At 40.2% G+C, this 117,250-nt stretch overlaps 1 protein-coding gene across 1 annotated transcript; it reads right to left on the bottom strand.

Moving 5' to 3' along the window:
- Nucleotides 1-2,567: 2,567 nt before the first annotated feature.
- Nucleotides 2,568-113,220, bottom strand: ca16b (carbonic anhydrase XVI b). The gene is made up of 29 exons (XM_085457110.1): nt 112,471-113,220; nt 86,867-86,962; nt 58,475-58,654; nt 44,281-44,429; nt 35,163-35,258; nt 32,478-32,544; nt 30,007-30,164; nt 28,662-28,854; nt 24,015-24,199; nt 21,315-21,423; nt 21,160-21,209; nt 20,313-21,048; nt 19,243-19,381; nt 16,734-16,825; nt 14,990-15,081; nt 13,385-13,481; nt 13,188-13,270; nt 12,634-12,768; nt 12,404-12,538; nt 11,142-11,314; nt 10,878-11,013; nt 9,066-9,212; nt 8,532-8,625; nt 8,046-8,122; nt 6,761-6,889; nt 6,452-6,598; nt 6,144-6,286; nt 4,420-4,555; nt 2,568-3,548 (listed from the first exon to the last, which is right to left on the bottom strand). Exons 1-29 carry the CDS (start codon nt 112,553-112,555, stop codon nt 3,402-3,404), a joined length of 4,206 nt encoding a protein of 1,401 aa, XP_085313236.1. The 5' UTR covers nt 112,556-113,220; the 3' UTR covers nt 2,568-3,401.
- Nucleotides 113,221-117,250: the final 4,030 nt, after the last annotated feature.

Genomic DNA, 117,250 nt, shown 5'->3' with positions numbered 1-117,250 from the left:
GTTGTTCGGCGAGAGTGTGACAGCAGGGGGCGACATGGAGAGCAGGTTCCTTATTTTATTTTCCATACTTCATGTAATACAAGGATGCAGTGCACCCAAAGCCAGACTTTATTCAATGCAGAGCAATACAATTTACCTAAATGACAGTATATTATAATATGGTATATAATAGCATCATAGGAATAACTATGATACTGTCATATAAACACGTAATGTGACTGACAAAACCTTTTTTTTTTTTTTTTTGAATTTTCGTAAGTTACAGATTAGAGTTAATGACCAGCGTAGCTGAAGTGATCCGAGACCAACATATCTGATATCTGATCTAAATCGTCATGGCGGATCTCAGGAGGGCAGCTTCGTTTGTTGGAGTTTTGCTGAGGTGTTTTCACAAAAGTACAATCTGTTACAGGTCCTCTGTACAAACCAAATATTTGTATGAAAATATAAACTTCTATGATCACAAAGGTTACAGATTTTTTTTTCCTTTTTAAGTAAATGCGTGAAGCTACAGCACTTGTGTTTCAAATGTGAGCAGAGAAAGATGCTGGCATTCACACTCACACACACACCAACACGAGGTGAAAATTTAAAAATGAAAAAAAGTTTCGCTGTGGAGTTTTGATGTTTCTCCAAATGTCAGAGGGGTTTCAATGGATTTAGCAAACTCCCGGGTGGAAAGGAAATAGATGTTATCAGATGAATTTAAAAAATATACATGTTAAAAAAATCAAATTGAATTAAAAAAAAAAAAAAAAAATCGATCTCAGAAAACACAACCAAGAGAGGAATGTTAAGGGTTGAAAATGGGTTATAATTACAGTTCCAAACTAACGCAGTAAAGTCCAATAAAATACAATTTACAGTCGGAATTTGAAACCTCGTCACACAAGTCTTTGATCTTGAGCTTGTGGAAGGCGAGTTTGAGGCTAGAAGTGAAACATGCTCAAAGGATAAGTTCACACTTTCCACAGGGGAAATCTGCAAGATTTAACAATATGGATTTCAAATTCTATCTGGTTTAATAGATCTCAGGATAAAACCAATAACATGTTCCAAAGCGGGACCACATCTTTGGTTACAAATAAAGCATCACCTCCCCCCCCCCCCACAGAAAGATTTCACCTAATTTGACTTTTTTCAGTGTTTGTTTACAATTTTAAATGGAAGTAACATAATTTTTTTTGACACTGATCAACAGCGGGAGAAAAATGACCCATATCAATATGTCTTTATATGAATGTAGATTCAGATCGATTAATTTGCAAACACATTCACCCCTTTTAATAAAATCTAAATAGTCCATCCTTCCGTAAGTTAATCCACTTTGTGATGACAGTACATTGAGCAATTTCAGTCCCATGAAGTCCAAGTCCTAGTTCCATTTTCCTGCAATAACTTCATTACGAACAAAGATAACTATCTAAGATAACTATCCAAAAAAAAAAAACCCAAAAAACAAAACAAAACCCAAAAACATCTGAACAAGGCACTGAATAACATCTTCACCAGGACGCCTGGCGGGGATTCTCCTCTGTGGTAAAATTGGGTAAAACAATGAACTATAAAGCATGAATTTCCTTAATTGAGAGCAATTTCTACTCATTTCCTGCTTCATCTTTTTTATTGTGGCACTCTAATGGAGCAGCCTTGAATGATTCACAGTTTAAAACAGCCTCAGTTTATCCTCTTTTAGCTCCTGTCTCAAAGTCTCTCTGCCTACTTTCTGTGAAGGGCTTCCACAAACCTTATGCTTGTAAGGCTCACCTCCACATCTCAAGCTCAGGCATGCACCATATTTTATTTTGATCTATCCATCCATCTATATATCTATATATCTATCTAGATATCTATCTATATATATATATATATAGATAGATCTATCTAGATAGATAGATCTATCTAGATAGATAGATCTATCTAGATAGATAGATCTATCTAGATATATCTATCTCTCTATCTAGATATATCTATCTCTCTCTCTCTCTCTCTCTCTCTCTATCTATCTATCTATCTATCTATCTATCTATCTATCTATCTATCTATATATATGTAGGGAGAGAGAGAGAGAGAGAGTCCAGATTAAGTCTTGAAAAACTGGCAGTTTCCTCACATCAGCTTGGCAGGATTATAAAGGTCAACAAAACTGCAGTATCTTTATCCACAAAACTGATGTGCACATATCCTCAAATGACTCAACCCAACCAACTTCTACATGCTGCCAAAGATCCCTCTGTGAATGTGGCCTTGAAGTCCTTGAACGTTTGTGCAGAAAAATGTGGGATTTGGATTTTTAAATGTTGAAGACTAATCCGCTGCCAGTTGTTTTCACTTTGACGTGAATTTTATTTATTCATTTATTCAATTTTGGTGTTGATCAGCGTCAAAAATAAATTCTCGTTACATCCACTGCATTGCAAAAACACATGGAGGAAAAAAAAATGATGTAGAGCAATTACATTTTGTTGATACAGATGTTTAACAGCTGAGCTTGGACCGCTTGGGTTAGAAAAGCTCAAAGAAATGCTGGAAAAAAAGAAAAAAAAAAAAAAGAAAGAAAAGAAAAACACAGCTGGAGATTTGTAGGCAATACATGACAAGCTACAGATCTCCATTTATTTAAAAAAAAGAAAAAAAAAAGTAAGTTTACACCAAGGCAGGTGGACAAATAAGGAAAAAACAAAACAAAAAAAACAATCATTGGCTGGCTATTAGGGATATAATATTTATAGATATATTTATATATATTACAAAACAATTTAACAATATAACAATATAAATCCCTGTAAAAAGCAATAAATGTTCACATTAGATGTTGTAACACACTTTAACAAAATAAGCCATAGGTACATTTTACAAGACAGCAGTGAGATACTGGGGAAATAATATATAGGCAGGTGTGAGTCTCTCACGAGATAAAAAGCTTCACCCCTGTGGAGCGGAGCCTCAAAACAGTTAGTCTGACTGAAGTGATAAAGTGACATAATTCATGCTTGTAAAATGAAGTGAAGTTTTGTTCCGAGACAATCAGGAAGCGGATCGCTTCAGCGCATCCCGGCCTTCGTGCCTCGCGTTTGTCTCAGCGCGGTCCAAGATCCGAGTTTCCTCGCGATGCCAGGATTTAATGATGTCATACTTTTGCTCACTGGATTTTAGGCAGTAACACTGATAGTATAGTGCAAACTGGACAGAGCTGCTTATTCCTCGTGTCAAATTAAAACAGGTGCAAACGCTCAGCAGGATAACATTTAAGACAAGAAATAAAGGACAAAAACATAAATATCAAAAAACTTTTATCAGTATAAAAAGTAATAAGGTTATTCATTTTAATCAATAGTCTGGCAAAAAGGCCTCAGAAATGTTCTCGGATTTTTACAAATTAAGTGCCTGTAAGAATGTCCTCAGACGAGCGACTCCATGCTCTCTGCGGGGTCCGACTCGTCTGCGATCACCACCGCCCCATTAGTGTCCATGTGCATGGGGCTCAGGCCACACTCTCGGTTACTGACCAGGCTGAGCATGGCTTTGTAAAGGTACTGGTACTGCTCCTGTGCACACAAACACAAAAATAGGCACCAAGTTCACTCTAAAGATCACTTAATTTTTTTAATATAATCACAAGCATGTCTAGGTACCACCATCAAAGGACGTTTCTGTTACAAACAGATGAATGAAAGTAACTTTTGCAGTGAGTCACCTAAAAAGTAGAAACATCCAGTTCGCCAGCCTTTTTGCCCAAATGATCCATTTATGAATTCTCACCACATACCATAGAAAGCTTTAAAAAAAATTATACTAGATGGTGAACACCATGAGGCATTTAGCAGCTAAAGCCAAAGACATTTTGTCAGGAATTGGTGAAGAAAACAGAGCTTAAGGAAAACTGGACAAAGCCAAGAATACTAATGGAGCTCCATCTCTGCTGAATGAAAAGTGTGCTTGATGTGAAGACACCTGGCAATTTGTGTATCTGCCAGCCTGTTTTTCTGCCTGCTGTTGACAAGAAAATAATCAATGCAGCAGTAAATGCAGCTTAAGGCAGTATTAATTGACTTTCTGGCCACTTGGGGGCAGCAGAACAAGCTGTAAACGCAACAATGTCAATCGCAAGCTAATGAAGTTGATATGCAAAAGGTGTTAGCAACCCAATCCAAATCTATTTATACTTCCGGCAGATACAGAGCAACATTTAGCATTAATTCAGAGGCCCATTCGGAGCAGATACTCGTTTTTAGTTGGGTTTTATGGAAAATGGTGACAGTAGACTACACAGTAAAGCACTGTGCAAGCAGACAATCCACTTCAACTTCAAAGGTGTTTGACATGCTTGTTAAAGGAAAAAAAAAAAATGATAAAAATATTTGACAATTGTAACACAAAATTTTAGGCACTCGATGTTTTACCACAGTGTGAACTTACTATGTCAGTGAAGACTCCTGGCCTCATGAGATTGATCATCTTAGCCACCTGATAGATGTCGACAACACCCTCGTTCTCCAGCTGCTGGGACAGCGTGGTGAGGGCACAGAGCATTCCTGCTGACACTGCTCCATACCTGAGAGGAGATACCCAGAATCAGCTCTGCTGGCTGTTTTCCTATTTTTGTGTTATCGCCTTAATGACTGCATATGTAGGGCTAATTTCTTGTATGTCGCTTTATAGCTTGAATACAGCTACTACAAATAAGCTGCTGACGTTATGCATAGTCACTGCTGGTTTCTGGACTACTGTTTTGGTTTTGTTTGTTTTTTTAAACCGCAAACACTACACGTTCGTTCTGCAGCAACTTATCAAGTAAAATGTTGCCAGGCCTAAAAGTAAACTTTGCTTTCTTATTTATTCAACTCTAATTGGGACAAAATGAACATCATGTTCTATTTAAGGAAGACTTGAATGTAGCGCTTGTGACCACAAACTCATACCAAAGGGTTAATTAGGCATGGCAAAATTATTAAGTGTCATAAATTGTTATTTTTGCCCTGCACATGCATACTAGTCAAAGACATCGGAAAGGTTCTTCCTCCCTCCCCCAAAGTTAACGGTTTCACTTTGCCATGTCCCTTTCACATTGAATAGTTCCTTGTGCTTATATCACTCTTAAACTGAGGTTAGATCATTGTGATCTTCATTGTGTGCTCTAAAGACTGACATGTCACAACACAGTATCACTCAAGGTTATCGGACACTGAGAGAAATGGCTGTCAGCGAGTACACTTGAATCACAATGCCTCGGCAGTCTCTGCACTAGAATCCAGTTGAACTGCATAATGTTTGATTGAATGGTTTAACATTACCAGTTAAGAGTCATGCATGCAGTTGCATATAGAAAGCACTGATGGAGGTCACAACTACATTTGCCACCACTGTAAATAACTGAATAAGTAAAAGTGAGAAAAACGTCAAATTAATTAATATAAAATAAAAGGTAGTGTGCCAATTTAAAGGCAAAGTTGTAAGCAAATTAAATTAATTGGGCAGTAAGATGTGTTTCCCACTGACCTCTAATACTACTGGGTGTCTTTCTGCAAGACTCACAACAAGTTAATTTATAAAGAAAAAGAAATCATCACTGCACTGAATCAAAGAAAGCAAAAACCTGGCTGCATACAGCTTCCCTTGTAAGTCATAAGCATCCCATCATGTTCACACCTAGTATATAAATGAGTGGGGGAACACTGGGGCTGTTTTTTTGCTCTTTGACAACTACAGGGAGCAAACAGATTTATTTTTCATTTTGAGGACATTGTGCAATGAGAACTATTCTGATAGGCGCTGCTGTTACCAACAGCAGCTAAGTATTTGTACAGACGTCTGGAGGAAAGACATCAGCTGGGAACATGGAAAACGTTTTGGTTGCCTGGTTACTAAAAACACTTCTGGCGTTTTGGTTTATCCTCCAAGTGCACACACTTAAGGATTTTTCAAAGCCCAAGCCATGGAAAGCACTCCATCTGTATCCCACTCGTGAAGACCCTACATGAAGACCCTACAATGTCACCACATCTACCAAAAATTAAGTTAACATCTGAGGAGACCTTCCCTTCTGAACTCTTCACATTTAGATTAACTTAACTTGAACCTTAACCCAAAAATTATTTAGTCTTTTCTCATCACAAAAGCCATAAAGGTAAATATAAACATACTCATCATGCACAATAGTGGGGCCATCTCGAGTCATGGCTTCCTCCTTGATGACACTAATGAGCTCGAAGGTGCTGCTGAGAGGGGCATCAGGGTTTGGCCATTTAGGGCACTGGAAATGCCTCACCTCCAGAACGTAATCGTCCTGTTGGAGAAGAAGAGCGCACACCCATGACATGTTTAATTAGGATTCTACACATTACAGCATTTCCCCACTGAAATAAAATGTAATAAAGATGATGAACTCCTGACGTGATGCGTCATGTAATAATAACCCAACACTGATGTAATGAGGCAGAGGAGCAGCTACCTGTGTGGCCTCTAGAATGAAGTCATGGATGATGATCTGCTCCTCGTTGGAGAGGCACAGTCTGTCCTTACTGATGAGTGTGACAGTGAAGGCGATGCAGTTCATGGCCTCTTCGCGACTCGGCCAGTAAACAAATTCATCCTCAGCCTGCAGGGAAACCATGAAAGAAACCTGGTATTTACTTTTTCACTAATGATTCATTTTCATTCTAAATGTTCACGTACAAACGGCGCACGTCCATCAGAAACTGCGGGACAGACAAATAAGAAACTTCAGAGAAAAATTGTATATTCTTCCTCCATTACTTACCAGGCCGTGGTTGTCGGGCAACATGACAATAATTTGAGCGTTATGGTCCCAAATCATTCTCCAGAAGTCTGTGGTGGTATGAGGCAAAGGATGCTGGGTAATGATGAACTCATTGCTCCTGTAGTAGCCCTGAAATGACAGACAGTGAGCTTTTAGTTTTTCTCAAGGCCACAGCACTCATGCATATGAAATATTTCCCACACTAAAAAAAAAACCTTAAACATAGTTAGGTCCATAATTTGTGGAAAAAGTAATTTTGCCTCTGTACACCACCACAGGTGATTTTAAATCAAACAACTGAAATGTGAATGAAATGCAGATTTGAGTTCAGTTGAAATTAAATTTCGAATTAAATGTTTAAGAATTCCAGGCATTTTAATACAAGAGATCCAAAATTTAGTAAAGAATTGACTGACGACCACATTTCATGTCCAGGTGAAGCTTTGTAATTTCACGACAAATGAAGAAGACATAACATCTGAAGCAGATTCAATGTAGTTTTGCAGTTTTTCCTTGTAATTTGAAATAAACAATCAGGAGACGCTTTCATGAATGTAAATACAGAGGGTTTACGACATGGTGCAAACCACTGGTTACGCTCAGGAACGAGAAGAGCAGATCAGACTTTGTCGGGAAACATTTAAAAGAACTCTGAAACAAAGACTTCAGACCGATGAACCGAGACTAATGTACCAGCATGATGACGAGACAGGAATACGGAGAAGGAGAGAAACAAGCATGACACGTCATCTGTCAAACAGGGTGGAGGCAATGTTAATGGCATGGGCATGTATGGCTGGAAATGGAACTCAGTCCCTAGTTCTTATTGATGATGTGACTGCTGACAGAAGCAGCAGGATGAAATGTGACATGTTCAGGGCTATACTCTGCTCAGATTCAGCCAAATGCTGCAGAACCGATCACATAGTAAAGACAATGTGGTGGTTTTGTGAGGTAGAACTATAAAATTCATGTCTCTGCTCAACAAATTATGGACCTACTTGTAACCTCCACATCACAATCACCATCATTGTCATTTAAATATAGATCGCTCTTTCAGAACTAGCCAGGGACACCGCTACAAACTAGTCTATAGCTCTAACTCTGGTTCATTTATAGCTATTTTCTCAGACACTCAGCACTGTCCCTGTCAAACAATTGCAAGACAGGAAACATCAGTCAATAAAATTCTTCAAAAAAAGACCACCCCAAAACACAAAAAACCCCACAATGACAAAGAGTAAACAAACAAACAAAAAATCTCTCAGGAGCTATCACACTGTACCATTATGTAGGATGCATTAATGTAATCTGTTCCTTTCATGCCAGGCAGAGTGGCGAGTCCAACCCTTGCTCGCTCCGCTGTTGAGAGGCAGAGATAGAAAAACACATTTTGAATCAGAACCCCGGCCTCTGTAATATTGCACTGACTGATAATGCACACATTTATTACCAGTCCCGACTGTTGCTATAGCAACAAGGACCTCCTTTTCCATCATCAGGGTTTCACCAAGGCATGGAAAGATTAACTTATAGGACTACGGCAACCGATTTTAATGTTGGAAATATGAATAAAGAGAGGCTGCAAAATCTGCCATAAGCAAATCTGAGTCCAATTCTCATTTCCTTTCATTTACAAAATTAACCAACACAAGATTGATACGATTCGTGGAAGATTATTTAAACACATTCTTGCCGAGAGCTTGTTCGACATGACCTTGGTTCGCCGAAGCCTCGGCTCCATGTCAAGTATGCGGTTGTAAATACTCACAGGGAACCACTGAGGAATTGCGGTTCTTTTCCTTGTTGCAGTCTTTGTGGGCGCTGAAGCACTCCACAAAGCGTGTGTTGCACTGAGTCAGCAGCTGGCGAGAGAGAAGGCAAAATTAGATTTTAGTCCGGAGAGTCGCTGTAAATTAAAATCAAACACATAAAAACTAAGATATAATACTGTTTAAACCCCAAAATCAACAGCAAGTCTTTCACATTAATAACAAGCATGTGAATCTCAGGAGGAAGTGACATTATGTGGGAGCAATTAGTTTGTCTCTCCTGATGTTGAAAGAGCAGGAGCTTAATGAAACATTCATCAAGCTTTGCATAAGGCGGCAGGGGTGACAGACATGACTTTATTAGCATCAACATCAGAGACGCTCTCAATTTATTTCTGTCTGCGAGTGGAAAGCCGCCTGCGTGTTGCTAACAAGCTTCTGAGTCAAAGACCACCTCAAATGCAGCTGATGGAGCCACTGCTGACGCAGACAGCTCGTCTAACGCGACTAGTTAGACTTGCGCGCTTACTAACCCTGAACTGCTTCTCCAGCCGTGTGCGGCCTGTTGAGTTGGGTGTAAGGACGCTGTTGACATAGCTGTGAAGCTGCCAGGCGGGCACCTCCGTCTCTCTGCTCAGGATAGCCTCCATTAAAGCATCGTGGATGAAAACATACTGCTCCTGGTGGGAGACAAAAGGTATAGAGCATTCAGAAATGTTTCAATGTATCTTTATATTTTGCTTCCAAGGAGCCAGATTCTTTTAAAGTAGTCTCCAGCAATATCTCTCCAGGCTTTTTGAAGGTGTTTCAAAGTTTTTATTTTGACAACGCTCTCTTTTCGCTCATTTTCAGTCCAGTCGTTATACCTAAACAGTCTCACAGGAATTTTTTGTTTTGTTTGTTAAGTCACTTGACACTGACCTACGAATCATTCAAACATAAAAAGGCACCAAACTCAAAGGATGAATCAGTGATGTGTCAACACATAAAAGACAACGCAGCAAAGAACTGATTTTAAATTGTATCTTTAGGCACTTTGCTACTGGTAACCTGCTGCAAAAGCACAAAATTTGTTCCCATTTGTTTTGTTGAATATGTGAAAAAAGCCAGAGACAACAGGCACAAAATAGTGTTTTCCCTCCAACCAGATGATTCCCAAAGAGCTTTAAAAAAAACAGAGGAAGATGGACATGTGGAGAACAAAGGAGCCATTCTTACCAGAAAAAGCTGATGTATCCCAAATTACGTAAGAACTAGACTTCATCCAGTTATAGCCACCAAGCCGATTTACTTTTATTGACAAAAAGTGAGTTTATTAATTAAAATGCTTATTTAAAATGATTGTTAGGAAAAAAACATTATTATTATTATACATTTTTAATTCCAAGTACTCTTCCATGCCAAGTTTTAGCATTGTTTACTGAAGATAAAAATCAGACATCTACAGACATTATAAAAACAATATATTTAATTAAAATATAAATGATTAGATCATAAATATTGGATTCTGCAGAGTAACTAGTAGAGTCAGTCAAAAGAAATAAAAAAAGAAAACAAAACATTTAATCTGAATTTGTCCGATTCCCCTTTAAAAGTTGCTTCCTGGAAATCTTTCACTGCAGACGTCAAACTGACAGCAGGCAGAAACCTCTCTGTCAAACTGAACCTTTCACGGTGAGGATCATCAGTGCTGATCAGAGCTGGGTCTGCCGCTATGAGCCCGATACCAAAAGGCAGTTTTCAGTTTGAAGAGTTTGCAGGTCAGGAGCGTGACCAGGAGTCTGCTTTTTGTTGGACATTCTCAGGGTTGTATGCCGTGAGGTGGGTCAGCCTGTCATTGTGGACTTCTAATGTAACATCCAAATCTTTGACAGTGAAATCAAAACTACAATACCTGCCTCTAACATTTAGTGAGGGTATTAAGATAAAATATGTAATATCTGGTTAAATTAACTGTTTTTTCCAAGGTAAACTGGTACTAAAAAGCTTACATGAAACCGTGGAAGAGACAACAACATCACATTTCCTGACAGTTGTCTGTGAACTGATCTCATAGAGAAGATAGCAGGAATATAAATGGATAGGGGCAGCAGGTAACTATGACCAATCATCCCATAGTTAAAAAAATGACTAAAGTGCTGCCAGAGGACAGCCAGTATGGACTCATTCTGGTCTCACCACATCACATTTTGCTCTGCGTGTTGCATTGAAACTGCAGGAAGCGTGACCTTTACCTGAGCTTAGAGTATCAAAGTGAACAGCTTTCATAACTCCCTATCCATCTTTAATCAGAGATGACCTTTAGAGACATTTCCCAGAGTAACTGATTATTTAGTGCTTCTTACCTCAGTCTGGACTAGGTAGTTGCGTTGTGTGCGGATATGTTTGAGAAAATCCAGGACGCTGACTGTGCTTTTGTCCTTGATTTGTTGCAGCATGCTGTCAATGACAATGTATGTTCCGGTGCGCCCCACGCCTGCACTGAAGAGCAGAGCGACAAGCAATATAAGCAAACCCGTACAGGAAGCTTTTGGCCAGGTCAGCAAAAATGAGCCTAATGCTAATAAGTAACACTCATCTAGCCCAGGAGCTAAGTAATAATGATGTACCTGCAGTGCACCAGGACAGGGCCCATGTCTGCAGCACGAGCTGCAGACGAGCGGTTGATGAAGGTGAGGACAGGAAGGGTGTACTCCGGTACTCCCATGTCAGGCCACTGAGTGTAGTGATACTGGACCACAATGCGCTCATTTAGTTTCCCTTTCGGGTTCCCCTTCTGCCCCTGAAAGACATCAGAAACAACATTTCTGAGCACGGAACAAAATAGTCGGGAGATAAACAGCATAGCATTTGAAATCTCCCACTCAGCATTTCTAAACAGAAAAAAATAAAAATATAAATAAAAATAAAGCCTTTATTTGTTCTTTACAACATTATAATGCGTGTCCTAGCGTAAGCATGTACAAAAAACTCTGGATCTCCCCGTGGTTACCCATGAACTGTGTACGGCTGGCTACTGAAAGAAAAATGGGTGATGAATGAATAGAAAAACTCGCACCGTTCACCTTTACACAAGGACATCCTGTGACTGCTCTGTGCTGTTTGGGTCCACATAATCCCTTAGAGGGTAGGGATACTACAAATCAATATTTCTCAGTGATTGCTTTTATTCTGTCCTGACGCAAATTTGGCACGGCCTCCGTTCACAGGACATGAGGGCTCACTAATGGTTTGATGAATATGACATTTTACTCTGTAACCTGCCCACAATCACTTAAAGTTCTATCCCCACAACAAAAACAAGTTCTAATATTAAGAATAGTTGTTACTAAATATTCGTTTCCAGGAAATGACTGGTGCAAGGTAGTCACTATGGTTACTGAATGTCTGGGGGTGGGGACCATACCAAAATGAATGATAATGAAAGCTGCGTTAAGATTTAACAGTCAGAGAGAGAGAACATGTTGGATAAATGTGACCTGATAAATCTGATTACCCTTATAAATCTGTCCTGATTTCATTTTTTGGGAAGGTTTTTAATTATAATCCACAAACCCCCGCGCCCCCCTCCAAAAAAAAAACATGACGCATCTCATGTTACACATGGATACAACCTTGGCTTGATCCGTTGATCTGTTCAGTGTAATCAGATGTTTCCCACTAATTCCAAATTGGAACAATATTAATAATTTTCAGAGTACACAAAAATTCTCTGCCATTAGAGCAGATTCATATTTACGAAATACATTTCTGAAGCAGGCAGATGTCGACCAGTGTTTTCTTTTGACTGGACCGTGATGTCGATGTTTCAATATTTCAGCAGGTTCAACCCACTAAGACAAAGTTTATTATAGTGCAAGTGTCTGGTTACCTTTTTAACTTTAGTGTTCCTAATGAGGAAACGGCGCAATGTGTAGCAAGCGTGCACTTTGGTGCTTTTCAGGGTCACCACGATGCTTCCATACTGCTCGCTGTTCTCTGTTGGCCAGTACTGGTCACATTTCCTCTGAAACACACAGCATGCACAGAGTTACATTTGAACCTATCTGAATTACAGTCAAATGTTTGCTTCGATTATGCGATAGATCAAAGTGAACCTACTCTTCCTTTCTCCACAAGGTTCGTGATCATGACTATGACTCCAGTGTTCTGCTCCCACACCATCCTCCAGAAGTCCTCGAATGTAGACTTGAGAGGGCCCTGAGCAGCTATATAAGCTCTGGGCTGGTTGTAGCCCTGAAAACAGGAGAGTGGAGGGAGTGTTGTTTACTGGTAAGATGCAATCACTCCTCTATCAATATTCCTGATATAGCTGATGCAACCGATTTACTGGCGAAACATTTGCCGGTCATGAAATTCACTCCTTGAGCTGACAGTAATGATACGTATTCATGCATGAATACATTTCTCAAATATAAATGTAAAAAATTTTATTACTATCTGTCAGGTTTATGACTTGGACACCTCGATTGATATTTTAAACAAAGCTGTCAGCAAGCCGTTTAGCACTGCCAATAACTCTTTCACATCGCACTATTGCTTCATTCAAGTCGCTGTTCAGCTGAAGCGGTTCAGACTCGCAACCTTTCCATTTCAAAAACAAAAAAAAAAGAAAAGTAAACCTTCAACAATGTTAAGTGGCTGGTTGAACTCACATCCACATAGTTGGCATTAATGTAATCCGAATGTTTGGCATCTTTTCCTGCCAAAGCCCGTAATTTCACCCGGCTGTGGTCGTCTAAGGGGAAGCATTGACATATTTGTGAGAATTATTAAAAAGATGAAAACCCGTTTTATGAACACTATTGGAATCCAAAGCGGCAGACGTAATCAGATTTTACAGCTGACTCACAGGCCACAATGTTGATGTATCTGTTTTTGTGCTTGTTGTCAGGATGATTGGAATGTTCTGCTGTGATTTTCAGGTCGGCTGTGGAGCGTTGGACCTCCTGCAGGGAGGGAAAAAAAATAAACAGAAATTGATTTTATTAAGGAGGCTAGATCTAACAGAATTACATTCTAAAAAGAAGTTATATTTACTCAAAATCTCAGTGTTCTTTCTGATACTATATTGTTGGGGAAGTTTTATTTTTTTCCACCCTACAGATCTCCCCTGTGCACAGCTCATAGCCCCCAATTTAAAGCCGAACCTCTAGCATGGATTCTGTGCCTTATTCAAGGACGCTTCAGAGCAGATGCTTGCTGCAACTGGGGCTTGAACTCGAGCCTCTAGTAGAACAGCCTTCTTCTTTTCTACAGCACGATGCATTCAGTCACCCCCCCAAAAAAACAATCACGTCCAAAACGGCTTCGTCGTGGTGCATTTGAACATTGCGCACACAGGCATCACATTACATGACCCCAATTAGAAGGAATACACTGGGGGTGAAGCTTTTGCCTCCTTTCTTAACCTAGTTACACAGAGAGTGTGTTCCCGTCCGGTCAACCGGCAGACAGACCTTCTCTAATTAACCTTCATCACTCTGGTCTCTCTCTCCATCTTTCTCTCAACCATCTGTTCAAAATTAGCAACCCCGCGCACGAGTGTGTGCATGATATAATGTCCAACCATTGTTCAGATTTGGCAGGCCCATTTGGAGAGAGCGTGCACAAAAGATAAATTCTGCGCTCAGTAGTTTAGCAGTATCAGCACTAGTTTATGTGCTTTTATGCAAATTTACGTAATTTTTTCTTTTTTTTTTTTACTTCAAAGAAAATCTGGAAACTTCTCATTTGGTTTGTTGGGTTTGGACTGGTGTGAAAACCCCTTAGTAGATGTATCTAAAATAATGGAAAGTGAAGATTGCAGTGACAAGATTTTCATAAAGCTTGACCTCTGACCTTTAGATTGATCGAACTTGCCTGAGATTACATTAGATACAGATACACAGCCTGTCTGACTCGGTGACAACAACATACCATTGGCCTTTTATGGCTGAGCGGTAAACTACACAGAGGAAGACTACGAGGAAAGTTCTTCCCTCGAGCAGAGTGTGGCGAGGTTTGTGGCGTGAAAGCAAAGCAGATCCACTGGATTGGCTCGATTTTATGGTTCTTTGTCTAAGTGAAAGAAATACATAAAACGCAGCAACAACACAGTAATTATTTTAAAAAGCTTTTCGTACCCTTTCCACTCGCTCATCTCCATTCATGGTGATGCTCCTTTATCAATAAACCTTCAGGACCTTTTCTTTTGTAAATACAAATGAGTAGTAAAGGACTGCAAGACCTGCTGTCAGCACAAAGTTGTCAAAACTGCCCAATCAAAGAGCTGCATGTTGGCATACATGACCTCTTGTTTAGTTTGTAGGTAACGTAAAGCAGAGTAGAACTAAAAGGCAACAATGGATGTTTTAGCTCCTTCATGCAGACCAACAAAACCCAGCTCTGATGTAAAACACGACTCTGTACGCAGCGAGGGTTAACAATGCTTCACAATGTTGTGTCAAAAGAGTACCTCAAACTCCTCAGCAAAACCCTGCATGTTGTTTTTGTAGAGCTCCATGACGTGTTTCACAAACTGCTTAACAGGGATGGCCTCCATGTCATCTGCAGGGGAAGCAGTAAAAACAGCAAGTGCCCATTATGTCATCGCTTTTTTACTCACTAACAGAAATTAAAGAAATTTGTGACTTTGTTTACTTTTACGCGGCATCACTACATCAGTGAGACTGGTAGATTATTTTTAACAAAAGGAAAAGATTTAAAAAATAAATAAATAACCAAGTGACCTCTATCACAAACACCTAGATTTTGGCATTTTGAGCTGTACAGGAAGACACATCTGTCTCATCTGAGCCAAATCAGCTCCAAATCACACATGAAAGATCTTTGATAAGGCTGGTCAGCATCACACAGGGACAGTGCAGGAGACCCAGCTGTCATCGCTGCCGATTCTGGCCAATGTCTTAACTAATACACACTAGCAGCTGGGGCCTCCGAGGCTTTTACTTGCCTCAGTGGCTACAGCATAGAGGTGAATTCTTGCCTATTAATCTGGTCATTTATCAAAGTGTCTTTTTTCCATCTATATTAGTGTCAAGAGACTTATCAGCCTGATCAGTTCATCAGAGTAGCTCTGGGTGAAATGTGGCTTTGTGGCAGCTAGAAAGTGTAATAGACTAAGGCTGATTAGGCCCATTCTTGACAGGACATAAAGCTGAACAAAAGGTGGGCTTAAAGGTCCCACGGCTCCATTTCAAACTTCTGAATCACTACAAATACACACAAATAGATAAGCAGAGAGAAAATATAGTGGGGGGAAAAAGAGAGGAACAAAAAAACAAACAACAAGAGAAACAAGGGAAGAAACGAAGAAAGAGCAATAAAAACAGAGTGCATGCAGAGTCAATACTAGCATCATGATTATAGCTCGACTGATGTCACAGCCTTGAAATGTCCCTGAGCTTAAAGCGACTGTGAAAGTAAAGTCTGATATCGACTAGCTGCCACTCCACTGCTGCCTGGGACAATAAGGGCTAAGAAAAGCCAGTCACACAACTTCTACAGTGCTGTTTCCGGAGTCAATTCACATGTAAATGAACAGAAACTGCAAAGCAGACATTAAGGTAATACAGAAAACCCTTTGAAAAGATTTAATGACGCCTTGTAAATGTGCAATACATCAGTAGACATAAATCGATAAAAGTCAGTCAAGATTCCATTAGTCCTCTGTTTATGTCTTAAAAAAAACTATTTTTAAGGTTACAGAACAGATTTAATAAACTAAATTTAAGTTTTGTCTTAAATCTTTTTATGGTTAAAAAACAGATTTATTAGATCAGACTCAAAATTTCTGCAATGGGAACATCTGCAACAGTGATTCCTTATATTTGTAGTCTGATAAATTACCTCTTCACTGGCACCATCATGTACCTGAACCATTTATGGATTACCTTTAGCAAACAAATGCTGATCTGCTACTGTTAGCCTAAAGCGGTGGAGAACTTGAGAAAACACTTCAGCCATTACTTTATTTTTTGGTTCATTTAAATCACTTTTAGCAAACTTCAACTTGCTTGTTGTCCAACTTTTTTTTTGCACATTAACTAATACAATACAGTACTTTTTTAAAGCCACAACCTCACATACAAATCATACCAAACAGGCTTCATGCAAGTCCCGTTTCAGTCTGATGTGTGACAAAGTACACGCTGGCTGATAAATTAAATTTCTGGCACAGTATAGAAAACATAGCTCACCTGGTATAGGGATGACTGGGATATTCTCATTGGCCACCACCCGTGGAGAGCTGCTCTCCTCCACATAAAAGTGAGCTGTCTGGAAAAATCTCCTGCAGGGACCCAGAGAGATAAGTATAGTGAATGTGGCACAGTAAACCCACCCACTATCAGCTCAAATGATGCAGCCAAGTGTATTGAGGGAGTCGTTAGCCGGTTGTTCTCAGATCCGGTCCGTCAACATCAGCATAGAAATGTTGAACAGAATGACAACAGCAGAAAACTCCTAATGAAAACCCCAGAGAAGTTAGGACACAGCTGATCGCACACAGAGTGAGTGGCTCCTGGAAACAGAGCCTTCGCTGACTATAGGGACCAGGTAAACAACTCACGGTGACACGCTGCAGCGCCGAGCCGAGTTTGGCTCTTTATGCAAACCGAAGACAACTAATCCAAACACATTTTCTCTTCTCAGGGCCTCTTTCAAGGGACTTTGAGGACAAGGAAATCAACTTCAAGATGCATTTTCTGGAGTAAATACTCATTGTTGGCAGCAGCTGCTGCCTCTGCTGCTGCTCAAAAAGCTGTTTCAAAAAGCCTGGATCTTTGCAAATACTGCCAGGACAATTCAATCAAAATTTTCATACAGCCTGAAGTTCAGAGTTCACAGAGTGACAAACTGCAAGCAGCCATGCTCTTTCGTAAGTATTGAGGTTATTTATCTGGTGATATTAAAACAGATTTGTAAAAAGGTCAGCTGTGCATTAAAAATAATCAGCAGCTCTAGCGTGACTGACAACAACCAGTGAGGAACCGGAACACCTGGTATACCAACTCGCATGCAATCTGTCCTATAAGACCCACGTTTCATCCCAGTGCTAACATACCCCAGTTTTAACCCTACCTGTACGCCATGCAGAGGAGGGAGCAGATGCTAGTCATTCTTAGAGAGATGAAACCGAAACAAAAAGGTGGAACTGCATTTAAAAAGAAAATGCACAAAGAGAGGAGCCAAACAGAGACTGTGACAGAGAGAATTGATAGAGAGAAAAGAGAGCGCGAGAGAGGAAAGGTGAAAACAAACGGGGGAGGAGCGCTCCCCCCGGTTTCAGTCGCAGCCTCCCGATCTAATGGCCTCCTTTGAGGGCAGATGTGGTCCTGCTAACTAATCGGCATCGTCCATGTCGTCTTCCTGACTCTCAGAAGAGCAGCTTGCATTAAGGCCAGTTTAACAGCTTTATTAATGAATTCCAATTAAGAAGAAAAAGAAAAGAAAGAAGGAAAAAAAAGAGGTGGGACTGGGTTTGTTCTCGGTTTTATATCTGTCAGTTTTCAGCCAACACCTTGAGCCTCACAGGCTTCCAGATGGGCAACACCAGCAATTAACACCAGACTCATAACCTCAGATAAACCCAAACAGGGAAGCTTTAATAGATAATTCACTGGCCACACATTTCTCCATAGACGCCTCTAAAAATCAAATGTATGGTGGAATTAAGCCGATATGATAATGAACAAAACATCTGGAACTAGAGAAACTCACGGGTTTAGCCTCTGTGTCACTAAGAGAGACCACGCAGAGGATGAAGAGTAAACGGCTTGATTTCATCTTTCACCGTAGCCTTTTCCCTAAGGGAAGCAGGCATTGTCTGTGAAGTGTCTGAGCTGTCACAACAGCAGCTGCGATGGCCATTTCAAATCTCAAAGCTGCCCCTGCTTTTCTACTCAAATACCCAAACTCTCGCTAACCGAATCTGTACAGTCATCTTGCTTTCAGCTCTGGTTTTTTACACCTCTGTGGAGCCAATAACCCCGCTTTTAATTATATCTCACTGTTTTATTATCTGTCACAGCAAGGTGATATAAACATTTGCTGTGGCGATCAAATCAAAAAAACAAAAAAAAAAAAAAACATTTAAATGCATTTAACACATTTCAAATATTTATTTCTAAAGAGTCTATAAACAAATAAAATCCTTTACAAGTAGCGGCAGTAAATATACACAGGACCAGCTGAGGAAGTAGCCTACAGTGCCATTTGTTACTCATTAACCAGCCGACATGTGCTTGTGGCCTGGCCTGTGTAATTACTCGGGCTCCAATAGCATGGCTGGAAATTAGCCCAGCAGATGAAGACACAGCTGGGACCCATGCTGGCATTGCGGGGCCTTCAGGTCTCCTGCCCCTCACCCAAGTGGGTGATGGGCAAAATGTACAAAGCAAAGGGAAGAAAGCAGCATTAGTACCCTTGCTAAGCCCAAACCATGCTGAGGACACTTAAACGCAGGTGGTTTACTTAGTAGAAAACATAAACAGAGAAAAAAAATGCATTCAAGAGGTCCAGTGTGAGTGAGGGGCAGCTGTATTTTTATACCTCTAAAGGAGGAATCAGAGACATCATCATCCCCACACCCAGTAAAGATAAGGCTTTTTATTTTCAATAAAAGGCTACAGCACTTCATCATAGCAATTTACTGTTCTAACAAACTAAGATGGAGCCCCGGGAATGAGGTTGTGAACTCTCTCTCACCTCCAGTAGACCATCACAATTAGCAGCATGATGAGGCACAGCAGAGTGAGAGCAGACACCACCACCAAGGGGACAATCCACACCATCCTGCCCATCCCCGGGTGAGGTGGCGGCATCCCATTGGACATGGTGGTTCTGTCTGAAAGACAAAACAAACACATGTTAAATGTCTAAATATGTCGTACCGACTTATACAGTTTCATCTGTGCTCTTATAAAGTGCCTCCGTGAATATATTTAAAGGCTATTCTGATGTTTTGTTCGCAGATAAAATGGAAATCTTGGAACAGAGTAGGGTTAGTCTTTGCGTCTTCTCTTCAGTTAAACGCTGGGACACTATGCTAGGCTTTTCTCCATTAATTCTATAATGTTCACGAAATAAATTGTTTCCTAAAATTAAAAGCCTAGACAGAAGTCATTATGGAAAAAAACAAAAACAAACACAAACACAAATCAAGGAGAGAACAAACACATTTTACAAGAGCTCAAGATTAACTCTAATTAGATGATTAAAACAATGTGATTGGGTTGGTTGATCAGATTCAAAAGAAAACCGCAGTGTTGTTTGTTTATATTGTTATTGATAATCACTAACGGCAACTGCCTTTTAACATTTTTCAGTGCCACTTCTAGTATTTTCATGGTTTGTTGAGGGGGAAATAAGACAAAAAAAAGAGGCAAAGACATCTTCATAAATGCTCTCCCTCGAAACAAACTCTTTTAAAACATGCTTAAAGGAATTCCTTGAGGCGCAGTCCCTCTGGCAGACAGCCTACTTCTTCCTTCAGGTCTCTGTGTTGTAGTGACACAAACGCCTGGGGCTCCGTCTTTGACCGAGATGGTAACCAGTGTAGTTAGCGTCTTATATCAAGTTATTTGTTCTGCTAAACTGGTCTCTTTAAGTGCTGGTGGTGTTTACAGAACTGTGCTTTGGAAAGAAGTCTTGCCTCGCACAACAGCCGACAACAAGGGAAAAAAGGCTTAACAAGAGTTCAAAAGATTTTTCAGTATGAGGAGGGGAAAAAAAAGAAATAAAAAACAACAACACAGGAATCGAAATGTCCTGCTCACCAGTGTGGACAGAGAAAGGCCAGCTGTTTGCATTTTCATTTTCAGTGGGGATCTTTGTAGGTAAATTCTTGGGAATTTGCGTCTTTACGCTGCTATTACGCGGCTCCTGAGTGGACACTGGGTTTACACCTGTAGGGTTGCTCTCCACGTCTTCACCAGTGCTCGGAGGTACTGTGGTGCCTTTAACTGTAGGTTTCCCTTCTCCTTTCTCTTTGGCTGTGGATGCGGGGGTGGGGATTAAAGGTTTTTTGGCCAGAGTGCTGTTTGCTTGTTTCTCCCCATTGTCAGTTCCAGTCTTTTCCTTCTTCTTCTTCTGCTGCTCTTCCTCCTCCTCCTTCTCCCCATCTTTCTCGCCTTCCTCCCCCTCCTCTTCACCCTCGTGCGGAGCATTATTCTCCTCAGACGCGTTGTCTGTCTCGGAGCCCTGAGGTGGCGTCTGCTCGTTGTTGGACTTTGCGGGCGCGGTGGATGGACGAGTGGGGTTCTGAGTGGCTTGAGGCGCCTGCGTGGGCCAAACAGAGCTGGGCATGGAGGAGATGACCCCTCCGCCGACACCCAAGCCTGCCAGCAAGGTGCTCGTCACTACCGATGCCACCGTGGCCTGGCTGCCACTAGAAGAGGGGCCCATCCCTGTTGCCATGGAGACAATGGAGAAGTGGATACCAGAGGACGTCCACGTGGAGGAACCAGAACTGATTGGAGCCATGTCTGCTGAGGACGCAGGAGAAACTGTGGGCTGAGGGAGATGGGCAGAGAGGGGGGGGGAAATGGTTACCCAACAGAATATGACATGAACGTCACTGAGATGCAAAAAGAAATGTGCACTGCCATCTTCTGGTCAACTAACCATCCCAGTCTTCACAATTCGAGATCCTTCAAAAATTCTTGTTGTATTAGCTGTGAAACAAAAGAGGGAGGGACATAAAATATTTATATATTCATCTATTAGTGCATTTGAAGACGGAACAAAGGCCTTAGAGTACACCTGCTGTGACCACATACCTCTGAACAACAGTGTTTGGCTAAAATCACTGCGCAGATCATGTTGACACACTGCCTGCACTCTGAACAGGTACAGGATGTCAGGGGAAACGTTAGTGATGACTGCTTTCTGTAAGAGAAAACACACATAAAATACTGTCAATTCTAACTGAAATTGCATCGTAATAGATGAACACATTTGAAAAGGCAGATGCTAATAATTCAAATAGCCTCCAATGAACGCTTTCCATTTTAAACTACTGCTTGTCCAATAGTCTGTGGCCCACAACTTCCAAGCTGTTTAGAAAGGTTATTTTCTGTTTAATTTAATTGTGTTTTTGCAGGTTGCAGATGGCTTAACTTGTATTCAAAGTGCCCTCAGAATAGGTGGGTGATTGCCTCTGGTGTTGCAGAGCCAGTATTTCTCCAAAATAATTCAGATAAAGGTGTCCAGAGATAGAAACTGAAAATTGAAATGGAAATGAAGTGAGCAAAATAAGGACTTTAGTGCAGAGAGGGAGAAGTGGACAGAATAATGTGAGAAAAAGAGGCTGATCGACTGTATTAATGGAGTGTAACTGCACGGACAGAGCACCACACGGACACTATAATCACTCTCTCAGTCAGCCATTTGAAATCAAAGCACAATGCAAATTTACAGGTCTCCCACTTCACCACGACAAATAAATCATGTTATTACATTAATGCATTCCACGCAAAATAGTCACTTAGCCTCACGAGCCCAACATGGTTCACCAGTCACATCATGGGTAATACATCTTCCGTAACAAAGTTTAGATGACACTTGATATCTAAGTAAGCATTTTCACAGTGCAGCAGCCTTTATGGAGAACGCGCTGCTCTTTTGTGGCCACAGAGTACAGAAAATGAAGACTGTAGAGATATAAGAAGAACATCAGGGTGCAGTAATCATTAACAGAGATCTAAAAAGAGATGCCAAAATTCACAAATAATGAGAGAAAGCTATGGGTAACATCAGGTATAAATATTGTTGCTGCAAGTGAGATGTGAACTTCTGTCCACAATGAGCGGCAATAATTCAACAAAGGGAATAATATTAACTTATGGTATGTTTTCTGATGAGAATAACAGTTTATTTTGTGGAGGAGTTCTTGACTGCCAGAAGCCTGGTTGCATATTGATTTCAGCTCACTTGTCCATCATTTTCTAAGCTTCATTAGCTACATTCGAAGCTCAAGTTCTCCTCCAGGCATGTTTTAGGAAACACAGTATTAAAGATAAGCTGCGCGGAATAATAATTTGTGTCTGAAGTGTTTTTACCCTCACAAAGTAGTTCAATTACCTGGTTTAAAATTCTTAAAATTACATCTCCTCCTCCTTTCTCCCAGAATCTATGAATATGCAAATCATTGTTCATTGTGTAACTGCTGAACACAACGCGTCTCCTTATTCACAGAGTGTGTGCGCGCACCGGAGGCATCGAACTCGTGCAAGTTCCACGCTGCAAAATTTGCTTCATAATGTCATGAAATCATCCTGTAGAACGATTGTTTAAAAAAATTTCAGTGCCAGACTCTGCAATTGGATCCTTCTGCACAGTGAAGGTTAAACATCAAAGTGAGGCAAACACGCTTGAGTGAAGGGGGTTATTACCTTAAAGGATTAGCCAGCTCTTGCTCTCAGATCTCACCCCTTCTGTGCAGTTACCCACACCAAATAGGAGTCGCTAGTGCAGCAACATTACAAGATCCCTCACGAGCTTCCAGCCCATGACAACTGTGTTTATTGGAATGCGCCAAGCTGGAGGTAGCATTGCCACCAGGGAACTGATCCCAGGTCTCTGAACTGGTGAGATGAGATTTTTCTCCTCTGCACTGTTTATATCAAAAAGCCAGTCATGCAGACTATAAAAACAGCTGGGGGTCAGTGGGCTTTAAAGAGATGCACAGCTGGGTGTTGGATTTCCACAAATGCAAAAATATGTGACCAGAGAGAAGAATATATAGAGTGAAAAAGAACAGCCCTGTAGGTGCAACCTCCTGCAGAGGGAGGATATATCTGTGGACACCACTGAATATTCTGCTGAAAAGCTACAGTAAGAACCGAAGTGTGCTAACTCACTGTTTAAGGCAGCGAGATGAATTATATGATCAGTGGAGCAAAGATCTAAAAGGGTACATTTGCTCTGCATATGTTACTAACAGAAGTTTCTGTTGAAAGAGCCGCTCGTACTGCCTGAAAACTGAAGATTTTTTTAAATGATTGCTTTTTAAATTGGGAAAATAAAAGCGAATATATTATTTTGTTTACGCCGCCTTGGTCTGTATGCGTTTTTTTTTTTTTTGTTCACCCTGTAATAGAGGTGCCTACTTCTGAGGCTGATTCAAACCTAAATGCAAATAAACAGAGGGGTAAATGCTACACCTGGATAAAGGCCACAGCTGCAATTTTGAACACATTATATATACAGTATCTCAGTGTGACACGTCAAAGTTTGTGACGGGCCTGTGCTTCTATTCTTAGACAGGTGAGTGACAGCAGAGTGTCTGGGCCCTCATATCAGCCAACAGCCACATGCAGAGTTCATCATAACCTGTCACCTCCAATACACACCGTCACTGATCTGGCCAACCTCTGATCCTGACAGATACATCTGAGGCTCTGCACACCAATCGGAGCTGTTTATGCAACATTTATTGTAAAATAAATAAATAAAAGCTTTTAAACAGCCACACTCACCATGCTCTGATCCCCGGTCTTGGTGAAGGTCTTTTCATCAGCGACATCACGTTTCACCCAGCTGTAGGAGACCATGTAACTGGTGATAGGTGGGTGGTAGACTGTCAGAGGGCGTTCCCAGCTCACCATCAATGCCGTCTGGTTTAGTGGCTGGATCTTCATGCTCACTGGGGCACTGCTGCACACTAAAAAGACCAGAGAGGGGAAAAAAAGAAGGATATGAGAACAAGGCAGCATGAAAAGAAAGAAAAGGGGAGGAGGGGGACGAAAAAAAGATTGACAAGGAAGTAAACAGTGGTGTCACTTTTTCACTGACTGAATACAGCTCGGTGAAGATGGAAGACTGTGATTGGGATGACTGCTTGACCACATGTGTTTTTGTCTGTCGACATGTGTGGGTAGAATGAAGGTTGCCTTTTAACGGGCTTATTACAAAATCCCGCTTGCTTTGACTCAAAGCCATTTCCACTTGAGAAACACCCAGAAGTGCACAAAGCTAAAGTAACTCAATAACAAAAATACTCCTGAAGGCTTCAGTTGGGTCACGCACAACCTCCGGCGTGTGCAGATTGTCAATCTGGACGCGTTGTGCCTTTTTCATGCCAAAAAAAAGAAGAAGGGGGAAAAAAAAAAGCACAGGCAAAATATAAAAGAACCAAGCGCCGCGTGGCGGGCATGTGGTACAGATTATCTAGCAGCAACATGCCCATACCCAATTTGTCAGATTAAACACTACGCACAAAGGAGACAAAAGATAATCTGTAAATCGTCCTCAAGGTGGCAGTGCAGGCTGCAGCAAGGATATTTACACAGGGCTCCATCAGTATGGGTAAGGGACAATCTGGACATGCTTCTCAGCAGATCAGGGCAACAGCAGTCAGGAAATAGTGTCAAATGATTATGTGCTCTCAGAGTTTCTGCCAAATTGAAATTGTCACCACAGTTTTCTCCATTTGCACACTGAAGCTATGACACAAATGATGCACCACGATATGTGAAAGGGAGAAAAGGGAGACAGGGTGGAAAGAAATCAGTCAAGAGAACACGGGGGAAAAAACAAAAGGAAGAAAATCTCGGGGTGTTGATTAGATGTGACAGGTGCGAAATGTATTATAAACCTGTCGGATGTGTGTTGTCAACCTCAACAATGATAATTTAATAGCAGCTGAAGATGTCACTGCGGTTTTACTGCCTGCATCACTTCTGTCATGGCAATCATCATCCTTTTAACAATCAGCACGCACGTATTAGTAACCATCTCAGCTTCTCCCGTTCTGCATATTGCAAAGAAAACTTAAAAAAAAAAAGAAAAAAAGATTCTTCTCCTAAAAATGTGTCATCTGAGCAACCTTTTCTTAAATGTAGTCAAGTTATGAGCAAACGCTGCGACCCAGGCACTGATTTCAAACTTAGATGTGCACGTGTTCGTTTTGTGAAAGTTGCACTTGGTAAAAACCGGCGCAGAGCAGGATCGAGTGGAAACAAAACCTTAAGCTGACAATAAAATGTACATACTGTTTTAAAAGTGGAGGAATTCTTTTAAACGCTGTAACCTTCAAAATTCGTGTTTCATAGAGGTTCCACCTCGGTCTACAACACCACTCAGCACAGAGCATGAATCTTTCTCCCGGCACTGTCTACCGAGCGGTGATGAATCGACGGTTGTCAACAAACAGCAGTTCCAAAGCGTCTCACTTCTAAAGCCTTTACAGTATTTTTTTAAAAGAAGCTGTTTGCAGCATTGAATGATCGAGGAGACAAGGATTTTACTCTAAACACAATGAGGGGGGGGGACAAAACTATTCATTGTGAACTCTGCAGGCGAGCTGAGTAATGCGAGTCATCTCAACCACCAAAAACCAACGCAGTAACTACAATAATCATTTAACGGTAATGCTCACTGTCTATAGCTTTAACCATAATCTTAACACCTACTGATTTTTTTTAAGACTAATGCTCCTTTAATTAAAATGAAAGGCTGACTGGGTGAAAATCGAGTAACTGCCTACTGTAGGAGTAAAATGCCAAACATTCTTCGGTTATAATTGTTCCGGAACAAGGACATGGCAGCCTTTCTCCACTTTATATCTTTATACATTCATTACTTTTCAGTTCTGTGCTGTAAGTGACAACACAAGAAAGTTTAAAGCATCATTGTGGGTTCTTGGAAACTGTCGCTGTCATTTTCTACAGTTTCGAAACATATTATCAGTTCCCTAACCTGAGAATATAATGAACACAGCAATCTGATAAGACATATAAAAAGCATTATCACCATTGTCTCAATTAATTAAATTTTAAATGGAGGGTATGGCTTTGGCAGAGCTGGGGGGTTTTTTTGTTGTTTTTTTTACACATGCAAAGACACACCAAAGATAAAATAAATAGTGCCCTATATATCTTGGCATTATTACTGGACAAACAATGACAGTGCACCACCACAAACTAATCTGCAATCTCTATTTTGCATCTGAAAGGTTAGCTCTGCATTTGTAATGGCCAAACAAATTCCGTTGCCATAAAAGCCACAGCGGTGGAGCATTCAGTGAAGGCGCGGCCCTGGCTCTCATACGCCATTTACAAGCAAAGCCATCATTTATTGTGCGCGGACAAACAGGCCCCGTTGCACAACCTTGACAGATGTCATCCTTGCAGATGAGATTGACAGTGTTTAAACCTCCATTCGCCTATACATTCTTGCACAAAAATATTCTTTGATAAAAATGCAGATTAGACTTTGCAAAACAGAAAATAAATAAATAAATAAAAAGACGAGGGAGGGGTAAACAAAAAATTAAAAGACACTGGTTCCCATTCATTCTGCCTACTGACATAATGCCACAAAAGCAATTTCACAACTTAATTTGTATGGGTCTATTTTAGCTGTACCACATATTAATGATGATTGCTGATCGGCCCCGTTAGAGTGCTCCAACTTCATCACAAGCATTCCCAATCAATTCTCCCTGCCAGACACCAACAACACCACTTTAAGGAGCAGCAGCCTTTCTCATTAGTCTCCATAGTTCCTGTACTGTTCGGTTAAAGCCAGCACGGCAAGATGCACACATAAAAGAGAAAGACAAACAAAGATACTCTGATCAAGCACTGCATGAGGTCCGTGCCTGGTATTAATATGTGCTTTGAAGAATCAGTTGTATCAGTGAGAGAATCAAATGTGCCAAGTTTTACCCAAAAAGCTCCTGAAATTGGAATTATTACATTAAACTACTGATTTCTCCTCTGTTCGACTTTTATCTAACAAAATACGAGAAAAAACCCCAAAAAAAACACAATAAAATTGTCCCTTTACTGAGAGACTGATTTTAGCCGAGATCTATGATTGGTTCCCTATGGCTTCATAGTGTAGCGGTTTAGATATTTGACTAACAAACAAAAGATCACCAGTTTGATCCCGAGAGAAGAGACAAATCCTTTTGGGGGTTGTGTAAGGAAGCGCATCCGGCATATGCCAAATCAGACATGCAGCGCCACGCGCTATGGCAACACCTTGTGCATAAAATAGCAGCTGAAAAATATTTTTTTCCCCTCTGATTAGTTCCTGATCTCCCAGGATTCATGTTCTCTAAATTCTAACGATGCTAATGTTAGCCTGATTAGCTAGTTAGATACAGCAAATAAAATCTGCCTCTATAATTTCAAGTTGGCAAAAATCAACACTTGCCAGCTAACAAACTCTTTTATCCATTAGAATCTAGGAACAAAATCCAAACAATGCATAAACTAATTTAAATAAAGCACTTTATTCATATTATTTTATTTACATGTATGCACCGAGTCTGCTGCCCTCTTTGCACATTTCATTTAATAATGTCGATCAGTATAGACAGTTTCACACACGCCCAGGCACACAGGATTGTTAGACTTTAAGTCGAAATCATTATGTAGCTGGGTAGTTTGTGACTTGGTTTCCAATGTGTGCACACACACACACACACACACACACACACACACACACACACACACACACACACACACACACACACACACACACACACACACACACACACACACACACACACACACACACACACACACACACACACACAAAAATTAGGGCCCATATTGCATAGTGAACGGACTCAGTTCTTAAAAATCTGAAAATTAAGTGTTTTTCATTAGCATGTTAACATTTACTGAGCCAATCGAGTATAAAATGAACAGGTTTAGATTAATGCCCACTTATCTTGCCAGTATATATTTAGGTAGACTGTGATTGAAATTAACCCACCGAGATAGTTTAAACACTCATCTCCCATTTAAAAAAAAAAAAAAGCATAAAATCCCATCATCATATTTAAAACCCTGATAGAAGTACTTATATTTAGTTTGCCCTTTCTAAGCATTTTCCTGCTTTTCAGTTTTTTACTTGTATGACTTGTAAGACTGTTTCTATCACAGATCTTGGTCCATGCAACATTGGCTTAATGTCAACACTATTCTGCACAGTGTGCATTTACAACATTAATCCACGCTGCAATATTAGCTACCAATTCAAGCAACTATTCCCCGCTGAAAAAGTAAGTAATAATTGTAATTATGGGAGCTCCGTGGATTACGCAAATCCTTTTATAGTAGTGCTGCAGCTGAGAAAAATCTAAAAATCATAGAGAAAACAAAGCTTACCTTTTGAAGCCTCGGTGCTATGAGGGCTTCCCAGGATCTCTGTCAAATCCCTCTGCCATGCATTTTCTACAGCCGACTTAAAAACTTTGCGATTGCCCAGGTCCTGCAGGGGCCTGAAGTTGTTCCTCAGGTACTCGACAGACTTGACGTGGTCCTGTTGCTCTGTTGTAAAGATGGAGTAGAAAGCCTCCAGCTGGATAGAAAGAAACAAAGAATAGCTATTGAGGCAAATTCAAGTGCTATTGTGCATATGTATACGCGTCTGTCCACGCGCTTTCAATATATCATGCAGAACTGCATTTGGAGCTGCATGCCAGTAGCTGACTCTTCACAACTGGAGTACAGCATTTGCAAGTAACATTCACACCACAGGCACCAGTAGACACAGACTTCAATCATCACCCTGGGCTGCATGCTGGGCTGTAACTTCTCAATGGGGCAAATTTGTGGCCATTGATTGCCATGAATGATCTCCTGCAGTGTGCTGTAATGACTACACATTACAGATACTGTGGAATCAATGTGTCCTATGCGTGCTTGGAGAAATGAATTACAGGTTCATAAAAGACTATCTGTGAGCGTCACAAACATTGTAAAGGTGGGTCAATATTCTTGCAGGAGAAGTCATTTCTGAACAAAAGATTTGTCCTCTTGCAAGATGATGGAAATTCCACTGAGCCTTGCAAATTTCTACAGCACAGAATTCTCTAGAGGATATGCAGCTGGGTAACCTAAGAATTGTTTGTATAAAAGATGCAGCAAAGGACTGTGTATGGGATCAGCAGAAAGCACTGGGCATGGCTTGGCATATATTATCTCTCAAATCAAAACAGCAAAAACCATGGGAGGCAAGATGCTGTAAAGCACATAAATGAATAGTTTAAAGGCATTTTTTTTCATTACACGTGTCAAACCTTTACTTCAGGTAAATGAGAATTTAAATTGATGAACCTGAACAACTTTAATAATATGATAGCCAGCTTCCACACAGAGCAGTATTCCATTTAGGAGTCTTTAGTCAATGTCTCACACTAACAGCACAATATATGCATAGGTGCTATCTCACACTTACTATCATTCAAATGCCAGTAATTGGCTCTCCCTTCCTGCTTAATCATCCACTATATAGGCAGTGATGGTTTCATATGCAGAGGAGTTGGAGAGGAACGAAGGAAAAGGGAATAAGGAGGGGAGGCAGATGAGGGGAAAAATTGCTTGTGCACTGACACCGTGGGACAGCAAGCGATCCACTGACTGTGCGCAAATGGGATCTGACTGTGCGTGGAGAATAGAGCTGTATGGACAAGTGTGTGTGTGTGCGTGCGCGTATGTGAACTTGACGCACCTGTGAGTGGGACAGATACACAGGCCTGGAGAAGATGATCCACTCCACTACCTTGCTGCAGGGCGGAGTGGTCAGAGAGCCGGTGTATCTGTAATAACTGTCCACCGACGATGGCAGCAGATCCCTCAAGACGAACGACCTGAGGTAGGTCTCCTTTTCTGTGTAAAGAGATCAAAACCTGTCAATACACAGCGCTGTAAAGCATATCGCTCGGCGCACTAAAACCCTTAATGTGTCAAGTTACAATTACACCAACATTAACAAGGTTGTTTCATTTCATTCCCGGTGTGGCATAATTACTGCTTTCCTGAAACCTCCACGAGTGGAATGGCAGTAGTTAAAAGCCTCACCACTTGTTATCACTATGGCCAGATCTCTGTACTCAGATGGACTGAGAGAAGAGCAAAGGGAGAGGAGTGTGATAAAATGGCCAGCTCTGACAGCTGATCTGTGGCTGGATGGTAGCATGCTCTGCTCTGTGCAGCAACTGTGGCATGGGCCATTGGAATTACGACAGATCATAATGATTGCTGGATCTCTTCAGTCCTCTGATCAGAATCAGGTAAAGCTGTGCAGAAAAAAAAAAACACTCAACAACAAAAAAAAAAAAAGCAGAAGCATCTTTTAGAGGAAAATTCCTATATGTCCTGCGATTATGTAAAGTGGATTATGCAAGTCGGTTTGATTGTTTTTTTCTCCTTGAATTATGATGACAAATATCAACATAAAGCCAAACTTAATTCAGATATAATCTCTCGTAGCTCATGGGTTTAGGGTGTGGTTTATATTCAGGCTGGTGAGGTACGGGAAGCTTCGCCCCCGATGCCTCATCTCTACCCCGACTGAAATTCAGCGCGCACAGCCTTTCCTCTCTCCGTCTTCAGACAGTGTACGTGCCCTATCGCTCATGGGCCACCGAGATGTTGATGGATGGATGACTGCGGGATAACGAGCTAGTTGAAAAACCAAGCATCCTAACAGGGGAGAAGGCACGGAGGAAGACAGGCCAAAAACCACCACACCCACACCAGGCTCTCTTTCAGTCAGGAAATGAAATAATGTGGTGCAAGCACGGACATCTGTGCAGTCCAGGCACTTGGAGACTCAAAATAATCAAGTATATGCAACATGTTTGATAATCTGTCTTTATCGAGGTTATATAACAAAAGAAAAAGGGAGCTTAACTACATCTTTGGAAAATAACCACACGCACACACGTTATCCTGGTTTAAGGCTAATCAGAATATAGTTATTTAAAATTTGCCAAAACAAAGTGACCCCTTTCCTGGTTCTGAGGCCAAATTCCATGTGTTCCTGTAGCCTCCAGTGGTTTGCTATGGTCAAATTTTTACCCTTATACATTTATCTTTAGCAAAAAGAAAACCGCTAATATTTTTTTCCCCTCCAACGTGAATGCCAAATGTCATAACCTCGCTAGCCCACAATGCAAAACATCGAAACGCCTATCTCCAGAAAGTTGAGGTTGTTGAATTATAATTAGAATCGATTCAGTGAAGCCCAGCGCTGGTCTTTCAAATCCAGCGTGAGTGAAGAGCAATTATGCTGCGCTTCTATATATCCTCATACTCTTACATGTCCTTGTCTGTTTACGATTATGGTCACAAAAAGACCGTCAGCTGCAGGCTGTAAAACAAGTCAAACGTGTCCGTGTAAACAGAGCTGTTGTGCCCTCATCTGTAGTAAAGGATTACACACTCGTGATAAAACATATGCTTATAGACTGCATAAGCCATGAATCCTGTGACGCCGGCCCAGCAGCAGTAATTTAAAACAATATGCCATGAAGAATTGTGCCATAGCACAAAACACAAGACATTAATAGCTTAAATATGAATATAAGCCTATGCAGGAGCTGCAGTCCATGAGAGCTCATAGATTTACATTTGAGCCCGACTAAAACAAAGGGTTGTCTAATTAAGGCTGAGATGTAATTAATAGTTCTTTCTCTGTGAGTGAAGCTCCTTGGAGGTCTCCTACTGTGGAGCCACAGTAGCACGGCAGAGGCGGGATCTTACAAATTTTATCTCCTTTTGAAGTTAAACTCTGCTCATAGCTTGTGTTTAGACTCATTTGGAATTTTTAAAATAATAGTGCTTAAGCAGCTGAATGCAAGAGCGTTGACCTTTTGTTCCTGGAGGAGGAGGAACGGCACCATATCTGCAATGGCAAAAGGATTTTACCTCTGCGGATAAATCAAAACATCTATTACGAAAACATCAGAGGGATTTTGTAAGGGTCAATTGCTTTTCGAAGATCCCATTAGAACTTTATTTCCCCAAATGTAATGTTTTTTTGCGAGATTGAGAGATTATGGAATTAAAGTTAAAACTATATGAAATAAACAAATAAAAGCATCGCAGCTCAACAAAGAATGACGAGCACTCAACGGCATGAAAACTATTCTTCTACGGAAAGTAGAGTGTGTCAGGGGTTACGTGCCCGTTACTTACCATGATGCACGACTCCCTTCAATCCCTGGATGATGGGGTCCACAGCTGGGTTGTCTTTTTGCCCCAGCTGCAGGAAACATCCAGAGACAAAGGATTAGAAAAGGGATTAACAGACTTCTATAATAATCCAAATAAAATACCAAAAGACAATCGACATCAGCGGACTAAACTGCAGCACCAGAAGCCATCTTTTTCCATTCTGCTTCTTGTAATGGTTTTTGTTTCGGGGTTTGATTGTTCTGGTTTACTTGGAAAATAACCACCAAAAATCTGAACCTATCATCACACAGTTTTAAAAATGTGTTACAAAATAACCTTTATGTTTATGTGCAGTACCCACTCGCCAACATAACCATAAACTACGTCTCCAATTCCTGCTCTGCCTTTAGTATGTTAACCTGCTTTTGATGCTTTGATTGTTATAAAAGACACTAAACATATCTGATCATTTCAAAGACTGCGTTCGCCTTTTTAGCTGTGATACTGTATGTACAGTAAAACCTGCACTACTTTAAAAGACAGTCACATCTGCTGCAAACGTGATTTAAAGCAAACTAAATTAAATCTCAGCTACAAAACATGCTTTCAACAAAGTTTCATACGTCTGTTACTAAGGTTCTTTGGATTGAACTTTTCTAATTAAAAACTATTCACAGCACAGGTCTGATAGAGTGACTTCATATCAAATGTCTTTGCTCATCTGATAGGATTTTCATTATGATGTAGATGCATGAAAATCATTTTTAATAGTGTACATTTTACAGATGAAGGTAGGGAGAATGAGCTCACGAGTGTGTTTCCTAATGCTACGAAACTCAATAGAACGAAATGGTGGCAAAAATAACTCAATATCTGTCTGCTGAGGCACAGGTTTGCCGAGGACTCGGTGCTTTTACAGTCGAGCCGCAGAGTATACTGATAAATTCTGTCTGAGAGAGCTGTCTCATCCATTTTCCTAAATGCCAAATATTTTTCCAAACAAATGCACATTTTCTGGTCTTTGCAGATCTACGGGTAGTATCCATGTGTGGCCTGTGACCTAGAATGTAGATCACACACAAAAGGGGGAAAATGGGAAAAAGAAAACTAGAGATGAACATTGTGATGTTCACTGAGCAACATTCAGGGAGACACTTTCTGAAACTTTTTCCGATTTTTGAAAAATCCACATCTGAATTTCTTTTTTTCCAGATGATTTAAAATGTTTTAATGACCACAGCCGTCCTCCTCCTGTGCCGTCTCCAGAGGACTGGTGATGATGCCTTCTTTATCTGTTGGGCTGGCAGTTCATTGTTTGAAATGACAAAAGATGAGCAATATTGCTCAGTCCAACGCTTTTAAATATTCCCAACGTCCCACTTAAGAGACAAGACTGGACAAAAACAGTGTTGGGATGCGGGGACCAATAATACCTTGCTCGACATTAATTCAGGTCAGTCAGAGGAGAGTAATTGTTTGGAGCCGAATGCTGAATGTGGATAATATGCACACCTTAGAGGCCATTAATAGGCCTTTGGGGAGCAGAGGAAGAATACTTTTCATTGATTAGAAATAGTAAATCTGAGCCAGTGTGTGCATGCCCGCTTAAAAACCTTCACACTGTAAACTGTTTTTCCAACAAATTGTGTATGGTGGTGCTAATTGCAGTAAGCAATAGGGCTGTCAGGACCCAGCGGAGCCATTTAGGTCCTCGTGCACACGCGGTTCATCATTGTCTAAGAGCAGACCTACATTGCAAACACCTGTGTCCCGATTCCAGCCTACCTCAGTCGAAGAACAGAATCTTTTCTATAAACTATTAAGGTGAAGGTTAGCAGATATACATCAGCTGCCACCAACTGTAAAGTTGTTGCTAATAGAAATTAGTCTAACAGAGATAGAAACCGCAGAGTTCTCAGTGCTGCTGCTTAAATCTTGGAGGTGTTTGCACACCTAATAGAAATTAGGACCATTGTTGCCCATTAAGAGCTTACGTGCTCAGATCTTCAGGGGACAATTTGTAGTATCTCAGCAAACAATCTGCTGTGTGCCACAGAACAAGAAATGCAATCAGCAACCAGCTGGAGAGGAAATTTCCTATCGCAACGCAGGTGCCAAAGATCATTCCTAATAAATATTTATCATTTACGGACTTGAAAAATTTATATGATTACCTTTCTCAAAATTGGACCAAAAACAATCCCAATGTTAAATCCATAGTTCCAATGCCCCGTTTTAATCCTCCTGACTCCTACAGGCAGCTTCCTTTTATCTATTCCATTTATTCCCTCATCTCCTTGGTTTTGTAAATGATCTCTTACAGCTGGCAGTAAGTCATTTCATACAACAGTGAAAAAGGATATTTTCCATCAATATTTCCAGCAACTACACCCAGAGCTACTACAACGAGGTTTTACTCTTCTGAGACCTCCGATGAGGAAACTAAGCTGTGCTATGAAGGATGCACACTCATAAGGCTGATAGTAATGTCAGTAACTTTTACTGATATCTGCTCATAAAACCCCAATGATGCCATCCATCACAGTTCAGCTGAGAGGAACTTGAATGTGTATTAAATTTCATGGTAGGTCATCAATTGGGTATTTAGTCTGGACCTAAATGGTTGCCCAGTCCAAAAGACAAGTGCTGCAGTGCATTGTTGGATTTTCTTGTGCACCTCAAACTCCAACTCTGCTGATACTTTACCTCGAAGAAGATGGCCATGGCAGCAACGATGCGTCTTTCCTTAATGGCAGCACTGAGGCTGTCAAAGTCATCCGGATTGTAAAGGTAGATCTGCATCTGGGGTGGGAAACAGAGCATAAACAGCTTAAGGAGTGGACAAGGAGAGCGAACAGTCCTGTCATCAATCACTTGGACACACTGCTGAGGAGCTGATGAAAAGCTGTTTTGAGGGGCATAAAAGAGGGTGTATTTATCACTCCTATAAATCTCCCATAATCTGTGTCATTCCTTTTTGTGTGCTGCCACTCCTGGAGGATGTTAGAGAAATACAGCATCCCATTCCTCAGGGTGACTGTCCTAACAGACAGTCACAAGCAGAGTGGAAAAGCTGGAGGAACGTGATCCCCCTTGTGCTGAGATCTAACAGAATGGCATTCTTCTGATCACTGCTTAAATTACCTTAAATCACCCAAAAACACCGCTTCGGATTTCAAAACAAAGCTTTGGGCGTGTGGGTTGTAATGGAAAACCAGCATACAGAGAATACACCATATATAGCATGTACCATGCCTTGGGTTTTCAATTAAAAAGAAAAAAAAAAAAAAAAACCCTCTTCTTTCCATATTTCAAAGTAGACATAACCGTAATGCTGACCAGAATCAGCAAATGATTCTAAAAGTAGCAATTGGAGCTGTCTATCATTGCACATTCAAGCCTCTTTAAATTGAAAAACCCTTTCATGTCACTGAACCGAGTTAATTGGCAATAAGAAAAAGGTTCTAGATGTTGATTTAATTAAAGGGTATGCACGTCTTTTTTCTTTTCAAAGGAAAATTACGAGAAGCCACAAACCACACGTGGCTGTGCTGACAACAGATTCAAAAAGTCAAAGTAAATAAGTGTATAAATCCATTAATGCTAACCATCAGCTTTAACCAGGTACAAAATTACTCAGATAATTTAAGTTAATCAGTTTCCTTCAGAGTTCCTTTAACTGCAGCCTTTAATGGAACTAATTTGTTGTCTGAGAACTCAGCAAGAAAGAGCATCGGCCATTCATCACCCTTCAGATGTTATTAACTACTTTACCCAATTAAGCTCACCCCCTTAGGCTTCATTTACTCAGAGAGACTGGCTCATGTGACCTGCTCTTGTTAACAGCACACTTTGGAAAACTGGATTCTCCATCACAGTGAAAACCGTAAAGGAATTTCAATTATTTGATTGCAGAATTACAACATTTTGTTTTTAGGTTTGTCAGAATCCCTGCTCTTTAGAGTGAGCTTTATCCACGCTTACAGATAGCGCTCAAAGTCGTTGAAAAAGGAGCAGATGTGGGGTCTGACCAATCTTTAAGCTATGAGTAATGCATAGAGATATGCTGTCCACATACTCTGAGCCTCCATCTATAGCAACCCTTTTTTTTTTCGCCACCAAGTGACTGTGAACACAAGTGCTGAAAGCTGTTCTGCAATCCCGAGTTCCATTTAGGCGCACACAGGTGAAAAACAAAGTCATGTTTGGCGTGATTTCCCAAGACAGCAAAATATTGAGGCAAGACACAAAATCTACAAGAAATAAGTTTGTTGGCGGAGGGAGCTTAGATGTTATTCACAGTATCACAAATGCATTTCTTCTTTCCTTTACAACAAGTGTGCTACCGCAGCATTTTGTCATTAACAGATAAATCTCTCCATTCTTGCACTCAAATCGCACATGATCATCTACGTTATCATTTTACTTGGGCACCTACAAAGTGCTAGAGATTTCATTTTCAAGACGAATAAAGTGTCAATAAAGTGTTAATTTGCACAGTAGGTGCTGCTGAACAACTAAATTAAACTTAGTATTTCACATTACAAATGACTGACAGAACTTTATAGACAAAGTAAAAGACAGCACATGATGGAAATCTGTGAACTGTATCTAAAAGATGGAAGTGTCAACTATGACGCCGTTTCACATAACTTGTTACTGACAAATAGTCAGCGAGCCAGCACACCCCGTTTGACTCTAATAATGACCGTGACATACAAAATAAATTGAATTTTAGTCAATAAGACCTGAAAATAGTGATTTAGACTATAAAGTCAACAGAAAAATGTTTACTGAGGTTATAAATCATAGAAACTGGGTGCAACTTTTCATAAGCATCTATAAAAATTAAGCACCTTGGCAACCAGCAGCTTCTCAGCCAGAGAAGCTAAGCTCATCCAGTCTATGTAACTAATGCTGTGTCTCAAATTGCGCATTTCCATGCTTAACACAGTGCTAATAGTGAGCGTAAGTGTATTCACACTGACAAATACAACTACATGAGGGACCTGTAGAGGTACCCAAATGAAATGATGCAACTCATAATGGCCATATAACTGTGTGTGCTTTTCCCCTTTAACTCACCCATCTCGGCTGTGAAGCAGAAGGGAAGGGACCAGCCAGGAGGGGGAGAAGCTGCTGTCAGCGACAATACTGAATCCAATGCTAAGCAAGCGGCTAACTTTTTATCTCCATCCATTAAAGTAACATTTGTTGTGGTGTTGCTTGGTGTTTATGCGCGTTGAAAGGTAGTCTTCGTTGTAGAAAAATCTACTATTATACGAGTAGTCAGAAGACTGAACAAGATGCTCACGAAATGCAGCAGCCATGGAGGAAATGATTCGAGCCGACACTATCCTGTCAGAATTTGTTTCGTAAGAACGCGTGTTGTGTAGTTAGTCTCTTGAGTTATTCAAAACAAGACAATATATGTGTCAGTAAGTACATACAGTACAATCTATACTATAGCTAGCTATCTAGCTCTCTATTTCTAAACTTAATTCACATATAAATATACACACATCCATATTTCTTTTCACCAGTTTTGTTCTTGTAACACTATCTGGATTTGTTTGCAATTTTTGTAATTGGTTGTGTGTGTGTGTGTGTGTGTGTGTGTGTGTGTGTGTGTGTGTGTGTGTGTGTGTGTGTGTGTGTGTGTGTGTGTGTGTGTGTGTGTGTCCTCTTTTAAACATCTTTTGCTTATTTGAGTTATCTCAGTGGTGCAGTACACTGAGATTTCAGGCTCAGCATACATCGGCTGGCCAATATTATCGACTGTTTCTGGCCTATTGAGGGGCTTTACTTGGCCCAGAAGATAATTCAGCAAAATATGCTCAAGGAAACGTTGCATCAGAGATTGTTAAGCAAAACACGCTCTGACTGCATTATTTCTGATCATCTCAGCACTGTCTGCAGCACAGAGTACCAGAGTAGGATCCATTTAGAGTCACTGTAAGTTACTTTTTTTTTTTTTTTTTTATTAATACGCATATATTGCTGTAAAGCAATTAACTGTGATCCTTTTATTATAACATCCAACCACTAAAAACAAACTTTTCTTTTCAGGAAATTGGCATCTTAATCAAAATCTAAATAAATAATGCCAGCCAATATCTGGACCGGCCCCATCCTTAAATCTTTTCCAGTAGTTATTAGGGAGCTGAGGATATCTAATGGAGTGGCCCTTCGCTCATTGGACACTCATCTTTACTCAACTTCTCCCTTTCTTACTGTACACTCACCTCAACACTTTTCATACATCCCTAGTCCTGTGTGCAAACGCATACCCTTCGAAGGTGTGATTTGTAATCCATGTATAATTAATCTAACCTTGGTGACACCCTCATATATTATTAGAAAAGATCTCCCTATGGTACCCTGAGGGAGAAAAAAAATTCCAGTTTCATTTTTCACTCCGCTGTTTGAGCGAACAGGTGGTCCATCTATCGATTTCCCCACTTCACTCCCACGAAAAAGACCGCGGTTAGATTAATGTCAAGCTCAGGAGCCCATTGTTTTGTTTCCCCCCTTTACTTTTTTAAAATAACCATGGTACAAAGCCAGACCTGCTCTATAATACAGCTCGTTGAATTCAAATTTTGTGTTTCGACCCTCTGGACATGTGAACTACATTTGTATACACTTTAGAGCTTCTGGGCAGGTGGGACAGTAAATCCCCCCCCCCCCCTCCTTTTTTTAACACTGAAAAAGCAAAAGCTTTATGCACAGTGTTATATGTGAGTCAGAGCTCAAAGTGACGCATTTAAAGTGGAGAGATAATTGGACAGCAGCAGATTGGAAAACGGTCTCTGTTTAGCAGAGACAAATAAGCCCTGGAGCTCAACCTCCAAGGTCATGCTGTTCAACTCTTGAAGAACAAAAACATATACACAACAAAAGCCAGCCTCTGCTATAAACGATCACTGGGTACATCAAGCACAAACATTTACCGGTATACATAGGCTGTAACACGCAGGGATTGGCTGCACACATCGTGTCAGGTTTGATATCATCGTAAATACATCAAATTCTGCCAAGTCATATTAAAAAAAAAAAGGAGAAAAAAAAAGGAAATGGCTAAGGGCTATATCCTACACAACCTCATTTCCCTTCAAAACATATCACTTTATTTCATGTTTGCTTTCTGGTATCTGAGGTAATCTATCATTTCTGATGTACAGTATGCCAGCTGACTGTTTGATAAGAGGAAGAAAAAAAAAGGACCTCCAACTCAGAGCCGCTTTTGTGTTGCACCTTGTACATACATTTCCTTTTCCTATACAGATGGATGTATTTGCTGACGTCTGGAATATTCCTTTTTGTACTTCCTATAGGAAATGTCATCGGGAGCAGCACATTCTGATACAATACGGTCACTATTTGTAGTTACGAGTGGCTTTTGGTGAGCCTACACCCCCCAACACACACACACACACACACACACACACACACACACACACTCCCCATTATACTGTGCCAAGTCAGTCCTATCTGGGTTACATGTTCTTGACATGCTTGTTCAAAGAAGACATGGCACAAGAAGAGGGTCACCCATTATTTAAGTTGCAGTGCCCATCCAGAGAGAGCTTCTTTTGAATGAGCCGACAGCACACTTGCTCTGATAAAACCACTGCAGTGATAAAATAGAAAACAGAAAGTAGGACAGCTGATAGCTACAAAGATTTGAGTTCAGGAAAAAAAAAAAAAATTGCAAACAGTGTACATATATCACATTCACAATCAAATATGAGAGAGCCCTCCTTTCTACTGCCGTGCCCAACTTTTCTACAGTTTTATTATGTCTGTGAAGGTTCTCAGTCATCCAGGTCATCGTAGTCAAAGCAGCTTGTAAAGAAAAGCAGGAATTTGCATGATAAGGTGGGGCCAGGTTTCACAATGAGCTCATCCGAAACTCTGGCTGATTGGGACCCACACCCATTTTCACACCTTGGCTCAGGCGATTAGAGGATCATCAGGGGGTCCTTTTGTCCCTCTGTGGGGGATATTCCCACTAGGTTTAAATCTGGGACTCCCCACCATTTCACCTTAGAACTGAAGAAGCTTCTCGGATGAGAGGTGAAACGTCTTCAAGCAACTTAAGTCCAGACGCTTTTCTTTACAAGCTCCTTTGACTACAGTTTTATTAATTAACCTCTGCTGTTGGGTGGTGCGTCATCAGTCACATGTGGCACCACCTATCAGCAGAGGTTAATTAATAAGCATACCCTAGATGTAGCTACAGTTTTTAAATCTAAATAGCCTTACATGCCTGATGGTAGACACTACAATGTTGGGACTATCAGTGTTCAATAATGCAATCTATCAGTACAAGCTACAATTAACTGAAGTTCCTGAAATACTTCACATGCAGATGGTAACAGAAAACAACTGACAGCCACTTTACATTCAACACCCCACTTCCTTTCATCCCCAGCAGTGTGAAATAGACTGTAAGAAGATTTGCTGAGAAATACAAAGGACCCACATGCACACATACAGAGACTCCTTCATTTATTAGTGAGATAAAGGCTATAGCAGATGTCCTTTGCAAATGGCAAGAGTTTCATTCTTGATTGCTGCCACACATTAAGGAGCATTCAGTCTAGGGTGCCAGTACCATACCCACATTTTTGCAATTTCACTGTCGGCAGACAATTATTCAGTAATTGTAGATGTTTAGCTTTATTTTCTGCGTGTTTGATGATGGATGTATGTGCTGGCATTACAGCAGAAGTTTATCTTGTGCAGCTGTAACAATATTTTTTTAACCTCTGTATGTATGTATGTATATATTTCTATGACTTTGGAATTTTTCCACTTAATTATTATATCATTTATGTGTATTTAACTGGTTCCAAGGCTGGTATGCTTTATGCTTATTTATAAAGGGAAACACATATTCGCTTTGGAATCCATGTTCTTTGACAGAGGATTCAACGCAAAACCTTGGCGTATAAAAAAAAAAAGTATACTAAGTAGGGCTGAACGATTATGGAAAATAATCTAATTGCGATTTTTTGCCCCAATATTGCGATTGCGATGCGATATGCGATTATTTAAGGTATTTGTCTTCTGTATTATTAAACAAAGACAAGCAATACATCATATAGTATGGCCAATACTATATTACATTAATTTTAAACTGTTCTTTCCTGGAAGACAGACCTCTGTTATGATGACATGAGGTGATGCATGAATTGATGACTGACATTTTTATTTAACTTCTTCAATCACAACAGTATATTTGAACATACACAATAGTTTATTTTTAGCTTACAAACATCTGAGCATAAAGTGCTGACAAGGAACCCTGGTGTAAACATTAAAATGAAAGTCAGTACAATGTGCAGATTGCAGAAATATACATAAACAAAATCAGTGGCTTTACCACACTCAGTTTTTCGACATCTGTGAACTACTAGACAGTCATTCAATTAAAAAATAATATTAAATAAATAAAACTAATAAATAAAAAATACACACATCTTACTGATCTCTGCAGTCAGTAACATTACACATAAAGTGCAAACATAATAGCAATTGTATAAACACACACACAAACACGCCTTTAAAATTTAAAGGCGTGAAATTGGACGGTCTAGCCTTCTGATTAGCTAATCAGAAGGCTAGTTCTGATTCGCGTCACCGCTGTCTTGGTGGAGTTTAATAAACTCGGCCGTCTGCTTCTTGCTATCTAAAATATAACCAGACACTGGTGTAAATTCTCGACTGTCTCATACTTCTGTTTAATAAGTTTTCTGTTTGACGTTTAGTCAGCTGTGTGAAAACCAAGGAGGAACCCACCCGGGGGATTAATAAAGTTTTATTTTATCTAATCTAATAACTTTAATCTCAGCCAAACCGATTTACTCACGAACAAACAAAACACTGAAAAAAGCCCAACAATAACATTTTTAGGTTGTCTAAGTGACTTATATATTACGTTTAACCCGAGCAGCGAAACTCCGCGGTGATCTGAAAATGATGTGCCGGGAGTTGTGCCGTTCTCGGCCGCATCAGTAACCCTCGAGCTCCCGGCTAGCTGTCGAGCTGGTGGGTAGCAGACGCCTCTGAAAACGTCGAAGCACTTTTGCAAATATGGGATATCTTGATAAACCGAGCAGATATTTGATGTTTACACAACTACTTTCTCGCCTGAAAATATGTTAAAAGTTTATTTTGTGACCCAGAAAGATTAGTATGAGTAATTTTAAAACTTAGTAGCGGCCGCCATTGCTGGAAACTGGAGTTTGGCTGGGCCGCGCTATGAATTCTGGGATATGGTAGTAATTTGGACAGCCTTCGGCGCGTCGCTGTGACGTAATCGGTCTACAAATGCGGCCTCAGGAGGATGCAGCCCATGAATTGTATAATATAATCGCAGTATAATCGCAGCCTTTGCGGTTAGAAAATTGCACTTGATCATGTCGCGATATTATCGCAAATGCGATATATCGTTCAGCCCTAATACTAAGCTACAAATCTATATTTCTCATCTATAAATTGTATTACTGAAAGAAATGCTTTGTTTTCCAACAGCTGCTCAAATTGGCTATTAAAGTAAATTCTTCAGTCTTATTAGGTAGCACACCATCAAAGGAGCCATATGCACAACAGCTTTATAATGGCTGTACATTATCTGGTGCCCTTTAACACTACACTGAACACAAAATTATGTGGCAAAAATAAATCTAATTACCCAGCCATTCAGCATCAAAAGCTGTGCCTGCAGAGATGGCTCCAAAGAGGAGGGCCAAGAAACAAACACAGGAGGCTTCTAGCTGTGTGTTTGGAGATAGGACAGAAAGGCTCACTAACAGCCACTTCCTGTTTTCATATGCTGCTAAATTTAAACTAATTATCAACAATTTGACATAAGAGGGGGTAAAAACCGTATTCTATGACCCCACTTTGCAAGAAGAGCATTACACAACTGCAATTCCAATTTTAGACGGCGACTAGGAATGGCTGGCATAAATGATGCATTCAAAGTCACTAATACCTCAATCTATGCATGATATTAAATGTGAAATTTGTGCTTTAATACGTGGAGACAATCAATAATTCAGAGGGGCGTCAGTCTTTACAGCCATGTTACAGGAACTGAACCACTTCCAGTCAGTTTTCTCATGTTTAGCCAGTTCCGTAATGCGATCGTAAGACGCTCCCTATCGCATAAAATCCCATGTGTTTTGAACAACATAATCCCAATTTATTAAAAAGCCTTTCTGTATTACAAATGTCATAGGCTGTCAAAATGAGGCAAGACACAGATTTCTATCATCAGGGGTACTTTCTCACCAATTATGGCATACGGCTATTTTCTAGTAGACGTGTGAAGACAATCTGTAGCAATGTGGCAGCTAGCAAAAGATCATTTAAATAAATGCAAACTAAAGACGATGCACTGTCTCTCATTTTCCTTGGATCCAGAATTTACTTTAAAATATGAAGAGGATTTACTTTGATCCAATGATCTGCCTCAAACTAGTACCGTGTCTTGACTTGAAAACTAATGTTTTTGTGCATCAATATGTTCCCTTAGCTCAGTACAAAGGCTTATGACAGAAATACCTGCAAATTTTTTTAAACTACCACCAAATCCTTGTCATAAATAATTTGGATAAATATTGGGGTGGGGGGGGGGGTGGGGGGGGGGAGAGACTTAGATGCTGGTGTTTATGGATAAAAAAAAAAATGCTATAAAAATAGTTCAAGCATAAACTTGAATTCACTAATCTCTCTCCAACATTCATTGTTGACCTTCAACACTCCATATCGCACATTTATCAGATTGCATGGTAGCAACATGGCATTTTACCTCTACAGGGAACCTTCTGCCATTTATGCTGTGTTCTGAGCCTGCTGATCCATTACTCTGGCCCCAGTGAAACTCCATCTTCTCAGCCTTAAAGCGCCCTGGCAGTCCAGCCCCTGCTACAAAGTACTCATCCTTCAGGAGTATAGCAACTGGAGAAAAAAAGAAAAGAGGTAGAAAGAAAAAAAAAAAAAAAAAAGAGAATCGAATTAAACAAGGGAAGAAAATAAGCACACTTGTGTTAAGGCAGGGCAAAGCAGATTACTCATCAAAGAACATGGTCTACAGAAGCTCAGATGGGCAGTCTAAAGTTAGAAAAATAATTTCTGTGCCTATTATTATTACCTGAATCCTGATTTGTCTTTTATTTTATTTTTTCCCCAATGACAACTAACTCAGTGGCGAGACCAATGTGACAAATCAAACTTGCAAAGAGTAGCTAAGTAGCTGTGATTTGCTTTAATGATTAATGCTCGGATGAACTGTCCAAACTCAACAATTCTTTTCTACAACTTGCATTTATTAAACGGATTAACTAAGCTGCGTAGACTGCAGACTTATTCTGAAATAATTAAACTAAAAAATATATATTCATTAAAAACTAAACTAAATTATCTGGCAATAAGAAATGTAAAAACCTCAAAGTATCTTAATCCTTTGGGGAGTGACTGATGCAGGAGACATTTTCTAACAGTCAGCTCATAAATTGTCATGATTTGTTTTTGTAAGACCTGTAATGCATTTATTAGTGTTCAGACCCTTTCACATTTTCCACAATTTCAAATTTATTACACAAAAAACACATTTTGAGACTATTTTTAAAATATTAAAGATATAAGAATGAAATTTTCAATTTCCTTAACATAATTAGCAAGTGTAGACACCGCTCTATACAGTGTGCCATAATGAAATGGATGTATAAGAATGAAAACAAATAATTGAGGGTGGGAGAACTCCACAGGTTTGACAGGATTGTGAAAAGGTACAGATCTAGAGAAAGACATCATATTTCTGCAGCAGTGAAAGTGTCACAGAGCTCTGTATCCTCAAATCATCTTCAAGTTTTGCAGCCACCAGTCATCCTCAGTGCGAGTTTTGCAGGCTAACAGGAACACAACAGTAACTCTTTTGTGCAGACTGGAGAACCTTAATGAACAACAACCATCAGTGCAGCACTCAGCTAATCAGGCATTAATGGTAAAGTGGCCAGAAGGAATCCATACTTCACTAAAAGGTAGACTGAACTCCCAACGTGCGCGGAAGAAGCCAGGCACTGAGCACCGCCTCATTAATACATTCCCTACAGTCAAACACGGTGGTGACAGGATCGTGCAAGGAGCGGGAGACTAATCAGGATGGAAGTAAAGATATATGCAGCAATCTTAAGTGAAAATCGTTTCCAGAAGCAGTCGTGATCTCGGACCGAGCGAAAGCTCTAGAAAAAGTTGTACCCAGCTAGATCTCAAACATTAACCTGCCAAAGCATCTGTAGAAAGAACAGCAGTGCATCGATGCTGCCCCTCCAGCATTGTTGAGCTTTATCAATTGTGCCAAGAAGAATGAGAAAAACTTGCAAAAGAAAAGTCCGCCAACCTTGTACAATCATTCCAAGAACACTGCTACTTAAAGCAAAAAAAAATAAAAAATCAACCCTATGATTAATTATCTAAATACTATGTCAACTCCATGCTAATAAACAAAAACTTGTTTTTCCATTGAGCATTGTGTGTATGCAGATTAATAAGAAAAAACTCTGCCTCTATAGAATGATTCATAAATGAATCTGCAGAATTCGGTGGTGAGCAGATGAGCAATGATCACAATGACGCATCTCAGAGAAAGCTTGCACCGGCCGCCTCCGCTGACCTCGACATTCCACTAATCGACTCCAAGACGCCGCTTCAAAAGTAAAAGCCAGAGTTTCTTTAAGTTGTTGCATGACTCGCTAAAAGACACAACAGCCTTCTCTCGCATTGTGAGCTTCTTCCATGCGTTAGCTTTTCACAAGGCTTTAATGCCATTGCCTTTTCTTAATAGCAGCCATTATTGCATTCTCTCTCAAAGGATTATAAACAGTTTCTGCAAGCAAACTTTAATTACATTTTGTGGGGAAAATTAAGCTTTTTGTAGCATTTTAAATCGTTCTATATTAGATAAGTTCATTACAATACTATTTAAGTAAAAGAATTTAATTAGCTTACATACATTGATGTGACTTTAACAGGTCTACAATTATAAATTTGCCCCCCCCCCCCCCCAAAAAAAAAAAAAAAAAAAAAAAAAATCAGTTAATCTATTTCTAGAAGCTCATCTGAATGTTGCTGCTACCTCTTTGAATTTACATCTGAACTTGTGATTTTATTGCAGAATGAACTAGCACATTCCCTACAAGCCTGCCATTTCTATCAGGGTTTTCATGCAGGATGTAATTAACTCACAGCGGTATTCAATACAGACATTTTTTTTTTTTGCCTCAGTTCTCTGAACTGAGTATCAAAAGCCTAAGAGACAGAAAATGAAGCAGTATAAAAATATTTCCAGCTTGAGAACTTTATGCAAAGTTAAACTATGTAGAAAATTACTTAAACATCGAGAATATCATACTCAAAAACTGATACTTATGGACCATGTTGGTATTTGAGAGAGAGAAAAAAGAAAGCCGGTTGTATCAAAAGTCTCACACGGGCAGCCCATCAAAAATTTTCAATGTGGAAATTCTACACCTTTTAACAAACTACTTGTCAATAAGGTCATGTGACACAGTTGCTGTAGATTTGTTGGAGCCACATCCATGAATCCTTTGTTCCGCCAAATCTCAAAGGTGCTCTGTCAGATTGAGATCTGGCGATTGTGGATGGCATTTGTGGACAGTGATGTTCATGTTCAAGAAACTAGTGTGAGATCATTTAAACTTGGTGAACGCCGTTTTATCCTGCTGAATGCAAGGTCATGAACACAGTTACCAACAATACTCAGGTAAGTGTTTACATCATGTTCAGTTGGTACCAAGGGTCCGGAAACGTGTGCCAAGAAAACATCCCATGCTTTTATGTCGTTTATGCCGCATTCTGACCCCACCATCCAAATGTTACATCATCAACATTTTTCCTATTTTCTATTGTCCAATTTTGGTGAGCATGTACAAATTGTAGCCTCAGTTTCATATTCGCAGAGACGCTCTTCTGCATACCCTGGTTGTTATGACTGGTTATTTGAGTTGCTGTTACCGTCCTTTCAGCTTGAAGCAGCTCATCCATTCTCCTCTGACCTCTGGCATCAGCAAGCCATTTTCAAACCAATAACTGCCGCTCACTGGATATTTTCTCTTTTTCGCACCATTTTCTGTAAACTCTAGAAATAGTCAGACCACCCCATCTACCACCAACAACCATGATGAATTTAAAGTGACTTAAATCACCTTTCTTCCTCATTCTGCACAGTTTAATGTTCAGCAGGTCATCATCTCCATGTCCACATGCCTAAATGCATTGAGCTGCAGATGTGTGATTGGCTGATTCATTCAATTCAATTTTATTCATATGGCACCAAATTACAGTCGTCTCAAGGCACCTTATATTGTGAGGTAAAGACCTTACAGAAGAAAATGAACCTAATGAAGTGACTGGAAAGTACAGATTGCTCAGATTATAACCTTACGCATCAATGGAAACTTTAAATATGTAACTTAAAGGCTGATGTGCGAGTGGAAGATCTGCAACCCATCTTCAGAAGTTAAAAAATGTTCTTATGTTTTCATGCATCCACAGCTACTGGGATTCACCTTAAAAATTCAGACTATCTGCCCGCTGTTACACTCAGAAAGATCATGTAATGTTGAGTTTAAGCTGTGTTAAATTTCCACAGCATCTGAAACACCATGGCACAGCAGATTATCATCCCTCCCACTGTCCTGGCTGAGGTTATATGCTAATGCTTCTACAGCCCTTTACCACATCTATGTTTGACATCATTAGCCAGATTAGACCTGGTGCTCCGTCAGTTGATCCCTCTAGTTACAGAGGATTTAGTCAGCCTGTGAATAAGAAAAGCCCACTTTTAATCATTTCACAAAGCAAACTAGGAGGATGAGCATCTGAACAAGCAAACACAGACTGTCACTAAACAGATAACATGGCGAACAAGTTGTCCTGAGCGAATGAATGGAATCAAAGTAAGTCAAACAGACCAGTGACAGGTATCAGGAAGAAAATGAGTACGAGATCTTGAGAAAAAGAACCAAGAGACAAGATGATCTGAAGAGAGGAGAACATTGTGTGATGAGGGATGATCCGAGCCCCTGTCGTGAGGCAAGAAAGAATCTGCCAGCAGCATTAACGTGCCAGTGCCGCTTAAGCTGAAGGCCCACAGCATGAAGGAGAAGAAATGATGCCGGAGATTTCCAAGACTGAAAGCATCAGGTCAAAGTGAAGGATCAATCTGCACAGGAAATAACTACCCACGGCATTATCATAATTGTGCAACTGCTTTGCAAAACCGCAAAAAACATTTACATAGATGGTAATAAATCCCTGTTACTGCCGTTGTTGAAGTAGTGTAATCCTGTATGCAACACAAGAAAGCCAAGAAAAGGGGTTGCTGGCTGGCCTTGGGAGTTTCATTAAAAATGCGGCCCTGCGTGTGTTTGAACCCTCCAACAGCAGAGGAGGAATTAGAAGCTAAGCCAAAAAGACCTTGAATCACAGCCTGTGAAAGAAGGGGAGTGTGTGTGAAAGTAAATCCTTGATCAATGCAAATGTCTCTGGGGCCTTCCGATTCCCCATGAATTTGGTTGGGAGTTGTTTGAAATTTTACTGAGAAATGTTTTGTTGAGGAATACTGCTTGAATGGCAGCCAATCAGCCCGATCTCAAAGCAGGTCAAGGCACAAGGGAATGCCATGAAATCAATCGCAATGAACTTTTAAGATCTATTCACTCACTTCTTAATTACAACACTGACTTTTAAATAGTGTAACGTTAAAGCCACTCCCTGGAGGAACTCGGCACTTTGATTGCAGCACCTCCTGGTGGCGATGATGGGTTGAAAAACGCAACGCTCGAAAGAGTCGGGCCATCGATCTCGAGAAAAATGCTAAAATTGCTCGAATACTTTGCACAAGTATTGGATTTTAAACGCCAATTTCAAAACTTAAGGTATTTGTGCCATTAAATCAATTATAATGTGTCAAATAACACAAAAGCCAAACATGACAACATGAAGAGTCAATAAAAATGACAAACGTGCGTGAAATCTGCAGCTGCCTTTCCCTTCACAGAGCTCTATACAAAGTGTCAGCTTTTGTTTAGCTTTCATTCTTGAGACTTTAATGTTTTGTTCAGTTTTCAGCATCAGCAGGCAACTGCTTTCAGCAAAAACACTGTGAAACATACTACACTCCACCAGCTCAGCTCCAAATGACAGGAACAGTTAGCGGCTAGCTGATGAACATGGTGGAACAATCGGCTCCTGAGAACAAGATATTTCTTTTAGAGGGAAAATAAAACAAGTTTGGCCAATTTGAAAACGCTCCAACTTCAGGATGTCTTCGCATGGACAGAGATGGAGCAGACTTGGTGTATAGACCTAATGTGGTTATAATTCATGATATCAACAACTAGGATGACAAAAAGGGAAATGTAAAGAGGTTATCACGGATCAAAATGATGATTTAGAACATATTAACCTTCATGAGAACATAGCAAAAAAAAGTTTGCCAATCTCACCTTCGTTCACAAAAAGCAGTTGAAGACTGCAGCACGGCCAAAATTACGCTAACTGTTTGTGATAATGCAGCTATTAAATGTGATAAATCAGCTAAAAATCGCAAATCTGTAGCAGTCTGTTCCAAATGCATTGCCAACTACACATACAGAAATTCACATTACCTACTTAAAAACAGACTCAAGCCAGATCGGAAGATCTGAAACTGAAATTCCTCTACAGGTAGTGGAATAGTTGCTGCAGGATGGTGATTTCACAGCAAATTGACAGTCAGTCAGTCTTGCTTTTATCTTGGAATATAACCAGAACACAACTAGCTGCGACCAGTTGAGTCCAATCCCCGATTGCAAGGAGACGTGTCAGACAAGTCGTGTTCATTGGTACAGGCTGAATTTGATGGTGACTATTTGCAGACCTTTGCCAATGTCAGTGAGTGTGACCACAGGCAGTCTGAGTCGGACCACGATTACAGTGGTCCCTCTCTATAAGGTGGCCTCGCTGTTTCGCTGATTTTTTTTTTTGGTGCAATTTTGCTTTTTGTTTTTAAACACCACATTGTGTTCTGCGTCCTGATTGGCTGTAGACCAGCGGTCCCCAACCCCCGGGGCTCGGACCGGTACCGGTCCATGAGTCGTTTGGTACCGGGCCGCGAGAGTTGAGGCTCAGGTGTGAAATTAATAGTTTTCAGGGTTTTTAAATCTGTTTTCAGCGTTATTTTGTTATCGTTTACTCGGTTTTCCTTGGTCTTTTCACGTGTGTTATGAATAAATTCTTTTTTTCGATACCGGTACTAGTTTTATTTTATTGTATTTATCCGCGACACCTTAAAGGCCGGTCCATGAAAATATTGTCGGGCATAAACCGGTCCGTAGCGCAAAAAAGGTTGGGGACCGGTGCTGTAGACCATTGTCAATCAATCTCGTGCCGTGTCTCCTGTACAGTACAGAATCCGTTCAGCTTGTCAAATTTACATAAATCTTCGATCGCTAGCAGTGTGACTTTGAAGTGCTGTACCGTATATTGTAAGTTATCTCCCCAACAAACACAATGTCCACGAAACGTTTTGCACTGTCAGAGGCAGCTGCAGTAGCACCAAAGAGTGTTTAAACAACAGAGAAAAGTGTGAATATGTTCATGCCTGTCTGAGAAAAGTGTATAAAGTGTTTAGTGAGGGCTTTCACAGCCTTAAAACAGCTATAATAATTGTAAAAAATAAAGTTGACTACTTTTCGGATTTCACCGATAACAGGTTATTTTTAGAACTTAACTCCCGCGATAAACGAGGGGCCACTGTATTTGTTAGGTTGCCTCCCAAAAGACGACCTGTCCAACTGCCTTGCTATCAAAGGTGATCAATAGTGTTGCGGGCTCAGCCTCTGGGCAACCAGTTAGTCAACTGGCTATCCGTCTCTGACGGTCTCCATTTTATTTTTAAATAAATAAAAACAAAATATATATGATCACAAGGAAACCATTGAGTTTTCCTAGTTGCAAGGAGGCTGACGTTCTGTTTTTACACTAGTGTGACTGAGCCATAAGCAAAGAGGATGAAACTATCAAAAATTAACAACACAGTAAAAAGCTATCGCTAAAGATCAAAGGTCCTAAGCAGAGGTTACAACTTTATAGTAGTTTCATTTCGTGCGTGTCTATATGCCAAATGTAAATGCTAAAAAGGAAAATTTTAAAGTTACTTGAAACACTGACGAAAAAAAATGAATGGAATTGACGATATTTTTATTTGCTCATTAAAAAAAAAAAAATCTTATTAATACAAGCTATTTCTTTACTGGCATTAAACATCATTTATTGGCCATATGGTAATGCGCTTTTGACTGAAGGTCATACCACTGAGACGAATGATTTGACAATAATGCTACCCCCTGCTTTAGTCTTTTGAAGCAGACCTTGAAAACTGAAGAGCCTCGAATAAAAACTGTGATAATCTAACAGGCAAAAAGAAATGTTATATTGCAGCCAAGCGGAGAAGGGATACAAAATACTAACATTTGACACAGGTCAGGAATAAAGGACCGCTCTACTTATTAAGATGAGTTAGTGGCAATAACAAGAAACCAAGACCCACAGCACCATTACAATCAATGCACTTGATAAACTTTGTCATCTCAGGCATAGGCTGAATTGAGAACCATCAAAAGAACAAAAGATTGTATTCCTGCTATTCTGTTGACTGAGCTAGACCAAGTAAACATCAAATCAAGGATGCAACAAGTAATGATGTGGAAAACAAAAGATGATGAATGTGAAGGCCAAAAAGTAATCTTCATGCACAGCTTTGTTGAATAGTTGGATCAATAAAGTATTAACAACCTCACCCTGTGAAAATATTTCAAGTGATGATTTCAAGGTCTCTGAGAAGCTAATAAAAGTTTACACACGGATTTCAAACATGTTCTGAGCTTCTCTTTTATTTATTTATCTCTCTCTCTATATATATATATATTTTAGGGTTGAAAGAAATCTATACCTCCATCCATACAAATCTGATTTTCACACATTTCAAAAGAAAAATCATGTACAGTGCTATTCAAAAGTCTTGAGCTGCTCTTCATTTCTTTAAATTTGGATTAATAGGAAATTGGTGCAGCAATTATTCAAAAATGTGGTAAATGTAAATACAATTTATGAGACAAAAAACAGTAACGAAGAGAAGATATAATTTAAAATTGGTTCTTTGCTAAGTTTTCTGTTATGTGTAAACACAACACTTGTTCATCCATTGAGTCAGGTGGGGGGTTTTATGTTTGAGTGCTTCATGGGTCACTGTTAAGTGGCTTAACAAACAAAAAAAAAAAACAAGAAAAAAACCACAGTCCTCTTAATATGGTCAGGAACAAGGACTCTACTGAAAATGAGTGAAACTTTTTCTTTGGAACTTGACTATCTTTTCAAAGACCTTCAGAAAGTCTATTGATGAGACTATTTTAAAAAATAAATAAATAATACAAGAGTGTGGTGCCTTGAAAACAAAATATAAAGAAATGAGTGGCTTTAGATACTGGCATAGTACTATATCTATATTTCATCTTGGAAATGTAATATTTTCAGTAATTCATCAGTCAAGTCAACCTGTCCTCTCACTAAAAATCCAAAAACCTCCATTCAAGTGAAACTGATTAAATCACATTTCATGAGACAATGACATGAATTTGCTAAAAAAAAAAATTAAGTAGACCTCATCTAACTAGCTTTTGCACTGTAATATTCTGTGGCAGTATAGTTTCATGTTCCTGATTTGGACAGTGCTTTAACAATGCAAAATACCCTTTGTACTGTAAACGTCCAAAAATTGCACCCAGCCGTGTTAGTTCCATTTTTGTAAATAAGCACCCCGCAGCACTGCTCGGCTGTGTCAGTGGCCTTGGTTGTCATGGAGGCTAAAAACTCTCATTATGATCAAATGCAAAGGATGACATTACTCGCAGAGAGAAACCGTGCCAAAAGCGCAGATATCAATTAGGGTCAAGGTTTTCACACCAGTGGTCCACGGATTTGCTCAGTGGGGGGATAAAAAAAAAAATTAAGTTCACGGTTTGAAGTAGCAGTCAACAAGTAAACTTCAAAATGCATCTGTAAACAAGGCACTGAACACAAAGAGAATGAGCAGAGCAGAGGAGGAGGAGGACAGTAGAGCCAATATCAAAGAAATCTCTGGATCCACTGATAGATGTACAGAAATCTTGGCAGATACTACTGCACGTAATTTCAGTGTTTGTGCTGCTGTGGTTTGAAATTTGACATTTCAAGTATAAAATCTCTGAAATCCACATACTTAAATTCCTGTGTTTAACATGTTCATATGCAATTTTTTTTAATCACTTAAAGATTTACATTTTGATATCATATTGGATAACTTCAGTCTTGCATCACATCAGTGAAATTATATTTTAAAGCAGTTTCCAGACATAATGACCACATTTTGACTAATCTAGTGATTACATGCAAAGTGAAGCTACATGATTACAATGATCCTGCAAATCAGAGTCCCATATTTCCAGATGAGGATTTTCCTGCTGTATGAGAGTAGCATTACTCCCAATGGTCATAAACAACTACAGATAAAACACATTAAAGCAATCTTAAGTCATGTTGTATAATATAACCGTAGTATGGAAAACTCTGGGTTTCCCTGGTCAGTAATTCCCATTACTGCAAAGAGCTAAGTGAGTAGAAGATGAATGATTTCCACATACTGTAAAGTAAAAGATAATTTGCATTTTTTTAAGCACAGGAGAGAGAAAAAATAGAGCCCCACATAACCGTCTCTACACCCTGAGAGATTTGAGCTCTCCGATATCTTTTATCAAGGTCTCGGAGATAAATTAACTTTTTAGGGATTTGGCTTTTTCACAATCATCCTTAGGAAAGGCCAGGTGATTTAAATATCAAAGCTTTAACTATACAGCGACTCTTCAAACCTTGTCCCAACAATCAGAAGCAATTGGCTCCTCCAAGCAGCGTTTTAGTATGCTAAAAGCTAAAATCCTCCACAAAGCAGGAGAAGGAAAGAAACAAAGGGTTTTCATGTAGCCACTTCCTCAGTTCATGATATAATTAAGAAATAGCAGTGAACAGGAACCGTAGGGTCAATATAAGTTCAGAAAACTTTTTTTTTTCCCCCCCCCAGAAAGAACTGCTATAAGAATGTGAGCTTTATGGAAATGTCAGGTGGGAAAAATAAACTTTCATGCATCATTATCAGAAAAGTCAGCTTTGGAAATCTGCAAATAAACAGCTAAACAAGCATTTTAGAGACGAGTTCTGTGGACTGGAAAAGCAAAAAAAAAAAAAAAATCATTTTGAGGCTGCAATAAGCAAAGCTGTTTTGTGCAGGATTTCATAAAAAAAATGCACTACAGTAGCAACTGCTAAGCAAGGGGATAGATCGATCATACTTTTGGCTTGTGTTTCAGCCAGTGGCACGGGAAACATTTCGGTGGTAGAGAAAAGAATGGATTCAATGAAATACCAGCAAATTCTGCAAGCAAACATGAGACCATCTGTATAGATGCTGTAGTAGGAAAGAGGATGGCTTCTACAACAGGATAATGATCCTAAACACACTTTAAAATCCGCAGTGGAGTATCTCAAGAAGCACAGGCCCTGACAGCCACCCCAACTGTGGATCACAAAAGAAAAGACGGTCAAAGACTCTCACAGAACTTTTGTAAAGAAAAGGGTTGAAAAAGCACACCTAAAATGAAAGACTCTAAGCTGGCTGAAAAATGTGTTTACAAACTACGATATTTGCCAGAAGGGGTGTTACTAAGAGCTGACCATGCTCAGTCTCATGCTTCAGGTTCATGTTTCTCCTCTATTTTGAACAATAGATGATGGAAATGATTACCGTATTTCCCGGACTACAAAGCGCACCTGAATATTAGCCGCACAAGCTAAAATCAGGGGAAAATCCTGTTTTGTACATACATTAGCCGCACCTGACCAAAAGCCGCAGGTGTTTCAATGTTGACTTATCATATGTAAGAGAATATGCACAAAGCGAATTGTCAGGAAAGAGATGGCTGTTTGGAGACATCACTTTTATTAATATTTTGAAAAACAAGTTATGGGTACATATTTGCATAACTTTTTAGGTATATGTACAAGTAGCGGTAATTACAAGTACGAAACATGTACTGTGCTTCATAAATGAGTAACAAATGTAGTACATAACAATAACCTACAGCACAGCAGAAAAATAGATTCGGACTACCTTTTAGGCTCAGGTGCAGTGACACGGCTTTAACAAGAAGAAAAGTCAGTCATTCACCACCATATTCCTCCGCACTAAAACCACCAAAGTCCTCTTCTCCAGTGTCGGATACGAACAGGCTCAGGATGGCTACTTCATCCACTCTCCGCTTCTTTCCTTCGTTGTCACTTTCAAAACCAAACAAATCCTCGTTGTCAGTGTCGGAGTCGAACACCCTCAGAAGGGCCGTGGCGGTGTCCTCCTCTCCATCATGCAGCAGTCCAGCCCTTCGAAATCCGTTGGTGATCGTGGATGTTTTCACACTTTTCCACGCTGTCAGATTCCACCGGTGGAGTTGAGCACAACTTGCTTTTCGCAAGTTTATCGCCGCTTGTCATCCACGCCTCCGGCTGAACGCATAGCGCTACTTTGAAGTTTGTTTTTCGCGCTACTTGTACGGCACTATGTTGCCTGGCGGATGGACATGTGACCAACATACTACTCTTGAACCCCGATACTGTGTGTCTGATCACATGCCCTTCCGCCAGGCAACGTAGTGCCGTACAACAGCGGAACAAACAAAACAAATCGTCTTACGATATGACAAAAATCATGGACAATCCATAGAAAAGTCGCACCTGACTAAAAGCCGCAGGGTCCAAAGCTTGTGCAAAAAGTAGCGGCTTATAGCCCGACAATTACGGTAAATAATCCTGCTCAAATTATCAAAGAAATGTATCTGGTTTGAAAATCAGGTCATCTATTACTCACTTTGTATATTCACGGGAAGAGAAATTTTAACCAAGGGTACCAAAATCTGCAAGCCACTGTATATAGTTAGGGATTCAATTATTTCAACTCCAGCTGATTTTGTAGGTCAGTCTAGAATTTCAATGGAAGGTTTATTTGAACAGTGAGCGACAGGAACAATACCCCCCCCCCCCAAAAAAAAAAAAAATCCAGAAAAATGCATTTCAAAAAGTTGAACAAAATAAGTATTTGATCAATCCGCAAGATTTATGGCTCCCAGGTGTATTTTGTACAGGTAACGAGCTGACATTGGGAACCTTCGCAACTCGTTACCTGTATAAAAGACAGCAGTCCATAGAAGCAATCATTCTATCTAGATTCCAAACTCTGCACCATGGCCAAGGCCAGAGAGCATTCCAAGCATGTCAGGGACAAGATTGTGAACCAACGCAAGGCTGGAATGGGCTACAAGACCATCACAAAGCAGCTGGGTGAGAAGGTGAAAACAGATGGCGTGATTATTCGCAGATGGAAGAACCATAAAATAATTGCCGATCTCCCTCAGTCTGGAGCTCCATGCAAGATCTCACACGTTTCAATGATAATGAGAACGGTGAGGAACCAGGCCAGAACTACTTGGGAGGAGCTTGTCAATGATCTCAAGGCTGCTGGGACCATAGTCACCAACACACTACACCAAGAAGGACTGAAATCGTGCAGTGCCCGCACAGTCCCCCTGCTCAACAAAGCATGTGTACAAGCCTGTTTGAAGTTTTCCACTGAACATCTTGATGATTCAGAGGAGGACTGGGTGAAATTGTTGTGGTCAGATGAGACCAAAATCGAGCTATTTTGGCCTCAACTCAACTTGCTGTGTTTGGAGGAGGAAGAAAGCTGCATATGACTCCAAGAACACAGTACCCACCGTCGAACACGGAGGTGGAAACATTGTGCTTTGGGGGTGTTTTTCTGCCAAGGGGACAGGACAACTGCACCACATCAAAGAGAGAATGGATGGGGCCATGTCAGCTCTTGAGTGAGAACCTCCTTCCCTCAGCCAAGGCATTGTAAATGGGTCGTGGGTCAGTATTCCACCATGACAGTGACACATGGCCAAGGCAACAAAAGATTGGCTCAAGAAGAAGCATATTAAGGTCTTGTAGTGGCCAAGTCAGTCCCCAGACCTTAATATGGTAAAAGGTAAATGGCCTGTATTTGTACAGCGCTTTACTTAGTCCCCATGGACCACAAAGCGCTTTACACTACATTCAGTCATCCACCCATTCACAGACACATTCACACACTGGTGATGGCAAGCTACATTGTAGCCACCGCCACCCTGGGGCGCAATGACAGAGGCGAGGCTGCCGGACACTGGCGCCACCGGGCCCTCTGACCACCACCAGTAGGCAACGGGTGAAGTGTCTTGCCACAACAACCAAGACTGTCGGAGCTGGGGCTCGAACCGGCAACCTTCCGATTACAAGACAAACTGCCAACTCTTGAGCCACGATTGCCCCATCAAAAATCTGTGGAGGGGGCTGACGGTTCGAGTTGTCAAACACGCCACAAAACATTAATGACCTGGAGAGGATCTGCAAAGAGGAGTGGGACAAAATCCCCCCTGAGATGTGTGCAAGACTTGTGACCAACTATAAGACTGGTCTGACCTCTATGATTACCAACAATTGTTTTTCCACCAAGTACTAAAGCATGTTTTGCAAATACTTATTTCATTCATGCAAATGCAAATTAATTTATAACCTTTCTGAAATGCATTTTTCTGGATTTTATGGTTATTGTTTAAATAAACCCACATCTGAAATCATAGACTGATCATTTCTTTGTTAGTGGGCAAACTTACAAAATCAGCTGGGGTTCAAATCGTTTTTTCCCTGACTGTGTAACCATCACATGTCATGTCTCAAAATAGCAGTCGTGGAAATTAAAGATGATTGGTATTGCTGCTGCACTGCTTTTCGAATGAGGGATAAACAAATTCTCTACTGCAAACCTGTCTTTCCAGTGTTCTTCATCGTGGTCTGGTTGGAGGACTCTGTGTTGAACTTGTCAAGCTCCAGCTTCAGGTACTCCTGAGAAATCTGAGCTTGTTCATCTGCAATGTCCACAGGTGATTGGTTGTTTCCGGCACATTCTGGGTATAAGGCTGCCCAGCCTCGAGGTCCATGGCTTCCTGCAGAAATAAAAGACACAAGATGTATGATGATTATGCACAATGCACACTAGCCCCTAGAAATCACATCTGTCTAAGCATACTGGCTCTGACACACACATAGAAACCCTGACAATATTACTGGAACAGCAGCAATAAGAGTTCTGTGCTATATTCACTGAGCTGCAGTGCCTTCTAAATCTGTTCGCACCCCACCCTCCCACTGCAGGGAAAACATGTAAACATTATGAAAATTCATCATCTGGGTAAAGGCAATTCCAGTCTTAATTGTCTATGTATATGATATACATATCCATAGGAAGCATAATCCCATCGTGCTGCACTAATTGAAATTGAGCCTACAGTGGGCACAGAATTGATGGGCACCCATCTCTCCTTCCATCCTTAAAACAAAGCAAAATATAGAAGAAAATAGGGGGGGGGGGGGGGGGGGGGGGGGGGGACCTACAACAAATATTTAAACATATTCAACAGAAAATACTTCAGATTAACCATTAATCTGCTGTGTGTGCTGAAAACGAACTTCCTGTAACATCATCATCCACTGTCTGCACTTTTCTAATCCTCTATCCCCTACAGTGGCGGCGCTACAAAGGAATAATCCACAACCGACAGGGGTCCCCTTGATCTCTTCTCGGGTACAATTGGCCAATGCAACAACAAAAGCTGAGGGGATCAAGGGAACAAGGAAGCATGCATGGATTTTAACTTTTCTGGGTTAACACAATATTCATGATCCCATTCCCCACAGACATAGGGCAACTTTGCTACAGTCTTATGAAAAAGATATAAGAGCTCCCCTTCATGAGAAGACGCCGAATCAAGGGTGGCTTTAGGGCTTGCTGCATTGAAATACCTTGAGCACAGCCTCATTGGCTGCGCTCAAGTCTCTTAAAATGATAGTGTGACATTTAAGATTATTTGGAAATAATCAGTGTTTTAACATATCGACCAGAGGACAAATATGCACTTGGAGTGTGTGCAGATCCAGAAAGAGAAGTTGCTTTATTAATCGCTCAAATAAAAAGGGCCAGGTTCTTAAAAGTGCACTAAAATCAAGGAAATATCTTTGATTTGTCCACCAAATTCACAAGACCACCTACAAGAGTATAGAATAATAAGGTCTGAATAATAGTGAAATATTTAAATGGATTGGAGCTACATTTCTAACTAATGAGTACATCTATAGAGCGGGATTATATTTATCAGTCATGATTGTAGACTCACCAATATATTTGTACCAATATCAAGCCTAATATTTCATAAAATGAAAGAGGACTCCATTATGAAAAACCAGTAATACTATGAAGCAAGTGAAAGCTGCTTGCCAAACATAAATCCCGAAAGGATTTGCATAAAATGGGAGCAAATGTCGACCATGATGCAATACAATGTTACGTGCACAGAAGTTTGTTAAGCCTTTATATAAAAATGTACATTTTTCCCTTATCATGTTTAACTTGTATTTTAAGGTAGTTACTACCTTGCTATCTAAATGGAAAGTGTATCGAGACCAATCTTTTTAAAAAGCTAATTTTTAAATGAAAGTTCTGTAATCTATTAAATTCCCCAACAACAATGAAACAACTGCTTCCTATAACGTAAAAAGCTGCTTGTTACTAAGGCAAACCACCAAATATCTAGCAATTCAAAGTGATTTTATACAGCAACCACAGCAAAAACATCCTCGGGATCACTAAGCAGTTGGATTCTCATATTGCTTCATTTAAAAAAAAAAAAAAAAAAAAAAAAAAAAAAAAACCAAAAAATACCCTAATGCTTAGAATCAAGAAATTATTTCACTGGTTAAAGAAAATCCATCTAACTCAATCTAAATCAAGACATCCTTTCAAGTAGGTAATCTCGTTCAAAATTCTAACAATCACTTCCAAGAAGGTGCAAACCACTGGTTACACTCAAGAACAGGAAGGACAGATTAGACTTAGACAACTTGTAGCTTCTGTCAGAATGATAGGAAGAGAAAAGAAGCAAAAGAACAGCTCATGATTGAAAGCATAACACATCAATCTGTCAATCATATTGGAGGCAATGTTATGGCACTGGCATGCATGACTGCCAACAAAACCAGTCTGTTAACAGAAGTAGAAGGATGAATTCTGAAGTGTACAGGGCTATGCTCTCTGCTCAGATTCATCCAAAAGCTACAAAAACTGATTGGACAGAGCTTCATGGGGTAAATGGATAAGACCCAAAGGACACTGCAAAACCAACCCAAGAGCTTCTCGGTGCATAAAAAAAGTCATGATATTCTTCAGCAGCCAAGTCAGTCACGTGATGTCAACCCAACAGAGCTCGCTTTTCAGTTAGTGAAGACAAGTTGAAGGCAGAGAGATGTTCAAACAACCATCAACTGAAGGTGACTGCAGTGAAAGCCTAACAGAGCATCTCAAGGAGGTTCACTGACAGTCACTGAAAGCTAAGAATTTTCATCCAAGTATTAAAAACTATTCCTACATTTAAACGGTGTAATTTTGTCCATTTAAGCTGCCGGAAATGGAAATGTATGAAAATTGTACCATGCAATTTCTAAATAGTTACAGCAATATTTTGTTTAAACCTCTTAAGTTAAAGCTGAAAATCTACAGTTCAATCACATCTTGGCTGTTTGATTTTAAAATCAACTGTGGTTGTCTGCAGAGGTGTAATTATAAATGGTTTTCAGATTGAAAATTTGTTTGGTTACCAATGTTGCTGATAAAATTACACATTACACACACAATTACACAAGTACACATTTGAGGTAGTCGTACAGTTTGCTACGACTTGCTTCAGTCTCATTTGTGTTTGCAGAAAATGTATGTTTTCTTTGGCACAGCGGTCTGAAATGTCTCCAACTGCTCTGAATGCTTACCATTTCCCTAACTGATAAAAGCGAGCTATGGGGGCTAGCAAAGCTACAGATAAAAAAAAAATTAAATAAAAAATCCATCACCCTAAAAACTGCTCTGGTTCTGCAGTGGGCAATTTCAATCCTCATTCTCTTGCTTTCCCGTTCTCCCCCTTTAGTGAATCGTTTCAAACGACAACAAATTTCAGATGTTACTGAGATCCACAAGGCTTCACAGACCTTGATAACATATTTCAAAATGAGTAAGTCACGGAATATAAAAACAACTTTGAATTATTGTTGGTAAGCAATATGATATTCAGTCATAAAGTTCAGGTGTAAATGTTATTAAACTAGCACATTGGATTGACTGTTGTTTCACAGGTTTCTTTCATTTGAAGTGTAAAACTGTGTAATCTTTTGCTAATTTTCCAGTGAAACAAACATTACATCCCATTTACTGCAAGAGAAATAATTCAGCCTTTCAAGAAGAGAAAGGGAGGAGCAGTGCTAAAATCAGATAAGTGCGGGTTACACAGCAGTCGATTAATCTGTCTCATCACCATCCATCAGAATGACTATAATCCTAGCGGTTAAGCCTTTCTCATTGCAGCCTTGCCTCTCTATAAGGCTGAGGTGAAGAAATTAAAAAAAAGGTACTGGTTCCAAAATGCGGTGAAATGATTTATCTGAAACATTACACACTATAGGTATTTTCAACTACACTGAGTACGTGGCTCTGTGAGAAGAGCTCCTGCAATATGCTACATGTCACATTTATTCTACTGAAAATCTTTTGTGCCGTCAGGTAGTTCAATGAGTATGCTGGATTTTATGAGCATATATTTGGCAAACAAAAATAAATGACTTGCGCTTATGTAAAAGCTCCTATCTCAGGAATATCTCCAGCTTAAACGGAAAATCACAGCATGGTTCAACAGCTATGAATCACCGCTCACATTTACAGTTCGCCGTGGGATTCAAGAAGGGGGAAAGAATGAAACTAAATGGCAGTTCAGCTGGTAACTGCAGGCGTGATTAGAAGCATGGTTGTGTGACTTTTCGAGACCAGTTGCAAGTTATAAATATCAAGTTCTTCAGTTCTACAGAATAAGCTAGACGCTGCTCAGATGCTGCGCTGATACTAAATTAATAAATACCCAGTGGTATCAAAACAAAAGCTCACAAATGTGATCATATGGTTAAAAAAAAGAAAGAAAGAAAGAAAGAAAGAAAGAAAGTAGCAGCTAAATCATCAAAAAAAATGTTTTATTTAGTCAGCTATTTCTAATTCTTTGCAAGAAAAGGGATGGTGATGAGTGACAAGTGGCTCATTTATGCAGTTTGGTGTCTTTGAGGGACTTGCAACACACTGCATTCTTAGGGGGCATATTGTATGCAATAACTGCTTAACAATTAACTAATGATTATAGGTTATTATAAGGTGTAATCTTGGTTCAGAAAATTCAATGCACACAGCAGCAAACAAAACCTCTGACAAGAAAGAATAAATAGCCGAACAGCAATCAGCTCGAAACATGCTGAAAAAGCCTCACCAAGGTAAAACTATTTTTATTCCTGCAGGTTTAATGCTAAAATGTCTATATGCCGACATTTTTTTCTGATGGGTTAAAATGCAGGCTTACTGCTAAAACATCACCTCTAAATATGGATTTTATGTAATCAAGCCTTCATCGGGCTACTTACAATCTTCGCTAGAATTAAGATGGGTGAGGCCTATAACATTCTTCGCTCATTTTTGTTAATCCGAGCTGTTCCGGGCTTAGCTCTGTGTGATGTGACTCTGCTCTCTGCTATCTACTTGTTTTTAAGTAAAACAGGCACATGTTTCTCTCAATCTGGCACTTTCAGTTCCAGGCGTCATCCCATTAACCTTGGGATAAACAGCCGTGCCTGTGCTACCATGGCAATGCTGACAGAATGGCGATTGCCTTGTCATTTCCGTTTTGTCCCCTGCAGTGAAAGCACGCATGCTGTATGCCGGCTGGCAGACCTCCCAGAATTGGCACACTAGCACTTGCAAAAATCTACGCCGATCAGTCCATATGCATGAGTACCACTGACAACAAAACATGGCCAGAAGATAGAAGGCACAGTGTCAGCAGTAAGGAGGGTCACAGCGGTTGTATAGATGGAGAAGCGCAAAAGAAGATCATCCTATGTGTGTGCTGCCTAATCTGTTCAGTGAATGCAGGCGCATCGGATAACATTTCGAACAACGCTCCTGCTGTCAGTTTCAATATGCTGATAACACTCCAGAGGGTGGAGCCGCACATGCTGCAGCACTCAGGAGTATCAAATGTCCAGGTTAGACAAGCGATGAGCTCACGGCTTGTATGATGTTCAGACAAGCCAAAGGAACAGACTGAGTCGCTAATCAGACAACGGCTGCCAAGGATGATTTCTTTTTTTTCTTGTGTCCTCACAAAATAATGGCGTGGTAACATTAACGTTGTTTAATGCAATATCGTACTGTGTGAGATTAGACCCAACACAGTAAAATCGTGCACATGGTGTACACGTTAAACTAGATTATTTTGGCAACATATTAAACTAACTGAAGCTAAAACATAAAGTATATCATTACCAAATAACTAAAAGGTTATGGACCAGCCAATGGACTTGCTCAATATTGCCATTTACAGAATGGTGTCATCAGCACAGCTCATGTATATATACATGTTTGTTTTTTTTAACCTTCAAATTAAGATACTGATTCACAGTGAGGTTAATCTAATTATACATAGCTTTTGAAGCCTGGATGGGGCCCTCGCTGAGGATGTAGAGCGTTTAAGGGTTTCTATATTAAAAATGAACTTTTAGGCACGGCAAGTAAAAAGCACTAGTCTGTCACACTACGTGCATTTTACAGTCCTATCTTCAGTAAACTGCTAAGCCGGAGCTCCTTTGCATAAAACAAACCGACAGACTTTATCCCTTTGTTCCACTTTCCCTGTGTCAGGCAGATCTCCTTACATGCTTCCTGGCAGCTCTGTGACCTAATGGCTGGGATGTGATGTGATGAAGGAAAGAGAGAGCGAGTTCAGAGCAAAAGCTGAAACAACTGAGGGAAGGGTGGGGGGCAAAAAAAAACAAAACAAAAAAAAAACAAAACAATTCAGTTTACTGAATGATGCTGATTGTGAGTGTTTAGCAATTAAGATACAAACTCCCACTGCACCAACTATAAGCTGCCAGGAACGGTCTGCAGTTCATTGTCATTTCTTGGATTTGCTACAGTGGGGCTCGGCCTAACACCTTTATTTTCTATGCAATGTGGGATTTAGGTATCATTGTAAATCACAAGAGGCTTCTTTGAAAGAAAGAACAGAGGGGAAGATCTACCATAAAGCTCTGATTGCAAATGAGTCTGAATACATTTGAAACTGTATCAGACAGCATGCAACTACAATCAAAGTGAGGAAACTCATTCTGGCAAAACTGGGGCAGCCAATTTTGGTGACTGACTGTTCCAGTCTAAATGGGGTCATGCTGCCAAAACTACCAATGTTACACCACAGTGAAACAACATTTCAAGCGGAGACAGAGTCCTTTTTGCTGGTGTTCAACAAGAGAAATGTAATGAATAAAAACTGGTACTCTTAGAAGTTTCAATACGTCCACAGATGTCTTACCCAGACATATAATGGAAACTTTCAGGTAACTGGAAAGGTGTTTATGAAAGTGAATCATTAGTTGCAACAATTAAGATTTCTATTTCCTGTACTCTCAAAAGGAGTTTCTTTTCAGAATCCTTTACTGGCTAATCTGCATAAGACGACTCAATTATCAGTGAACCATGAAGGTACAAACCATAATGCCCTCAGTGGACGTCGGGATGCTTCAAAGAAAAGTGAAGAAATACGTGAATAAGAACAGTCAACCCAGGAATTGCAAAACAAGAAAATAATTGCAGTCGGCCTACCCACTTTTAAAACATTTTTCTCAGCGTTCTCAACCAATATCCACTTCTTAGTGAGATCTAGTACTTGTATATCAGTGCAGTTGGCGAGAATGAAAAAAAAAAAAAAGGCGTCTGGGGGTCACTGTGGGGGTACGTAGAGGGTGAAGCATGAGTGAGTCTTCAGTTACACTTCACCAAATTAAATGTGCATTTGCTTGACCTTGTCAATTCTGTGATGAACAAAGAGGTAGAGGAAAGCAAGTACACCAAAAATGTCTCTGTTCACAGTACTGTAGTGGCACTGGCTCAACTAGGAGAATTAAAGCCTCAGAAAGCTAATACAATATGGCAACAATTGGGCCTCCAGGAAGAAGGGGAAAAAAAGAATCACCAACAAAGCATGCATCTTTAAACTTTAGTTTACATTTTCACAAATGATCACCAGATTTTTATTTTGCGTTTATATGTAGGGCTGTGCGATATGACAAAAATCTCATATCGCGATATAAGACATTTATCGTCCTGACAACGATATAAATCACAAAAATGTAACATTTTCTGTCAATTCTGTGAATCTCGGGCAGCTCGACTTGAGTGAAGTTTTTCCAGCTGGGCGTCCTTTACCTGGATTCGAGTGTATTAACCGATGCATGAAACGAGACATTTTTAGACATAAGTTGTAACGGTCGCCATTTTCTTTCAAAGTTTAAGGTTTATTTTTTTATCACCTGATGGCTCTTTTTTTTTTTTTTTCTCCATCTCATCCATAAACTGCATACTCTTTCACGTGATTCAGTTTATTTTGAAAAGTCTCAATAGGATCTTGAGTTTTATTGTGAAAGGTTTATGTGGAAAACAAACAAGCGGACAGCGGAGCCACGCGATGGTTTTACCGTCATTGTTACTAACGACAACCCATATAAACAGGCGCTTGTCCGTCCATAGTGTGGTTATATTTAATATAAGAGAAAGAGAGAACTTTAAGAAATTAATACAGTGACCATCAAAACGATGCCGTAAACAGTTTATTTTACGACACCACGAAACAAACGATAGCGTAAAATGAAACGATAGACGTTTTTATATCGTCATCCAATATATATCGTTATATCGAACAGCCCTATTTACATGCACCGTATTTAATGCAGGTGATAGTTGTACATGTTGGTACATGCAGACTCTGAAGATCTCCATGTAAAAAACTAATATAAAAGTTGAGTCGTTTTATAACAGATTAGTGCAACAACAACATTTGCAACTGGTAATTGAACATCACAGGGCTGCGTTATTTTAATCTGAATTTTAAATGTTCAAATGTTAAGATTCTTCAGACGCTACAGAGGAGGATTTTTTTTTTCAAGCTTGTCAAAAGGAAGAAAAAAGTAATCAAAAAGCAAATAAAAGTAAATTAAGCAAGCAAGCAATTACATTTTTTATTACAGATTAAATCATACCAGGTTTGGTTCCTTCTCATGATACAGAAATCTAATAGCTGTGAACGTAAGTTCAATATATGCAGTGTTTTAAAATGTATAAAAGTAATGTGAAATGTAACATTTACTTGTAATAGAAGCTTTATTATGAAATAAACCAAATTCAATTGTGTATGTGCCCACATAAATAATTCATTCAACTCTATACTTGGTTTCCATGTTAAATAGATTTACATTTTAACAATAACACTGTAAAAGTAACAACTTACAGTCTTAAAATGATCTAATTAACTGTAGAAATGCATTTTAGCAGATAAGACAAAGTTAAATTGTGCTGCTACCCCCTAGAAAGCATTTGAAAATATTCAACTAACAGACACAGTAAACATTTTTTTCCCCTCTGTGAGAGAAATATTTCATCACTCATTCAAATGACTTACTCAGTTTCAGGTGACTGCAGGTTTCTCCAACCTTATAAACAGTACTTTAACATAACGACCAAAAACTAGCACCACTGACTAACAATGAGCTGAATTCAATTTTATGATCATTAATATGCAAATTGTCATGACCACTGATCAATGGCCCAGAGTGCCATTCACAGAATGTTAGGAAATAGTTGCAATCACAGCATTGTAAGATGGTAAAAGATGTACCCTTAGGCCCCCTCCTCAGTTAATGGCTTCCTTGACTCCCTGCTCAAACCAGTGATCCTCCCTATCCAGGATATCTACATCCTCAATACTGAAAGAGTGGCCACTGGACATTAGGTGTAATAAGACTGCGGAGTCCTGGACTGATAAGGTAGCTCTTCTGTGCTCCACCATCCTCTTAGCCAGAGGTTGTTTGGTTTCCCCGATGTATAATTCACGGCAATCCTCCTGGCACTTAACCGCGTACACTGTATTACTCGGTTTGTGTCGGGAGACCCGATCCTTGGAGTGCACCAATTTTTGGTGTAGCATGTTTTGGGGTTTGAAAGCCACAGAGATGTGGTGTTTTTAGAAAAAGCGTCTCAGTTGTTCCGATACTCCCACACATAAGGGATCACACTAAAGGTTTTCGCTTAGGCAGCGGTTGTCCTTCTCTGCTGGATTGCCTGGAGCATTCTTTAGATGCCTTTCCAGCTTTGACAAATGTCCAACTGGGATAACCACATTTATTCAGGGCATTTTTTGATATGATGTTACTCTGTTCCCTGACTGCTGTGTCTGTGGGAATAGGGCTGGACCATATCATACCATTCACAGTAATACCTGTATAATGTTGGGCAATGACAAGAAAATGAAATATCGCGATAGAATCTGGGTAAAACGTGCATGCGCAGTGCCTTTGTTTTCATACGCACATGAGCATTACGGCTATCGTAGGCAGGAGGCTCGCGGAGTGATACGTACTGTGCTTCATAATATTACCGTATTGTGTGTGTATAACCTCTTTTTTTATGTCGGCCAATTTCCACTGGAAATGCCTTTTGTATTTGCACTGTTACATTTTTATATAACTTTAATGCACATAAAAAACAGCACTAACAAAGTTGTGGAGTTGTAAAGCATTTTGTCTAGTGTCAATTATATCGTCAGTTATATCGTTATCGCAAATTTTCAAATGTATATTGTGATAAATATTTTTGGTCATATCGCCCTGCTCTTTGTGGGAATCGTGTCTGCTCTGTGGTGTCATCCACATACCTGAACCAATGGCTCAGTGGTGTTCCAGGTTATGATAACAGAGCCTGCTTTTCCACTTCCTCCACATACAAACTGCCCACAATGGGTTAAACTTGGGAACACATGACACACCCACACACACATTTCTGCCTGCAGTACTGACCCTTGAAAGTAAAATACGTACATTGAAGACCATTCCAAGAGCAGACACACTTAGTCAGTGCTTAGGGTGGGGTCATCCTGTAATCTGTTATGGACTGCACTGCTTCACTAATTGGAACATGAGTGAGGGAAGATGAAACGTCATACGAGACACATTCTGAACGTGGCGTTTTGAGCTGCCTACCAACCCTGCCTTAAGACCAAAGCTAGAAAAATTTGTAATCAAGTCAGCTGAGACTGAAGAGTTAACTTGGGTGTTTGACAAAATGCATTTCCTACTGAAAACGCTACAAAATGAACAATATCAACTTTTTGGAATTTCCTTACTTTGATGATTGAGCATGCATCAAGACATGCTTGGACACATTACAAAAGTTAGCACTTGAAATTGAAAAATACCGTGTTAAACAAAATATCAGCCCGCTGGGTCATGAAAACATTTTTTTCAATTTGTGAAAAACTTTTTTTTTTTTTTAACTTAAAATTACACAATTCACTAAACTCAATTCATATTTTTAATAACAAAATTTAAGCCACCAGACTGGACTTTTCTGGAAAGTAAGAGATGAATCAAGCATAACATTTGACAATTAAAACTAATGTGGTTTACTTTTTTGCTGCTTTTTGGAAAACAGTAAATTGGAAAATTCATGGATAAGCTCACACACTCATTGTCTAACCCGTACCAAACCATAAACAATGATTTTGCTCATTACTAGTACAGCTGTGGCATAAACCTTTCATTGGGTGGTGGTAATGTGATTTGTAATGTGATGCAGACATTTGTGCATCGCATTACAAAAAGAACTATTTCCTGGTTATTGTAGCAGAACAGCAAATGGACTTGGGCTACATATGATCCTGTAGCCAGTAATTGTTTTGCCATCATTTGGAATTTTAGCAAGAAAAAAAAAAAAACATCCAATGAAACATTAGATCCAGCGGGTCATTAATCCATGGCCAACTTAGCCATCATATACAAGTGCTTAAGATTCATTTTGAAGTTGCCTTTTATCTATGCTGCAGGTCATATACTGACCCATTTTTAAAATAACAGGAGGCCAGTTGCTTTAGAATTTAGCGATGACTGACATGATAAGACATAGGTTTCATTAAGAGATTGTCCTTTCAGTTTCAATCACACGCTTTCCTCTGACTGCTTCTTGGGTTGGTACGACATGGTAGCTGCTTGCCAAGTCTGGAAGATCAGCATTCATATATCATCCTCGACAACTACAGCCAAAGTCACCACTATGCCTCTAACAGACTCTACCGAAGGCTTTCCTCTGCTGCTATCCATCTGCCATGGAGGTTGTAGGCCAAATTAATTTCTTGTACAGTCCTCAAGCACAAACAAGTTTTCTGCCACTGAATTAGACACAGAGTGCTTTGGGTTTAGCTTGACTTCTTAAAAGCTTTGCCTTCTTCAGAACAGTCAGCTTTTCTAAAATGTGAACAAGCTTGCTGGCTCATCCGAAAAGGATCAAGCAGTATGGTCATCACAAGAAAAGGGAAAAAAAAAAAAAACGCAATGAAGTTAACCTGTGTCAAGAAAAAGCTTTTCTCCTGTGGGGGGCTTCCCTGCGTCCAATTAGCGGGACTGAAACCAAATGTTCCAGAGAGAGAAGTGCAGGTCAAACGCATTATCCCCAGGGAAGTAATAATCACAAGCTAGAAAGTGATGAACCCATAATATGGAACTATGATAGGAATGGGCTCTTTGAAAGCCCGTTCATAAGTCCGGCCAATCTGCCTTTTCCATGGGAAAGTTACTGTTGGAGAGCGGCGATTCTGAGGGCAGCGCTGACACTGGAATAAACTCACTCTTATAAAAGTAACTTGCCAAATTAAATCATTTAGAATCAAGCCAAATAAGAAGGTTCCTCATACACTGAAGATCAGTGACTGGAAGTAATGCACATTAATGTTACTGACTGGCCCTTAATTGGTCTACTGAATTTACTGCTACTGTCCCTTTAGTCACAGTCTAGAAAGCCACAGCTTCACAAGAGTAGGCAGGAAAAAAGAGAGAGAGTCTTGTAAGTCAATAGACCTTTCAAGAAAGTCACTAAGCTGGCAAAAAAATTTCCACCACCCCCTTTCTGCGATAAAGAACAAAATACTCGTGTCGTACATGATTTCACATTGATCCGATCATTACAAAAAGAGAATTAAAACCCAGGAAAAGTCTATACACAACCTAGCCAGATGAGTACTTTTTATTCCGCTTTCTTGTAAAGAGCCATTAGCATCCTGTGACATGTTAAAGGAACTGACACTAATTGACAGGTAACACTGAGGGCCCAACCACTACTAGACACTGGAATCTCATTTACCTTGAAGCGAGCCACTTTGTGTTTGCAGTAAAACATGTGTTGTGTGACTAAAATCTGGAGACTTCGCCTGTTTGCGGAGCAGACAGGTTAGGAGGAGGAGCAGTAGCGGGAGATTTTATTTGATTGGCTTAATGGCTGAGAAAATGACACTGTTTTTCCAGAAGTAATAAAATTAAGAGATCTGTAAACTCGGCCGTAAAGGAAAACTGCACGTTTTCATCTAAATTTAAGTCCGTGCTGCTTTTAGGTTACATAACAGTTTCTTTGAAGCATTATCTTAACCCAGACACGTCTCATTATGCAATTAGCAGCGTGACCTCATACCCCTCACTCCACCCAAACATTCAAGATCTCAGCTTCGCCTCCAGCCCGCGTCTGCAGTAGAGGGTGGAGGAAAAGACAAACAATGCATTCGTCTCTGCCCATAAAACAATGTGCCCCACTAAGTGCTTTGAAAGACAAAGGGCCGCTAATGTTTATCTACGGAATCGTTCAGCGATATTAGGCTTCAAATTATTAACTATATTATACATTTTCAGGTAATTTAGATCAGAGTTTAGAGTTTCATCTGCCTTTTAGAACTAATAATAGAAAGCAATAACTTTTAAAACCCCACATAAACACGAAGCATTGAAACGAGATTGTCCATCAGACGCCTACATGAAGCCCAAAAGTCGATTCAAGATCCAAGACCTCTGTCATTATGGCAGCACAACAAAATTACAATTACACCAATCTCACCTGGTGCATGACATTGAAAAGAAAATTTAAAAAAAAAGGTATAAAAATATTCTCTCTGTAGTATAATGTGGTTTTTAAAAAAAAATAGGCCTGTTAACGAGGGTACGAGCCCGAGAAACATTCCCATCGCCATGAATTGCTTTCTACAAAACTGACAATATTCAAATCAAAATCTAAATATGCTCATTGTCTCACTGCGTCAGTGTGAGACTATACATGCATTGATTTCAGATGGTCTTGCTGAGTTCTGAGAAGAAGGCATCTGATAAGAATGGCGCCACAGCCGTCTCAGAGCCTGAGCTCAATCTTTAATCAGAGGTCATTGTGTTCCACACAGCAGCCCCAAACACATAAAAGCAGGTAGAGGAAGTGCTAAATCATACAGGCATTGGGGTCTAATTGGCCACCAGAATGAGCTCCAGCCAAAATATTGTTTTCCCTTGGCGCTATCTGCTTCCATCTCGTGGGCTTTCATAGAAACTGTGGCTTCCTGTTCTTGGGTGTTGGCCACTGCATAAGTACAACATCCCCTAGTCTGTAAAAATAATCTCCAGGACCTTGTGTAAAGAATGAGAGGGACAGAAATACATTCTGTCCCGCGAGGAAGAGCTTCCCTTACAATTCAAAAGCTCTAACAGTTTCCCCTTTAATTTGGCCAAAAGCCAGCAAGCCAACAAATGCTTTGGTCACTCTGAAAAGAATCTGTGGATGGTCAGCACATAAGCAACTATAGACTTTTTTTTTTTTAAATTAATTACAAAAGCATTACTCAAGCTTGTTGGCATGCCACAGAGATACTGAGAACAGTACCTTCAAACACATTTCAGATGTGCTGTGCTACAGCGTGTGGTGTGAGTAAAAGATGATGCAAGACAATGAGTCATTGCAAACTTAGCATTTACACCGCACACTTAACTTAACCTTTAACCCCAGCATGAAAAATTCCCAAAATAATCAGTCCATATTTACACACTCGAGGCCGATTAAACTCACTCTGGGTTACATTTCCCTACTCTTGAATAAAGTGAGCGTTACACAACTAACACGACTAGCGAGGAGATCGGTGAAATGTCTGCCCGTTTATTTCCAAAGCAGCTCAGTGCACAAGAATTAGCTCACCTCTGTGCTTCGTAACAACATGCTAGTGGGAAGCTGTTACAATTTTACGCATTAGTGTCCATTTTATGTCATTTATTGACTGTAAATTGCAATTTGAATTCATCTATATTGTGTTGTAATAAAGACAATATATTGTTAAATGCAAGGACGTGACAGAAACTCATGCTTTGTTGACATTGGCTACTGAAGTTAATTCAGTTACAATTTTTTGCTTTGTGGTTTAAATATTTGTTGTATAAAAAAAACAAATAAAAAAGTCATTGTACCAAAAAAACTTATGAGTGTAACATGTAACATCAAGTCCAGATAGATGCTTTATTGTGAAATACACATAGAATTAAACCTCCTGTGTGCCGATGTAAAATAAAGCATTTTTTAAAAGAGCATATATCCAAGAAGAGACATGCTCATTATTCTTGTGCATTCACCTCATCAAAACAGGAGATAAATGGGGGGAAAAATATTGTTAACATTATGACAAGCTTTACAAAGGTTCATGTGTATAATTTAACGTAGGTGTTAAAAACTGACCAGCAACATAATCTGGGCGCAAAAAAAAAAAAAAAAAAAAGTTGCTTAAATGCCGTATTGTAAAGAACTGTGCTGGAAAGGTTGACAGCATTTCTAGCCCCAGGGTATTTATACATCTAGCTATGCAATTTAAATGAGTTTAGCTTTTTTATTATAAATTTAGTGCGAATTGTGAATTTGGAAGTACTTTATGTAGATTTCTTATAACACGCTTCCAGCTAATTTACGTCATTTAGCTAAGGATTACAAGCCTTATGATTGCCTGGATAATGAGTAGGTTTGAGAGAGTAGGGCAGCGCATAACTAAAATAAATAAACCGAATGATTAAAAGCCTTTTCCTCTTCACTTTATGGTTGTTTTTCCTGCACATTTAAGTTGTTTTTTTCCACACAAAGACCAAGTGTTTTCTCTCTGAGTTTTGCCCTCTGTGTATCAGTGCACACTGAAAGCAATCCAACACTGCATCACTGTAAGGAAGCCTCCTGCTAATTGTAAACAGGAGAGGGTGGTGAGCACTCTGTTGATCTCCTCTGTAGAGCTGCAAAGTGAAACACTGATTAGTGATGCTACATTACTCTGCTTTGTCCAAGGGCAACTGTTCCATATCAGCCAACTCTGGGAAACGCAGACGCTAACCTCAGCACTCATAAATGCCCTGCAGCTGCGTGTGATGGACGTTTTAATATAAGAGAGAGTGATTGTATTCAAATCACAGTCAAAATTACACTGAGGGATAATTAGCATTTCAGGAGTAGTAGTAGTAAATGGCGATGAAGATGAAGCACTGAGGCTGAAGTATATAGATACGCTAATGTGGCACGCCATCTGTGCTATATGCATTTATGTTAGTGACGGTCCTCAGAGCAAACACTAAATAATCATTCCTGCATACTCTTACTGCAGAGGGAGCGCTGGTAGATGCCTGCCACAGGGTCCTAAGTCCATGGATGAAATGGTATGAGGCTGAGATGACTGTGGGTCACTGTGCAGCGATAAACCAGAACAAGCATAAGGAGGCTTCCGCCTCTCAGGGGGAGAGAGGTTGTGAGACAAGCAGAAACCTCTCACTTACCTGCTTGTCTGTGCATCGGGGATGACCCCACAGTATGAGGTCAGGACTAAGCAGACCATTAGCCACAGTCTGCAGGTGGAGGTGAAAGATCTCCACCCACACAGTGCCCCACTCCAGATGACATGTTATCTGGAATTATATTTCACCAGCTTGTATTATTTTGTAAGAGCTCCTATTTTAAGCCTTTGGTCATGCAGTGCCATTTTTACGGTGTGAAAACCAGAAAATGTCTGGCAGTTAGAGTCAGTGTGAGTCGTTGCAAAATGTACGGGGAAAAAAACAAGACTCGTTTCTAACACTAGTCAAAGTTTCAATATAGATTGTGGAAGAAAAAGAGAAAAGCATGAATGACAGTGAGGAATTTTGACTTTAATCGCACAGCAGAGATCAGCACTGCGAATCACTTGTATCCAAGCTGCCTGGGACTGAGATCCATTGTTTACCCTTGTATAACAACCTCCTACAGGCTTATGCCCTCTTCTGTTAATCCACCAGTATTAACAGAAATAATAAATGTGCAAAAACACGGGAGATTCACTGGTCAAAACGAAAGAGAAAAGTAAAGGACAGTTACTCTAAGTAATGGCAAGAATTATTTGTACTAGTTTAGAAAGAAGCAAGGCCAAAAAAAAGAAAAAAAAGAAAAAGCCTTAAATCGCTCCACAGTTCCTAAACATTTTCCGAGGCTGCTGTTACTACTTCGGTGTCTGGGTAATGAATGCAGTAGAATGGCTGGTTATAGCCAAAGTTTGTGACCTTCCCCAGACAATCACCCAAAGTCTCCACTTTTAATAAGCGCCTTCCTCTTTGGTTCATGAACTCCCTAAAGAGATACATCCAGCAAACTCCGAGCGAACTCAGCCATTATTGCGAGATATTTAGGTAACAGAGCAAAACAGACACCGGTGGGCCATCTCTAAGACCTTCTTGGCACAGGTAAACATCACCTTGAGCCAAATGATCTTTTAGATTTGCTCCGGTAAAGTTTGACCTGAACTAAACACACGTTTTCATCTGCTCCACGCTGCACGGAGAAGCCTCCACAGAGCCGAACCGTTATTTTCTCAGCTTATTCACACGGATCCAGTCATTCTTTGTCCGGATTTTTCCTTTGCCAGGTCGAGAGCTAAGGCAGAAGTGGGTTTTCAGCGTTTTACTGTCTTAGCGTGTGTCAGAAAGCCTTCATAAAAACTAACACACCACATTTCCTGAAACTTGGTGGGGTTGTGGAGCATGGCTTAAGCAACTCATTAAGTTTTGGTATGAATCCAGACCACTTTATTTAAATTTGCAAAATGTGGCATTTGCCTTGGCACAGGATAGGCTCTCTCCAAGTGCCCTTTCAGTTAAAGCTCAGCAGAGCAGAAAATCTGTCCATGTGTAGTTACAAGTGCGTCAGTCAGTAGATGCAGAGATGGAGGGAGAGAAAAAAAGTGGCAGAAATTAAAACTGAGGGAAGATGAGAGAGCAACAGTGGAGTTTTTTAGCCTTGGGTACCCCGAAACCGCTAATTAGGCCACAAACTCCCAAGATTGCACATGACCACATCCCAAGACGAGTGTTAAGCTTGAGCACAGCGAGCAGCCATTTTAAATCAAGCCGTAATCCAGTCCACGTCTCCCCCTCCTTACTACCCCACGGCACCCACAAGCAAAGTGCTGCTCGGAACTGAGATGTGGTCAGCATTAGGAGCGATGGATGGGGAGGGGAATTTAAGAACAGAAACGAGGCGGGCACTCACATAAAGAGGCAGAAAATTGATTCCCGGGGAGAAGAGAACGGTGCTGAAAACCAGCTACGTTCATTTCAAAATAAAGTTGCTGTAGGCAAAATAAGAGTTTGGAAAAACAAGTTCTCTATTCCCCGTCACAGACTCGAGTTATTCCGTCTCCACTACACCTCACAGATACATGCATTAAGCGATCAATAAGAAGTCCATCTTGTTGTGAGTCCCAACTCACTCAAATTAATACAAGATTGGTGACGTCAGCAAAGTGGCTAATGGATAGCACTAAAGATGCTCGTGTTCTCATGGATGACTGATAAACTGGTCCTTTGCAGTCTGGTTTTAAAGTGGAATTTTTCCTGAAATGTATTGTGTGAAAATAAATGGCTTTATTTATATTCTCAGCAAAGTGTAGACATTAGCCCACTCGCTCCCCCTCCAACATATGAATTATTTTTTTTCCTCAATTCAAACAAAGGTCCTTTTATAAACCCTACTTACTGCGGGAGTATCATTTTCACCTTTCAGCTTTAAACCTACTGAAAATAAGCGGAAATCAGAGAGGATGTTTGGGTACTGCACAAAAGGTTTAGACTACCACACATTTTGCAATGCAAAGAACAGCTTCTACTCCAATAATTTCATGATACATCTACATTATTTATTATCCCTCGCAGGTATACGAGCTCCAGCTTAAATCAGTCATGAGACTCTGCAAGACAAAGGATGACAGGCCTGAGTGATCTTCTTTTTTCTCCTACTTGCTACCGTGAGAATATGAAGCTGGGTCACCCTAAATTAAAATAAATGTCTTTGTGTTTGCAGAATGATAATGATACCGATTGTTGGAATTTCATCGCAGCACTTCTCAGGGACTATATTTAGTTTTCTTGAATCAGCAATACAAGAGTAGTTATAATTCATAAAGCAAAATTACAGACATTAACCCAGTCACCAAAATCTCATACATGCATTTTAATTACAGAAAAAAAGAAGACAAAACAAGATATCGCACATCCCACAGGCACAATTAGCTCAGAAAATACAGTATTAAAAAAAAGGCCTGAACCACTCTGAGCTACAGCCCTCTGTGCTCAGCTCACATCCTCAGCAGCTATTACTCTTGGAGTTGTTCTGCAAGCTAAGCAGGGACAACAATGGCTACATGTTTACACAGCAAGTGTCCTTATAATTTAGACTCTAGACAGAAATCAGTGTAACTCAGTAAAGTAGAGGTAGTAGCGCGGCATAAACAATCTAACAAGCCAGGAAAAGTCAGCGAACTGGAAGCAGTGCTAGACCTCATCAGCTACTTCCATTCAGTTACTCACTGGTTTGAAGGTCTAAGTAGAATTTTATGCCAACATACCTCACTGCACTTGAACAAATGATCATAAATCAAACGTTGTTTTAGAATCCGAGGGAAGCATTACACGTCTTCCAAAATTGTGCCATTATGCCACTATTATAGCCTTGCCCCCTATAGTTAACTCCTCACCTCTAGGGGGATGTGCGCTCATTACAAAGTAAGTCATCATGATTATGAGTTTAAAAATTTGCTGAACCGCAATCTAGCCCATTCTAGCTCATCAGCATAACCATATTAGTGAGGAAACCTGTGGGCTGGCAATCTCACACTTCCTCAATATTGCAGTCCCAGCAGGCCGAGCATGTCCGCATCCATTAAGTTGGACCTGAGCCACCCACTAAGCCTAATATGGTGCCACGAGGCACACTAACACTATGTGACGTCTGAAATTTAATTAATTAGGTTTACACAACAAACATGTCAGTCCAACGCATCAATCTGCTCTAAACAAGGAAACCAGGAAATTTGGCTGCGCTTATCGCAGATGTTGGACTTTGGACTTTTTGCTTTATGCGTCAAGGTGGTGGCGGCCGAAGACGCTGTTCTCCGGACATATCCGTGTATAAACGCAAGCAATTAAGTTCTGCAAAACCTCACTCATACAGCATTAACTCAGGGTGCAGGAATCCCTAATTTATTTCAATTCTTAATATATTTACCTCATCTAGAAAAAGGAAACAGATTGTCAGAGGCAGTGGGAAGTAAGATGATTTGGAGCTCAATTCTGCTAAATTGGTTGCTGCCAGTGTGATACATCATGGAGAATTAAGATGCCTCTCCCCCAGCACAGAACTTCGGCAGCCATATTGGCACATCTGTCAAGGGCCCACCCTTGACAGAGACAAATAGACCAATTCTGGCACAGGAAGGCTGATCCAAACTGCTAGCAATAACAAAGATGAATAATGAGCCAGCTTGGTCCCCTCGCAAAATTCATTTTTAATAATTAGTGTTCTTGCACCTCTCATTTTCTCTCAAAATGAGTGCAGGTACATCTACAGGTTGATACACACAGCAGCAAGACTGGAGGAATATAGATGATGTTGTGTTAAGCTTCCATCATCACGTAGAATGCCTGCGACTATAAATGCAGGGTGTAAGACAGATGAATCTCTCTCTGTACTCCTAGGAGGAGGAAATTAATCAAGTCGCTCTGTGGGTAGGCAGTAAAGGAATCTCACAGGATGAGCACAACAAAGTTCAGGAGGACCTTTCGTTTCACAAACTGAATACTGTAAAGGAGCGCAGTCGCTACTGTGGAAACAAAGAGAAAAGTGGAGGAGGCGCTGAAGAGCAGAGAAAACTGATTCCTACTTTTCTGGACAATCAACACTTGTCGTTGGATAATAATCTTTGTCAGGAAGCTACCAGTATGCACGTATAACTAGAAAACAATGCAGCCACACACTGTCCGTGCGTTTCCCTCAAATCCTGGAATTCTGATAAAAGCTCCTCTGACTCATTGCTTCAGGATCTAATTTGTATTTAATATTTTTCTTTCCCCATAACAATTCTTTGAGTTATTAGTCTGCGCACACTCTACCAAACAGGGCTGATCGAGCATGCTCAGGCCCTTAGGGAGGATTCGCACATATGTTCAGCTTCAGTGCTCGACAGTGGGCATGCCTGACGTTTGGTGGGGGAGCAATCTTTCCTGGCGCTATTGTTGTAAGCTAACAGAGCTTTGATCGGCAGCTAGGGTAAATCAAGCTAGCTCGAAAGCAACGTGGTGGTTGCTAACATAAAAGATCAACTTCTCCTTCACGCTTCACGCACAAGCAGCTACCGCGCTCTCACGGGATGCCCTCATGTCGCGAGCTGATTAGGCAGCAGCTGCGGCGTTCTTCGTTCACATTGGGAAAAAGTTAAACTTCTTCCAACTATTCATCACGAGCAGCATCAGTAAATACACGACTCAGCCGAGCAAGAGTTAGGATGGCATCCCGTTTAAAATGCCTGCGTTATAGACGTGTGACTCTTTCCTTTGTTTAGCAAGCAAGAAGAATCAGTGCGGACACTTCAACAGTCTGGAATATGTGAGCGGCCTCTGGGTGAGTGCGCGCAGCAGTTAGGTGACAGATCTGTTTAAAGTGTAATGACTCACTAATGCACATTTTTGCATGGTTAGTACAAACATATTGGATTGTAATATCAGTCATTCTGATTGGAAACTCAAACGACATCGCGTCTATCTAAAAATATCATTCGACTTTACTTTCATTGGAAATTAAATCTAACTAATTTCTAGCTTACATTCAAAATATTTCATCCTTGGGGGGGAAAAAGGATCAAACAAATTTTTTTGTGTTAATTCGGAGAGCAAAATGATTCGTTCTACATCATGATTCAAAACAATCAGGGGAAAATCACCTCCATTTATCATGAAAAACTTGTTTCATCACTTGGAGCATGGTGAGCCGCTTCTTTCATCGGGGAATGAGAGAGAGCAGGAGGGGGAAAAAAGTCATCTTCATCCCTGAAGATTACGTCCTGAAGGCTATGCCCCGTACATTACCCTCTATGCCTACTCATAGAACATCCATATAGCGAGGGACCTTTACTTTAAACTCAAGTGCTTCTTATACACGGAAGTCTACTGGGAGCAATCCTCCTCTCGATTCATTACCTCCAAGAGGCAGAGCTCCTCCTGTTGGGCACCATGACAACATGGCATTGCTCTTTTCCCTCCAGCAGTTGTAACGGGGTGTCAAAACGCAGGAGAAAAACTGCACTGCCTTCAAAAGCACCGAGCCAATTTAAGGTTACATGAATCACAGGGTTTAACATTTAACCTAACTAAGCAACCGGAGAGGAATAGACACATTTTTGAAACCAGCCCAATCACTGGGCTCTAAAAATCAATCCTGCGGCGTGTTGTTTAAACAAATGTGTGTCTTAATAAAGATTTATTTATAGTAAGATCAATTATACAGCGGCAGAGTAATTTGCAATTGACAAGTTTATCTTAAAAGCTAGGCAACAATTTTTTGCTTATTAGCTATGAGGGAATAACGCAATACATCTCAAGAGGTGAAGCCAAAAAATAAAAAAAATTAAGAAACTCAAATCGCTCGCAGTGCCAGAGCAGAGGGTTAATTCAAAACCAAAATAAACAGCCCTGGCAATCAAGAACAGTGAGTTACCTAATCTTGTTCTGTATCCTCTAAAGTACTAATTAAGTTGGATCAACATAGCAGTTGATTGAAAATGACACTTCATTCACTTCATTATGTGAGACATGAGTGGAAAGATTGCTAATGATCATGGGCAACCTCAGTGAAGTGGAATAAAACAGTTAGGCTGAGGGGAAACATAATCCACACATATCAGACAATCCCAGGCTCATCCAGTTGCTACAACTGCTTGTCGGGGTGGCTTTCATCCAAACACCCATAACCGCTGCATGAAAGACAGTAGGAGCTCTATTCATATGAAGCACTGAGCTATTAGTAAGTTATTACTGTGAAAAATTACTGAAATGCAGAGCCCTTAGCTATGTTATTAATTTGCGGAGGTGGACTACTAGATCATCTGAAGGATTATGGTTTCAGCGTGTGCCCTTTACAGCATTTTTAATTTCACCAATTTTGCAGAGTCATTTTTCCCCCAAACCAAAATCATAAGTTCCTACAGTGATCAATGGAAGGACCGTTTAAAAATAAAAATAAAATTAAACAACGACTGCTTCAACAGTCTGAAATGACATGCGAGATAATTCAGCGACTACAGAAAATCTCATAATACAACGGAGGGGGGGGGGGGATGACAATTTTCTTTGGGACGCTGATCTATAATTTTCCCCCAACATCTAGTGCTGGTATTTCTTCACTGTGTTTTTCTTTTCCGTTTCTCATTCTACACACTGTTACAGGGGATCAGGCGTAATGCTTCTGCAAATGCACGTTAAGGTACTCCAACTGTTGTGCTGTAATTAAACTAGAACAATAAATCCACAAGAGACCAATCAAAAGCAAACTACTGCATATATTGGCCAAAAACATAAAACTTATGATGAAGGAAGCCAAAGAAACTAACAGAGATGATGTGAAAACCTGCAGAGATATAAAAAGGGGAAAAATGATGCATAGCTATGTTCCTGTGGGAGTCTTACAGTGAGTATGATATCATCCCTCTTATGAAAAATGCCTCCATGAACACTACACGAACACCCCCCCCTCCCACACACACACACACACACACACACACACACACACAGCATGCCTTAAATAACTTTTAATCAAATTTCAGGGTGCAGGTTTCGAGGCTACTTTTACTGAGGTTCATAATCCAAGCACACAGGAAGGTGATGTGTCATGTGCTTCACTCCTCAATGCACTAGACTAATATGTACAAAGTAAGGGGTTAGCACCCTCTTATGGAAAATACGAAGCAATAATGAATATTATTAAAAGCCAACTCACATCACTGTCACGTGTAGCCAGATTTTTTAGAGAAAAACAAAAACTGCGCAAAAGTCACTCGTCCTATTGATAACGCAGGCGAGTTTAAAGAAAAAAGATCTGATCATCAAAAATAAAAAAAAATTTTCATCACTATGTTTTATTTTGGCCTGAGAAACATCATTTCACATTCTTGGAATGCCCTCGCTCCTAAAGTAATCACACTGGTGGCACAATGCTCCTCTATAGGTTACGTTCAGTACTCGTGTGTCTCGCTCACAGTGCTAGTCTATCTATGCAGTTGCTTCTAGCTTCAGGCTAGCCCGACTGTGTGCGTTTCTTTTTACACTCACTTGCACAGAGCAAATGCCTTTAATAACCATTTAGCTGCTAAGGCACGCTCCTCTGTCCTCCATTCACAGCCTTAGCCGCTAATTACCTTCCCCAAGTAATGACCATTTCTGTATTCCCTCAGTTCTTTCCTTTTATTTTTTTGTACAATCTGCCAGCTGTCTTGACTGGTAGGAACTGGTGGTCTACACGGACCTGAAATGAATGTCCAAAAATCAAATCGTGTCAGCCAGTTGCCTATCTTGATAATTTTTTTTTCCTTATTTGTTTTATTTTATTTTTTGGCCACCATCCCAACATAGAAAAACCCAGATACCCAATTACCGGCCCTTCTCTTGCCAACCATGAACAAACAGCATATCAAAATGAGACCTTAGCAAGATAGTTATAAAAAGAAGTATGTCAATGGTGCTGCAGGCTGTTTATTAACGATACCTAACATACTGTCAAAAAACAAAGCCCTAGAATTTAATTGACCAAAGACGCATGCCTGATGTTCTAATTAGAAAATAAGAAGGACCTCAGCATGAATATCAAGATTGTGTCCCACAGGAGTGTGGACTCAGGTGTGGTCAAAAGATGTTCCTGGCAAATAATTTATAAGTCTTTTAAATGGGAGGGGGGATGGCGGGAGAGGGATCAGACTAGCTGCATAGCCTAAAAGTAAGAAATCATTATCATCTCATTTATAACTGATATTAGCCATTTGCAAAGTGCCGTCATCAGTATTCACAGCAGCTGATAAGAGACGGGAGAAACACCTCAGTTATGTTATTGGGTTTTGACATTGTACAGTTTCCATCAGAGGGCAGTCTGCAACAAGTAATCCATAGCACTGAGATTGTTAGTAACGACTCAAACAACTACACATGACAAATGTTACTGAAATCTGTTATTGTGTCTCAACGAAAAAAAGAATATGAGCGATATATCAGCTTTATAAAATCATCAAATATTCACATTTGACTTAAAAATCCTATATCACTCGTGCTCCATGTACAAGGTTAAACAAACTGGCAACACAAACATTTCAGTTTTCATTCAAAAATACTTTAAATGTCACTGTGAATATAATTTACCCATTACCAGGCATTGCTAGCAGCAGCTAGCACTTGCTTCCCTGCAGGTTAACGTCCGTACAGGAAGAATGTGGTTACGCATCATTTGGGTCAACTGGTGATTTCACTTTAAACCCACGCAGCAGACACTTTTCATTTTCTACATCCAAGTACTGCAGACATGTGTTGCTTAGCATGACTAATACATGTTTACATTTGGTCCTGAAGAAAACAAACAATATCATTATTGGAAACAGCTTAAATGTTCTAAGGCTTTTCAGCTTTTTATTCATGTCTATCGCTGAACATTTAACCAGTGTAAAATTGATGTGTGACCCAAAACAAAAAGAAGCAAAAAACGGTTGCTCTCATCAGTATTTTGTCACTTCATTTGCCAAAAGGCACATTTCAAATTCTGGTCGATGAATGCATGACAGGACAGAAATACCAATGAAGCGCAAGACACAGTTACAGTGTTTTACAAGAGTGGTGGACCATCTAAACTAAATCAATTATTACAACCACTAACATCATTGGAAAAAAAGAAACACACACTCTGACCTTTAGGGGAAAAGAGCAGAAGCACCACTTCATGCAGCAAATGCCATATATTTGGAGTGTGGCCATTACTGAAGGTACAAATTAAAGTCATGTCAGGTATTTGTGATGTACCGCCTCACTTAATCCTTGCTACAGGTGATTTTTCCACCAGGCTTACTGAGCCTACTGCCATTACACATTGGCACAAACACAAAATACTAAGTGGGCTAGGGCTGTGCCACATCATCTCGTCTATGATAATCCTGATATAAATGTATTGTTGCTATGGCGATGCCATGCATTCATGCCGCCTTGCACGCAACAATGAGACAAGCCCAGGCAAGTCTGACAGCAAGACCTTCTGATGACAATTTCGCACCTATAAAGGAAGCCACTTCAACAACCTCGCACAGAAACGCAGTCGTTTTTAAATTATGCACGAAAATTGTTTCCAGCATTAGTGGGAACAAAGTCATTTCAGCGCTTGAAGCGGGGAAAAAAAAAAAAAAAAAAAAAAAGGCAGCACACCGTCAAGCACGACCAGGCTATGAAGGAGAAGACACTAGCAGCTGGTGATGTGTGACCCAAAAGTAAACAAATGAGTCAACCAAGCAACACTTGCTGCACTCGCTAGTTGCATGACAGGAAGAGCAAACGGTGGATGGAAATTACTGATGTGAAAAGCAAAGCTTTAAGCAGCGAAGCTCGGCCCAAGACAAAACATCACAGGTAGAAAATATTTATCCGTTTTATTATGTGACAATACTATATAAGAGTTTAGTTTAACAATAAAGTAACTCAAGTGTTAAGTAGTCATGTTGTATTTGTACTTAAGATTTCCATGGAAAGCATCATTTAGGCTACTTTTGTGCTTACATGTGACTTGAGCTGTGTCACTGGATATAATGCTGTGTCACTGCCACCACACTAATGCTGCTGCTGGAACCTCTTTTCACTAGATTCACACTTCAAACTAGGAAGTGTGTCAAAAGATGGAAAATGCCCTGTATTTGCCTACATTTAAAAAAGCTGCTGCATGTAAGCTGCGAGCAATAAGTCTAATTCTTTATTCCTTTCTTAATCAGAAGTATCACGATATAATTTTGAGGCTATAATGCCCACCGCTAAAGCAGACCAATGCCAAAAACACTGTATATGGCATAATGTTGCATCATTATCTAATTAAAGAACCAAAGTTGTTTATATGATCACAGTTAAAATGTGATCAGGGCTTCCGTTTTTGTAGGCTGCACAGAAAACAATGGCATCTCTGAAGTGACCAGAACTCCTAAAACAGGCACCACACACCTTGTGGCGAAAGAGCAATCACGCTTGGATAGTCAAAGCAGGCATTCTTTTCACTGCCTTTACTCAACAACTGGGAGAGGCGAGGGTCACAATCAGGAGTGACATGAATACCAAACAAACTTGACTCCAAAGTAGCCACAGTTTGTTTTTGTTTTTTGTGTTTTTATTTGCACAATTTTCTTGCCTAAAACCACAAGAGTCTAGGTTCACAACTGGAGCGCCGAGGACAAAATATTCCATCAGTATATTCATTTTCAGAGCCACGATGCACTCCGCCGGCAGAGGGGCCGAGTTAGTTATTTGCAAGGTGGTGTTTTTGGAACTTGGAACCTGTAAATACGATTTTACCGAGTGCTCCTCCCTTCCTGAGCTCTTCCAGTAAAGTGCCCTCCATCAAATCACATAACCCCTATTTCCCATCGGAGCTGCTTGATGGCCTACAGAGGGCTATGTTTGCGCCGGGGTGTGGACGTGTACAGCTGAATGAGAATGAATGCTTTGAAGGAACAAACTGGATATGCTTATCAATTCACCACCACAAAAACATCTTCTGCTCTGCATACAACTGTGCACACATTTTGCATCCGAGCCCAATAAACAGCAAATTTAAAGACTTTTACCATTACAAGCAGTGCCAAATGTTGCGTGCTATAAAAAGAAAACAAATACCAAGTGCTCAGCAGGTACTCAGATACATTAACTCATGGTCTTGTAAAGTGCTGCTGATGAGTCAAATAATGAGCCATGCCATTATAAATGCATAGAGCCCAGTGCTTTTATACTTTTTTCTCCCCTTACAGGAAATTTAGATACCAGAAAATGGGAAAAATTAAACTCTTAAAGCATTTAAATACAGCTTTAGCTTAGAAGTTGATAAAATATGCTTCTGATAGTTTAAAATATTATACCGTGACATACCGTTTTAAATATTTTGATACATTATTTGAGCTCAGCTTCTTTCCTTATTTACAGGTTTATAACTCTAAAAACTTTCCTCCAAGACTACCACCCAAAAAGATGTGATATGCAAATTTATACCCAACTGTGAGATTATTTACAAGCATAAGAGTGCGCAGAATGAATCATTCATTAAAGTATACATCAGACAGTTCACTGAGGGCTGCTATATTCATCCATCTTCCAAATGTGTTAAGGTAAACAGCTAAGAGATTGCAATACAGAGTAAGCAAGTCTTCTCAAAAACATTTATTTAGATTAAAAGCAAAGCACCAATAACGCGGTTAGGAATTAAACAATTACATTTTCATAGTACTGCTGACAGCATCCATCAGTCCTAATCTATACTTTTACAAATGAGATAGTTAACTCATTATTTCCCGTTATGAATCTGAACATAGACTCGCTCGACAATATGTCACTGCTGTTCACTCCAGAGTGCATTTGTTTAATTGCTCTTATTAAAAGCATACATCACACGTATGCCATTATATGAATCATAAATCCTTTATTAAACCCATTTTGCTAAAGCGAGGAGGGGGTGGGGGGTGGGAGTTTGATGGCGAAACAGCAGGAAATAAAATGGAAAATGGTGGGTAAGGTAGAAAAGGTAAGCAATTTCCCCTCCTACTTAGGCTCCAGCCAGAGCATAAATGAGAGTTCACCTGAATAGGACCAGTAGGGGTCATCAACTGTCCTCCTCTCCCTCATTACGCCTGTGCCTCCATAATGGTTGCCTCCAGTGTGGTGACCCGACGCGACTGTGGGAGGGAGAGATACAGGTCAGAAAACTCAACAGGGAAAAGAAACATTTCCTTTGCAATGCAAACACATACTATGACAAAGCTCCTGTCCCTGCAGCAATTCAGTCTGGATTTTTACTAGTTCACAAACTACTGAAAGGATTTCACGCATAATCAGCCGAACACAGATAATTGCAATAAAATCTCCTGGTTTTCTATTTGAATACGATTTGATGGATATTAATCAGAAGGCTTGTCAGTCGATGTTAGCCAATCAAAGATGTATTCATATCTGCGTATCTTGCATTTTTGTGTGTGTGCAGCAATATTACTAAAATGATAAAAACCACATCGTTTTCTTTTTCCTCACATAAATTGTTGGAGGGACACATAGAGCACAAAGAACACAATTAATAAACCGGCAGAGCAAAGCCAGTATTCCCCCATGCATGAGATTTACTTGGCCACCCAAGAATATTACATGCCACCAAAATATAAGTGGCCTGTCATTTTAGCATTTCTCCATTTTTTTCTTTGACAGAACTGGAATAATGTGCTCTTATTTGTGCACTAAATTTTCACACTGTCCATCCCTGGCTTTTCTAGTCTTGTGGTCCCCTGTCAGCAGGCTGACCAATCATCGCCGTGGCAGTCCTTGACATAACTCAGCTACCTCGCCAAAGAAGTGTTGCATGCAGACGGACTCCAGCTCCACTGTTTTAGACCACAGCCGGAGAAGGTAGTCCTGTTTCTCCTCTGCTGTGTGCTGGAGGGTCACTAACCAGAACTGGATTAATCCAAGCTCACAAAGGCTCCAGAGCAGAACAAGGACTACCATGGTTAGATGAAGTACATAGTAATGCAGTGGGGACTCTGTACATGTGATAAGAACCTCGCTGAAGAGGCAGACACACACACGCACTGGCACACACACACACACACACTGAAAATACTGTTTTACTTTGTGTTTTTGCCTGAGATATCTAAAAACCTTTTTCGATCACTGTTGATACACACATCAGGTCAGACTGCCTTGAATGTGTGTTTCAGAGTGCAGCTACTCTAATCGTTTGAGTTTGGTAATGATCACCATCACCAAGTTTATCCTACAACCCACTCTGGTGCCTCCTACACTCTTGCAGTTATCATTAATCACACCCTTTACAGTAGCAGTTGGTCTAGAAAAGAAACAGTCTAATTAGGCTGGACTGTCATTATGCTAACAACATATGCATGGATCTAACAGTATCACAGCAGCTTTTGAGCTAAGCTCCAGTAATGTTCAGACTGCCACATTGCTAGGAGTGCAGGCAATTGGTCCCATGTCTTTCAGGCCACAACTGTCTTTCACTTGTGGAAAATTACCAGCAAGAAATCAAAAACACTCAAAACACAATGGTACAACAACGTTAGGGGGACAGATTGTTCTTAAGCATATCTGCTCCCTAAAGCATGAAACCCCAAACTACAACAACCAAACTCATTGGGGAAAAGAAATGCTCCAAAACAGATGCAGCCGGAGGGCTAGGATGGAGGGAAAAAGATTGTCTAGTTGAAGTTATTGTGGGATGAGCACACCTAAAAATAAGAATGTTTTGTGTTGCTTTAAGGATTCAAAACCCGCTGTAGGTTTCAAAAGGTGGAGACGTGGTAATTCTGGTTCGCTGTTGCTTCAAAGATGCAAGAAAGTGGGTGAGCAGATCGTTTCTGTGTAGGAACAGCAGGGCGAACTAAAAACAAAACCAGAGACGACAATCTGCTTGACTGAAAATGGAAGAAGCCACTGTTACTTCTTTCAACATACTTTCTGAATCCACTGAGATTATCCATGTTGTATTCGTTTTTGTACAACTGGTTGGTATGTTGAGTATTGTGTTCTCACCACTTTACATTCAATTGGACACAACAGCCGTTAATATCACTTTTCAAATGCAAAAAAAAAAAAAAAAAATCTATTCATGTGGGTTCAATCATCACTTCATTCTCACACAACACTTACTAAAGAGTAAAAAAACAAAACAAAAAACATTTAGCACTTAGATCACAACTTAAAGTGGGCATCATTTGCTCACTTGTACATCCCTAGTCTCGTTTGGTCTGGGATTTTATTTGATTGTTAGGCAGTGATAAAATGACAATGTTTGGATAAAGCTTTTTCTTTTGGATGAAATCATAAATGCTACAAATGAGTAATTTTAGCCTATTCATAGGCTGCTGCTAGGTAACATGATGACATCATAACATAATAGGGACAGGAACCTTCAGGGGCCTAAGCTGTACCTGAGCGCAAGGTCTGACTGTGTTCACAGATACTATAACAGACCATCAGACAGCATTTGTGAAAGGTTTTTTGTTTTGTCTTGGTTTTTAAGCAGACACTTTTCCCCTCAAACAGTGCTTTGTTGAAGCACCTCTTCAACAATTTTAGTTTCAGCCTCTCTAAGGTCTCTCTCTCATGAAAAACCTGGTGGTGGGGGAGGCTGGGGACAGTGCCACTCTAGCCCCACCCCTGAACCGTGCCTAAAGGGTGTTTTTTGACCATAAAGTCCATCTCCCAAGAGCGACTCCCGGTCCCCACCGGCATGCCTACACCACAGGATCTCTGCGGCTGCATGCAGGAGTGAAGAGAAGCCCAGAGGCAACAGACTCACTTGCCTCAGGGGGCCTGTAGAGCAGCAACAGGAAGGGAGATGAAGAGCAAAAGCCGACAGCCAAATGTCACGTGCCGTTGAAAGCGGCTGGTTGAGAGACCCTGACCGATTTGGAGACAAGGGCGGCTGGAGGTTATCATTAATAATCCTTTCACAGGTTGAACTGCAGAAATCCTATGACTTTTAATTCTTCTGTATGGATCTTGTTGACCAAGTGACTCTCCCCCCAAAAAGTCAACTTGGCTGGAGCTGAACAAAACAGGTTGGGCTTTCAGGGAGCGGCAGAAGTGCACCACTGTAAAGAAAAGCACTTGCTTTCCAACACAAGAAATTATCTTGTTATTACAATAATCGTAAATTAAGTGAAAATTCCATGAATCGCTCAGCCGTATAAGAGCTAGTGCAAAGGAAGAACCCAGATATTTCAACACAGATCTGGATTACACAACTGGCCTTGTTGGCAACTGTGCTCTTTTAGCTGGTCCATGTGTGCCACGCCAGTGAATGCAAAAACGAAAAGCTGGTTATAATAAAGCAAGAAGTCAAAGACAAGAAAACATAGCAACCCACACCCAGTATTTGTTTATTGGTTTAAATAAAAATCAGTCTGAAATGACACAATTTCTGACTGTCCACTACCATTACACTTCAGACAAAGCTCTGGCCTTTTTTTTTTCCTTTTTTTTTCCTTTTGTTGAGGGGACATTACCATCAAAAATAAAAAATAATCCACTGTGTCTTCAGTTCCTCAGATGCTGAGAGTGCACTAAGACTCAATTGCATTTGCTACTGAAGCCAACAAAGAACATTTGGCGTGCTCCGCTCGTGGCAGAGACGTTTTAGAGTTAGCAGAAGCGGCTCTGGCAAGTAAATAAAGGGGCAGCCTATAAGGCAGCTGCTAATCCTTTGAGGTTGAGCCAAACTAGCCGCAAGGTGGGCATTATGCAAATGTGTAACATAGTGACTTAGATAGGTCTCAAAAACAAAATAATATGGACACTTTAAAAACTCTGTGCATTAGCTGCCTAGCATTATTTACCAAAAGACTGAGAAACAGATCATATTTGTTTTAATGAATTTTCTCACAAAAATCACAACAAAAATAAAGCTTTAATGTCTCAATTTGCAACACAAATGTGACAGGATTTCCCGGCTCTTACTGTATTAAAAGACGCAACACTGCATCAGGATGTCGTAACAATAGCTATTTAATATCACACTTGTTAGTGTTCTCATGAGGTTAAAGGAAACTTTGAAACAATAGCAGAACTCCCCGGAGTCCTGAAGCCGAACCACATTTAGACAGTGAGTTGTAGTTGGCTTGATCAGCATCGCCGCTCATCGAATGAACACACACACACACACACGATACACACACACCCCTCCAGCCACTTAAGACAACCGGAGCTCTTACTAATAGTTGCATCATTACCGAGGATTAATTAAACTAAGCACAACTTCAAGCCAAATCTTTTCTTGCACTTAAAGCCAGTGCATTACTGTCTCCAAAATTGGTTTCCACTAAGGCGTGAGCTACATACACACCATTTTCCAAATCAAATTCATTGCTTGGAGGGAGGTCACAGAGGCTACATAAGGAAAGGCATAAACAGCTTCTTTGTCTTTGTCAGATGTAGCGATTTACCACGGGGAGTCACGGGTTAATAACAAGTGTGAAACAGAGAGGCAGGGAGTCTGTGAGACTTGGAGCATATTTGAAGGCAGGTTGTGAAACAGGAGGGCTGCACCGTCTTTGATCAGAGAGCATAGGAGACAGCACCATGTCAACAGTTTACACACATCCATGTCAGCCGTCCCCTGTGGGCAAAGGATTAAAGCCACAGCATCTCTGATAGAGCAGAGCAGACAACACAGTCGGTGCTGGGCCTGAAGGAGACTGAGGAGAACCGTGCTGCAATTAAACAACATACTTAAATGCGGAAAGCACATGTGGAACACAGGTAGTCAAATAAGATATTTTATACCATATATTTTTGGCCTGCATCGCCCCACCGTGTGGAATCTCACAAAATAAAGGCTTCCAAACAACTACATAACAACAGTACACTGTGTAGCCTACAGAAACATTTTTCCCCCCTTTTTCATCGCCCCGAGGGCAGTTAAATCATCTGCACCACCATTAAGCCCTACTATTTGTTCCATAATATCACACTCAACAACAAGCCAAGAACCCCTGAGAGCTCTTGAAAAACAGGAGCCTAACAACAACCACAGGAGCATTTAACTTGCATTAGTCATTGGGGACAGAGATAAAAATTCAATCTCATCACCAGCATTAGTATCAGGTATGTGAAGGATAGTCGGGCTAGCACATCTATGTCACCAAGAGGATTATTTGAGGATGGATTAAGCTATCAAGTTGCAATGTCTGTGTAATTTGGATAAACCGTGACAGAGCGCTGGTGTGTTTAATGAGGTAAATTCTATCATCTATGACTGAAATGCACAGCGAAACTATCTCAGTTTATTACTGTAAATTGCTTAATGCAGTCAATTAATAAACTGACAAATTCTCTGCACAGATAGTTTTTGTCCTTTGCCTGTTATCGAGGCAATTACACATCGTATGGAGAACCAAAAGTGCCAAAATAAAATATTAATCTTTTTTTTTAAATCATTAATTTTCTCATATTAATTAAAATATCAGTGCATTAAAAACATGTTGAATTGTTTCACTATTTAATAAATTATTTCATGGTTCCTGTACAACATGAAATAATTTCAACTGTCACTGCAGCTCATCAGCAGACCCAGAAGACTATATAGCAAGTAAAGACAGACCATTCCCCGATAACGGTCTGATACAGTGGGTATCCCAGTGGTATAGACAAGTTTGAAATACTACTGTTTGTGTCATCAAATACACTTGGGATCTTTTTTTAAGGTCAGAATCTAGTGGCTTAATCTTTAAATATCTAAGCCTTTATTCAAAAGTGCTGCGTTTTCAAAGGTATCAGGTCTCATCAGCCTAACAGCCAGCTCGCCTCTCAGCTGACCAGGTGGTCAGACCTCATGATACCCACCAAGAAAAGCCTCCTCCTGGCACACTGTTTTCACAACCCAAACACTCACTCAGCTCTCAGTGGAGGGTGAACACGGGATATAATTCACTTCACCGGGGAATTATGCTTTCTGTGTCCGTGAGGGGCCATTCAGGGGCTGGTGTCATAAATTACATCATTAGACAGTTAGCGCGAGGGTCTGTGTGCCGGCCTGTTTTATGTGATCGCGCAGACTAATCTGCGGATAATTGACTTTACAGTGCAGCAATTATGCGCGATCCTCAGGCGGCACTGTTGCTGCAGATGTCGGACTATAATCGGAATGACTACTCGGCCTTCAGGTCTCCAGCCACAACAGAGTATAATCTAGGCTTTCAGATGACATCTAACAGGTGATGTATGGATTATTGCAGTGTTTTATTTATTCCACAATAATTACATTTGGCCGAGTTAATCATAATGTTTCTCCAGAGTGCTCTCAGTACATTATTTCATTAAGTTCAGATGTGTTATATTTGTTTATAACTGTTTACTTTCAATTAAAAAGTGAGAGTAAACATATTTTAAATACAAGGAGGAAAGAGTATTTTTCACCAGGAGCACAAACATCCGGACCAGGATGTTAACGCTGCATGTGGATATTCTGATGACAAGCCTGCTCCATAAATAATTATATTATCTCTTTTTATTATTTATTCAACTGTATTCTAAACACCAGCTGTCTGTTAAAGGTTTTTCTACTAGAGGTAAAATGAATAAATTGTTCTTTGTTTTTTTCTTCAATGAGCATTGAGTTATGTAAAAAAAAAAAAAAAAAAAGTTTTTAATGAATCTGCTGTTGATTAATCAGAAACACTGAATTTAACATACCAGTGTACTCCAGTCCAGTGTTTGACCTTTCAAAATAATTTCATATTAACCGGCCATTTATAGTTGAGCATTTTGCTAAAAGCTTTACAAAAACGTATATACATTTTAAAAGAACACAGGTAATTAGATCTCTTATGTGCCATTTTCACTGTAAAAATTAGTCAATAGTAAAAGAGGCAGTAAACTATGCAGTGAAGCCACGCTGATGTTATAAAAGGATGCTGCTGTGTTACTGTGAGCCGTCCTCAAATCTGGACCCCTGAGAGTGGTTGTCAAGTAGAAACTAGAAAGTATGCAAATACAAACTCTGTACTTGATATTGAGAAACTTAAATTAACTAAAAGGCATAGTGTCCACTTGATTCCCCGGCAAAGTCCCCTAACTTTGATAGCTGACCCATGAAATAGATTCATGAAGCAATGCAGCACAGCAGGCATAACATATATTTTTAAATATTGGAAATTCTTAATTTATGTAATTATTATTAGTATTACTTAAAAAAATGTTTTTATTAAAAATAAAATATCAATATTTTAATTGGTCAATGGTTCATTAAGCAATTTTATTTAATTAACAGCATATTTAATTATGAAATTATTTAATTTTGAGACTCTTAGCTATCCATAACAGAAAACCCTGCCAGATGATATTTAAAAACAAAATCCACACAAACCCAAGTCATGCAGTTTCATTTAGTGCTCAAAAAAAAAAAAAAAAAAAAAGGAGGATAATGCTTCATAATCTAAAAATGGATTTCCAGAAATAGACGACCAGGCCCGTTTTTCATGATGTGTTTTGGTTTCATCTAACGTAAAAATAAAGATCAAATGTACTTGTACTAGTACATGGAGAGCCTTCGGGTAGTCTATCATTTGTTTCGAACCTCAGTGGCAGCGTTTGGCTTTAAAATATAAACCTGTCAATATTCTATATTTTAGCCATTAAAGGCAAATCCCATAAAAACACCAAACCCTCTAAAGCACCGACTCTGTATGTTAGCATTTCAGGCTTTACCTGCTGAGAACAAACCAATTACACAAAACACCTCAAGTTTTTCAGCAAACTTGAGTCATTAACAGGAGGAAACAGCATATTAGTCCAGAGCTATTTTCAGTCACAGATTTTGTTCGCTAATATTTACTCCAGCAGGACAGTGTATGCGGGTCTGACGTAAAATAAACTGCCCGTGTTCGTGGTAATAATGAGAATAAGTCACGAAACAACAACAGTGTGGCTTATTGATGTATTTTTAATTAGTTTTGACAAAACTATGCTGCAATATGCAACATCATGCTTTGAAAGCTGAGACTATATTTGCTAGTAGGATCAATTTAACACTGGCCTCTCCATGGGATTTCTTGAACATAAGAGAAACAAATGATCAGTCTTCAAGGGCTGCAGCGATTTAAGCACTCTCTTACCAACAACTTAACCTTAAAGGGACAGTTCATAACAAAAATTTAATTTACTTAATTTTCTCTGTAGCCTACGGTGCCATATATCCTGCTAAATCCTTTTACATCGAACAGTTTGGGAGCAGGTTATCAGGTGATGGGAAGAAAACAGCACTAGCTCGGTAGATTGTTTGAGTAACCAGGTCATTATTTCTGGAAAGCGATTGCTGCTGAGTTTTTACTGCTCCGAGCATCACGAGGCATTTAGTTCCTTTATATTCAAGAGAAATAATCTCTGCAGCTGATCTCTCCGAAGCTGGGGAACTTGCATTGTCACAATCTAAATGGATAACTAGCATCACAGGCTAGGGGGGAAAGATATGCATTTTATTATGGGGAGAATTGTTGCTTTAAAAACTGAGAAAGGCTTGTTCCAATCCCTGTAGCATCCCCGATGTTACCCTACCCTAATATGCCTGTTTATTTCAACTTAATTATCAAAGGAAAAACAACTTGGCTCACTTGCACCATTTCATTAACATAGTGTGTGTCTGCCTCACCATTTCACCAGGAGCTTTTTAAAGAAGGAAAGAAAAAGAAAAAGAGAGAGCGATAAGAAAAACACCTTTTGGCAACAATAACATCCCAGAAAAGTGCGCACTTTGAGCAAGGTATTTTGCATCACCGTCATAGCCCCTAATGGATGCGCCGATGTGTTTGAATGAAGTGGATACTGTCCAACGAGTGCGTCAGCACTGATCCATTTTTCATATTCTCCTCCACATTTGTCCTGCTTTAGATTCACACAGCGACATTCAGACATTTTGACAGTAGTTGTTGTGGGAGAGGGAAGCTTCACTTCACCCGCCCCCATTTTCTCAGCCATCCCCCTAATTAGAGGGAGAGAGAATGCATATAATTAAATGTACTAATTAGACAAACTACAGCCTAAACAACTTTTACATTATTCTGCCTGAATTCAGACTCACGAGAAGCGAGCTGCGTTTTTACAGGCATCATGAGTGTCTAAAAGGCTAGACTCGCGCATGCAAAATCTCTATCTATATAAAAGGGAAATGTGTATTCTGAAGGAGACAGCTGCTGTCAAATGGAAGGACATCTGCTTCACTTTCTGTTTAACGGATATCTTTTCGCCAAACACACGTACATTTCAAATGGCTCTTTTTTTATTTGATATGCCAAGTACCTCAGTCTATCCGCAGCGCACGGTGCATAGTTCCACATCAAGCCACAGTGGTAAAAACAAGGTCGGCAATCTGACTGTGAAGCAGAGAAAAATAAGTGGAGTTTGATCTTGTGAGATCATGTGTTTCTCATTCCTCGGGAAGCGGTCACACCAAGACCTCGGGAACACGAGAACTGCCAAGATCAGCCAAAGATATGGCGCACGGGGAGCCAGGCCTTAGGGCTAAGACATCAAACTCAGAAATAATAAAACAACAAATATAATCCCAATGCAGATATTTAGAGCTACACAGCTAAAAGCAAATGAGCAGCTTCAGCAACAAGGACACCGACATCCTTGGGCAAGAGAAATGTAGTTGTAGTACAGTAAAATTAAGCCCATTAGTCTGGTGCTAAAATTGTTCCGCGACTGAAATTTCCAAAATTTCCCTTGACACCTCTTTTTTTTTTAATGCATATTAGCATATCTGTTAACATGTCCAGATCCATCTAGCTTCGTGTTCATCATGTTAATTGACAGGAAGTGCAGCCACACATTCAGTACATGGCTGTTTTGTCAATGCCACACAGAGTGCTGAAAGCCTAAAACGCGGCTCCACGCCGAGTTGGAGAGACGGGCAGAGATGGTGAAGAGACAAAAACTCGCAGCTCGCACGAGTATACGAAAGCTATCAAAACGCACACGACGGTGAGCATTGTGTGCATTATGGACCGCCTCCCAAACAGAAAACATTTTTTGTTTGTGTTTCATTAGGAAACCTGTACAACAAAGCAAGCTGAATAGGAGGAAGGGCAAAGGAGGCCTACTCGACTTTCTCATTATGCCACACTTGCTCTGCAGTCTTGTCTGTAAACTTCTCGGGCGAAAACTGGGTAAGGCCATCTCATTATAATCAAAGCTCGCAGTTTATGCACATGCATTCCTAGCAGTTTTTCGCCAATTAGAAAGATATACTGTGAACATCTGTGTCACTTGCGTTTTAATATTATATAAGTTAGAGGTGATGAGGCCTGAGCAGTGCAGTGTGTCATGTGTTAAACCTTTTACCACAAGAAATAAGTGAGAAACGCAGTACATCAAATGTCAGACTTTGATAACGCATGTGGGCGAAAAGGTCTAGATGAAAGTCTCCAGTGTATTTAGGCTTCCTTGAAAATGGAAAAAAAAGGGGGAAAAAAAGAACAAAGTACACATCCTGACATTTATTCTCTACTCATTAGATGCCGGTAAAGAATAGAACTGTTCTATTGTCTGACCAAAGCCGGCTCTTGCAAATTAAAATTGGACGGCTTCCTGTGGGGGATTCGGTGTTTAACATTGCCACTTACAACCAGGCTGAATCTACAAGGCAAATCTATAGGGCAAAGCTAGTACAGTGAATTAAGTGCATTAAGAAGCCAGAGTGTTCACTGATTGAGTGCATCAGGGCTTCTGATGAAAACCATTAACAAGATTAAAACAAATTCAGGCCTGCGACCTTTACTAGACCAGCTATAGCTTGTTCCTTTCACGGACTACAATAAAGCATCCTCAAATGTGCCTCCACACACAGTGGCAGGACTGGACATAACAGCTCTGACAGTGTCAAGAAAATTTACTGTGTAAAGTGAGTTTTCAATTTTCAATATGTGGCAATTGGATCACTTAAGTGCCAAGAGCTTATGAGGTCATTCCTCAGGACACAGTGTGCAGCCCTGCATGAATTGTCTAGTTATTGATTCTGAAATAAATTCAGCTGCCTCTGGTGGATGCATTACACTCCTCGCACATTACTGGTGTTCCTGAATGGTGATGCTTGATTACTGGTAATATAAATGGGTCCATCTAGGAGCATGACACCGACACCACCAGGCCAGATATTTGATCGCAGTGACTGTAGGACAACCTAGCATGAAAATGTATGTTGACATAGCTTCACGAGGATGATTTAAAGACAAGCATCTACAAAACAATTGTCAATTTGAAAAATATTGCCCGAAATTCATTAAATAGTTTGGAACTAAATCAAATACCTGTAGAAATGTACCTAGCACCGATGAAAAATACCCAACCTTCGAGTTGCTAGCCAAATGACTCAATGTTAACCATAAATAATAGCAACTGCATAGGGCCTTGCATCACTTCCAAACAGACTTTGTATGCCTGCCTGGGGCCATACAAGCAGTCAGACCTCCTCCTTCCCCCTTTAAATGCTTTTTGATGTTGGGCTCTAATCAATACTTGAAGGCTGAATTTAGAAACGATAAATAAAACCATGAAGTGCAATGCACTTGATACATCTCCAACGCTCTCTCCAGTAGCCTCGCTAGTATGCAGTGTCGACTATTTGCAGTTCATTAGGTTTTTACCCCACCCTGCATGCGGTGTACAACAACCATCGTGCACTTCCTCAAATATTCAGTGTATCAGTCTGCTGCTGCGCTACAATGTATTCTTTATATAGTAAAATAATCCTAATGAAAAACTTTGGTTTGCTACAGCAGGAAGTGTGCATTAGCCCATTCACTGACGAGTCCATGCAGCCATTGAACAGCATTTCCAATTACAAGTTTTCTTACTTAAACTTCCTGCATGATAGGGTCAGACTTGTCCCGTAGATTTCGTGATGCATGCTTTGGTCACATTCATCTAATGTCACTTTGTAATGCGCTAATTTCCAAGAAATAACATGCTTTAGAAAATTTAATTTTTCCCTCACATTGAGACGTCCTCAGTTCTCTGTTCCCATTGTTACCATTTAACTGCAAAACTGCAGTGCTTGTTTCCAGTAATTACAAACTGATTGATTTTGGCTTTGAAATTAAATTTTTTAAATTTCTAAGATAATTTCAGAAAAATCAAAATAAAAAGATACCCTTAGAACTACCTGTAGTTTTATTGGGAATGGCAATAAAGCTAATGAATTCTAAAGTGACCCCTTACTGGCTCAGCATCCAAAGCAGTTTATTTTTTATCCGCGATCTTAAATCTTAAATTTAAAGCATAACGGGTCCAAACAATATATAAATGCTGATTAACTTGGGAGGTATTACACAGGAATCCGAGTGGCATGCTGCAATAGGGTGGCCGCTAATTAGCCAAAAGGGATTACAAGACTGTTAAAGCACCAGTCATCTATGCCAACATATCAATCATGACAAATGAGGACATCTGCTCATAACAGCTCCTCGACATTCACTCTTTTTTTTTTGGCCTTGTTTTCATATACACCAGCTTGGTGATTTTGGTGCCTAATCATTGGCACTTTTCTGTTCATTCAATGTTAGTCTATCAAAAGACCGCCATAGACTTTTTACAGCAGACTCACTAAAACCAACATGGCACGGATGTAATCTACATGTAGAAAAAGCTATTTAAGGCTGATAAACAAGAGATTCAGAGCACAAAAGAGCAGGCAAAAACAAACAGCATTCAATTGAGAGGTACTTGGCTGTGACTCAAGGTAATGATTCTAATCAAACAGCATTAGAGCCAGCTCGCACAGGCATTTAGTTGCAGTTCTTATGACCGAATGATATGGTCCAGAAAGTGGCTGCATGTGCCAAATTCCAAGTTGACATCTTTAGATTATGTTAAGATATATTTCATCAGCATCCCTTAAGCACGAATGACAACCATCCCAGTATATTTATAAAGCTGGAAACTGGGCAGTGTTTGCCATCATCTCTTTAAATATTGTCATAATAATTTCCATCTATTGACAAATTTATGAAGCAACTAATTGCTGCTCCACCACCACTACACTGCTACCCTTCAAATATGGTGGTGGAGTTCAGCAAAATGGTGAGCCTTGCAAGTAGTAAGCTGAATACCCCCTAAGTGCCATCATGCTTATTGGAAAAAGTACTTTAGTCAGTCTATTCAGAGAATATTCACATGCTTAAATACATGATTAACCTTTTATCTCAAAGCGGCAACTTCCACTTTAACAAGAAGACACTCAGTAATGTTACTGGTACCATAAGGCCTATTCAAAGCATTTAATTCTAAACATTACAGCAACACAGATGATTGTCTTGAGATCTGAGAGGCTGAAGCAGCAGAGTGGTTGCTAGCTCCCACCTGCTTGACGCTGGCTGTTAAGCGTGGGGACAGATGATCTCTGCAATCCCTGAGTGATTAGTGGTTACCTTGGGATGGATCTGCTCTGCTTCAGTAAACACGTGTGTTGTTAGGCTTAGATTAGCTGTGACAATAACACGGAGCAGCTATCACACTTTCAGTTTATGCCGGTGTTTGACAGATAAGCGGACACACGAGAATTTGTGCGACAGCGCAGCTCAAACTATCCAGGGATCAAACAGAAGGACTTTTTTTTTTTTCCTCCTTTTTTGGTTTTGATAAATGTTCGATAAATTCAGCTGTTTACTGTGTTGTCATAAAATTTTACTGTCTGGTGAATATGAGAGTTGTCTTTGTTGAGGAAGCATAAAACAATATCTTTCTGAAATATGGAAATGTCAAACGTAAAGGCCACGGTATTCAAATCCCTAGTTAATTAGGGTCCTACTACCAGGAGTGTTTGTGTTGAAGTACAGAAACATTTGCATTCCCCATAGGGAAGCGTGTCAACAGGATCGATAGCGTAGACTCTAAACTCCTGGTCTGACTTAAAAAAGCCTCCAACTCAGCAGATCTTCTCCCCAGGAATCCCCTGAAATTAACCAACACCAAATTTTCCCCACTAGCAGCCTATGGTACTTATTTACAATATCCATTTTGTGAATGAGTGAAACATCCAAAAGCAGGCCATGAATAATGATATATTATGTACCTAAAAGTGGCTTAGGACCACCACAGTAGAAGATGGTTAAAAACCCAATTACCCTGAACCTTTTACCTGTTGGTTTCTGGCTGAAAAGAACATCGATCTCATTCTCAACCCAAAGGAAAGAGCCTTGGGACTCATCTGTTAAGGTGTTAACTTAAGGAGTTTAATCATCATTACAACAATGGCGATTGTCTGCCCAAAAAGATTTGGGTCAGATGAAAGCACAAGGGGCGCCGAGCCAGCTCAAACTCCTTAAACAAATAGGTTTCCGGGAGTCAACATTGTAAAAACGGGGCAAAATAAACAATACCAAAATTTTACGTCATAAATCAAGAATGCCCACAATTACGTGTAACAGTTTGTGTTGCCTCTAATGGCATCGTTTTCATTAAGTCATTTACTTATGGCTTTGATTTTTGTAGTCGTGGTGCTCCATAAAAGCAATCATGAAAATGAAGGCATATATAATATATATATATATGTGATGGCTATATAATACAATCAGACTAACGTGGCACCATGTCAAGCTTATGTTAATGTTCATTTGCTCTTCCATTCAAATAAAACACTTTCCCATCTCGTTGAAGGTCAAAGGCTGAATGATGCGTACAATTTCATACACAAGTCCTGCCGTGACCTAAATTTGAACTAGCAAAAAAAGAAAAGAAAAATGTCGCGCTGCCTTTCTATAGTTGCTCACGATAACAAGAATATAATTTATGTAAAGGTTAAAATGTAATTCATCACACACACACACACACCTTGACTCTCATTCAACAAGCTTATTTTGCATTCTGCCAAGCACTCTGAGCTTGATAAAACATGCACCGCCTAATCCTATATCTTCAGTGATTGTCGCCATAATTCATGACAGGGAAAATGAGCCTCGTGGAGGAGATAGCCTACTTTTGAATTTGTTTTTTCCTCGCCTCAGAAAAAGACAATCTTGAATGTAACCCACATTTTAAAAAAATAATAATAAAAAAAAAAAAAAGAGCAGAGAAACACACCAAGTGTGCACAAAGGAAATACATATGGTCTGTTGACACACAACACTAAGCAGCACAAAAAAAAAGCCCCATTGTTTCCATTCTCCACAGGGCAACACTGACAGACAGTTCAGCTGTAAGTAAAGCCGACACGGTATCACGTCGAGGCAAGATTTTTATTTATTTTTTTTTAAAGGGGAAAGAGGACACGGCGACGGAAGGACACAGGACATTTATTGATATAGCCAAGTCCTCCAGTGCAGCAGTAGATGTCCTTCGGTGAGAGTGCGTTATTGCCTGGACATTAATCACTATTGTCATGAAGCACAGGAAATAAGTACACGAGTTTCCCCGGCAGCATTTTCCCCCCTTTCTTTTAAACCCGCCTGGTCCGTTCCAGTGCGCGTGTGTGTATGCGTGCATATGTGTATGCGCGTGCATCGTCGGGTGTTGCTAGGACAAATGAAATGATTTGGAGTGAAGTGGCCGTGAGTCATTCTAAATGATTAAAATGCTACTGTGACCAGCTCCGAGTATCTTGGCTGAAAGAGTGAGGGAAGTCAACCATACACGCACCAAGTAATGAAGTGATGACTGATTGCCTTGATTAACATAAGTTACACAAATAAACAGTTTAATCACCATTAATATCAAATTACAGTAATTATCTTATAAAATAAACACTCTTCCCAGAACGTTGAGCTCATATTGAAATTCTCCACTTCAATATTAATTCCTGCAATTTCAGGCAGGGCAATCTCACCCTCAATGTCAATGGAAGCCAGTGAGCTCAAATACACAAGGCCTTTCCGCTGTGTTTTTACACCAGATCAGTCTCTGCCAGACAGAAAATGTTGGGGGGGGGGGGAGATGCCTATATTTATAAGAAACAATTAAATTCATACTTAATGACGCTTCTCTTTTCTTATTAATTTTCCTCCGGTTTTTGTGGGAGGAGAAGGAACGCTGCAGTCACACTTCCAATTAAAGGAGTGGAAGTAATAAATAGAAGTAAAACAGTCACAAATTGTCTCCAGCCACATCAATTTTAAATGAGCTGCAAATGTGTCTTCAATACGCCTGTAAAACAAAAGGAAATCCCAAAGCAACTGACAACAATATTGGAAATGCAGTTGCTAAGAACAGAGTGCTCGATGATGCTCCATTTCTGAAACTTACATTAAGCACTACAGAGACATAAAAGAGCCGTGGCACAACTGCAAATCGATGAAGCTGTATCGAGTGGACAAGAGTTGGCCTTGGCACTCAGATCTACAGTCAGACACTTTATTAGGTAAACCTTTCTAGAAACGGGTTGCACGCCCTTTTGCCTTCAGAACTGCCTCAATTCTTCATGGCACAGATTCAACGATGTGCTTGGAAACATTCCTCGGAGATTTTGGCCCACATTCATGTGATAGCATCACAGAGTTGCTGCACATTTGTCGGCTGCACATTCACGATGCAAATCTCCTGCTTCACCACATCCCAAAGGTGCTCTATTGGATTCGGATCTGGTGACTGTGGAGGCCATTAGAATACAGTGAACTCATTGTCATGTTCAAGAAACTAGTCTGAGACAATACCGGCTTTGTTACATGGCGTGCTAGAAGCAGCCATCACAAGATGGGCATAAAAGGATGGACATTGTCACCAATACAACTTAGGTAGGGCTGTGCTATTTAAATGATGCTCAGCTGGTACTAAAGTGGCCAAAGTGTGCCAGAAAAATATCCCTCACAGCACCAGAAGCTTGAACCGTTGATACAAATCCATAACGGTTCAGGTTTTTATGCTGTTTAGATTAAATTCTGACTCTACACATTTAAATGTTGCAGCACTAACAGACCTGTCAGACCCATTCCTCTATTCTTCACTGCTGTAACACATCCTTCCTGCCCTTAGCTGACCGGGACAGCACCCAGTGTGGTCTTCTGCTGGTGTAGCCCAACTACATCAAGATTCGATTTGCTGTGCATTCAGAGATGCTCTGCAGTGTGGCAATTCTCCTCTGAGTTTTAGCTAACTAACATCAAACAATGGTATACCAAGTCGTGACTAAAGGATTTCTTTTTCAAAAAACAGCAAATGTATATGGCACTTGTTAAACAGAGCAATGAAGACGGTGAACTAAAAACAGTGTTATTTAAAGGGTTAGCGAATTTGGTCCAGTTGAAATAATGATCTGCTACCTGGTGGCTATCATATTTATATTAGCCTGAGAAAAACACAGGATGAGGATTAATACAGTCTCAACGAAAGTACACGTGGATTCCTGATTGACAGAGACAATTAATGAAAGAATAAAATGAAAAATTCAGACAAGAAAACTAAGATGACCCCATTCACAACACAAGGTTAGTCATTAATACGATGCTGCATGGTTTGGATTACTTGCTATATAAAAGTTCTGATCCTAAGCTTAATGTCATCTTAATTTGGCGAGAGAGTGATTCTTTCCTAAAGATTAAAAGGAAAACGTGTGCGCATGGGACACTGAGAGAACACAGGCTGTGGTGTACACCCTGTGTTTTTAAAAAATTTAGCTTAAAGACATGCTGCGCATGAAGAGTGCTAATAAAAAGCTGTAGAGGCTGAGAATGACAACTGAGTAGTTTTAGAGGGCTCGTGTCTACTCAAAACACAAGAGACAAAGCACTGCAGCACACTTTAAAAAAAAAAAAAAAAAAAAAAAATCCAACATTAAAAAGCCTCCTCCAACTCAGAAGCAGCTTGGACCCAGAAACGAGGTCAATAAGTCATCACTTAATGAGCAGATTCCACAGATTGACAGCTGGTAGTTAATCAACAATAACGTCCCTAAAAAAGGCAGAGAAGAGAAACACCCCAGCTACCAGGAACGCAGATAATGCGGGCTTTGAAACCCACATTATCTTTTTATTAAACAAACCAGTTTACTTAATAAACCATAAGTAAGGAAACACATTCAACATGTTTGATTAAACAATGTGTAGGGGGGGAGCTCTAAATGTAAACATGTCTTTTGCTTGCTCGTTCTTTGAGAAGAAGCAAAGCTTTTCTGCTTCAGAATGCACACAGTGTGTTAGTGCTGGTACTTTTCCACAGGAGAAAGCACACTTTAACATAAATGGTAAATGGCCTGTATTTATATAGCGCTTTACTAGTCCCTAAGGACCCCAAAGCGTTTTACATATCCAGTCATCCACCCATTCACACACACATTCACACACTGGTGATGGCAAACATTGTAGCCACAGCCACCCTGGGGCGCACTGACAGAGGCGAGGCTGCCGGACACTGGCGCCACCGGGCCCTCTGACCACCACCAGTAGGGAACGGGTGAAGTGTCTTGCCCAAGGACACAACGACCGAGACTATCCAAGCCGGGGCTCGAACCGGCAACCTTCCGATTACAAGGCGAACTCCCAACTCTTGAGCCACGATCGCCCCATAAAATGTTGGTAATCTGTGAGCACTGATAGTTTAGACAGCCAGTATTTGCAAACCTTCTACAATCTCAGAGTGATTGCAGTCAGTCCAAGTGAGATGGCAACTGTTTGTAGAAATATCGTCTCCTTTCAGGCGACCTGGTCGACCAGCTTGCAATCAAAAGTGGTTGTGAGTGTGCAACATCAACAAACTCTGGACAACCATTATAGTCCTCACAATTTTCAAGTGGTCAGAGAACGGGAAATATTTTTAACTTAATACAATCACCATCCAACCATTTATTATTTTTATTTTTACTTTTTTTGTAGATGCAACAAGGATGCTGTCCTCCTAGTTTTACTCATAGGACTGAGTCATTAGCTTCCTCTGAATAGCTTTGTCAAGATTAGCGTGTCCAGTGTTGGATGGGTTTTTTTTTGGATTGAGCCAATTTAACATAAACCTAGTTACATGTGTGCATCAGGACAGGGTCACCCCAGCTTAAAATGCACAAGCACCAGGTGGTGATTAAACACTTCAGCATGACTGCTCAGCATATAGTTATGGTAATGAGCCTGGAGTACCTTACAAAAAAAAAAAACAAAACATGGTTGAAATAGTTTTCATGCCAGTCCTTGGTGTGGGCTTTTTTTTTGTTTGTTTGTTTGTTTTTTTGGTACAAGGACAAAACCTCTTTGGTGGGTGCTCGTATGTTTTTGTTGTTGCTGTTTTCCTATGCAGGAAAAACCCTGGATAATCTTAGGCCTGTTTGGTGCTTCTCTGGCACTGACAGCTACAGCGCTTGTCACTGTGGTTATTCTTCACTAGCTCAGTTGGCCTCTCCCTACCGGCCCTCTCCCTGCCTACACTTTCATAACAGTGTGAGCACACTGACACAATGACACACGAAACAGTGCATTTAGCTGTTACTGTGTTCAAAAGATGAAGCGGTCAATAGCCATTTAAGTTTAAAAGGAAAAAAAAAGGTGTACAATAAGAAGTAGAACGAGAGAGAGAGAGAGAGAGAGGAGGATGTAGAAATCGAAAGGGAGGCCTGACTTATAAAATTTGGGGGTTTATAAAACTGACCGGGTGCAGGGGCTGGCAGCAAGACACCCCTGAGCCACTGAAGAAGAAAATAATCACAAGTGGTAGCAAAGTAGTTGCGAAGCAGTGTGCAAGTGGAATGCCATGTGTCTATACATACTGCCTGTCCATTGCAGGCAACTCTAAATTTTTAACAATGAGCTGACACACTCTCGTGAGGTGAAACGGGAAGCAAGAAGTACATCCTCTCACACTGAGCTGAAACACACCATGGACTCCACACTGCCATTTTGCTCTTGTCTTCACTTTCTTCTCTTATAAATCTGAGGAGTTTCAGTTTCAAAGGGAGGGATTCAAATGCACTACTATGCAGGCTCACGGGACCAGCTGCCAAAACATGGAACCAAAAACCTCAGGCTACAACTGCACCTTTACATAAAATCTCACTTTTAAATGGCTCAAAACACCGAGCTCCACCCAATCCCTCTCAATGGTTACTAAAGTACACGCTTCGTTTTATATGCATCTAAATGTAACAATTTATATAATAGAAAATGACCAATTTTGCCCGCCAGTGCTCGTGGCACTGAAACCTAGCCCAGAGATTAAAGTGCTTCGCAAATATCAAGTCCTGAGTCACTGTCAGTCTTTACATCAGTGAAAAATTAGACCAATTAGGACAGCACATAAGGCTGACTAACCACACTGCACCAAATGAAATCACGCGCAGGGGCGACTCACTGAAAGTTGGCAGCACCAGTGCTAGGACGGGGAAAGTTCATCTTGCGCCCTGATTGGATTTTCAGCATTTCTTGGAATTATTTTCACATATAAGAATATGATGGAGTGCCTTTCAATTTCATTTCACAATGACTATTCCAGGCGCACAGAAAACGTATGTCTGGTATTTTCAGTACATGACCAAACGCTTCTAAAATAGAAAACAGAACAGAACCGAAATAGAACAGAGAACAGGCACAAGATCTGTGTGTGCAATATTAGCACTAAAACTGAAAAGTATATATAATATATTCATGCATAAGAAATGTTCATCTTAAAACTGACACGATTCCTCAAATGTTTGTGAAAGTCAGTCTCATTTGTCCTCACATCCCTTTAAAGTAACAGCTTCTTTTAAAAAAAAATGTAAATGTCCTTTAAATGTCCTGCATTTAACATAATTGTCCTATTACTCCAACTGTGCTGCCGCATAAACAAAACTGACTCTTAATAGCAAGTACAAATTCTACATGAAACTGTGGAATAATAAAAAGGTAGCTCATTTCACAGGTAAATGAGGAACATTTTTCACAGATGATCAGTTAGAGGTTACACGCTGGGGTGCTTTCTGCACACCACAATGGTTGCCGGTTGCTAAGTTGGCTCCCTCGTAGTTCAAGCAATCACGGTTCAAATACTTTTACCAACAATACTGCGTTCTTGTTTTAAGGTCCCCCCCCCAAAACTCTAATTAGAATGACAGATAAGCTAGTCATTAAATTTAAAAGCAATAAGCAAAGGATGAGCATCACTAGCAAAGGGATAAACAGCGAGTTATCTGCACACTGCACACAAGTGAAAAGTGATTACAGTTGCAATGTTTCCCCATCGGAGCATTTAGTGGGTGGCACAGGCAGCTGGTGGAGAGACAACAGATAACACTGCGCTGAGCCCATCAAAGATTGAGAATGAGCATATGTTACTGATGCTATTTAAAAACCACGAGAGTCCGTTTTGAGACGCGGTGTCAGTACTGTACATATTGAACCAGCTAGCCAGAAAAAAAAATATTAAAAATACTGAGGACCTTGATGATAATGATGCTGTTGCCAGCTTCAGTGATGTCCAGACAGCTGGCATCCTGCTGGCCCAGCGGTATATCAGGACCTCATTAATTAGATTAATAATTTGTTTGCTCGGTACTATTCTATTTGCAGCAGGCAACAATGATGTTATTTGAAAAGGGTCATTTTTACAATTCAATACCTTTGAAAACATCCATTAAGCCGCACATGGTTATTTTTTAAATCTTTTAAAAGGTCCTTTCTCCTCTCCCCCCCTGTGTAACCAATTATTCCACAGCTGCATCGCAAGGCTGTATTACACACATATTTAAGTGAATTTCTATAATTACCAGTGAGCAATTCCTATGATGGATGCAGAGGTGCAAAGTCCAACCACACACCATACAGTTTCTTTTTTTAAAAACACAATAGTAAATAATCTTCTTATAAGTCTTTATATACACCGTTTTACTGAAGAGAATTACATTTTGGGTGGAGGTGGAATCATGGTGCTTGCATTAGTGAGAAAAGACATGCATAACTGCCTTTGTATCCAAAGAAGAAAAAAACCCGCATAGGTTATCATGAAAATAAATCGGCCCTGACAGCCATTTGTTTAAATCTTGTATCCTTTTTTTTTTTTAAGCAAATAGTTTCTCTTAACCTTTTAAAATTCATACTTTCACGTTAACTTCGGCAGTAACGTCTTTGTAAACCAGCCTAAGAATAGCAGAAGAACACAGATGAGAGAAACTGGAGGACTTATCCTCCCCCAACTTCAGGTGGTTTCTCAGTAAGCCGGTGCGGTCTTAATGCCGTCTTTTGAAACAACAGTGTTGTCACGACACAGGAACTGATATTCAAAGCCATTTGTAAAACCACGGGGCTGACGATGGCAAAGGACTTTTGAATTTCAATGAATGATATATACATAAAGATGTAGAGGCCGGTGAGTAAGGGAGAGGAGGTGGGACCGTGTGGACACTATGGTGTATGTGTCAACTCCCTGTTGGAGGGAGAAGAGAGGAAGAAAGTGCAGCTGGCTATTGCCAAAACACAAGAAACCGTTTTAACTATTTAGAAATGATGTATCCTGATGGCATTCCATATTCAAGACACTGAAAATTGGGGCCTTTTTAGCCTACTACTTAATAAAACAGCTAACTGAGCACATGAGGATATGGAAGTGTGGAACTGAAGGATCTTGGGGCAAGAGAGAGAGGGGGGGGGGGGGGGGGGCAGCGAGGAACCATTCTCAAGTGTTACATCACTGCTACTTTTCTATAGAGGGTGATTGGTGCCACAGGAGCGGATCCATTAAACAGTTACAGACACTAATATGCTTGTACAGCGAAGCCATTTCCATGCACGCACAGCAGCTTTGACCTTTGACATCGCCAAGGGAGCCGAATGCAAATGTCCAAATCATTAAATGGTTTTTACCCTGCCAGTTTAAAGAATTTCCATAAATCGTTGGTTGTCATGTGTCCTGCCTCAAGTATGCTCTATCCTTGACAAAAATCAAACTGTGCATTTTCCACTACTGGGAATAAATCTGATGTAGAGAACGTCCTTTTGAGTGTTACATATATTTAAAAGTTCACACCTGTCCCTGATTTTTCCACATTTTCTGGAGGACATATGTGTAAACAGCTTAAGTATTACAGCACAGATGATGGTGGAATCTATAAAAAATGTGTCTGTTTATGGGTTTTTAAATCTCTGAATAGCTGTTTACGAACCACATCTGTAAAGACAGAACAGGGATGTCACCAGAACCAATACTTACAACATCTTTCAATAATTCTGAAAAGGCAACGCTACTCATTGGTTTTGTTTTGGGGTTGTTTTTTTTACGTAACGTAGGTACCAAGGCTGCAATTCTTCTGGAACTGATGGGGGCAGAATCCACCTACAACTGTTCTAACCCATTGTTTCATACTGAAGAAGAAGAAGAAGAAGGAGACACCCCCAGCCCAACAAGCACACCAAAAACCACCTGTGAAAGATGGCAACTAGTGTGCTCTACCTCTAGCTACTTTGCTGATAAGAAAGGCAGTATCCATGTTTGTGTAGCGATCCTGAAATGTTCGAGGCTGATGGCATTGCCGTTGTGAAATCTGCCACATTTCATAAGACTGAACTGTTTGCAATGGCTAACATTAAAGAAATGCTTAAGCTAATGTAACTATTGTTGTAACTCATTGTGATGCTACTAGGCTACCCAGCAACGATCCTTAAATTTCAGTCTGTATCCCATCAAATAAAATATAATGTAAATATTTTTAAAATAAACAGTCTTTGACCACCATCTTATTGATTTGAAATGATTTTAAAATAAAGGAGTTAATATTTAATGACAAGGGATATTCATTTTGTTTGTCTCTTTTTTTTGTCCATGGTATCAAATTGGGCAATGAGAATCATATAACTCCACTAGCACTAAAAACTACATTTCGGATATATGACACCTAGTACTGTGTCTTTAAATACCTTTAAGTATGGGAATAAAAGGGTAACAATGCTCACAATATCATACAGTAGAAAAATTATCCAATTATCCTCATGATGAAAGCTGAGTAACTGAAGAAAAAAAAAACATTTGAAAGGGGAAAAAAGGGGAATGGTGTTCATTTATGTGGTTAGTCATTCAATACTATTGTGTTAACCTTATTAACATGCCAATTAGCTGATTCGTTTGCCCCGCTAGCTGCCACTATCTGGTGAATTTCGTTCACTTTACATTTATCCACTTGTTAATGCACTAACAACAGAAGTGATGAAGAAGAGACGCTCATAAATCAAATTGCCAGGAAACTGAAATGTTGGTGTCAGCTTACAGATGCATTCGTTGTCCAATACCTACTTCTAGTCCAATCCGTTCATTTATGAGCAGCTGTCTTGGCATATGTTGGCTTACAGGTGCCAAACAATTGCAATGCACCACTCCCAGAGATACAGCTGTTGTTAAGAAACATATTTTCATGTTGCAGTTTGACCACTGAAAAATCTGATTTTAGTTAACCCCCTACCCATCACAATTTAATGGAGCGTAATAAAAAATTAAAACATAAGACGTGTTTAAAACTTACATCAGCTGTTTTAACTGTAAAATCCACGTCACTCTTGGCCTGGTATACAATACAGATATCATCCTTACCCTATCAATAAATCTGAGGGGCCATGAAGCACAAAGGAAAAAAAACCTTCAATATCTTAAAGTGTGTCATTCCACTGATTGTTTTGATCCATCTTAAAGGGGATATAAATCAAAACCTAATCACAATCCCTTTGACATTTGACCTCAAACCCAGCATTAGCCTTCACTCCGGCCTCCTCTGTGATTCCTGAATCTAAATGAAGTCCAACCTCCCCCCAACCACAAAGAGCACTTCGAGTGGGAAAACAACATTTAAAAAAGGGACACAGGCTTCACCACAAGACCCAGTGTTGCACCACACTCAGCAACCTATGACATTTTGTCATTTTTCCCACATTTAATAAAACATACTGAACGGGTGGCTGAAACAGCTGTGGCAACGGATACAACCCCTTAAACGCTTAAAAACGTCAATATTTAGTCATCCCTGTCTCTTTTCCTTTTGTTTTTGCACAGGACAAGCAGCCTACAGTCCAGACCTGCATTCGTACTCCAGTGGCATTAATCGCCTCTCATACATGCACATCCATCCACGAACCAACAGCGCTAACTATCGTCCTCATCCTCGCCTCTACCTACGCACATGACAGCGAGGAAAAGCACATAATATACCGCCACATAAACTAAAAGCACAACTACTGTGCGTCTGTAAAATAACTTATTAACCCCGCGATAAAACTGCAGGGCACCCGGATAAATCAATCTTCGTAACCCAACGTTAGAAGGGGGAAAAAAAAACACCAACGTGGAAACACCGGGCATAAAGTATAGCCACAGGAGTGCCTCCAGGAATGTTATTGTGCATTTCCATACATTCATATACCCCGAATCGCTCTGTGCGACTAGCCAGCTAACGAGGGAGAAGGGTCAAACGGCAGCTCGGAGACTAGAACCGGCTCTGCTTGAGTGTTCAGTGTGGCGTTAACGCAGGGATACTTTGCGCCATAGTCTCGCTGCTTAATCAATAACATGCACACAAATCACGCAGGCTAAACGTCTCGGCGGCTGGACGTTGAACTCGGCTCGGCCCTGAAACCGTTAAGCTAAACGTTACCCTTCATCTCCACAAACAAAACCTTTATCCGTTTACCCTTGAAAATATAAGGGGAGGGGGTAAAAAAAAGAAAAGGGGGAGCTAAACTAACACTGTAGCGCGAGGCACCGGAGGAGTTGGGCTGAATAAAAATGATAGCTAACGCGTGTGTTTGCGAGTACTTACCAGGCTGACAGTCTTTGTGTTTGGGCAAGGTTAAAAACATTAAGGATAAAATCCACCAGTAACTCGGTTCCCGTATTCTCCGCATGTTAGTCTACTCATCGAGAGCAGCAAGAAGGCAACGGGTGACAAAGTTTGTCTTTTTCTTCTTCTTTAAAAAAAAAGAGAACAACCAGAGAAAGCGAGAGAGAGACAGAAATCACTCACACGCACACCACCTAAGCTAAAACGAAGTTGGCATAGTGGCCACGAAGGCAGAGCATCAAAGTAATGGTTGGCGGTCAGGACACAGTCACTGCTTTTTCTTCCTCCCCCCTTTTTTCCTTTTTTAAAAAGACAAAATTTTTCGCCTCCGGTCTGAGCACAGGCTGCTCTTAGCTTCGAGGAATACAACGTTACGCACGCTATGGCTGTGCAAAAACAGTTCAAAATCTGTTGTTGGACTCCTCCGTGTGTGCAGCTGCGGGCTTCCAGATAGCGACATTCCCGAAGTGTAGCGAGGTCAATCGGCGATCAATCGCGGTATTTAACTACAGGAGGAAGAAGCAAGGGGGGAGAGAAAAAAAAGTGATCGAATAATATTGACTACATGCGGTCATTATTAAGTGATTATCCGCGGCGTCAGCGAGACGAAGCCCGAAGCAGAAAAGTGGTGCTGGAAATGTCCCATTCTTCCATCCAGGAAGTAGACTAGCGGTCAGGCGTGCACGGATATGTGGCTACTGGTCTGGTCCCATCCTACCGGACAGGCTGCGTGTGTGCAAAAGAGAGCGAGAGAGGGAGAGGGAGTCTGCACGGGGCGGGAGCTGAGAAGGGAGAGGAGAAGACGCGGGGGGGAGGCGGTTCTTGGATTTGCTGAATGCAAAATGACTTCTAACGGACCCAGAAGCTGGTTTCTGTCTAGGGTGGCTGTGATAAGAAAGACTTCAGAAATCGAGAGCTTATGTCCACCATCCACGCGACACTCCACTGCCTCTTATTAAAAAAAAACAAACGTGTTTCATCAAAACATGTTGCATCAAACAGAAATGTTGTTAGATATCTATCTGAAGCGCGGAGGCGGAAAACATAATAGCCAACCGGCTAATTCCACTGATTGCACCCCACCAATGCTGTCCTCTCGCAGTTTCGTTGCTTCCTCTCAGGTCCTATTATTAAAATGACCCCTCTGTGGCCCCTTGCCTCCTGCTGGCAGAACTGTGAATGGAATACTTTAGCAGCAATCATCACCTGGAATATCCTCTTGTGCAAGTGTGTACTGATTGGAGAATTATGCATCCACTGGTGATACTCCCTTAGGTAAATGTGTAGTCAGTGGTGTTCTTGCAGAACTATCCAGCTGGACATTTAATTTGAGGAATCTGATTAAATTTCTCATTTAATTACCCAGTTCTCTGCAGGGCCATTGAGGACAGTCACAAGGGCCCTTTGCTTTTAATGTGGGCCATCTGCTTCCTCTCCAAAATGCCTACCTTTTCAAAGCCCCCACAGCCTCCTGGGCATCCTCGCATGATCCTCCAGGCTGCACTACCTCCACGTGAACAGCAAAACACCATCGTGGTTGACAGTTACTCCAGACCCTACCGTATTCTCACTGATCAGGTGCAGTTAACCTGAACAGAAGTTTACGATTACATTTTTTTCCTCCCCTTTCTTGTTCTGGCACATCACGCAACAGTTCCCTTGCCTCTTTGGTTTTCTCATGCAATCTCCAAAAAAAAAAACCCTTCTGCAATAGATCCAGCACACTGACCCTTATGTGAAGAGGTCAATCTTCTTAAACCAAAAGAACATCACACAGTATACTAAATAAGGATGATGCTAACTGTGGCTCACATTAGTGTGAATGTATAAACGTCAAGCCATCCATCCTCTTAACAGCTTATCCAGTTCAGGGTCTTGGATAGGACGTGGGGCAGAGGATAGGTTGCCAGCCTATCAAAGGGCTAACACAGAGATATATAGAGAAAATTCATGCTCACATTCACACTTACAGCCCAACCTAGCATGCACGTCCTTTACCCAGAGGGTATACCCTGGGAGAACATGCTTACTCCACAAAGAGAGGCCCCAGCCAACCAGAAACCCTGAACCCACAACCTTTTCCACTAACCACTGCATCACCACATCCACATTAATCATCTAATTATGCTGCAATCATGGGTCAAGCTCCATGTTTCAGACATTCATCAACATTTTATTGGTAAGGTGAGTTTTCTCAGTTGAATACAGGTGGAACAGATGCAATCAATCAATCAATCAGTACATGTACTGCATCTGCAGTGGGAGGGGGGGTTGTTTGTTTGTTTGTTTTTTGTTGTTTTTTTTTAAATATACTGTTCCGACAATTTACTTTCCATGTAATGGGTATATGCAAACTCAATCAGAAATCAGTGCACAAACAGCAATCAGTTCAAATTTAATTAATTGACACCATAAAATTAAAATGCTATGATCACATTCATGGTCATGATCTTACCAATAAGTCTCCTCAAAGCCAAAGCTTTGATGTCCTTGATTTTCTTTCCAAAACGTTGCCTTGCAGCTGTTTTGAAATCAATCATGACATGATTCAGGCTTGTGGATTTAATAAAAAGGATCTAAGTGTGTGTATTTGTGTGGGTGTGTGTGTATGTGCGTGCTTCTTTTTCTTTTTTTCAATCAATAGCATTCAAATAATAGTAAAACAAAGCAGATGGGTGACATGCTCTTTGCAATAAATCCTGACTTGAGAGTATTAAAAACAAAATGAGATCTTCATCAGACGAGTGTTTGTACTTGTAATTTTGCAGTCGCATCTCAGCCCCTGTTGAAACTCAATTTTCTCCTGAACAGCAGCACTTATTGGCCTCCCTACATGCAGTGCACTGTGGGCTTCTGAAACATGTAAATTAGGGGAACAGGCAATACATTCAAATCAATAATACACCATTAAGGTGCATTTGTGATATCCAACCCCAAAGTCTGAAAAATGCCCCAGGGTAATACTGCACTAACTCAGTCTAGAGATGGCTTTTTTCCTCTTCTTTTTTTTTTTGATATACTTGCAAACATATAAAAGCATAGTCACGACCAACCTAGTTTTTAAAAAAAGAGTCATAGGCGGGGGTTTTTCAATCCTAAAACATCATCCTGAGCATCATACAAAGGCCTTGATATATCAAAGGAGCGCAAGTCTTACCGGTTTTCTTGTAGTTCATGAGATGTTTTTAATGTTTGCTATGACATTTGACATTCTAATCTTGTTCCCCCTTTGGGAGTTTAGACCCTAAAGGCACCCTAACACGTTCTCTGGCAGTTAAACTGCACCCTGGATTTAAAGAAAGGACAGAAAAGCTGAGCTATAGGTGAGTGTGATACCAGCATTGTCCCACAGGCATCTCCTTCCCTGTCACCCTTAAGTGGTTCGAGAATCACACTTGTATTATTTTTTCAAACATATTTCACATGTTGACAGTTGCTACATAATGTACGACCGTGCGCATCAATTATGTAATGCAATTCAGGCTATGAACATATATAATTTATTTCATTCTCTTTCTCCTACATTATTTAATCAAAAGCTATTTTTACAATTATTACTCTCCCCAAATAGTTTTATCTTTTGTTGGTCTGTTCTTTAGTTCCCCCCTCATCGGTATGTCATGTTGCTGCGCTCGAATTCACGGCGCATTAATGCTGCAGGAGGGTGTCACGGGTGTCTGTCAGCCTGGGCAGGACACCCTTAAAAAGGGTAGCACTCAAAAACTGCAAAGAGGGGGTTCAAAGGAGTTCACAAGGTTGCTTCTAGCAAGCCAATAACAGCTTTTTCCCTCTAAAATGCCTTAAAGCTAAAATGTCAAAAAGAGTGAGAAAGGGAAAGTCACAATTAATGTAAAATAATGTGAGCTTCTTGTCGGTTTGAATTAGCGGCGAATAACTTGGAGGAACATGCATTTTAAAATGTAGGTTAAGTTATATTTGCATTTGAACAACACTATAAAATGATCCTCATCTTGTTGTGACTGAGCTGCTTTTGAAGCTGATTTTCAGAGACAATAACAGGCTTGGAATCAGAAGGGAAAAAAACCAATATGACTGCAACTATCTTTTAATTCAAAGATTAAAGGACCAAATCTGTGTTTTGAATGTTGTACCAGTTTTCTGGAGCCACATTTATTTTAGACTACTGCCAACAGTCTCTTTTGCTGCTTTCTTGGCAGCCACTCTTTCCATTTAATGTCTGCGTGACATGACAGACAACTTAATCCATTACAAAGAACATCATGTCCGATTTTATTTTTGTCAAAGTCATGTTACGCTGTGTTGAAATGCATTTGAAAAGTCTGCCTTTGTCATGCATTCATGTGCTGCGGGATGCCAGTTGCCAAACAGATCCGCGTTCATGATTTATTCTGATAAAAAGCTGTGAACACAATCAATTAGCAAATATGTCCCAACTGCAAAAGAAAAATATGAAGTAGGTACTTTTCCTGCAGCCCAGCTAAGCCCTGGATTTTAAATATGTTCACGGTTTTGCTTAATGTAGCGACTTAAAGTTGAGTTTTACTTTTGCAATTGTGCACGAAAACAAAGTTCCCCCAGAGGACAGAAGGGTCTTAATAGTGACAACACTCAAACAAACAGGAGCAGAGAACAGATGGGAACCTTTGAAGTATAAACTTGTGTAAACAGGAAAGTACTTCTCCAATGATATGATGTGCCACTACTACCCCCTGAATTGATTACTCATTATATTGTATTCTGTCTCCTTGAGCATAAAAATCTCTCTTTGCAGCTGGTG

This window comes from Copadichromis virginalis, linkage group LG5 (assembly GCF_057382275.1).
Source record: "Copadichromis virginalis isolate Kocher_CV1m ecotype Utaka linkage group LG5, C_Virginalis_male_GT1.1, whole genome shotgun sequence".
NCBI lineage: Eukaryota > Metazoa > Chordata > Actinopteri > Cichliformes > Cichlidae > Copadichromis > Copadichromis virginalis.
Note: the sequence above shows the minus strand (reverse complement) of the source record. Positions and strands in the feature narration are given on the sequence as shown.

Bases quoted from the DNA above. Each gene is read 5' to 3' on its own strand.
- ca16b (XM_085457110.1), bottom strand. From the start codon at position 112,555: ATGCGGAGAATACGGGAACCGAGTTACTGGTGGATTTTATCCTTAATG. The intron at 16,826-19,242 runs GTGAGAGAGAGT...GGGTCCCTGCAG, and splicing joins ATTGTGATGGTCTACTGGAG to GAGATTTTTCCAGACAGCTC. The intron at 9,213-10,877 runs GTAAGAAGCACT...GTCTCCCACCAG, and splicing joins ACTACCTAGTCCAGACTGAG to GAGCAGTATGTTTTCATCCA.